The following is a 142,553-nucleotide window of genomic DNA, read 5'->3' on the forward strand; positions in this document are numbered from 1 at the left end:
CCACTAGTGATGCCCCTAGCACTGAGATGCAGTAACTTGCACACCCCCCCACCCCCCACCCCCCGATTGGTGTACAGTGGGGGAAAAAAGTATATAGTCAGCCACCAATTGTGCAAGTTCTCCCACTTAAAAAGATGAGAGAGGCCTGTAATTTTCATCATAGGTACACTTCAACTATGACAGACAGACAAAAAACTCCAGAAAATCACATTGTAGGAATTTTAAAGAATTTATTTGCAAATTATGGTGGAAAATAAGTATTTGGTCAATAACAAAAGTTTATCTCAATACTTTGTCATTGCCAACAAAGGGTATATAACAAAGGTCAAAAGTTTTCTGTAAGTCTTCACAAGGTTTTCACACACTGTTGCTGGTATTTTGGCCCATTCCTCCATGCAGATCTCCTCTAGAGCAGTGATGTTTTGGGGCTGTTGCTGGGCTCATTTGGTCTGTCATAGTTGAAGTGTACCTATGATGAAAATTACAGGCCTCTCTAATCTTTTTAAGTGGGAGAACTTGTACAATTGGTGGCTGACTAAATACTTTTTTGCCCCACTGTATGTATATTTTAAACCAAATACTTTGACTTTAGTAGAATTTTACTGGATGACTTCCACTTGTCATTTTCTATTAAGGTATCTTCACTTTTATGACAATTGGATTCTTTTTCCACCACTGTCTGAGACTCGAAATTGAGCTCAGGTGCATTCTGTTTCCATTGATCCTCCTTGATATTTCTACAACTTAATTGGAGTTCACCTGTGGTAAATTACATTTATTGGACATCATTTGGAAAGCACACACCTGTCTATATAAGGTCCCACAGTTGGCAGTGCATGTCAGAGCAAAAACCAAGCCAGGAGGTCGAAGGAATTGTCCGTAGAGCTCCGAGACAGGATTGTAGGAAGGGTACCAAAACAATTATGCAGCATTGAAGGTCCCCAAAAACACATTGGCCTCCATCATTCTTGAGTGGAAGAAGTTTGGAACCACCAAGACTTCCTAGAGCTGGCCTCCCGACCAAACCGAGCGATCGGGGGAGAAGGCCCTTGGTCAGAAAGGTTGACCAAGAACCCGATGGTCACTCTGACAGAGCTCCAGAGTTCCTCTGTGGCGATGGGAGAACCTTCCAGAAGGACAACCATCTCTGCAGCACTCCACCAATCAGGCCTCTATGGTAGAGTGGCCAGACGGAAGCCACTCAATAAAATGCATGTAACAGCCCGCTTGGAGTTTGCCAATAGGCACCTAAAGGACTCTCAGACCATAAGAAACAACATTCTCTGGTCTGATGAAACCAAGATTGAACTCTTTGGCCTGAATGCCAAGCGTCACGTCTGGAGGAAACCTGGCACCATCCCAGCCAAGACAACGCAGGAGTGGCTTCGGGACAAACTTCTGAATGTCCTTGAGTGGCCCAGCCAGAGGCCAGACTTGAACCCGATCAAACATCTCTGGAGAGCCCTGAAAATAGCTGTGTAGCGATGCTCCCCATCCAACCTGACAGAGCTTGAGAGGATCTGCAGAGAAGAATGGGAGAAACTCCCCAAATACAGGTGTGGATGCTGTAATCCCTGCCAAAGGAGCTTCAACAAAGTATTCAGTAAAGGGTCTGAATACTTATGTAAATGTGTTATTTCAGTTTCAATATTTTTGTATAAATTTGCAAACATTTCTAAAAACCTGTTTTTGCTTTGTTGTTATGGGGTATTGTGTGTAGATTGATGAGGAGAAAAAAACAACATTTTAATCCATTTTAGAATAAGGCTGTAACATAACAATGTTGAAAAAGTCAAGATGACTTAATACTTTCCGAATGCACTGTAGGAGTATAGATGCTTTCCTTTTAATACACATGTTCATTCTTTTACATTTGGCAACCTCATCCATTCCTGTCCCTATGTCAGCCCTATTCATGTGAACACATTTGCCACTTGTTTGAATGTAGTCATGCTGGCTTCGCCTCTGTTGTCATTGGATCCTCTTCACTGTATGCTGCGTATTTTGTATGGTTGCATTTGCTTACGTTTGCTCCCATAGCAGTATGTCTCATCTCTGATAGCTATCAATTGACGTGTACCATAACTATAAGCCCTGTTATATGATCATAGTGGAAATATCTCTGGTTAAGATCCTAATGAGTTGGACCTTGCAGAAGGGTGTCATGGGAGAGATGCCAGATGGGTTCTGCATGTTCACCTTCACACCGACGTACTCAAGGTGATGAGGGTCCTATAGATTTTTTTACAGCATGTAGAGTACATATGCTTTTGTGAGCACCATTTTGATATTGTTTAGAATAACCAATTCTTACTTTATCTCATTTTAGATAGTCCGTGTTGCAACAATCTTTTTTAATTTCTCAGAATTATCAAAATTCTGTGACTTCCACTCCCATCTCAAGAACATCCTGCTTTTTCTATCACCCTGTTCTACACACACACACACACACACACACACACACACACACACACACACACACACACACACACACACACACACACACACACACACACACACAGACACACACAGACACACACTCACAGATGGCAGGGGAACACGTAGACAGGCGACAAGAAGAGACCGATATAGCAGTCTCCTGTCGTAAGCTAGTTCCCTCTGTGAGGAGGGAGATGCCAGCCATCAATAAGGCTGTCAGCCCAGAGTAGGAAGGCTTCCTGTCATAAATTTATGAGGCCTGCTCTGAGTCACTGATTCATGGAATATGCTCTTTGAATTCTGTTGCCTGATATTCTTGAATGGTTGCTGTCACTTCACACCAGAAAGGATGAATGATTGAATAGCTCTTATGTATGTGGATCCACTGCACTGACAGGTTAGGGATGGGAAGCCTGGTCAAGTCTTGTGGCTTGTGTATTCATATATATTCATAAGGATCGCATCAAATAGATTGAAGTTCAAAATATCTCAGTATGACTTCATTTTTGTTAAGAAAAGGCACAGTACATGTTAGAATCTAAAGTGATGTGCATGTGTGTATTTCGGGCAGTACGTGTTTCCATGTTTGCATTATGGGAACATTGCTCCCAGTTAGAGGAGGAATCTGTGAAGCGCATTTGCACACAGAGGGCTGGCCCTCCACTGACCCTGTGGGAGAGCTCAGCTCTGTTGACAGACCACAGAGATGCTGGTAATGCAGGGGATTACATGGAGTGCTATGAGTCTGATGCCTCCTAAAGAGTCACTGATCCCACATACAGTAGAGGCCTTATGGCTAGCTAGTGTCCTGTGTTTCTGCTCGGAGGCCTGGGCTATAAGGTATAACTTACATTGGCATTAGTTGGTCCAGCTGCACCTTATCCACTGACTGGTCTGGAGCACAAACACACTCCCTTGCATTTCAACTGTGGGTGTGATATAGGCTAATCTTGTAACAGCCATATGATCCCTTGGTCTTGAATAAGCCTAAAAAATTCAGCTGCCATACCAAGTGTTAAAAAGTGACTTGTCTTTGCACTTGCCTCAAACCCATATCAGATTACCAGTCAAAGATAAATTAAAGATAGAATTGCATTATTAATATACATTCCATCAATCATTGATGCATAACCATGTCATCATGGTATGTATTGATATTTATAATGTGGTGTCGACCATTGGAACACATTTGTCCCTCATTAACAGTGTAATAATAACTGAATGCACTGAGGATATATGTATGATACATTTCAGGCTCTTGACACCACTAGTTTAGATGGCTCCTGTTACCTAATCCATCTCAATAAAGTGTGCTTTCGGTGTTAGTAATTTTGCTCAGTGCTAAACATTTGATTCAGCATTGCCAGAATATTCCATTGAAAGAAGTGTAACAAACAATGCCATAAAATCTCTCTCTCTAATAATTAGCCCTTGAAATATGACACTCCTAGTATTTGGCTCCAGGTAGACAATTGTATTGAAGACATTGCCTACAAGTCCCAGAGTACTTTGCTTTTTTGTGCATTCTGCCATCTTTGTCAACATACTTTTCGGGTTAGATTTAACTCTGTTGAAAAAAACACATCACCACACAGTGTTCCCACAAATGTACATTTAAAAGGGAACGTGTCGTCTTGGTAAGTACCACTTTTGTTTGTTTGTTTTTAATGTAAAGTAAAGCCCAATATTACACCAAAGAAGGTTAGTAAACTAGCTAGCAGACAAGCAATCGGCTCTGTGTATCTGTCGCCATGGTAACGGGCTCATGCTGTCCTGGCGTTTTGGCAGCTGATTTTGTGGGTATCATCTGATCCATCCTATCCCCAACCAATGACAGGAATAGTGCTATCACCCGCCATCACGTCTTGCTATAAATAAATGTGGCGTGGTGAATTAAGCATATGAAATCCAAACCATTCTCGTGTGTGTGAAATTGCATTATACAAGTTCATAAACTTAGAGGTCTCATTTTCTGAGAACACACATAAGGATGAATTGTAAATGTATGACGATAGCTGTGTGTTTTCAAAACCCTTACGTTTCTCCCACTGTTTCCTCAGGTGTTGTGTTATGAACCAGTATGAGGTGGTCCATCAGATTGGAGAGGGGGCATTTGGGAAGGCCTTCTTGGCCCTGGACAGGGACAGACACTGGGGTGGTGAGAGCCAGTGCGTGGTCAAAGAGATCAACCTCAGAAAGGTACCAACCATAGACTTATCTGTGATGCTCATCAAATCATAACCAAGCCTCTACACAACCAACTGCATTGTTTTAACCAGTAGGCCAGGGATTTGTTATGAGAATTTCCATCCCCTTTTTTGTTGCAATGTCATTCATAGATGTCACCTATGGAAAAGGAAGCATCCAAAAAGGAAGTCATGCTGCTTGCAAAGATGAAGCATCCAAATATTGTCACCTTTTTCAAATCATTTCAAGGTTTGTATCCAGTCAATATGTCTGTGTGTGTGTGTGTGTGCATACATGCGTACGTGCTTGCTTGTGTGTGATGTTGATCCGTTTATCCTGTCTGAAACAGAGAGCACTAACCTGTACATAGTGATGGAGTACTGTGATGGAGGAGATCTGATGAAGAAGATCAGTATGCAAAGAGGGGTTATGTTTACTGAGGAGCAGGTACAGACAGACACACACACACCACAGGATGGTTGGTGGCACCTTAATTGGGGAGGACTGGCTCATGGTAATGGCTGGAGCAGAATGAGTGGAATTGTATCAAATACATCAAACACATGGTTTCCATGTGTTTGATGCCATTCCATTAGCGCCATTCCAGACATTATTATGAGCTGTCCTCCCCTCAGCAGCCTCCACTGAGACACACACACACAAGGTTCAAGGAAATACTCATGTAAACTATTTTGTTCCCACTCAGATAGTGGATTGGTTTGTACAGATCTGTTTGGGACTGAAGCACATCCATGACAGGAAGGTTTTGCACAGAGACATCAAAGCACAGGTATTAGACAGCTGTCATAGTCAGACAAAAGCCACATAGATATCAAAGCACTGTTACCACTTATAACAACTTGATCTACTCTGATCATTGTTTTGTTTTTGTATTGCTTTCCTCTAGAATATATTCCTTACCATGAAGGGGATGAAAGCCAAGCTGGGAGACTTTGGCATTGCAAGAATGTTAAACAAGTGAGTTTCTATGATAGTGGCAGAAGACTCACAGCCAGGAAAGAGACTACTGGTATTTTCTCCATAACAGCTGCTGATTACAGAGAGCTAGGACATGTTCCAAACCATGTTATTAACATTCCACATTCCACAACCATACTGTTACATTGTGTATTACAACTCATGTATATTGATGTTCTGATGAATGTGATTGGCTAGTACCATGGAGCTAGCCAGGACCTGTGTTGGGACGCCATATTACCTGTCTCCTGAGATCTGTGACAACAGACCGTACAATAACAAAACGTATGTACCATATTATCATCCCTTCTTTTTATTACTCTCTCTCTCTCTCACACTCTATTGATGTCTTTCTCTCTTATTCACACACAGCCTCCCACTGGACACAGACGTCAGTTCAACGTCTAGTTTTGATTTACATTTGTTGGAGTTGTCTAACATGAATGCAACATGAAATCAACAACAACAAAAATCACCATGCTGTTGAAAAAAATACGAAATCCAGTTAGTTTGTCATCACATAGATGTTTTGGGGTTGAAATGATGTGGAAACAACTTGATTCATCCAGTGTCTTGACCGGCAAAAGTAAAAGCCAAAATGTCAGTGTTGTGTTTTGATGAAATGAGCTACTGTACCTAGCACACCCGCAGGATTTCCTGTTATGCTGTTATGTGTTTAGACAACCCAAAAATAGACCCTGTGTTACTTTCTACCAATAACATATGTCGGCGGTGTCTAATATGGTGATATGTTACCTGATGAGACACTGACTGACTGTAGGGAGAAGTTAACATGTTCATTCAGTATATGGCCATAACTGTTGTGTTGCAAACACCTTGCTCCATCTGAGCAATCAAAACATTGTGTGACATAATGTATTTCGTGTTGGAACTTGTTTGTGTAAACAGTGAAGCAAGCAGACAGGACTTTAGAGCCTTAGCTAGCTGCCTGATCAATCAGCCATGTGGCTGCAACAACGCCACAATTTTTTCCATCATACTCTCATTCTGGCTAGTCTGAAATGGGTGTCCTCCCTCCATTAATAAGCACACATACACACTTTGTCTAGGCAGCTATTGGTCTGCTTTCTAGAGCTGGGATAGAGAGGGCGCTCCCTGAGTTTTACTGTCACATACATTTTTATGTGTAATTTCCCCTCTATCACGAATAGTTCATAGATCATCATATATATCATAAACTGTCATCCACCATTACCACAACTGCAAAGTATCCTTGTGCATTTTATAATGATTGCTCTTATATTCAACAGCAATCTTTGACCTGTTCTCTCTGTTCCTCAGGGATATCTGGTCTCTGGGCTGTGTCCTGTATGAGCTCTGCACCCTCAGACATCCAGTAAGCACTGCTACAAACACACAAATGCACACACTCACACGCACTCACACTCAGACAAACACACGAATGCACACACATATGCACATGCAATTCAAAGCCACACTATCTCAATAGTATTTCTCTCCACCTGCAGTTTGAGGGCAACAGCCTGAGGCAGCTGGTAGTGAAGATCTGTAGGGGGCGCTATAACCCAGTCTCCACCCGCTACTCCTACGACCTGCGCCTGCTGGTCACTCAGCTGTTCAAGGTTAGCCCGCGAGACCGGCCCTCCGTCAACTCTGTCCTCAAACGGCCCTTCCTGGAGAAACACATCAGCAAACACCTGGATCCCCAGGTAACTACTAGGGTACCAAGAAAGGGACTGGAGGCTCGGCCAGTAACCTTTCTATACGTTCCCCCTTAGGCTTAGATAATTATAAACAGAGGGGTGACTTTCTGTTTACAGAAATGAACATTTAAATATTTTTGGGTTGAAACAGTTAAACAAAACTTGCACAACCCAAATGTCCTAACTACTCACACTTTGTAGAAGTCTTGTGACTTCTTGTCAAGAACAGATATTATTAGCTTGCATGTTTGTGTGTGTGTGTGTTTTTGGTTTTACTATCCTTGTGGGGACCAGAAGTCCTCACAAGGATAATAAAACAAGGAACATTATGCCAGTCCCCTCAAGAAAACATATTTTAGCCTTAGGGGTTAGGTTTATGGTTAAGGTTACAATTAGGGTTAGAATTAGGGTTAGGAGTTAAGGGTTTGGGGTTAAGGTTTAGGTTAGGTTAAGTGCTAGGGAAAATAGGATTTTGAATGGGAATCCATTGTTTGGTCCCCACAAGGATAGTAAAATAAACATGTACAGTGTGTGTGTTATTGTATTATTGTGTTAACTTCAGGATGTCCTGTGCTGTTTCCGTACTCTGTTCTGGGTGTTTCTAGGTCATTGAGGAGGAATTCAGCCACACAGTGCTGCACAGAAAGAGAGCTGCAGGCCCACTACCTAGAGTGCGGGCCGCACCAGTACAGATCACCGGTACACATGCTTAAGGGACATAAGCGAAAAGATTGTATTGCTGTATTTCTGTCTGAGTCCAAACATCCCCTTAATATAATCATTAGCTTTTCTCAGAATGGTTTCAGCCACACATTACCCAACAACAAAGTTTCCTACTTAAATAGGCTTGGCTCATAGGCTTGGCTTCACAGTAGCTGTGATGAAGTGTTGTCAGTTACACCACCTGGTGGTCAGGGTCATAGCATTCTCTCCAATATCTGTTCATCGTCATCAGAATACATTCACTAAAACTCTTGGCATCAAAACCAGTTACACAGAACTGAACTGTGAGCACAGTTCAAAGATTGCTGGGCATGAAATGTAAATGACTTCAGCCATGTCTCTCATTCTCAGAGTACAATCATCTGGTCAATGGCAATAGATGTTGTCATTCTATTAGGAAGCATGCCAGTGCTGACGTCAATTCTGGCACCTGTATTGTTATGGTACCATTATAGCAACATTGGCTTGTCTGGGTATGCCAACTCAACATCACAATGATGTCAAATCAAATCAAATTTGATTTGTCACATGCGCCGAATACAACACCTTACAGGGAAATGCTTACTGAATAGCCCTTAACCAACAATGCTTTAAGAAGATCTTAAGAAAGTAAGTGTTAAGTAAAAAATAGAAAATAAAAAACAAAAGTAACTATTAATCAAACAGCAGCAGTAAAATAATAATAGCGAGCCTACAGTTGAAGTCGGAAGTTTACATACACTTAGGTTGGAGTCATTAAAACTTGTTTTTCAACCACTCCACACATTTCTTGTTAACAAAATATAGTTTTGGCAAGTCGGTTAGGACATCTACTTTGTGCATGACACAAGTCATTTTTACAACAATTGTTTACAGACAGATTATTTCACTTATAATTCACTGTATCACCATTCCAGTGAATCAGAAGTTTACATACACTAAGTTGACTGTGCCTTTAAAGAGCTTGGAAAATTCCAGAAAATTATGTCATGGCTTTAGAAGCTTCTGATAGGCTAATTGACATAATTTGAGTCAATTGGAGGTGTACCTGTGGATGTATTTCAAGGCCTACCTTCAAACTCAGTGCCTCTTTGCTTGACATCATGGGAAAATCAAAAGAAATCAGCCAAGACCTCATTTTTTTTGTAGACCTCAACAAGTCTGGTTCATTCTTGGAAGCAATTCCAAATGCCTGAAGGTACCATGCTCATCTGTACAAACAATAGTACGCAAGTATAAACACCATGGGACCACGCAACCGTCATACCGCTTAGGAAGGTCTCCTAGAGATGAACGCACTTTGGCGCGAAAAATGCAATTCAATCCCAGAACAACAGGAAAGTACCTTGTGAAGATGCTGTAGAAAACAGGTACAAAATTATATATATCCACAGTAAAACGAGTCCAATATCAACATAACCTGAAAGGCCGCTCAGCAAGGAAGAAACCACTGCTCCAAAACCGCCATAAAAAAAGCCAGACTACGGTTTGCAACTGTACATGGGGATAAAGATTATACTTTTTGGAGAAATGTTCTCTGGTCTGATGAAACAAAAATAGAACTGTTTGGCCATAATGATCATGGTTATGTTTGGAGGAAAAGGGGGAGGCTTGCAAGCCCGAAGAACACCATGGGGGTGCTTTGCTGCAGGAGGGACTGGTGCACTTCACAAAATAGATGGGATCATGAGGTAAGAAAATTATGTGGATATATTGAAGCAACATCTCAAGACATCAGTCAGGAAGTTAAAGCTTGGTCGCAAATGGGTCTTCCAAATGGACAATGACCCCAAGGATACTTCCAAAGTTGTGGCAAAATGGCTTAAGTACAACAAAGTCAAGGTATTGGAGTGGCCATCACAAAGCCCTGACCTCAATCCCATTGAAAATGTGTGGGCAGAACTGAAAAAGCATGTGCGAGCAAGGAGACCTACAAACCTGACTCAGTTACACCAGCTCTGTCAAAATTCACCCAACTTATTTTGCTAAGCTTGTGGAAGGCTACCTGAAACGTTTGACCCAAGTTAAACAATTTAAGGCAATGCTACCAAATAGTAATTGAGTGTATGTACACTTCTGACCCACTGGGAATGTGATGAAAGAAATAATAGCTGAAATAAATCATTTTCTCTACTATTATTCTGACATTTCACATTCTTAAAATAAAGTGGTGATCCTAACTGACCTAAGACAGGGAATTTTTACTAGGATTTAATGTCAGGAATTGTGAAAAACTGAGTTTAAATGTATTTGGCTAAGGTGAATGTAAACTTCCGACTTCAACTGTATATACAGGGGGTACCGGTACAGAGTCAATGTGTGGGGGCACCGGATGGTCGAGGTAATTGAGGTAATATGTACATGTAGGTAGAGTTAAAGTGAATATGCGTAGATAATAACCAGAGAGTAGCAGCAGTGGAAAAAAGGGGTTTGGGTAGCCCTTTGATTAGTTGTTCAGGAGTCTTATGGCTTGGGGGTAGAAGCTGTTTAGAAGCCTTTTTGACCTAGACTTGGCGCTCCAGTACCGCTTGCCGTGTGGTAGCAGAGAAAACAGTCTATGACTAGGGTGGTTTGAGTCTTTGACCATTTTTATGGGCCTTCCTCAGACACTGCCTGGTTTAGAGGTCCTGGATGGCAGGAAGCTTGGCACCAGAGATGTACTGGGCCATATCTACTTCCCTCTTTACTGCTTTGCGGTCGTAGGCCGAGCAGTTGTCATACCAGGCAGTGATGCAACCAGTCAGGATGCTGTCGATGGTGCAGCTGTAGAACCTTTTGAGGATCTGAGGACCCATGCCGAATCTTCTCGGTCTGCTGAGGGGAAATAGGTTTTGTCGTGCCCTCTTCACGACTGTCTTAGTGTGTTTGAATCATGATAGTTTGTTGGTGTGGACACCAAGGAACTTGAATCTCTCAATCTGCTCCAATACAGCCCTGTCGATGAGAATAGGGGCATGCTTTGTCCTCCTTTTCCTGTAGTCCACAATCATCTCCTTTGTCTTGATCATGTTGAGGCAGAGGTTGTTGTCCTGGCACCACACGGCCAGGTCTCTAACCTCCTCCCTATAGTCTGTCTCATCGTTGTCGGTGATCAGACCTACCACTGTTGTGTCATCTGCAAACTTGATGATGGTTTTGGAGTCGTGCCTGGCCATGCAGTCACGCGTGAACAGGGAGTACAGGAGGGGGCTGACCATGCACCCCTGAGGGGCCCCCGTGTTGAGTATCAGCGTGGTGGATGTGTTGTTCCCTACCCTTACCACCTGGGGGCGGCCCGTCAGGAAGTAGACTGTAATGGTTTGCAAGCCCTGCCACATCCGACGAGCAGCGGAGCCAGTGTAGTACAATTCAACCTAAGTCCTGTATTGACGCTTTGCCTGCTTAATGGGTCGTCAGAAGGCATAGCATGATTTCTTATAGGCTTCCGGGTTAGAGTCCCGCTCCTTGAATGCGTCAGCTCTACCCTTTAGCTCGGTTCGGATGTTTCCTGTAATCCATGGCTTCTGGTTGGGGTATGTACGTACGGTCACTGTGGGGACAACGTCATCGATGCACTTATTGATGAAGCCAGTGACTGATGTGGTGTACTCAAACCCATCGGGGGAATCCCGGAACACATTCCAGTCTGTGATAGCAAAACAGTCCTGTAGCTTGTGATATTTCATCACAATGATTTACCTCCTATCTGTTAGCTGCATACTGTATGTATCTCCTTTTTGTTTTTTCTAACTTTCCATTTTTTCATCCTCTGTTGGTGTCCAGACATAGTCCCCAAAGCCAGAGTCTCAGAGAGGCCTCCTCCTCGGTCGAAGCCTGGGCCCTCGGTGAAGAAACCGTCCCCCAAACCAAATTGGAAACCCCCTACCAGAGTCATGCCACAGCACAAAGTAACTCACCTGTCTAAAGAACAACTAAATCAGTTACTCCTACTACTGTATAACAGCTACTACATGAAAGCATGTTCCTAGAACTGTACCACTGAAATTCCATTGTATCTTGTTCCATCTTATCTTTTGGGTTTATGTTTTTGTTCCTCAGCCGTTTCATCCACGAGCAGCACAGATTAGGGTTCCAGTGGCCAGACAATGCGGTCAACAGAACCCCAGGTGGGACGGTCAGGCTGAAGTCAACCCTTATGACCACTACTATGCCCAGCTGGACGCCATCCAGAGGAGATACTCTCCTCTACCTCCTCGTCCTCCTCTTCCCTCTCGTCATCCTCCGGTGGTTCAGGAGAGACCTGTGGAGCGCTATGATGACAGAGAGAATCGCCCAGAACCTTATCAATTGTGAGTGTTCATTCAAGTATACCCATAATTATAGAATAATGAAGTGTTCTTCAAACCTGGTCCTTGCAAGATACTGGGTTTGCAGGCTTTTGTTAATTTGTGCGTGTTCTGCCTTCAGGGTGGCCGCTGCTCATGATGAATACCGCCAGAGGAGACAGGAGGCCAACCAGTACAAGCTGAGGGCAGAGAAACAGCTGGTGGGTCTCAGGCTGTATTATGCTGAAACAGCCAGCTGTTTGCTGGCTTCTGTTAAATACTAGACAAACTGGACATGCTGCTGATGTATTGTAACTGTAATATCTGTAAATATGAACCCTGGCCCTTCCCTTTTTCACCCCCAGGGCCTGCGGCCATCCACAGCAGACGCTGAGCGTTACAGACAGCCTGAGCAGGACCAGGGGGCAGGGCGACCTGCACACCCACCCACACCTCACGACAGGAGGCAGGATGGGCAGCAGGTAAGACGGAACGGCAGGAGAAGGTGCAGAAAAGTGAATATGTGATTTATTGTTTATTTGTCAAACATTCAGGTTCATGTCTTTATGTGTAGGAGTATCTACAGAAGTTGCAGCACATCAGACAGCAATACTATAATGAGATGAGAGATATCAGAATGAGAGCTGATGCCGAGGTAAACACAATAACATATTGACATAAAGGTTTCTGTCATTCCCTATGCCCTACCATTCTTTATCATAACCACGTGCTATCTGCATAACACCACTGCATGTTTCTAATACCATTCTCACTGTACCAAACACAGATTTTTCCAACACTTAAGTCTATACAATGACATTGATATTAACAGAACAGACATATCTTTTCAGCCCCAGCCACAAGTGAAACCAGGCACATACCTGGTAGAGAAGCCCAGACACATAGAGCCACCAACACATAGTGGAGACCAGGACAGAGACAGACCCCAAACTGACCAGGTAAGACCAGGGGCTTATTGCAAACATTAACATAGAAATGGATTGTGTAAAACAGAAGTCTCTCACAATGAATAATCATTTCAGGCCTGTATCTTAAATTTCTATCTGCAACATTTAGGGCATTGAAGGAGCCCTGAGACAGATCAGGCAGGAGAACAGACAGGAGAGGAGAGAGCTACAGAAGAAGCACAAAGACAAGAAAGCTATCATGTTTGAGATCAAGTTAAATGATGAAAGGATTCAAGAGGATGAAGACAAAGAAAAAGAGGAGAAGAGGGATGAGGAGAGAATAGTGGAGGACAAAAAGGAAGACGAGAAAGAGGTAAAAGATGACATGTTACCATGTTGCCTAAGTGAGTATGTTCATTTCAACGTGGTGTGTGACTTCACTTAGGACAATGGTGGGGCTCTCAAGCATCTCACCGTTTACCCGGTGTGTGTGTGTCTGTGTGTCTGTCTGGGAGATGGACCCACTGAACCAGACCCTGAGCTTCCAGGCAGGGGAGGAGCTGAGGCACAGGGATTGGTCCGGGGCAGGATTGGGGGCAGGGCAGGATGAAGGAACACCCAGGTCAAAGGTGAGGAAGGGGTGGGGCCAGGCAGCACCACAGACCCTACTGGATGCCCTGGCTGAGATGGACGTGTCATCAGTGTGTACCACCATGGCTGTGCCTGAACTGGGTGAGTGGAAGTGACACAATGGAAGAATCTCAATTGTATACTCCTCGCATCCTCTCTCCTCTCTCCTTGTCTCCTTGTCAAAACCCATTGGATGAGAAAGCCAGCGGTCCTCCAATGGGTTTTGAAGCGGCCAGGACCAATCCCTCCTCTGTCCTCTCTCCTTTGTGTCCCAGAAACCGATAAGTGGTCAAGGGGAGTGTCAATTCGTTAGTAGGCGAACCGAGGAGTATGCTACCCTCCTCAATTACCTACTTCGCCAAAGGATCCACAAGAGTATCCTCCCGGCAGCAAGTGTGGATGTGTTTTTTTAATCCGCCACACCCCCTTTGAATCAGCTGTTGTTTTCTTGCAGGAGGAAAGCTTAAACATATTTAAAAACAATACACTACTTATCCTTTAATCTATAAAATGTCTTGAACAACTAACTTAAACAGTTTCCGAATGTACACATTTATTTTGGGATTCCACCCTGTATATGGAATTGTCCTGATGACACGTGATTGGAGAAGGAGAGTCTAACTTCATACAAGTGCACTTTTTGTCCACTTTCCCTCTCCTTGCCGCCTCTCCTCAAGAGAGGAGGCAGGAGTTGAAAAACACCTCAATTGAGATCTTCCCTTAGTGTCAGTGTTCAGCAGGATCAGTACTGTACTCTCTTCCTTCCCCCAGGTGATGCTGCAGATCTCGAAGGGAATGCAATAAGGGAGAGGAGACCGTGGGAAGAGGGTCCCCCCAACACCCTGCTCCATGCTTTGGGCCAGGCTGAGCTAACCTCCACCCTGGACTCTGTAATGCCAGGTCAGACTCCTCTTAGACTTGACCCCAGGGTTTTAGATTGATAGGGGGAATCTCGATTGTATACTCTCTCCTCGCCTTCTCGAAACCCATTGGTTGAGAAAGTCACATGGAAGGGACCTCTGGCTTTGGGTTTTGAGAAGGAGGCGAGGAGAGAGGATGCGAGGAGTATGCAATTGAGATTCTCCCCAGGTCTAGAATTCTCAAATACAAGAGCACAGCAATTTAGACACCTTTCTCCTTCCCTCTTAGAACCATTGACTGAGAAAGACCGTGCCAAGAAAGAGGGAGCCGAAACAGAGGAAAAAGCGGAGGAGGATGAAGACTCAGATGTGGAGATGGACGAGGAGCGTCTAGAGCCCAGATCGGATGATGACGACACGTGAGTGTGACAATGGGCTGATGCTGACAATGAATGTGCTTGTGTTACTCGGCCAACCTTTATGACATTTCATTCTTCCTACATTTTTCAATCTCTCCTTCCTCAGGAACTTTGAGGAGTCTGAAGATGAGCTGAGAGAGGAGGTGGCAGAGTCAATGATGAACCTTTTTATAATGGAGGATGGAGAGAGTGTGAAAGAGGAGGGAGGAGAGAAGGTTGTAACAGATGGAGTAGTGGGGGAAATAGAGTTAGACAGTCAGAAAACTGTAGATCTCCAGCAAATACACCCTGTGATAGAGCCCACTGGTTACACCTCCATAGAGGGTAAACCCTCTCAGACTCAAGCTGCAGGGTGTGAGACTCGGGCAGAGCAACCAAGGAATACCCAGGTTTCAGACGAGGAATGTGAGGCCAATAAGAAGCAACAGACAGAAAATTAGTGTTCATATTATTGAGATTTAAGTGAAACGATGACAAGGACCTTGTTAATGGATTATTTTCTACAAAAAACAGCAAGTTTGAGTAAGCTATCTCTATAATTTTCAGCAACATAACTTGCATATGTAGTTTTCTTGGCTATAAGTAGACGTCACAGGTGGTTGGTGGCACCTTAAGGACGACCTCATGGTAGTGGCTGGAGTAGAATGGTATCAAATACATGATTTTGCAGCATTGCAGCCTTTAGTATGAGCCGTCCTCACCTCAGCAGCCTTCACTGCCAACCTGTGGCAAGAATAGGTATCACTTGGCCCAAACTTTAACCTAGTAGACCTGTCTTACATTTTTCTAAACTGCAGGTTAGTTTGGTGCTACCTATTCTTGCCACAGGGTGGCAGTATAATATAAGCAGGCAGATAAGTATTTGGGTGTTGAAAATGTTTGTTGTTACATGGAGCAACCTCAAGACTAAATCAAAATAATAAAATACAACACAAGGTTGAATGTTTTATTCATCAGACATATGAACAATACATGTACTTTTCCAAAATAAAACATTGTTTGTATATTTACATTTTCTGCACATTAAATCAGTAACATTTCTGAGCCATGGTCCCTTACAGAGGCCGGGAATAAAAATCACACAGAAAAAAATAGCACAATGATATTTGGTCATTCTTCGCAGGTGAAACCAGTACAGAAACCTCTATTCAGGATCAAATGCTTTGAGTGCAACTGTATAAATAGAATGTCTACCACGTCACTTCACTGTAACTCTATCAAGACAGAGCAGGTAAGATAAGCCTCCTTATTTATTAATAAAGCCAGCAAAGCTCCGATAGACCATCAGCGTTCCAACATTCAAATTGATTCGACCAATCAGGCCTGTGAGTGCTGCAGAGGGGTGGGGCTTCAGTCGGAGGTGGGAGTGATTGGTCTTCCTTCATCGCTGCTGTGTTCCCATCAGAGGTTCCATGGAAGACAGGAAGCTAGAGTCAAACTCATGGTTTGAGAAACGGTGAACGGACCGCCGGGTGTCCCGCCGGATCTTCATCGTGCCGCCGACGACAGGGTCAGGATGGTCTCCATGGCGGTGGCGTAACTCTCCTCACTGTCGGCCAGGAAGCCAGTCTGTCCACCCTCGTAGGGAACCACGATGTCCAGTTTGGGGCAGCCGGACTTGTGAACCAGGAGTCCCTGCAGCCATACATTCTACTACACCTGAGACAGAAGAGAAGAGGAGGCAGAGTAGGGACAGGGATCACAAGTTTGGCATTTACAATACTTGTCTAAAAGATAAGATGGTAGAGATAAGATTAATACCTAAACCAAAATGCTAGTTCCACATAGTGTGCATGCCAATGGTGGCATCCATCAGCTCCCTCTTTAACTCCTGAAAGGAAGCTTTGAGTTTAAACTCCACCCTGTCAGTCACACCCAGCTCCTGGCACAAACCCTTAGCATCAGCACTCTATCCTCTTTCTCCTGGTTATGGCAGCAACCAATCAACACCAGTCTCTGAGACTCCCGCCCTCGTCCCTTTCCTCTCCAGAAGCTTCTGAAATGCCCTTATCTGTAGCCGGTGGTCTTTTCTGGTCAGAACTGACCCACGGACACTATCGAATGGCACTTCCTGTCTCTGATAACCTCCCCTTTCACCTCATCCTCCAATGGCATGTCAATGAAGGAACGGACGTCACAGGGCGGGTAGACCACGCCGGTGCGGCTGGGGGTGCGCCACAGAGCCGGGATGTGGCCCAGTGTCCAGGTTGAGTTGGGCCGTAGATCAGAGTGAAGGCACAGTAGTACATCACCTTAGCCATACTAAGGACAGGGTTAGTAGAGATGTAGTCTGCATTGTTGAACCTGTTGGGTTTGTAGGAGGGAGTGGATGATTACAAATACTGCAGAGGAAAATCTATTTGATAACTAGGCCTATATCAAAAACACAAACACTATTAAAGAGCACATTATCTTCAGTATCACAATTAATAACAATACCAATATGCTTTATGTAATTCAAATAAGCAGTACTGACCTGAGGTTCCTCTCACCACAGAAAGCATGTTGAATTTTGAGTTTATTTTATTTTTACAGGGAGAGTGCACATGAATCAACGTTTCAGTAAAAGAGCCGGTTTTAGCCAGCCGGCTAATTTTCAACCTCAGTCCCTGGGCAGGTTATTGTCAGTACTGAGGGTGGAGAAGTGCACATAGCTGCCCACCCTGCGTCCTCCCAGGTAGCTGAAAATAGGCAGAGTGAAGGCATAGCCCATGGAGTCCATATAGAGGTCTGGTATAAAGGATGTGAGAGCCTCCCAGCCCAGGAACATGGTGTCCATGCTCTGCCCCAGCAGGGTGAAGTGTGGGGTAGGAGCTATCCTCAAGCAAGAGATGGTTCTTCAGGAATATGAAAGTCACTGGACGAGGCAAGCTGATGTTGAATCAGTGTCGTGGCACCCTCCAGAATCTATTCCCCCATGACACCTTGGTCACCGGTGTACACAACAACAGAGATGTGTGGGTATCTACAGGAGGGAAGACACAGAAGAGACAACTCAACACATCAGGAGATTAAGTAATGGAAAATACAGGTTATGAAGATCATGAGCACTCTATGAATGCATTAAAATCTAAAAATAGGCTCAGACAGTGTAAAGCTACCTATTCTGAAGCGCTCTGAGGGCACACGCTCTCCGCCCCCTTCTGCATTGCAGTAGGGGTGGGAAAAGGCCACCGTTGGGGAGCTGTCCTGAGCCAGGTGTGCTTTCCGACTCCTCTGCATCCATATTCGGACACCCATGGCCAGTAGAAACAGAAGCAGCGTCAGCACCAAGTTCAGATACATGCGTGGCAGCACGATTGCCCATACTAATCTGTTTAAAGAGAGGAAGAATTATACTACTAGCGATAACACCATGGTGGCTGGCTGACTGACTGGTTATCAGTAGCTAGCTAGCTATGAATTTAACACCAGTATTTGACAATGTTATGTCGATACAATGAACTCCGATTTTAAAATGTATTTTCTTAGTCATAGATATGGCTACTAGCTAGCTATGACTGTCACTTGTTCTTTCTTCATAGTCATAGATATGGTTATTAACTAGCTAACGTTATCTATCTATGACTGTCATTTGTTCTTTCTTCATATAGCCAGTTTCTGTTGGCAATAACTGCAAGGTTAAGATAACTACGATCTGCATTTACTACGACAGGTGTTAGAAACAAAGCAACATCATTTATTGAATGATTATTACCTGATGAAGTCGCATGAGCACAGAGACAGATGATGATGATCATGGCCAGCCATCTTAACAACACAAACTTTGACACCAGAAGTAGTTGTAGCGCTGTCTTTTGAGGTGAGTGTATGTGATTGGTCCATATGTCGTTGTTTACATAGGATGTCAGAATTAAAGCTACACGCTACTTGATGGCTAAAATTTGCATTGGTGGAAAAAGTACCCAATTGTCATTCTTGAGTAAAAGTGAAGATACCTTATTATTAGAAAATGACTCAAGTAAAAGTGAAAGTCACCCAATAAAATACTACTTGAGTAAAAGTCTAAAAGTATTTGGTTTTAAATATACTTAGTATCAAAGTAAATGTAATTTAGTAGTTCCGGGTGCAGCTCTTCCAGAAGTAGGGGTGCATGTAGTTGTTGGACATCCTGAGCTGTGTGAGGGAGAGGCGCAGGGCACCACAGGGCAGGCCAGGCAACTGGTTCCCCCTACACATTCAGGTACTCCAGAGTCCTGCAGCCAGAGGTGTTCTGGTACAATAATAACACAAGGTGGGTACTATACAAAGGTGTTGAAATGGGTGAGTTACCCCCACACAATGTAAGATCTTGGGAAAAGCTCTATAATATGGTCTTTGCAACCTTTCTGCCTTCGCTGGACTGTACCTGAGTTTTCTGATGCCATTGGTTAGGGATGAGAGAAGGTTGTAGGAGACATCTATAAACTGCAGAGAGGGCAGCTGGTATAGTCTGTAGGTAGGACAAACAGCACAGGACTCAGATCTGGGACACCGACAGAGACTTCTGACAGCAGGGTAGGTTTATAACACTGTGTATAACAGGTTCCCAACACTGTAGCTCCACATTGTAGCTCTTACTTAGATGGCAGGGAGGTGTTCTTGCAGAAGGACATGATAAAGGTCTTGAGCCTGGTAAGTCTGTGGATGCTGGTATGAATCTCCTCTATGGGGCAGTCTCTCATCTTCAGCACCTCCAACTGTGTGAGCTCATACACATGTTTAAAGAGAGTGGGGGAAATACATATTTGGCTATATACATACTTCCCAGAGACATGGAAGTTGTCTTGCCATGGAATTGCAGTGCCATTTTGCGACATGCTTTCAGAAGACCCTTTTCAAATAAATAGGCTCTAAAATAAGCCCCTGTAATTCGGTATGACATGCTTGTGGTTTGTCTCAGTTCACAAGGAATCTCCCTTCCACTGTGAAGATAGTGAGGTCATTGAAGGACAGGTTAAGGTACAGCAGACTCTGGTCCAGAGGAGCCAGATCAGGAAGCAGGGCGATGATGTGGGCCTGAGAAACACACTGTGAATTCCTCTGTCAAGGTTCAGAGAGAAAGATAAGCTCTAGCTCACATATTCCTCTTCTACTTCCTGTTATTCTATATTTGAGTGATAGTCGTTATATTTCCTTTTAATGTTAGGTCGGTCGAACAAAGGATGTTTGTGTTTCTGTCACTCTCTAAATTATGCTGCAAAGCCTCAAAGGCAACAAAGGCATAAGGAATAAATAATAATATATAAATAATTGCCAAAGGACACACCCCCACAAAAACACAGTCAACAACACACAGCACATTCAGGGTGAATGCCTTGCCCCCCTCTATCAGACAGTCGAGTATGGCCAGCTCAGAAGGGCTGATGGCCTCTCCAGAGTGCCTGAACAGGGAGTGGGTCTGCCAAAAGTCCCGGAAGTGCTTGAGCTTCAGAGTTCAGGATTACCTCCATTCCTGCTCAAATGAAAAGTGGATTCATTTTCTACAAGAAATTCTGTAGACAAACAACTAATCAAATCAAGCTTTATTTATACAGCACATTTCAGACAAGGAATGCAACGCAATGTGCTACACAGGAAAATAAAAACTGAAATATTTACAATATAACAAACATAAGATGAAAAAAACAAAACAATAACAAATCAAAACTGAACGACTGAAAAGCACGATAAGGAAAGGCACCAATAAAAAGGTGTGTTTTAAGAGGGCTGTTTATGTAGTGTTGGTTATGGTATAGTAAGTGAGAAGGCAAACATGTTCTTGCCTGGGGGTATACGTTTTCCTGCTTCTGAACATATTGTCTTTCCCCTGGTGGTACCCAGATCTCTACAGACCTCTGCTCAGACCTGCAGGTCTCATCTCCCTGACAGCTCAGCCGACACATCATCTGAGCCTGCACCTCTATATGGATCAATGCTGTCAGTTTTAATCAGATAACACAACAAATACTAACACACACACAATACGCATGAAGAAACAGTACACCACTGTAACTTACAAAAGCAAGCATCCTTGTCATACAATACTCACTTAATAATACAATCTGGACTCTAGCCTACTACAATGGCAGGTCATCTTTTAACATATTATATACAGTGTGTTTCACATATGATCTGCCTCTGTGGGATTCTGGTCTTTGCCTCTAGCACTTTCTCAGTGGACTTGGACACTTCAGCTGCTTGGACACTTCAGCCCGCTGCCCTTGGTGCAGTTACATTAGGAAGAACCCAACCAACTTCCTCTAGTTGCAGCGAGACAGGGCCACTTTCTTCAGGCCCTCCAGCAACTGGTGCCCACTGCCGCCATTAGGGTCCCGCAGGAAATCATTGAAGCTAAAGGTAGGGAGAGAAGGGATGCATCTGGGGTCTGTCTTGAGGCGGTCGAGGAGGGGGATTTTAGGGAGGGTGCATAGGGGTTAACAGGAGAAGCCCTCGATTATTTTAGGCATCAGCATCATTGGGACTGAGGTCAGGGAAGTGGGGGCCACTCTGAAGGCTGCAGGGTCATAGTCCCAAAGAGGAAGCACATGGCAACTCGACTTCATCCCCTCTGTGGCACTGTCCCTCAGAGCCTTTCTCTCTGTTGATGGCAATAAGTCTATGATTGTACTTGGAGAAAACAAATACAAATGAATTCACAAGTTTCCCATGACACTTTTAACAGTTGCATCAAACATAGGCCTAGATTAAGAAGGATACGAATTGTATACTTCCTGCAGTTCATTTCTGCAGTTATCAAATGCAATGAGACATGCTCAATGAGGGTAAAGTACTTAACTTACCTGAAAATATAGGTGGAGGAAGTGGTTTCACAATGGGGGGAATCTATTTAAGGGGCAAATGCCACCGAAGAAGCTGAACGAAGAAGTTGAACGTTTTTAATTCCTGGCAAAAAGTAAAGTAGCTAAGTTAACTGTAGACATTTAGAGTAGCATAAATGCCTGACAAACCAATCTACAAATATTTAATGAAGCTGTAAATGGGAGCCAATGGTAGCAGTATTATGGGAATAATATAAAAGTCCTAGAGTTAGCTAGCTAGGTAAGTTAGAACCATCACCAGTCTTTATAGGCTACCTATCCAGTCCCATCAGCATCAAGTGTGTCTGCCCAATATAACCTAAGCGTCATCCCCTGGTTAAACGGCCTGTAATCTGTTTTAAGTAGCTAATTAATCAACTGAGGGAGCAAAACTGGCAAGCCTAATGCTGCGTTTATGTGGTAGGCGGTAGACGGCAAACCGGATGCCATTGTTTTCAATGAACATACGATTGTATATGCCGTCAGCCGCCACAGTAAACGGGATTTACCGCCAGAGACAGTTAAAACATTTAAACTTTTTCTGTCTGTCGTAGCGTTGTTTTCTACCGGATGTTGATTTGCACGGTTTGTTTACTAAAATCACCATAGCAACGCATACCATCGTGCTGACTTCCTTTTGTCGTAACCCTCTTTCTTGCTTTCTTGTCCCGCTATACCGACTCTAAGACAGTTTTTGCGTGCCTTGTCTAAACGCAGCATTGACGCTAACGTTAGTAGTTGACACACATGAAACAAATTGATTAGCTAGCCAGCTAAGCTAACCAACAACCAGTCGTACAATAACAGCAACCAATGAATCTACCAAATAATGAAATTTGAAACTCGTTCAAAATTAACATCACATTCGTAATTTCGCATTCAGTTACCTAGTTTACATCATATTGTCAATTTTTGGGGGCAAACTCACCGCTGAGTTTTCCTTGGCAACCGACATATCAAATCAAGGAATCTGAGTCAACCAGGTTCAAAGGTGCATAAAGGTCTGCTACCACACTGCAGTATGTCAATGCAAACATGGCAGCAAAGGTATGTATGACTATGTTAAGTGTGACAAATAAATGTTTTCCAAGTACAGTTTACTGTCTCATAGACTAGACACATCTATTTAGGTATATATTGTAGCGACCCGCACAGACAGCTGTGTGTTAGGCTATTAGTTGGTTGTGTTGTACTTACCAGTAAGTACCCAGTGCTCGCGGGGTCCGACATGCCAATCAACCTGCTATCTGCCAATCACGGGAATGCCTGGAATGTTCTGATGCCGGGCATCCTGGTGGTTGGCGGAGTAGCGTGGAGGGGGGTTGGGCAGGGGGATGGAGCATTGGAAGTTAAAACCAGGTTTAGCCATTGTTCTCGCTATTACGTCTGATTGTTTTATAGGGTATGGTTGTTTTACAGGGCATCCTTCATTTATTTGGCGTGGGCTACGGCCAAACAGTAGCCTGTGTGAAGTTGGGTTAATAAACCGTAAATTTGTAAACTCAATCTTCTGCCTGGACAATTGTTCCTTTATGATCTAGTCAGGTCATTACAATATAATCCAATCAAATTTTATTGGTCACATACACATGGTTAGCAGATGTTATTGCGAGAGTAGCGAAATGCTTATGCTTCTAGATCCGACAGTGCAGCAGTATCTAACAGGTAATATGTAACAATTCCACAACAAAACCTAAATACACACAATCTAGTAAAGGAATGGGATAAGAATACATAAGTATAAAATATATGGATGAGTAGTGACAGAGTGGCTAAGATGTAACAGATATTAAAGAATAGATAGTGAAGGATACAGTATACATTATATACATATGAGATGAGTAATGCAAGATGGGTAAACATTCTTAAAGTGACGAGTGTTCCATTTATTAAAGTGGCCAATGATATCAAGTCTGTAGGTAGGCAGCCACCTCTATGTACCAGTGGTGGCTGTATAACGAACTGATGGCCTTAAGATATAAGCTGTTTTTCAATCTCTCTGTCCCAGCTTTGATGCACCTGTACTGACCTCGCATTCTGGGTGGAGGCAGGGTGAACAGACAGAGGCTCGAGTGGTTATTGTCCTTGATTATATTTTTTCCTTCCTGTGACATCAGGTGTTGTAGGTGTTCTTGGGGGAAAGGTAGTTTGCCACCTGTGATGTGTTTTGCAGACCGCACCACCTTCTGGAGAGCCTTGCGGTTGTGGGTGGTGCAGTTGCCATACCAGGCGTTGATACAGCCCGACAGGATGTTCTTAATTGTGCACCTGTAAAAGTTAGTGAGGGTTTTCAGTGACAAGACACATTTTTTCAGCCTCCTGAGGTTGAAGAGGCACTGTTGCGCCTTCTTCACCACACTGTCTGTGTGCGTGGACCAATTCAATTTGTCGGCGATATGAACACAGAGGAACTTTTCACCTTCTCCACTGCTGTCCCGTCGATGTGGATAGGGGGGTGCTCCCTTTGCTGTTTCCTGAAGTCCATGATCATCTCTTTTGTTTTGCTGACATGGAGTGAGAGGTTATTTTCCTGACACCACACTCTGAGGGCCCTCACCTCCTCACTGTTGGCTGTCTCGTCGTTTTTGGTAATCAAGCTTACCACTGTTGTGTCATCTGCAAACTTGATGATTGAGTTGGAGGCATGCATGGCCACGCAATCATGGGTGAACAGAGAGTACAAGAGGGGGCTGAGAACGCACCCTTGTGGGGCCTCAGTGTTGAGGATCAGCGGAGTGGAGATGTTTCCTACATTCACCACCTGGGGGTGGCCCATCAGGAGGTCCAGGACCCAGTTGCACAGGGCATCTTCAAGACCCAGGGTCTCAAGCTTAATGATGAGTTTGGAGGGTACTATGGTGTTGAATGCTGAGCTGTAGTCAATGAACAGCCTGTCGTTGAACCCGAGATGAGGACCTCAGGAGCGCTGACTGAGCCCTCTTCCAGGTCCGGCGGCAACGAGAGATGAGGCGTTGAGCGGAAGGGACCGCCACTTCAATCTCCTGACCAGGAAACGGGGGGCAGGTAACCTTACAACACCTGGAATGGTGACAGGCCAGTGGAGGAACACTGGAGAGTGTTGTGTGCATACTCCACCCAGGGAAGGTGCCGACTCCAAGTGGCGGGGTTGGTGGACACACAGCACCGTAAGGCGTTCACCTGCTCCGTTTGACAGTTGGACTGAGGGTGATATCCCGAGCACAGACTGGCTGATGACCCCAGAAGAGGACAGAATGCCCTCTAGAATCTGGTGGCAAACTGGGGGCTCCGGTCGGAGGCGATGTCCAGAGGAAGTCCGTGAAGGTGGAAAACATGCTGAATGACTAGCTGAGCAGTCTCACAGGCAGATGGATGCTTAGGCAGCGGAATGAAAATGTGCCACCTTGTAATAGCGTTCCACAATGACCAGGATGACCATGTGGCCCTTTGAGGATGGAAGGCCCGTGATGAAATCCATAGATCCATAGACCAGGGTCAGGAAGGTGTTGGCAGCGGATTAAGAAGCCCCAGAGGCTGCTGACGAGGAGTCTTGTTCTGGGCACAGGTCGGACAAGCAGCCACGAAGGTCCGAGTGTCCGCCTCTGCCGAGGTCCACCACAACCTCCTCCTCAAAAACTCTAGCGTTCGCTGCCCTCCCTGATGAGAGATGAGAAACGACGAGTGAGCCCACTGAAGTACCTTGGACCATGCCCCAATAGGGGCAAAATTCTGTTAGGTTGACAGCCGTCTGGAACTGCCTCCCTACCATGCACCTCGCTCACTACAGTCTCTATACCTCAGGACACCGGCGCGAGGATGAGCAACCTGGGGATGATAGAACCAAGTGGCCGATCCTCACTGAAGCTGGGAAACTGGTGAGAAGGGCATCCGGCTTCATGTTCTTAGTCCCCTTACGGTAAGATAACGTGTATCTGAACCGAGTGAATAAGAGCCTGCCGGGGACTGAGGCATTAACCTCCTGGATGTAGGCCAGGTTCTTGTGGTCAGTCCAAACCGTAAAGGGGTGTTCCGAACCCTCCAACCAGTGTCGCCACTCCTCCAAAGCCAGTTTGACTGCAAGAAAATCCAGATTTCTGACATCATAGAGAGATGCCTGGAGAAAAAGGCACAGGGATGAAGCTTTTGGTCTTTAGCCGTGGGATGAGACAGAACCGCACACACGCCAACGTCAGAGGCGTCCACCTCTATCACGAAGGGAAGAGAAGGATGCGCATGAACAAGAATGGGTGCAGAAGAAAACCGATGTTTCAGGTACTGGAATGCCTTCTCAGCAGCAGAGGTCCAGCATACATGCCCAGCCGAGTCATTGGTGAGCGCTGTCAATGGCGCAGCCACAGAACTAAAAAGTCACTCACAAATCTCTGGGAGAAATGAGCAAAAACCCCAAAACACTGGACTTGTTTGACTGTGTTGGGCATCAGCCAGTTGCCCACTGCTTCTATATTTTGGGAGTCCATACTTACACAGCCTTGAGACACGATGTACCATAGGAAGGATATCTGAAGAACGTGAAACTCACTTTTCGGCCTTCATGAACAAGTGATGAGAGAGGAGTCTTTGAAGGACCTGGAAGCATTATTAAGTCCAAAGATCCGGTACTAATAATGTCCATTAGGGGTGTTGAACGCTGTCTTCCACTCATCTCCCTGTCTGATGCGCACCATATTGGATTTACGGATTGCGTACAATTTTGAGAAAGCCGTAGCTCCCTGGAGTCTCTCAAAAGCTGACAAGAGGAAGAGGGTAACGGTTCTTCTTCCCAACAAAGAAAAAACCTGCTCCTGCAGGTGAAGTGGACGGCCGAATAAAAATCAACCACATGCCTCCTTAAGATAACTATTCATGGTTGCAGTCTCTGGACCTGAGAGAGAATACATCCCTCCTCTCGGAGGAGTGGTGCAGGGCAGGAGGTCAATGGCCCAATCGTAGGACCTGTGAGGAGGTAGTTCGCTGGCCCTTCGTTTGCTGAAGACCTGACCCAGATCCCAGTAATCCCGAGGTACGCGAGAAAGATCAGGCTTGTCATCCCCAGTCGGGGGAACAGGAGAGTCGGAAACCTAAAGACGAGCAGGACCGGAAAGAGGTGGAGAGAGTTGCTGGCAGGTGAACTGGCATGAAGGATTCCATTCCAGAACTTTTCCAGAGGGCCAGTCAATTTGAGGATTATGGGTGGAAAGCCACAGATGTCAAAGAACCAGGTGGAGCTCAGGGGATTCCACTAGATGTAACTGTATAAGCTCCACATGGTAATCCAGAACTCGTAGCTGAATAGGCATGGTGCATTGCTTCACCTTCCCCAGACCCTAGGGGTTGACCATCCAGCGCAGTGATCGAAAATGGAATGTCCAGTTTAGTGAGAGGCAGCCCCTATTGGAGATCTAACGTGCGATCTAGAAAACAGCCGGTAGCCCCTAGAGTCTATGAAAGCAGGAATGTACAACTGACCATTGTCCCACTGCAGGTTGGCCGGAAACAAGGCGCGTACTGTGTCAGCAGCTGGAGACTGTATCTGACTCACCAGTATTCTTCCATCTACTGACGAGTCATCCCGTTTCCCATCAGCTCGGGACAGGAGGCACGGAAATGTCCAGACTGTCCATAGTAAAGACAACGTTACTCGTTAATCCTGCACCTTCTCTCCAGAGCGTACAGTCTGATGCGTCCCAATTGCATCAACTCCTCTGAAGGATATGAAGGAGGCCCAGAGCTGAATTGAGAACACTGACGGGGTACAGGACAAGCATACGCAGCATAAGGCAGTGCAAACCAACAAAGAATCAACTCCCTCAGCAGAACCCAAAACCCTGGAACCAACACTTAACTCCTCCGTCCCCTCCCGACAACGTTCCCGAACCCGGTTGTCAATCTGAATGGCCAGAACGATACGCTCATCCAGCGTGTCAGGGTTGTCCCGGGAAGCCAGTTCATCCTTGAGAACCTCGCTGAGTCTGTTCAGAAAGGCTGAGTGAAGTGCCTCTGTATTCCAACCGCTCTCAGCGGTGAGCGTCCGAAAGTCAATGGCGTAATCAGCTACGCTCCGGCTGCCCTGCCGCAGCTCAATGAGTCTTTGGGCTGCATTCCTGCCACTGATGGGGTGATCAAAAACCTGTTATTTTCCTGGCTGAAGCTTTGCCAATTAAAACAAATGTCTGCTTGTTGCTCCTATATGGCTGTGGCCCAGGCCAGAGCTCGTCCTGAGAGCAAGGAGATGACGTATGCTACTCTGGAATGCTCGGTGGGAAACGTTGATGCCTGCAGCTCAAAGACCAGCGATCAATGGAGCAGGAACCCACGACACCTCCCAGGATGCCCCTCCTAGCGCTCCGGTGCCGGGAGATGAGGCTCCCGAGGGAAGGAAGACGATGAGCTGGTAGGGAGTGGAGGGTAAGGAATCGTCACAGGTGTAGCAGCCGTTGCTCCCTTCTGTCCTGTCTGCAGAGCGGACACAAGAGTTCTTAAATCCTCCGACAATGTCTTCAGCCGTGCCTCATGACGACTAATCATACATAGTTCCATGGTGGGTGAGAGACGACCGTAAATGGTGGAGCTCAGAGTGTCCCTCGGATGATGGAGAAATCTCTGCTGGGTCCACTGTGGCTTAGGTCTATTGTGACAATAATGCTAGTACGAACTCAGACCCAGGCGCAGAGAAACACAGCAGGCAGAAGTAAGGGTAAATCCAGAATATTTACTAAGGTCCTCACAGAAAACACAAAGCAAGAGCACACTAATTAAAACATGAGACTTAAGCAAAGATCCCTGCCCACAGAAGAACTTAAATAGCCAGGCAACAGGTGAACCGAGAGGGCAATCAACCACAGGTGAAACCAATAATAACAATCAGGGTAACCTGGACACTAGAAACAAAGTAAGGGTGCCCTCCAGCAGTAACCTAAGGGAGCACAATCAAAAATAAAACTCTGTGACAGTTTCCATGTTTCATTTTAAAACATGTATCTTACAAAGGAGTTGTTTAATCTAACTTTAATCTATTTATCTGTACATGGAATTGTATTTTTTTTTTATATGTACTCATTCTTTCCTCATCTTTACAGGAAAATGCCACGGGCACTATCTGATGTGTGGAGACATTTCACTGCAGCTAATGTAGAAGGAAAAGCTGTGTACATTTGCAAATAATGTGCCAAATCATATGTGAAGAATGCAACAAAGATGCAAAATCATCTGGCCAAGTGCATAAAGTTCCCTCAGCGCTCACAGCAAGCAACCTCTGACAAAAGTCCCTCTATTTATATTAGAGGTGAAAATGATGAATCAGACACCTTATCGATAGCAACAGCTCATGGTCCTCCTGGAATCAGAAGTTTTTTGACTCAATGGAGGAATGTAGTCAGAGAAATGCTGATGAATGTCTTGCTCAAGCTATGTATGCAACTGGTTCACCTCTGATGCTCACAGGCAATGTGTATTGGAAGAGATTTCTGAATGTTCTTCCCCCAGCATACATCCCTCCAACCAGACATGCATTATCTACTCATTTTCTAGATGCAGAGTTCAACAGAGTTCAAGTGAAGGTCAAGCAAATCATAGAGAAAGCAGAATGTTTTGAAATCATCTCTGATGGGTGGTTGCATGTGCGTAGCCAAGGAATAATTAACTACATCATCTCCACCCCTCAAGCAGTATTCTACAAGAGCACAGACACAAGGGACAACAGACACACCGGTCTCTATATTGCAGATGAGCTGAAGGCAGACATCAATAACATTGGACAACAGAAGGTGTTTGCACTGGTGACAGACAATGCTGCGAACATGAAAGCTGCTTGGTCTAAAGTGGAGGAGTCCTACCCTCACATCACACCCATTGGCTGTGCTGCTCATGCATTGAATCTGCTCCTCAAGGACATCATGGCACTGAAAACAATGGATACACTCTACAAAAGAGCCAAGGAAAATGTTAGGTATGTGAAGGGTCATCAAGGTATAGCAGCAATCTACCTCACCAAGCAAAGTGAGAAGAATAAGAGCACCACATTGAACTTGCCCAGCAACACCTGTTGGGCTGGTGTTGTCATCATGTTTGACAGTCTCCAGGAGGGGAAGGAGTCTCTCCAAGAAATGGCCATATCACAGTCTGCCGATATGGACAGCCCCATCAAATCAAACTTTATTTGCCACATGCGCCGAATACAACAAGTGTAGACTTTACCATGAACTACTTACTTACAAGTCCTTAACCAACAGTGCAGTTCAAGAAGAAAATATTTACCAAGTAGGCTAAAATAAAAAGTAACACAATAAGAATAACAATAACGAGGCTATATACAGGAGGCACCGGTACCGAGTCAGTGTGCAGGGGTACAGGCTAGTTGAGGTAATCTGTACATGTAGGTGGGGGAGTGAATGTAAATTGTCCGGTAGCGATTTTTCTGAATTGTTCAGCAGTGTAATGGCTTGTGGGTAGAAGCTGTTGAGGAGCCTTTTGGTCCAAGGCTTGGCGCTCCGGTACCGCTTGCCATGCGGTAGCAGAGAAAACAGTCTATGTGACTGGAGTCTTTGACAATTTTATGGCCTTTCCTCTGACACCGCCTATTATATAAGTCCTGGATGGAAGGAAGCTTGGCTGGGGAAAATGGGGAAAATAAACAACACCTGGAGGGGGTGAAGACAATCACAGGGACATGTGAAACAGATCAGGGCTTGATAGTAAGAGAAGAAATCCGTACTGCCCTGCCCACTTCACTGTTGCTCCAAGCAGAGGAAGCTGTAGTTCTGAAATACATCAAAACGCGTGAAGACTTCTGCTTGAAGCCCAAACACGCCGCAGCATACATGTTGGATCCCAAGCAGGCTGGCAAGAGCATCCTGTCTGGTGCAGAGATCAACAATGCCTATGGTGTCATCACTACCGTGTCTCGCCACCTTGGCCTGGATGAGAGCAAGGTTCTTGGCAGTCTGGCGAAGTACACTTCCAAGCAAGGACTTTGGGATGGAGATGAGATATGTTGGCACGACTGCCATATTGCATCAGCCACCTGGTGTAAGGGACTTTGTGGATCTAAGGCTCTTTCCCCTGTTGCCTCCATAATCCTCCAAATCCCACCAACCACAGCTGCCTCAGAGCACAACTGGTCCTTGTTTGGAAACACTCACACCAACGCATGCAACAGGCTGACTAATACAAGGGTTGAAAAATTGGTGGCCATCCGGGCAAATTTGAGGCTCTTTGAGCCTGACAATGAGCCATCCTCAACAAGGTTGGAAAGTGACAGCCGCAGAGTCCATGATGAGATGAGGCCTCAGAGTCCAACAGGTTCAAGAGGTGGACATTGAGGAGGTCCAGGGAGAAGACATGGAAGCCTGAGAGGAAAACAACCAAAGCTTTAGTTTCTAGACTATCATTAGTACAGATGTATGTTGAAAATGTTTTTGGGAGATGCAATGGATCATTGGGGATCATTCAATATTCCCTTTATTTTGTTGCTCAGTGAAATCATCCCATGTGAAGAGTCAACTCATTTAATTAAAGTTCAATTCGTAACTAAATTGTTTTTACATTTCTATTGAAAGGATTTAATCATTTGCAATTATGTCTACTTATGATAAGGTTTATGCTTCTGTCTCCATATGATATTGTAAATATATCTAATGCAAAAAACATCTACATTTGAATGGTATTAATATACATTTGCATATATTTTTGTTAATTACCATATATTCCCATTAATTACCATATATTCCCGTTAATTCCCACGGAAAGTTTCCACCTCTGAATATTCCCCAAAATGCGCAACCCTAGTTGTCACTAAAGTCATCATAAAATACATCACTAGACTGAATAGAACATACACAATATGATGTATTGTTGTCCCTACCTTCTTGACCTTTGTGCTGTTGACTTTGCCCAATAATGTTCGTACCATGTTTTTGTGCTGCTACCATGTTGTGTTGCTACCATGTTGTTGTCATGTTGTGTTGCTACCATGCTGTGTTGTCATGTGTTGATGCCTTGTTATGTTGTTGTCTTAGGTCTCTCTTTATGTAGTGTTGTGTTTCTCTTGTTGTGATGTGTGTTTTGGCTTATATTTATATTGTATTTTTATTTTAAAATCCCAGGCCCCGTCCCCGCAGGAGGCCTTTTGCCTTTTGGTAGGCCGTCATTGTAAATAATAATTTGTTCTTAACTGACTTGCCTAGTTAAATAAAGGTCAAATAAAAATAAAACAAATGCACAAACCTACACAGAATATTATTTCCAGACTGATCACTTTGATAGGCCCGTGGCAGACAGCAGATTGCCATATAAAGACATTCCTCTTTGTGAAGTTGTGTTGGTTCGCGTGTCACTTCCTTCCTCGTTTATTTGAATAGATTCATTGTCGCTTGACTTCTGAGGGAGAGACAGTGCACTGCCTGCCTGTCAAGCAGTGAGAGCAGCAGACACACTGAAGGAAGGAAAGTGACACAGACAGACTCACAGACAGATCCGCCAGTCAACTCACCTCCCTCAGGTAATTCAATCTCCTGACCTAGGGGCCTCTCAGTGTCACTGTGTTCCTCTGCATGTGTCGTTATTACGTTGAATCTACTGGGAAAATGGTCTGTGACTGCACGTTGATTCTGATGAGGATGAATGATGATGATGATGCATTTCTGTTGCTTTAACAGTCCATAAGGGTTCACAGATAGTCCTGTGTGTGTTAATAGATCGTGTCGTCCTGGAATCTGAGGGCAGCATGTGTAGTAGACATGCTGATCAATGCGTAGCATTGCCATGTCTTGACTGTAAAGTCAGCAGACTATGGTGACAGAGAGCAGAAGTAAACCATTGCACAGTGATTAAACAGGAAGTACGTTGGGATGTGGTTAGCCTTGCTGCAACTACTGAAAAGTATTCTAACATGTGAAAGCTAACAGTAACTCAGATATGAATGTACATTTTCTAAAAGTTTCCAACATATCTTCAATATTCATGGAATAACATGTGCATCAGCATATGGAATTGACTGACACGTGAATTTGTCATCTTTGGAACTCACACTGCTGTAGCCATTTGAAAATGATGAACAAAATATAGTATATATATATTTTGTCTTTCAATTGTGCTTGAAGAATCCATAACACACACTACACTTAAAGGAATGTGCCTTTGAATACAAAACAATTGAGAGAAACCGAGGAAGCACAATTGATTGCTGTATAAAGATTATTTGGAGTGACAGACAGATTGGCTTTGATAAAGGTCCACGTCATAATATTGTTCCAATAAACCTCTCTTCCTATATCTAATCCATGCAAATATACCTTACTGTTTGATGATTTTCTTACTACATAATGAATAAGCTGTTTGTTTAAAAGAGAACAAGATTTACATGTGAAATCTGCGGTACCAATGATTGATGTTTGTGGGTATTGCAGTTTTATTTCCATACAGGTCCTTGATGATTTTTGTGACTGAGTCCACAGGCAATTATTGATGACAGATGAAGGTTTTAGGGATTTCAAATCAAGTAACTGGATTTGCCTCATGAAAGATAACGCCCCTCATGATCAAAATGCAAAGACAAATTTTACTTCATCATCAAAAAGTAAAGTCTGGGTAAATGTCGGCCCTAAAAATACAATACTATTGTTAGATTAGTGAACATCACAGTGTCATTGTGTCATCCAGTGTGTGGTTTACTGAATCATCAGTGTCTCACTGCTGATTGAAATGAAATGCTTGTAAAGTGACAAAGCTGGTCATTTTGAAACATGGTGTAAAAATACATCAGTTTCGCTTCTGCTTCTGACCTCTATAGCAATGGTGGGAGAAAGGTAACAAAACCCAGAACTCCTTGTTCTTACTTATTTTAGAATTTAGAAGTGTGCTACTGGGCCTCACGAGTGGCGCAGCAGTCTAAGGCACTGCATCGCAGTGCTAGAGGTGTCACTACAGACCCGGGTTCGATCCCGGGCTGTATCGCAACTGGCCGTGATCGGGAGTCCCATAGGGCGGAGCACAATTGGCCCAGTGTCGTCCAGGTTAGGGGAGGGTTTGGCTGGGGGGCTTTACTTGGCTCATCGTGGTCTAGCGACTCGTGCTGCGGGGCCGGGCGCCTGCAGGCTGACCTCGGTCATCAGGTGAACGGTGTTTCCTCCGACACGTTGGTGCGGCTGGCTTCCGGGTTAAGCAGACGGGTGTTATGAAGTTCGGTTTGGTGGCTCGTGTACGCATGACGAGGACGCATGACTCAACCTTCGCCTCCTGAGCCCGTTGGGGAGTTGCAGCAATGAGACAAGATTGAAATTGGGGAGAAAAAGGGGGTAAAAATATAAAAAATACCAACAAAAACTCATCCCAAAACTTCACACCTCGGAGGCAAGCAGAGCAGACCTAGTTTAAAGTGGGTCTTTGTATCTAAAGTGACCTTTTATCTCTCGCTGAGTCTGTGGTTTACAGCCATAGAGCTCTCAATGAAGCCACACAGTGAAATGGCAGACATTCTCCTTGTCTGTTATCACTATAGCAACCTGTACTCCACTCTCAACTCAGACTGAGGCCTAGAATGTATACTTCGTCCTAAGGCAGATGAGGAAGAATTCAGAGGAGTTTCTGATAAACACATACTCACACACAAACTTTGAGTTGGTCTGGCTAACCACACAGAATGTCACAAGACAAACTTCTCTGAATTGCATAATAGATTATTCTTCCTATTTCACACAAGTCTTAAGCAATAAACTCATTATGACTTTGTATGTGTGTTGTTGGGGATACTTGGAAATTCTCGTTTTGTGATAATGACTTGCAGTTGCAAAGGGGTGTAATAAAGACACATGAATGGTGTGAATTACCTCACCAGAAAAAGCATAAAGCAGCTCACTAGAAGCAGGATACTTTAGAACGAAATAGACATCAGAGCCCAGAACCACTGGGTACAGCAAATCACATTTTGTAGCAATTATCACAGTGACAGCATGCAGAAAGTTCCTCCTTGTTGAGTATGTTCAGTATTGTATGAGTTTATAAAGTTGAAGTTGTGTTTGATGGTTTCAGATCCCACAAAATGGCTGCTCCACCACAGATTTCTCAAGATGAGTTGGAAGAACTGAGAGAAGCCTTTGCTAAGATCGGTGAGGGCCTGAAACAACTCCAATCCTGATTCCCCCATACTAAGACGGAAACTGAAACATAGTTGATAAATCATAGACTCACTTCACTCTCTCTTTTATTCTGGGTCACTGACTCATTATGTATTCAACAAGGCTACATTTTACATTACCTTTGATTTATCCATCCTGTTCCAGATGTGGACTCTCATGGCCACATTGGCACAGAAGAGCTCAATGACCTGTTCAAAGCTGCCAACCTGCCATTGCCGGGATACAGAGTCAGAGAGATCATCCAGGATCTCACCAAGACAGGAGACCTGCATGACGGCAAAGTCACCTTCGGCGAGTTTGCTAATGTAAGTTCAGAGGTCAAGAGGTTAAAATCACCGGCATTTACAAAAAGTCAATGTCAAAGAACAGGAGAACATAGCTTAATACATTTTCACATGACACCAGAGATACATGGTCTCATCTCACCACTATTTTTCCTTTCACTAAGGTGGTCCATGGACTGAAGAGTACAGAAGTTGCTAAGACCTTCAAGAAAGCCATCAACAAGAAGGAGGGCATCTATGCCGTAGCAGGAACTTCAGAGCAGTCAGGCACACAGCACTCCTACTCAGGTGACTGCCCCTACTTGTTTCACTGAAGGAGAATGCCCCCAAGCTACCTATTTGAGTCACTCTCTAGATATGTCTGCAGCCAACATGACACAGGAAGCACTAGTCATTCAAATGAGAACCACATCTATCTCTATGTCTGGAACAATCCATAAGTACAACAACTATTCCTGGTCTGTGAAGTCACATATCTGAACGTCTCTGATTGGCTAATGTATATAAATATTTACCATAAGTACAAATACTGTATATTGTGCATCCACCCCCATACCCACACATTTCTCCACTGACAGAGGAGGAGAAGGTGGCTTTTGTGAACTGGGTGAATAAGGCCTTGGAGAAAGACCCAGACTGCAAACATGTCCTCCCCATGGACCCCACCACTAATGACCTGTTCACCGCTGTCGGAGATGGGATCGTTTTATGGTACTTTCTAACTGGTCTCATAGACTTACTTTAGAGTAAAAACCAATCCCTATGGCAATATTCCATTGATATTTAACTATGCATCTCTCCTTCACCTGGTAGTAAGATGATCAACCAGTCTGTTCCGGACACCATCGATGAAAGAACCATCAACAAGAAGAAGCTCACACCCTTCACCATCCAGGTAACCTTTTACAGACATTACTGTAACACCACATGCAGCTTTGTATAACCCATTGACACAGTAGTTTATTTTCTTTGTCATTATATACACTATGTCATACACATCTACAGTATGCTGTGTGTGTGCTGTGCTCTAACAGGAGAATCTGAACCTGGCTCTGAACTCTGCGTCGGCCATTGGCTGCCACGTGGTGAACATCGGAGCAGAGGACCTGAAGGAAGGCAGACAGCATCTGGTCCTGGGCCTGCTCTGGCAAGTCATCAAGATCGGGTTGTTTGCTGACATCGAGATCAGCAGGAACGAAGGTGTGTGTGTGTGTGTGTGTTAAATGTTTATTTGAATATAGGCTTTCAATGTGTATGTGTGTTTTATAACTTTTTACCACGAGGGTGTCTATATATCTACAGTACTGTACATCACTTGATCTCTGTAGCCTTGTTTGATTTTATGTGTGTGTATAATAATATAAATGGTGTGTGTGTGCAGCTCTGATAGCCCTGCTGAGGGATGGGGAGAGCCTGGAAGACCTGATGAAGCTTTCCCCAGAGGAGCTGCTGCTGCGCTGGGCCAACTATCACCTAGAGGAGGCCGGCTGCTCCAAGATCAACAACTTCAGCTCTGACATAAAGGTGGGTCACACACGTTATGTCGGATCTGGATTATCATATGACTGTGTCGCTCCTGGATCTTCTTGTGCATTTGTGATTGTATTCATTTTCTGTTTTGCATTATAGGATTCCAAGGCCTACTACAACATCCTGAACCAAGTGGCCCCTAAGGGAGATGAGGAGGGAATCCCTCCTATTGCCATTGACATTTCAGGGATAAGGGTACATGCTCTTCCTACACTAGAAACATCAACCATTGAAGGTGCAATATTTCCGCCATTTCCTGGTTGCTAAAATCTGAATAGTTCGCCAGGGACAATACAAGCAATGTATAGTGTAGAGCAGGTGTTCCCAATCTGGGGTACGCGTACCCCGACGGGGTATGGGCAATGCCATCGGGGGTACGCCAAATAAAAATGTGATTCACATTTAAAAATGTTGCCTAATTTCACTGCCAAAAAGACAATTTAACCATCTAGTGTTCAGCGAAATAACAACACAATGTCAAATACAGGTAGCCTAGTCAAATAATTAACATCCAATCACAATAACCGTTACTCTCTCGCGTGAAACCTTCACTCTTGCGCAGACATTTAGAAACAAAATTACAATTTGAAAAATAAGCAATGGGAGTTTTTTGAGCGAGAATAAAGACGACTTTCGAGTAGTAAGACATATATAAAAGCAACAGATTACATTAATAAGGAGGGGCTAGAAGCATCTTATATGGTGAGCTACCAAGTGGCTAGGACAGGCAAGCCCCATACTATTGTGGAGGACTTAATTCTTCCTGCTGCTGCGGATATGGTTGGGACAATGCTGGGGGAAATGGCCCAAAAAACTATACAGAAAATGGCTCCATCAAACAACACTGTTTCATGACGCATCAGTGAAATGGCAGGAGATGTTTAGAAAATATTACGGCTTCGCATACAAGCCAGTGAATTATATGCGTTACAGCTGGATGAGTCAACAGACGTGGCGGGCCTAGCACAGCTCCTGGTTTATGTCTGTTACATTTATGGGGGGTCAATTAAGCAAGACATCCTCTTCTGCAAACCACTGTAAGCCAGGACAACAGGAGACAATATTTTTAAAGTACTAGACAGCTTTGTGACATCAAATGGACTTTGGTGGTCAAGATGTATCTGTACTGATGGCGCAAAAGCCATGACAGTGAGACCTAGTGGAGAGGTAATGCACGTGCAAGCAGTTGCTCCCAACGCCACTTCAGTACACTGCAGCATCCACTGAGAGGCTCTCGCTGCCAAGGGAATGCCTGACAGCTTGAAAGACATTTTGGAAACTACAGTGAAAATGGTTGACTTTGTTAAAGCAAGGCACCTGAACTGATGATGATATGGGCAGCGACCATGTAATGCTTTTACAACATACAGAAGTGTGCTGGTTATCAAGGGGCAAAGTATTGACACGTTTTTTTAAATTGAGAGACAAGCTTAAAGTTTTCTTTACTGACCATCATTTTCACTTGTCTGATCGCTTGCATGATGACGAGTTTCTCACACGACTGGCCTATCTGGGTGATGTTTTTTCTCGCCTGAATGATCTGAATCTTGAATTACAGGGACTCTCCCCAACTATATTCAATGTGCCGGACAAAATTGAGGCTATGATTAAGAAGTTGGAGCTCTTTTCTGTCTGCATTAACAAAGGCAACACATACTGTAGGTCTTGCCATCATTGTATGATTATTTTGTGTGCAAATGAACTCAAGCTTACGGACAATGTCAAATGTGATATAGCGAAGCACCTGAGTGAGCTGGGTGCGCAATTACGCAGGTACTTACCGAAACGGACGACACAAAAACTGGATTCGTTATCCCTTTCATGCCCAGCCTGCAGTTCACTTACAGATATCACTTACCGATAGCCTCATCAAAATTGCAACAAGCGGTTCTGTGAAAATTGAATTTAATCAGAAGCCACTGCCAGATTTCTGGATAGGGCTAAAAAAAATTATTCGTTATCCCTTTCTTGCCCAGCCTCCATTCCACTTACCGATATCTGAACAAGAGAGCCTCATCAAAATTGCAACAAGTGGTTCTGTGAAAATTGAATTTACTCAGAGTATCCTGCCTTGGCAAATCCGCTGTTAAGACACTGATGCCCTTTGCAACCACTATACCCATGTGAGAGTGGATTCTCGGCCCTTCTCTAGCATGAAAACTAAATACAGACACAGGAAAATTATTTAAGACTGAGACTTTCTCCAACACAACCCAACATTACAGAGTTAATATTCTATGAACAAATAAGGTTTTATATGTGAGATTATGATTTGTATCCTGGTCCTATAAGAGCTCTTTGTCACTTCCCATGAGCCGGGTCGTGACAAAAACTCACACTCATTCTTATGTTTAATAAATGTATCGTATAGTGTGTGTGTGGCAGGCTCACAATGATGGCAAAAAAATTACATTTGAGAGTGCGCTGGCCCTGGTGCTAGAAGGGGGTATGCAGCTGGAGGTTGAATGTTTGAAGGGGTACGGGACTATCAAAAGTTTGGGAACCACTGGTGTAGAGAATCATTGTACAATCTAAACTGCTGTGAAGTATTTTTTCAATAACAAAGAATATTGTGTTTTCGGCTGTTTGAAGCTTGGTGTACAAAACTGAAAATGAAAGATGCAGAAACTAAACTTAAGAACGGGAACCATATAAATAGTGCACTTAGAACATATCTACCCCTTCTTAGACTTGCTATCAATGAGAATGATACATCTATTACTAACATTTCTATGTGAATTTGGTCGGGTCACCCAAAAAGTTACATGTTGCAGCTTTAAATTTAGATTTCAGCCAACCTGATCAACAGACAGTGTTGTTCTTCTAGCCACCTAGGTTAAACATGCCTGCTAAATTGACCATATTATCAATGAGTGATACATCAGATGTTGCTGTTAAAGATCTCCCTACCACCCCCTGCAGGAGAAAGAGGACATAAAGAGAGCAGAGTGCATGTTGGAGCAGGCTGACCGTCTGGGCTGCCGGCAGTTCGTCACGGCAACCGACGTGGTCCGCGGCAACCCTAAGCTAAACTTAGCATACATTGCCAACCTGTTCAACAAGTACCCTGCCCTGAAGAAGCCTGAGAACCAGGACATCGACTGGAGCTCCATCGAGGGTCAGTTTTGGGACCAGACCATAACCCAGTTCCTGAGCATCCCCTCTTCCTGATTATAATATAAACCATATATAGGCCTAAACCAGTGTGTAATGCTGTCTCGGCCACTTCCAGGTGAAACCAGAGAGGAGCGCACCTTCAGGAACTGGATGAACTCACTGGGGGTCAACCCTCGTGTCAACCACCTCTATGTGTAAGTACAGGTCACTCCATCTTATTATACACCATTTCCAATCATTTGGAAACCTCACTCATTTAAATTGTGTGTGCATGTTTTACAGGGACATAGATGATGCTTTGGTCATCTTCCAGCTCTATGAGAAGATAAATGTGCCAGTGGATTGGGACAGAGTAAACAAACCCCCTTACTCCAAACTGGGCAGCAACATGAAGAAGGTGAGACTAGGAACAATACGAGTTCTCCCAAAGTGCGATCATGATTAAAACGATCAATTGTACGTTGTTTTTTTTAAACAGTACAAAACGTACACATACAGATGCACACAAATGTCAACGACATCACACCTACCCAGACCTGCTCACACCCCAATCTCCAGCACCCACATCATTATCCGCCACATAGCCTCAAACTGCACCATTTTGTTCCTCTCCGTCACCCACGCACTTTCAGCATTTAGATAAGAACGTGTTTTACCCTTCCATTGTGTTAACGATGGAGGTTTGGTTGATTTCCAGTTTTTAAGTTTATGTTTTTTTCAAGATGATTGATGAGAAAAGTATCATCCAACCACTTGGGTTATCTCACTGCACTTTCAAATGCTTGAAATATGCAGACAGATTAAAAGTGCATTTACATTGTAATACTTACGACAGCCAACTTTCTAACTCCGCTGATAACTTTTGGACTTTATAGCATTCCTAGAAGGCATTGATTATTGAGTTATTGTTAGTTTTACACTTAATACATGACTCTGTCGCTGTGCTGTAGAATTTGTGAATTTTGTATAATACATTTTATACATTAGTTTAAACTGGAATAAGTGTACATTTTCGTTAACCTGTAATTTTGTTAGATACGTTCCAATATTCCCTCCATTTTGTGCCAATATCAGTTATTTTTAAGTCTTGGTTCCAATAGATATTTTATCTGTTGGATAGGCTCTCTGCAAAGTTTTGTACAGTGCCTTCGGAAAGTATTCAGACCCCTTGACTTTTTCCACATTTTTTTAGGTTACAGCCTTATTCTAAAATTCATTAACTTGTTTCCCCCCCTCATCAATCTACACACAATACCCCATAATGACAAAACAAAAACAGGTTTGCAAATATATTAAAAATAAAAAACGGAAATATCACATTTACATAAGTATTCAGACCTTTTACTCAGTACTTTGTTGAAGGGCATTTGGCAGCGATTACAGCCTTGTGTCTTCTTAGGTATGACTCTACAAGCTTCGCACACCTGTATTTGGGGAGTTTCTCCCATTCTTCTCTGCAGATCATCTCATGCTCTGTCAGGTTGGATGGGGAGCGTTGCTGCACAGCTATTTTCAGGTCTCTCCAGAAATGTTTGATCGGGTTCAAGTCTGGGCACTGGCTGGGCCACTCAAGGACATTCAGAGGTTTGTCTCGAAGCCACTCCTGCGTTGTCTTGGCTGTGTGCTTAGGGTCGTTATCCTGTTGGAAGGTGAACATTCACCCCAGTCTGAGGTCCTGAGCAATCTGGAGCAGGTTTTCATCAACAATCTCTCTGTACCGCTGAAGAAATCCCCACAGCGTGATGCTGCCACTACCATGTTTCACCGTAGGGATGGTGCCAGCTTTCCTCCAGATGTGACACTTGGCATTCAGGACAAAGATTTCAATTGTGGTTTAATAAGACCAGAGAATCTTGTTTCTCATGGTCTGAGAGTCTTTAGGTGCCATTTGGAAAACTCCAAGCGGGCTTTCATGTGCCTTTTACTGAGGAGAGGCATTTGTCTGGCCACTCCACCATAAAGGCCTGATTGGTGGAGTGCTACAGAGATGGTTGTCCTTCTGGAAGGTTCTCCCATCTCCAAAGAGGAACTCTGGAGCTCTGTCAGAGTGACCATCGGGTTCTTGGTCACCTCTCTGACCAAGGCCTTTCTCCCCGATTGCTCCGTTTGGCCGGGCAGCCAACTCTAGGAAGAGTCTTGGTGGTTCCAAACGTATTCCATTTAAGAATGATGGAGGCCACTGTGTTCTTGCGAACCTTCAATGCCTCAGATTTTTTTTGGTACCCTTCCCCAAATCTGTGCCTTGACAACAATCCTGTCTCAGAGCTCTACAGACAATTCCTTCGACCTCATGGCTTGGTTTTTGCTCTGACAATCACTGTCAACTGTGGGACCTTATATAGACAGATGAGCGCCTTTCCAAATCATGTCCAATCAATTGAATTTACCACAGGTGGACTCCAATAAAGTTGAAACATCTCAAGGATGATCAATGGAAACAGGATGCACCTAAGCTCAGTTTCGAGTCTCATAACAAAGGGTCTAAATACTAATGTAAATAAGCTATTTCTGTTTTTGCAATTTTTGCAATTTCTAAAAACCAGTTTTCACTTTGTCATTGTGGGGTATTGTGTGTAGATTGCTGAGGATTTTTATTTATTTAATCTATTTTAGAATAAAGCTGTAACATAATAAAATGTGGAAAAAGTCAAGGTGTCTGAATATTTTCCGAAGGCACTGTACAAAACCTTGCAGAGAGCCTATCCAACAGAGAATCTTTTCCCACGGCACTAGCCTATCATATGAATATCCTTTTCTGACTCAAATAGGATTCCCTCAAGATGGCTCTGATGCCCAAAAGATTTAAAATAGAAATTTCACAAATATGAAACTTTTAAGTTGCATGTTTTTAAAAATATCTACATTGTTCAGTCCAAAATTCCCTTTTAATTCTGTCATGGAAATACATGTATTTCCTATTACCAAGTAGTTTACAGTGTTTATGCCTTTAGTTTTCCAGGTGGACCAATTTATCTGTGAATTCTGAAAAGCTATCCAAGGATTGTTCCACAGGGTTGTGATTTTATGGAGTAATATTGGTTCATGTAGAACACGTTTCATTTTATTCTGTATTGTTATAGTGTTCTTAGCTATGAAGATGTTACTGTTCTTAGCTTTATAGACATGTAAAAAGATTCTGGGGATGATCATGCACGTCTTCAATATGTACCCATTGGTCCTCTTTAGTGCATTTAACTACAATGAGTATCCAAAACATTAAGAACACCTGCTCTTTCCATGACATATACTGACCAGGTAAATCCAGGTGAAAGCTATGATCCCTTATTGATGTCACTTGTTAAATTCACTTCAATTAGTGTAGATGAAGGGGAGGAGACATGTTAAATAAGGATTTTTAAACCTTGAGACAATTGAGACATGAATTGTGTATGTGTGCCATTCAGAGGGTGAATGGGAAAGACAAAATATATAAGTGCCTTTGAACGGGGTATGGCAGTAGGTAAGCGCACTGGTTTTTGTTAAGAACTGCATCGCTGCTGTTTTTTACACGCTCAACAGTTTCCTGCGTGTTTCAAGAATGGTCCACAACCCAACGGACATCTTGCCAACTTGACAAAACTGTGGAAAACATTGGAGCCAACATGGGCCAGCATCCTTGTGGAACGCTTTCGACACCTTGTAGAGTCCATGCCTAGACAAATTGAGGCTGTTCTGCTTATTTGCCCATCTGTTATGACCGAATATACTTTTTTTAAGAATATCTTCGGTGAGGTAATTGGTATTACCAAGAATAAATATAAATACTTTGGGAGCCATGCCATTCTGAAGAGATTTATTCTACCTGTAAGATTTTAGTAGTTTTTTTTTACCTTTATTTAACTAGGCAAGTCAGTTAAGAACAAATTCTTATTTTACAATGACGGCCTACCAACCTCCCCTAACCCGGACGACGCTGGGCCATAGTGCACCGCCCTATGGGACTCCCGTTCACGATGTTTGAGTATTCTGAAGATATTTTTAGCAAGGGGGGCATTGAGTTTTCAATATTGGCCAGGTATATCAGGAGATCATCTGCAAATAAGTTTAGTTGATATTACCAATGCTGATACATGTTACATTTGGGTCCTGTCTAATTCGTTCTGAAAGCAGTTCAACTGCCAGGGCAAACAGGAGGGAGGAAAGAGGACATACTGTCTTGTGCATCTTTCTAAAGCAATTTCAGCAATTCATGTATTATTTGTGTAGATTTTTGCATAAGGACATTTATCCATATATATTTTAAATTGATTATTTCTGCTGGAAAGTTGAACGCTTCCAAAGTTTTTAATAGAAAAGTCCATTCAAGACAGAGGAAAAGCCTTTTCGGCATCAACAGACATTATTGATCGTTCTAAGATGGCGTAGCAGTCAGACCCGTGTATATATCTTTTTATATATTTTTTCTTCGCATATATTTTTAAAATATTTTGAATATTTTTCTTAACCTCAACTTCAACATACTCTCCTGCAATCCGCCTCACCCAATGTGGTATGGATCTGCTATATTCTTTACTTTTGAACCGGATCCCCCAACAGATGCTATCCAGCTAACTAGCTACTAGCTAGTAGTCAGCCAGCCACTGCTAGCGGTCTTCAGCTAACCAACAACTCTTGCCAGTCTGCACAGCGCGATTCAAACCAGAGCAAATCGGACTTATTTTTCTCCATATCTCCGGATTCCTACCGCAAGCTCTGAACCTTCTCACCCGGATCATCTCAGCTAGCTAGCTGCTATCCAAGTGGCCACTCCTGGCTAATATCTCTGTCCCGAAGCAAGAACCAATTAGCCTGGAGCTAGCGTTTGCTAGGCCCATCTCTCGGCTAGCCGACAGCCATTCCTTGGGCTACAATACCTATTTTGCAAATTGGCCTGGACCCCTTTAACTGCCAACATGGAGCCCCGCCGATCCATCACGACTGGACTACTGACGTAATCTGCCCGAGGGGGTTTTCAACTGGCTCCTCCGTCGCGACGTTCACTGAATGCACTAGCAGCGGCCCGCAGCTGTCTAGAGCATATCGGACTGTGAGCTGAAGAGAACCATCGGACAAATTCTTTGGCCACAATACCTATTTTGCCAATTGGCCTTGACCCTTTTACCACACGGAGCCCTGCTGATCTTTCAGGACTGGTCTGCCGACGTAACAGCACGAGGGGGCTACAACAGGCTTCTTCCGTCATGACGTCCCTCTAAGGCCCTTTTGCTAGCTTGCTAGGGCCCGCCCGCTAGCTGTCTGAATTGCCGTGTTTCCACCCCCCCGATCTACTCACTGGACCCCTATGATCACTCGGCTACGCATGCCTCTCCCTAATGTCAATATGCCTTGTCCATCACTGTTTTGGATAGTGATTATTGCCTTATTTCACTGTAGAGCATCTAGCCTTGCGCAATACGCCTTAGCTAACCCTTTAGTTCCACCTCCCACACATGCGGTGACCTCACCTGGTTTAAATTATGTTTCTAGAGACAATTTCTCTCTCATCGTCACTCAATGCATAGGTTTACCAACACTGTATTCACATCCTACCATACCTTTGTCTGTACATTATGCCTTGAATCTATTCTACCATGCCTAGAAACCTGCTCCTTTAACTCTCTGTTCCGAACGTACTAGACGATCAGTTCTTATAGCCTTTAGCCATACCCTTATCCTACTCCTCTTCTGTTCCTCTGGTGATGTAGAGGTTAAACCAGGCCCTGCAGTGCCTAGCTCCACTCCCATTCCCCAGGCGCTCTCATTTGTTGACTTCTGTAACTGTAAAAGCCTTGGTTTCATACATGTTAACATTAGAAGCCTCCTCCCTAAGTTTGTTTAATTCACTGCTTTAACACACTCTGCCAACCAGGATGTCATAGCCGTGTCTGAATCCTGGCTCAGGAAAACCACCAAAAACCCTGAAATTTCCATCCCTACTATAACATTTTCCGACAAGATAGGACTGCCAAAGGGGGCGGAGTTGCAATCTACTGCAGAGATAGCCTGCAGAGTTCTGTCTTACTATCCAGGTCTGTGCCCAAACAATTTGAGCTTCTACTTTTAAAACTCCACCTTTCTAGAAACAAGTCTCTCACCGTTGCTGCTTGCTATAGACCACCTTCTGGCCCAGCTGTGCCCTGGACACCATATGTGAATTGATTGACCCCCATCTATCTTCAGAGCTCGTACTGTTAGGTGACCTAAACTGGGACATGCTTAACACCCCGGCCATCCTACAATCTAAGCTTGATGCCCTCAATCTCAACCAGGATCTCAGCGATTACTGCATCATTTCCTGCATCCGTAATGGGTCTGCGGTCAAATGACCACCCCTCATCACTGTCAAACGCTCCCTAAAACACTTCAGCGAGCAGGCCTTTTTAATCGACCTGGCCCGGGTATCCTGGAAGGATATTGACCTCATTCCGTCAGTAGAGGATGCCTGGTTATTCTTTAAAAGTGCTTTCCTCACCATCTTAAATAAGCATGCCCCATTCAAAAAAAATTAAACCAGGAACACTCTAGACCTGACTGCCCTTGACCAGCACAAAAACATCCTGAGGTGTTCTGTATTAGCATCGAAAAGCCATATACACAGGCATTTAGGAAAGCAAAGGCTAGCTTTTTCAAACAGAAATTTGCATCCTGTAGCACAAGCTCCAAAAAGTTCTGGGACACTGTAAAGTCCATGGAGAATAAGAGCATCTCTTCCCAGCTGCCCACTGCGCTGAGGCTAGGAAACACTGTCACCACCGATAAATCCACGATAATTGAGAATTTCAAGAAGCATTTTTCTACGGCTGGCCATGCTTTCCACCTGGCTACCCCTACCCCGGTCAACAGCCCTGCTCCCCCCACAGCAACTTGCCCAAGCCTCCCCATTTCTCCTTCACCCAAATCTAGATAGCTGATGATCTGAAAGAGGTGCAAAATCTAGACCCCAACAAATCAGCCGGGCTAGACAATCTGGACCCTCTCTTTCTAAAATGATCTGCCAAAATTATTGTAACCCCTATTACTAGCCTGTTCAACCTCTCTTTCGTATCCCCAAAGATTGGAAAGCTGCCGTGGTCATCCCCCTCTTCAAAGGGGAGACACTCTAGACCCAAACTGCTACAGACCTATATTTATCCTACCCTGCCTTTCTAAGGTCTTCAAAGGCCAAGTTAACAAACAGATCACCGACCATTTTGAATCCCATCGTACCTTCTCCGCTATGCAATCTGGTTTACGAGCTGGTCATGGGTGCACCTCAGCCACGCTCAAGGTCCTAAACGATATCATAACCGCCATCAATAAGAGACAATACTGTGTAGCTGTATTCATCAACCTGGCCAAGGCTTTCGACTCTGTCAATCACCACATTCTTATCGGCAGACTCAACAGTTTTGATTTGTGAAATGACTGTCTCGCTGGTTCACCAACTACTTCTCAGACAGAGTTCAGTGTGTCAAATCAGAAGGCCTTGTCCGAACTGGCAGTCTCTATTGGGGTGCCACAGGGTTCAATTCTCGGGCCGACTCTTTTCTCTGTATACATCAATGATGTCGCTCTTGCTGCTGGTGATTCTCTGATCCACCTCTACTCAGACGACACCATTCTGTATACTTCTGTTCCTTCTTTGGACACTGTGTTAACTAACCTTCAGACGAGCTTCAATGCCATACAATTCTCCTTCCGTGGCCTCCAACTGCTCTTAAATGCAAGTAAACTAAATGCATGATCTTCAACCAATCGCTGCCCAGACCTGCCCGCCTGTCCAGCATCACTACTCTGGACGGTTCTGAATATGTGGACAACTACAAATACCTAGGTGTCTGGTTAGACTGTAAACTCTCCTTCCAGACTCACATTAAGCATCTCCAATCCAAAATTAAATCTAGAATCGGCTTCCTATTTCACAACAAAGTATCCTTCACTCATGCTGCCAAACATACCCTCGTAAAACTGACTATTCGACTGATCCTTGACTTCGGCAATGTCATTTACAAAATAACCTCCAACACTCTACTCAGAAAATTGGATGCAGTCTATCACAGTGCCATCGTTTTGTCACCAAAGCCCCATATACTACCCACCACTGTGACCTGTATGCTCTCGTTGGCTGGGCCTCGCTTCATATTCATCGCCAAACCCACTGGCTCCAGGTCATCTATAAGTATTTTGCTAGGTAAAGCCCCACCTTATCTCAGCTCGTAGCACGCGCTACCTGCTGTAGCGCGTGCTACGGGTGGGTGCTGCTATGGTGACCAGTGAGCTGAGATAAGGCGGGGCTTTACCCAGCAAAAGACTTATAGACCTGGAGCCAGTGGGTTTGGCTGTAGCACGTGCTACAGGTGGGTGCTGCTATGGTGACCAGTGAGCTAGTCACTCCCAAAGCCAATTCCTCTTTTGGCTGCCTTTCCTTCCAGTTCTCTGCTGCCAATGATTGGAACGAACTGCAAAAATCACTGAAGCTGGAGACTCATATCTCTCTAACTAACTTTAAGCACCAGCTGTCAGAGCAGCTCACAGATCACTGCACCTGTACATAGCCCATCCAACTACCTCATCCCCATGCTGCTGTTAATTTGCTCCTTTGCACCCCAGTATCTCTACTTGCACACTCATCTTCTGCACATCTATCACCCCAGTGTTTAATTGCGATAATTGTAATTATTTTGCCACTGGCCTATTTATTGCCTTACCTACCTTATTTGCACACACTGTATATAGACTTTTTGTATTGTATTATTGACTGTATGTTTATTAATTCTATGTGTAACTCTGTGTTTGTGTCGCACTGCTTTGCTTTATCTTGGCACGGTCGCAGTTGTAAGTGAGAACTTGTTCTCAACCAGGTTAAATAAAGGTGAAATAAATAAAAAAATGAAATTGATAAATGTATATTGTTTTTCAGCGTATTGATTTAAACTGAAACATGTTATTGTGTTTGTTTAAATGTCTATTCTTAATATAGTTTATTATAGTTTATGTTTGATTGATATGGATCAAGTCTGGTAAGACTTTTCCCATTCTATTGCTTATGAGTTTTGTTATTTTTTTGTCACAATTTATCAAACTTACAGGTCTGTAATCAGCAGTGGACTCTCCAGATTATCCTGGTTTTAATAGAACTGAAAACCCTTTTTGATACATGGAACTAGAAGCACTGAATTGAGTGACCTGTGTTGTCATTTGTGAAATAAGGGTGATACTTTGTCCCAAAATGTTAAATAGAATTCTATGAGAAAGCCGTCCATGCAAACATTTTAACAGTATCTAATATTTGTTTTGAGGGGTGATGTGTTTTTAGTCATATTTTTTTTTGTTGCTGATAATTGCTTCAGGGTTGTTGAGTCTAAGAAGGTTGTAGGATCAGTCCAACTGTTGTTTATTTCTGATTTATATAGATTTTCATAGAAGCTTTTCAATTGATTGACTGATTGATTGCGTTTGTCTGTTCCAGTTGGAGAACTGTAACTATGCAGTGGAGCTGGGGAAGAAGGAGGCCAAGTTCTCCCTGGTTGGCATCGCTGGACAGGACCTGAATGAAGGCAACCGAAAACTCACCCAGGCCCTGCTGTGGCAGCTGATGAGGAGGTAATGCAACAGAATACTGTTAAAATGCTTCAGATTATACATTTTTCCTGTTCCGGTCATGTGATCAGGAAAAAACCCTATGCAGGCCCAATGCATACTCCATAATTCCACATTTAGAAGGATCCATCTCTTTCTCTCAGGTACACACTGAATATTCTGGAGGAGCTTGGTGATGGGCAGAAGGTGAATGACGACACCATCGTCACCTGGGTCAACGATACACTCACACAGGCTGGCAAAGGCACCATCTCTGGATTCAAGGTAGGCTGTACCTCTGCTGTTTAATATTTTCCTGACCATGGTACCTTTTTTGAAGTTCCTGACTTCATTTAGTCACTAAGCAGTAAAGGACATACAAATACAGCACCCTCCACAGCAATAGCTCTGTGTGTGTGTGTGTGTCTGTGCCTCTGTAGGATGGGTCCATTGTCACCAGTATGCCAGTCCTGGACCTGATTGATGCCATCCAGCCAGGCTCTATCCGCTATGATCTAATCAAAGTGGAGGACCTGACTGAGGAGGAGAAGCTCAATAACGCCAAGTACGTACTATGTGATGATAATCAAATTTAGGTATGAGCTTGATGAAAGAGAGGAAACGTTCAAGTTAACAGATGTAAAGATATCCCCACTAACACATCTCCTCTTAATCCTACCTGTTGTCAGGTATGCCATCTCCATGGCCAGGAAGATCGGAGCGCGGGTGTACGCCCTGCCTGAGGACCTAGTGGAGGTCAAACCTAAGATGGTGATGACGGTGTTCGCCTGCCTGATGGCCCGGGGCATGAAGAGGGTGTAGGGGTCACGACACCACAGAACACATCACCTGAAGCTGTTATCAGCACAACAACCAGAATCAGGGAAAAGAGGATACTAGCTCACAAGACAATTTCAATAATATAGCTAGTATGTCAGGAAATCAGGGATTCAAAACTCAGGCCTAATATAGCAAAGAGCAGATAAAAATAGATAATACTAGAAATATACCACAGATATCAGAAAGTCGAGCATCTTATTTTGATACGAGATTAAGCTCTTTCTAACTTTACTTTTTATTTCTTTAATTGATGCTATTAATGATATTGTTTTCAATTTTAATTAGAGACCATTTTGCTTTCAGACTGAAAATAAAGACATCAGGGAAAATTATGATTTTTTTTTGTATTAAAAAATAATGTTGTTACTTGGTTTTGTTCACACGCATTGTAATACACATACTCTACACCTGTACAGTATGAGCAGTCTACTTACAAATAGTTGTTCTGCATTAAGAATTTACTCATGTGATAAACCATCTAGTTCACTTAAAAACTGAGAACACATTCAAAACAGAACCCACCAATCCTATATTTGCATGTACAGTATTACTCACTATAGAAAATATAAGCCAAAAACCCAGATGATTCATCACATATCCATTTAATGAAACAAAACCGACAAGCTTCAATCTCTGAAGGGGGAAAAAAAACACTGTTTCAAAATGAATTTTCAAAATATCTTTGTCCAGAAAAGAGAGGGGAAGAACAGTAACTGAGTTCAAACCTGACTCCAGGTGGGTACTGGTGAGGTCGTGAGGATTGTCTGGCTGTTTATACAGCCTTGGTCAGTATCTCTTGGTTGGGGCGCTATTTAGCGGATAGTGCCTCTGTGGGCTTACTCCCTTGGGGTGTTATTTGGCAGGTCAGGCTAGTGCCACGTTCTCTATGTACTGTTATTTGGCCGGTTTCGCCTCAGGGGGGGTTTCTCCTGTATCTAGGGTCTTGAGAAGGCGGAAGAGGCCAGCTGCCTCACGTATACGGCTGAACTCAATGCAGAAGGCCTGCACCTCGATGAACAGGTCCTGCACATTGATGATCTTGTTCCGGATCAGAGACTGTAGGAACACACACACCAGGCGCACCAGGCGGTTCTGCCAATGAAAACAGATAGGTTTTACACAGACACATCTGGAACACTGGAAAACACAGTGGAGAATTGACTCACATTAGTAGTGAACAGTCACCTTGAACGGGGACAACCCACAAATTAACTTCCTGTTACAATTTTCTGAGAATCGAAATGGCATGCATCCTCCTGTAAGACAAGCTTTTCAATGTGACTGACAGGTCAAACAGTAAGCTACAGGCTCCTGCCATGGCCCTTCCACAGTCCTCCTTACCTGCATGTACTTGTCTTTGATCTGTTCACATGTGGAGATACAGTTGGAGATGTACAGATGAATGAACTCTGGCGGGAGGTCCACAGCAGTTGTCAGCCTGTGCACACAAAGAATAACCTCATAAATAAACAAAAAAATTAACATTTTAAAACTATACCTATATTGAAAACTGATTCTAGACAACTGAATTGTATAAATCAAATTCTATCCGAAGTCCCCACCTGTTGACCACCTCCATGGAGTGCAGGGACATGTCCATGTTGACCAGGACGGAAAAGTACTCAGTGATCTGGCTGGACTGCATTAGTTTGAGCAGCATCTCAATGGCCACCAGAGGGTTGTTCTCCACCAGGTCGGGCAGCTTGGCCGGGGTCAGACCGATGTGGTACACCAGTTTAGGATCCTTTTCCAGCTCACCCAGGAGCTGTAGGGAAATAAGCAGCAATATTAAGAGAGACATTCAGGTTGGATTCACGAATGAAGGTTAAGGATATTAGAAATATATAAAATACAGTTTTGAGTAGACAGTGTACCTGTCTACTCACCTGTGACTGCTGCTGGGCAGACAGCGGGCTCTTGAATGCCTTGGCCATGATGCGTTTGATCTCCACGCCCGTGCTGTTCTTTACACACATAGAACGGTCCCACTGCACACTGTGGTCTGGCTCCGTGGGGTTCAGCCACGCCAGCTCGTCTTCACACACGTGCAGCGGAGGGGGCGGCCGGATGAACTCCGGACGGAAGTGACCTGGGGAGAGGGAGGGTCACAGGTAGCTGTTACAGAATGGGTATGTGGCTTGGCTTACGTGATACTTGGGATATCCTATATACACTCAGGGGCCAGGTTTATTAGGTACAAAACCCAGTTCACAAAAATGGTTTGCTCCTACAGACAGTGAGTCACATGGCCATGGCTTGCTATATAAAGCAAGCAGACAGACACCGAGGCATTTAGTTACTGTTCGATTGAACATTAGAATGTGCAAAATGAGTTCCCTAAACGACGTTGAGAGTGGTTTGATAGTCGGTGCCAGGCACGCTCGTTCCAGTATCTCAGAAATGTCCGGCCTCCTAGGCTTTTCACACACGACAGTGTCTAGGGATTACAGAGAATGGTGCGACAAACAAAAAACATGTGGTAGTCCTGTGGGCGAAAACAGCTTGTTGATGAGAATAGCAAGATTCGTGCAAGCTAACAGGCGGGCCACAAACAGTCAAATAATGGCGCAGTACAACAGTGGTGTGAAGAAGGGCATCTCGGAAGGCACAACTCGTCGGTCCTTTTCACGGATGAGCTATTGCAGCAGACGACCACACCGGGTTCTACTCCTATTAGCTAAAAAGAAGAAGAAGTGGCTCCAGTGGGCACGCGATCATCAACACTGGACAATTGGGGAGTGGAAAAACATTGCTTTGTCTGACGAATCCCAGTTCCTGTTGAGTCATGCTGACGGCAGAGTCAGGATTTGTCGTAAGCAGCATGAGTCCATAGCCCCATCCTGCCTGGTGTCAACGGTGCAGGCTGGTGGCAGTGGTGTAATGGTGTGGAGAATGTTTTCCTGGCACACGTTAGGTCTCTTGATACTAATTGAGCAACATTTTTGTTTAAAACTTTGTTGGTTACTACATGATATGTGTTATTTCATAGTTTTGATGTTTTCACTATTAGAAAATAGTAAAAATAAAGAAAAACCCTTACTTGAGTAGGTGTGTCCAAACTTTGGACTGGTACTATATGTCCTCCATAAACATAACTGATAGACTCATAACATCGTGATTGATTAAACGCTCCACTTACTCTCCAGTGCAGGTCGAGGCCCAGTGACCAGGGACTCTGTGATCTGATTGGCCACTGAGCTGTCAAACCCAGAGTTGGAGGAATCTGGGTCCGGGTCACTGAGGATACTGGGGAAGCTGGCCTTACTCTGGGTGGGTAGCTCTGACTGGCGCTCTGCAGGGTCAAGAAGAGAGAAAGAGATAAGATAGTTTACATATTAAGTGTTAGAAATGCAACAGTAAAGAACTGTCTGTTGTACTACAGTAAGGATATGAGAGGTGTTATGTCTCAACACAGGCAAATAACTATTTTTGAGCTGCCTAAAATTATTGAGGTTCTATAACCATCCTCAATACAACAAACATGAGTGCATACATTTTGGTTCAGTACCTGCCAAGGCCAACTGCAGCCCACTAATGTCTATGGACTGTGGCATGTTCCCCATGTCCATGCATGACACCTGTCTGGGGGTCTTCTTGAAGAGTTCCCTTGGAGGTGCCAGCATCAGCTGAGAGAGGAAGAACTTCTCAGGCTGTGTTATGGGTGGCAAGAATCCTGTGGACAGTAAAATGATCAGTAAGTACTTGAAATGTCGATGTTCAGCATAGACCTGGGTTGAGACATTACTTGTGGATGAAAGAAACACACACTTTTAACAATACTTATCAATATGCACACTGATAGGAGTCTAGACACACTCACCTGACAGTTGTTTCTCCTGTTCCTCCCCAACTGGTGAGGGGTTCAGCAAGTGAGCAAAGACAGCGGCAAAGGGGTTGGCGGCAAGAGGCTCTGTGCGGTACATCTCCCAGAGAAGGTAGAGGGCGGTGAGGCGCTGGGCAGAGCTGGGCAGAAGATCTGGCTGTTGCAGCAGCATCACCAACACCGAACCCACTCGGAAATGTTCGGCCTTTGCGAAGTAATGATGAAACGCGGTTGACAGACTTTCGAAAGTGTTGGTGCAAGCTTCCTCAGAGATGATTCCCAAGAGGTTGGACAGCTCCTTCGGGGCGAGTGTCATTTTTCCTATGTGTAGTGGGGGCTACAGTAACAAGCTGCTAGCTTTTAGCTACGTGACTAAAATGATCAATCACTGCTTGCTATTAGTCTTTAATAATTACAGGTAAATAGCATTATTCAGTTCATACTAAAAAACGGAAAAATAAGCTCGTTACATTTCCATTAACTCCACCGGAGTGCAGATGTGGACAGCTAGGTAACGTTAACAATTAACGTTAGTAAATGTTTTTAGCTCTTGCTAGTTAGCTTGCTAGTTTGTCAGTAAAGACTAAAGTCATTATAAAACAAAATTATACGTCTTAACAATATCGACCTTGGTCAAAAAATGTACATAACAATCTTAATGATCTAAAATCATTCATTTGCTTATTGTCAAAGGTTAAATAAGAAGTAAATTAGCTAGCTTTTCTTAGCTGTCAAATTTTTCATCAGTTTCCACTTCGTTCACAACATTGGAGCGTAGAGTTTTGACCTTTGACACGACCCGGTAACAACGTGCATTCTGGGAGATATAGTACAGTAGATTATTCGTGTTTTTGTGCTTGTTCTGGACCTTTCGTGGCTACAACAACACTTTACAGATTACAGGTAATGCATTTGTTACAAATTGTGTGTCAATTAATTTTAGTTTGCAAACGCACTGCAACAAATGACGTATGTTATTATTAACGACGCGGATGTGAACCTATTATTCTCTTTAGTGCCCACAAGCCCTTGCAACTTCCTTTCCGACATTTCTCGGGCAGTGTGAGTATTGTTTTGTGAAATTTGTTTTAATTATCCAATTTCATCCTGGCCCTGCGCTTATCTATTCCATCGTTTTCCTCACATAATTACAATATGAGACACTGAACTCCTTAAACGATGTAATTGCGATGGGTTATGCTCAAATGATCAATTGTAAATGTATATGGAAATGTGTAGCCACCAGTATGCTAACCAGTAGTTAGCTAAACGAAGCTATTCTGTCACAAATGTCTCGGTTATAGAGCGCATTCGTGCTATGTTTAACGTTTTGTCTGAGGCCCACAATTTCTGGTTCACAGTTTTTTGTCAATGTGCAATCACAGTGAAACCAGCTAATTAGATCAAAATATGCCGGCATCATTAGCTAGCTGAAGTTGGCCATAGTACCTGGCGTCACCAGACAAAATTGCCATATTAACACCTGGCTCAATTGTTATCCGAGGCGGATTCTGTAGCAAAAGTTTTGCAACGAAAACCTGAGTTTCTATTGGACATTCAGGTAGAATGTCGGTTTCCGTTTCAAAAACGTTTTGAATCCAACTAATGAATACACCACAGGTAAACCCATGACATATATTTTATATAGTAACTTAATGTACCATTACACTTCACTTGTCACTGTTTACTTACATGGCAAAGCATAACCAGTCAAGTAGCCACAAGCTCAGTCAGTGGCTTGGTAGAAATGCCACACTGTAGTGAGTCAAATAAACAGTGGACACTAAAGAAATGCGTGATCTTCCAAGCTGAATGTAAGTGAGCTAAAGGTTTATCAATGTTTTATGTTATGTATTTTCATAGATGGCGCCAAACAAGAAAGGAGGTGAAAAAAAGAAGGGGCGTTCTGCCATCAACGAGGTTGTGACCAGGGAGTACACGGTCAACATCCACAAGCGCATACATGGCGTGTGAGTACACTTGACTGGGGCTATGACAACCACTCCGCTACTGTTGAGTTATGAAAGTGGGTTCTCTGCACTAGGTTTTCATGAAGTGCTGTATGTTTACTTCCACTTGCAAGATGTCTTTGCTGCTGTGATTGCTGTTCTTTGCTGGATAGTCAATTTGCTGGGCTGTAGCACTAAACAAGTAGTTTTAACAGTTGTCGGGGGTCTTTTGCTCAAATGCAAGTAGGAAGTCTCACCTTGACCAATTGAGATTAAGGTCTGAAAGGCACTTGCCCATCAGGCATATCAGGAGTATTTTGGGGGGTTGCCTAAAGATTATGATCAGAAAAATGTTAACTTATTTGCGTGAAGAAATGCCATATACGTTATTGCCTGCCTTTCACTTACACACATGGGAGGAACCAGAAAGATCAGTTCTGGAATTCTTTTATGTTGGTTGTCAGTAGAAGAAAAAAATCACTAGGCTCCGCTTGCCCGACTGCCATAAATGCTGTACATTTTCTGTCTTTTATTTATTATGATTTTTTTTATGGGGTAGAACGAGATCAGTTTTAGGTTACTGGAATAATTTGCAGTTTGGTAGTTTTCACTGAATTTTGTAATTAGATTTGTATCACATGCCCAATGTGGCAACCTTCGGCAGACTCAACTAGCACAACTGCTCAGTTCACTTGCAATAGGGAAACTCTTAATATCCAGCCTTACCTCAATGTAAAGTGCTAATGCATTTAGCATTGTTTTGATTTTGTACATGCTGTATGCTGATCCCTGTGGGAAAGGGGTGCCAATGTTATTGGGCTTAGGCTGCTGAAAATGTTGTGACTCTACTTTTTGAGGTGTGGCTGGAGAAAAACAGCTTATGCTATGTAGTTAATTGTTGGATGCTTGTTTTGGAATGCAATTATGGGCATAGTCATCAGTAGGGCTGCAATATTTTTTCCATGGCAAAAATGAAAACATGAAGCAGAGCTAACTATTTGGTCCTTTAAAAACCTGTATGTAAAATATTATGTTCTATATCTTGGAATATAAATAAATGTGACTAGATGACAACAGGAGAACATTTTGGTAAAACCGCTGTTCTATGCTTTGGTTGATGGATAGTATAATTCGTTGCAACATTTTTGATGGACAGACACAAAGACCTTCCCACAACGCACTACTCCAATTGAATTTGTCTGGTTTGAATGCACGCTAATGGCTTTCCTTGTTATGTTGCTCATAAAAGTTGCCTTTGCTTGCTTTGACAAGTGATACTTTGTATCAACCTCTTTTGATAATTCAGTGCAGTGTTTGGTGATGCAACTAACATTGCTGCTTGTTCCTGTGTCCCTTCAGCTCCTTTAAGAGGAGGGCACCTCGCGCTCTCAAGGAGATACGAAAGTTCGCCATGAAGGAGATGGGAACCCCTGACGTGCGTATCGATACTCGCCTGAACAAGGCTGTGTGGACCAAGGGGGTGAGGTAAGCAAACCCTTGTTTCTTACATCAGAGGCCACAAGCTTTTCTGAACAAAGGACCAGCTGGCTATGGACTTTCCTTGATGATCTGCTCAATTTGAAAACTAATACTTGATAACTGTCATCTAACACTCTGAGGGACCATGATTTTCAGGTACAGTCTACTACAGGTTAATGCTGTGGCTGCAAGGAGTGTTGTGATGACATACACTTAACTTGAATATGAACCAGACTATGCTAAATTCTGAAGTCTTTGCAGCCTTGTCAAATTCAGTGCTTCCTCTACATTGGACTGTACTGGCCAGAATGGCTGCCATAGTGAAACTGTAGTTCATGGGCCTCACATTCCTTTTCTATGGATGTTGGGGATACATTTGTGCTATAGACAAGTTGATTGTTGATTTCAGTGATAGTGATACACATTCTGTCAAATTTTAATTCTAAGGGATAGTTGAGCATCAGGATCTCTCTGTCTCTCTCCCCCTCCATCTCTAGGTCAAATAAAAACCACTCTCCCTCCTATCTGCTTTATGTAGTATTGTCCCAATATCAAATGGTAGAGGCTAGTTACACCAACAGCTGACCAGTCAGTGCTGGCTTTAGAGAAAACTGATATCCTGGTATTGTTGGCGATGGGTGTAGAGTTGGTGCAAATAGTACAAGTTGATGCCTGTATAAATTGTTCTGCAATGCCATGCACTTAGATGCAATGCACTAAAACTAAGCAGTTTCTTCATGCCAACTGATAATTTCTGTTATTTCAGGAATGTCCCATACCGTATGCGTGTGCGCCTGTCAAGGAAGCGCAATGAAGATGAGGACTCTCCCAATAAACTGTATACCCTCGTCACATACGTTCCTGTCACGACATACAAAGGTAAGCCCAAGACCTGCTTGACTGTGTGCTGTGCTGACTTGTATCCAGAAGTGTACCCTGACATTTCTGAGGTTGGTGATCTGGTGTGTTTGAAATTAGCTATACTTTTATAACCGACAAGGTGCAAAATATCCCTGTGTGGGTGACACTGAAGAACAAGTTGTGGCAGCCTTATTTTCAGATCATCTGCATGCAAATGGGTATACAAAGTAGAGGATCTGTGAACTTTACTTCGGTCAGAGTGAGTTCTGTGCTGTTATTTTCCTTATTTGCCTGTTAAAGACTTTTTCTTTCCTCTACAGGTCTGCAGACAGTCAATGTGGATGAGAACTAATTATTCATTGGTGTCGAAATACATTTATAAGACTGCAGTCTTGGATGATATACAAGTTTATACAATCACTAATTGGGATTCTTGATGGTGCAATTTATGCTTACATAGTTTCAAGTTTTATTAGTTGTATGTACGGGATACACATGGTATACACCACGTCCAATGAAATGCTTACATGAAAATAAATTATTTCTAGAGCGTCTGTGTCTGGTATAGTGTTTGGATATACACTGAACAAAAATATTAACGCAACATGCAATAATTTCAAAGATTTAACTGAGTTACAGTTCATGTAAGGATATCAGTCAACTGTAATAAATCCGTATATTCATAAGATTATGCATCTGTTGGTCCCAACGGTGTGGATCAGAAAACCAGTCAGTATCTGGTGTGACCACCATTTGCCTCATGCAGTGCGACACATCTCCTTCGCATAGAGTTGATCAGGCTGTTGATTGTGGCCTGTGGAATGTTGTCCCACTCTTCAATGGCTGTGCGAAGTTGCCTGATATTTGCAGGAACTGGAACACACTGATCCAGAGCATCCCAAACATGCTCAATGGGTGGCATGTCTTGTGAGTATGCAGGCCATGGAGGAACTGGGAAGATCTCAGCTCCCAGGAATTGTGTGAGATCAAAAGGATCTGTATCATGGTATCTCTGTATTCAAATTGCCATCGATAAAATGCAATTGTGTTCGCTGTCCATACCATAACCCCACCGCCACCATGGGGGCACTCTGTTCACAACGTTGACATCAACAAACTGCTCTCCCACACAATGCCATACATGCCGTCTGCGGTACAGTTGGAAACCGGGATTCATCCGTGACGAGCACTTCTCCAGTGGCCATCGAAAGTGAGCATTTGCCCATTAAAGTCGGTTACAACGCTGAACTGCAGTCAGGTCAAAACCCTGGTGAGGACGAAGATGAGAATTTCAAATACTTTTTCTGACAGTTTGTGTAGAAGTTCTTCAATTGTGCAAACCCACAGTTTCATCAGATGGCTGGACTCAAGACGGTCCCGCAGGTGAAGAAGCCGGATGTGGAGGTTCTGGGCTGACACGGTTACACGTGGTCTGCGGTTGTGAGGCCGGTTGGACATACTGCCAAATTCTCTAAAATGGAGTTGGCTTATGGTAGAGAAGTTAACAAATTATCTGTCAATAGCTCAGATGGACATTCCATTATACAATGGGCTTTTGAGGGTCTAAAATCTCCTTAGTGAATCAATCTTTGAAAGACAACAAGACATGGATGAGGCATATTGTTTTAATGATTTACAAACAAACCATGTTAGACTGTGCAGCAGACATGAAATTGATCAAAGGTCCCATTTATAATGCACCTCAAGTGAACTTCAGTGCACTAAAAATGTAAAGAGAAAAAAAAGTGCATCAGTGAACTGGACAGTCAGGTTCTGGAATAACCCAAAGCTAAATGTCATTACTGATTTTATTGGTAAAATCAAGTTCTCTCTATAGAAGACCCCTTTAACCAAATCTGAGGCACAGCGGTATCGTTTGTGTAGTTGGTATCTCAACTGATTTTGAGAAGGTGTGTAGGACTTTGGTCTATAATACAATACTGGTCACTAACACTTGAATTAAGAAATATGCTTGGTAGAATAACAGGCTCAAACAGTTACAGAACACTTAAAATAGGAATTCTTAAAGAACAAAATACATTAATTAGATCAATACAGGACAAAATATAAGTACATTTACAATGTTACACACAAAGGCGACATTCCAACGTTCCATTATTGTATGACAAACACTGCGCAGTAAATAAAGGCTAAATATTTGGCAGGAAAATAACACTTGTCTGCTCTCCTTGAGGTTGGAAGATATGGCAAACAAGATCCTGCCTAGGCTGTATTACCAACCACACAGCCAATGTCAGAAAATATTAGAATTTGTTCCCATTTCATAGACTGGATGAAGGAAAATGTCTACAAATACTGATAAATGTTAATATCCCTTTTCATGGTGTTTCATGTAGTGCATCGTGTTGGATGTTCTCACAGTAGTATATATATGATTGACTGATACATGTAGTCATTGATTATCATGCACGTCTCAGCCACCTCTGGTTTGGTAAACCTGTTTTCAAACTGAGCGGCTGGTCCCAGTAGACGAGGCCACATTTCATCAGGATAGGAAGACCTACACATCTACAGTACTTCTCCCTCGTGCTTAACAGACCTACAACTCAATATAGGCACATATGGACTCTTGGTACCCACTCATCCTTGTAGGACGGAGGACACAGACAACTTATTGGCGACAGATCTGCCTGGCATCTAGACAAGCAACTAGATTAGAAACCCAGTATTGGGTCACATGGTCATTCTCTTGGTCATGTTAAATCAGCTGGTTCCTTGCTGAAGCATAAGCAGACCGGCCCTTTCATGGTACTGTTTCACCTTTGCTACAGCCACCTTTGCTGACAGGTCCAGTGGTTTCTCAAAGAAGTTGACCAGCTGCTGTTCTGTGAGGAGCGAGGCCAGGATCTGAGCGTAGCTGACCGTCCACTCGCTCGAACTCTCAGACCGCTCGGAACTCTTCCTGGTCCCCTCCTGCCTCTCTCCATCTCCTTCTTTGGTGCTGAAGACAGGGTGGTCTTCTTGACTCCCCTCCCTGTGATCCTCCTCTACCTCGTCTCCGGCCCCGCCCTCGCTGCTGACCTCTGACCGGCTGCGGTGGCCGACCTCACCGATCTGCAGCACCAGGCTGGTCACTGTAGCGATGGCCTGAAAGAGCTCGTTCTCATCTGGGTTGCCATGGAACATGCTGTAGAGGGTCTTACAGAACTGGATGAACTCCCTCTGTAGAAAGCAATACAAGTTTATTATACCTTTGCTGTGACTTAATGGCTGTTTATTGGGTCCCTGATTTAATTCCTTCCTTATTGTACAGTGCATTCGGAAAGTATTCAGACCCTTTGACTTTTTCCCCATTTTGTTACATTAGTGTTATTCCAAATGTTTTATTTTTATAATCCTCATCAATCTACACACATACCCCATAATGAGGTTTAAACATTTTTGCAAATGTATTAAAAATAAACTGATATCACATTTACATAAGTATTTAGACCTTTTACTCAGTACTTGAAGCACCGTTGGCAGCGATTACAGCCTCAAGTCTTTTTGTGTATGACGCTACAAGTTTGACACAGCTGTATTTGGGGAGTTTCTCCCATTCTTCTCTGCAGATCATCTCAAGCTCTGTCAGGTTGGATGGGGAGCGTCGCTGCACATCTCTTTTCAGGTGTCTCCAGAGATGTCCGATCGGATTCAAATCCGGGCTCTCCCCAGAGCATGGTGCCAGGTTTTCTCCAGACGTGGCGCTTGGCATTCAGGTCAAAGAGTTCCATCTTGGTTTCATCAGACCAGAGAATCTTGTTTCTCATGGTCTGAGAGTCCTTTAGGTGCCTTTTGCCAAACTCCAAGCGGGCTGTCATATGCCTTTTACTGAGGAGTGGCTTCTGTCTGGCCACTGACATAAAGGCCTAATTAGTAGAATGCTGCAGAGATGGTTAACCTTCTGGAAGGTTCTCCCATCTCCACAGAGGAACTCTGGATCTCTCTCAGAGTGACCATCGGGTTCTTGGTCACCTCCCTGACCAAGGCCCTTCTCCCCCGACTGCTCAGTTTGGCCAAGTGGCCAGCTCTAGGACGAGTCTGGTGGTTTCCAACTTCTTCTATTTAACAATGATGATGGCCACTGTCATCTTGGGGATCTTCAATGCTGCAGAGAGGTTTTGGTACCCATCCCCAGATATGTGCCTCGACACAATCCTGTCTCTGAGCTTTACGGACAATTCCTTCGAGTTCATGACCTGGTTTTTGCTCTGACATGCACTGTCACCTGTGGGACCTTATATAGACAGGTGTGTACCTTTCCAAATCATGTCCAATCAATTGAATTTACCACAGGTGGACTCCAATAAACTTGTAGAAACATCTCTAAGGATGATCAAGGGAAACAGTATGCACCTGAGCTCAATTTTGAGTCTCATAGCAAAGGTTCTGAATACTTATGTAAATAAGGTATCTGTTTTTTATTTTTAATAAATGTGAAAAAATGTTTAAAATACTTTTTACTTTGTCATTATAGATTGCTGAGGGGAAAAACATATTTAAATCTATTTTAGAATAAGGCTGTAATGTACCAAAATGTGGAAAAAGTCAAGGGGTCTGAATCCTTTCTGAATGCCCTGTATGTACCTGGTTCATTAGAGGTAGCGGTTTCTCCACATTCTTCTCCTGAGCCAGGTCCTTCAACATCTGCTTCAACTGCTCCTGATAGTCTCTGATCTCCTCTTCAACATGAACACACACAGGAGCTACATCAACGTGATCATCTGAACAGGACAGAGCTAGAAACGTGAACCTGGAACACTTGAAGCATGAAGTTACCATTAGGCATCTCTATATGGAGTGGTCGGGTAGTGGACAGCAGAGGGCTCTTCAGTGGAGGAGAGTCATCCTCACTCTCAGTCAGAGCTACAGGAGACAGTTGCATTACGATGAATGTTAATGGATCTCTAGTCAAAGATAGTTGCAAGTCCAGCTAAAGTACATGTCTGAAAGAGGAGTAAAACACCGTAGGAAGGCTATGTGACTCACCTGGAGGTATGTGCAAACGATACAGAAGTCTGATCTTCTCATTCAGTTCCTCACAGTATAGTGTGTCTGATGCCGAGAGAGACACAGAATTGTCACCATTACAATTGATTAACATCTCCAACAGCCAGTCATTGGCTTTAAATCACAATGTGTGTCAGTTAGTGTTAATACTGTCTTTCTAAAGGATAGAGGACCACAGAGGGAGACCTTCAGCTCTGTGAGTTTAAGAGGTGAATTTACATATTTTCTCTACTTCAGTCAATGTACTGTACACAGCAGTGGCAGCTCCTCCTAAAAGCCTTGGCTGCATATTGATTCCCATAAAACCCTGGTGGGCTGAATTCCAGATGCCCATGAAAGCATAATATGAAAGCACTCATATTACACACATTATCTCTTCAGGCATACACATACTCACTCTCCCTACCTACCTCTTTTAAACACACACACACACACAATATGTCAATTAGCTAAATCTGGTGCAACGCGACCCTTCTCACTTCTGAGACTTGTGTTTTGTTGTACATTGTCCCTGTTTCAAATAAACGTTTCAAATAAATACCCAGCCACCCGGCAAACTTTCTGAAGGTGATGAGTAAGTCTCTGTCCTGGTCCAGCAGTGTGAAGGTCCGGTGGGCCACGGTGTCAGTGTGGAGGCCACACAGCCAGGGAACCAGTAGCACGTACAGGCTTTTGAACTGGGCCCGGTCCACTCTGTACTGCTCCACATAGGGCTGGCCTGGGTCATGGTGCTGGAGAGCCACAGTGGTGCTCCCATCACCCCAGTACAGGTTGATGAAGTGCTCTGTCTATAAGAGAAACAGACACAGATGTGTTGTTGTACAGTTGGGCTATATGTGGAGGACGTTATCATCGTGCTCTGGCAATGCATTTCTTAGTGGTCCTGGGAAGATAAATAACGGCGTATTGAATTGAACTGAAGTACCTTGAAGAGGTCGTAGACATCAGCCAGGTTTTCAGGGGAGAGAGAGACATCTGGGGTCACCACCCTGAGCTACACACAGAGAGAGGTGAAGGGTCAAGCAGTTTGGAGCGGAAATGTGTACGATTTCAACCTTTGGTCATGGTGTATTTCATGCATGCGTGTGACTGTTTGAGATGTGATATGAAAGACCCACTGCGTTCTCCTTGGTGATGTCCTCGTGTGCTTGGAGAACCTGGATCCGGTGTCTGCATCGCAACCGCTCTAATTGTCTCACCGTCAGGTCTCCAAATTTCTGACAAAACAGGACAGGGACACACAACGAGAACAAACATCAGTGCCACATTTTCACAACTACCCTCTGGTGGTGTGGAGGGAGTATTGCAGTGCTGTCTTACCTCATAGGAGTCAATGATGAGGTCTGTGATCAGGGTGTGTAGTTCTACAGTCGCGCTGCACTCCTCCTCCCCCCTCGGAGACGAGGGAGGGTGAGGGGCAGGTGGAGACGGATTCTCATCGTACTTCACGTGGTCCAGAAAGCTGCAGGCAGAGAAGTTTGTGTGAGAATGTAGACTATGCTCAGATGTGAACTGTGTGTAGACATGCATGCATTCCTCCATATGCATTACCCAGTGAGGATCATGAGGGCCTGGCCGTCATCTGCACTAGCACACAGTGCCGCAGCGTTCGCATCCAGCACAGCTAGCCCTAGCTGGAAGATGGCTTTGATGCCGTGGAAGAAGAAGCAGTCTACCACACAGATGGCGCTGCGGAAGGGAAGCACACTGAGGAAGAGGGTGAGGAACCAGGACAGGGAGAGGGAAGAGAGGGGGGAGAGGTCGGGAATGTGCTCAGCCAGCTCGGGAAGACGCTCCTGGATCAGCTCTTCAAACACTGACTGGTCCACCTGAGCACCTGCAAACACAAGTGAAAATCTACATTAATATAGAGAAACTCATGAACGTACACCTCTATAGAAGTACAGAACATCCTTTATCATCCCATAGAGGGAAATTAATGGTCTCGTGGATGTATGCTCTATACACGTGTATACTCATGATGTCTTGACTTCCACACGTGTGTGAGAATTACATGTTCTCATTGTGTAATATCCCAGATAAGTGATCTTTTAAGACTTTATTTGAACCAGGAAGCCACATGGAGATGAAAAATCTATTTTCTAAGGAGAATAAGTAAACAACTGCAATTTCAAAGCAGAACAGAAGAGGAAATGACTTTGAATGCATTTCATATGCGCCAGAAATAAATAGTGGCACAAAGCACAGGAAATTAGCTTGTGTTTCAGCACACGCTTCACGCTGGCTAAAGAAAGCCTTGAGTTATTGTTGGCTCTGTTGCGGTTAGGGCAGAAAAACAGCCCTGACGGAGAAAAAACCCCACATTCAAATCACCTAAACACCAGACCGGCTACTATTAGACCTACTAATGTTTGATCTGCTATGATTTTGATAGTTCTATTTTTAGTACTTCATCTAATGTACAGTACTAGCTATAATGTCAGTAAAAGTGGAAGTAGACGAACCATCGCTGTAGTAATAGCAATGTAGTAACATTAGCAGTGGTAAACCTATGCAGGTCAGTTTGACCTCTCACCTATGACTCTGCGGTTGAAATAGTCAGGCAGCATTCTCTCACACACAGCCACCAGCAGCCAGAAGGCCTCCTCCTCTTTAGTGTACAGCAGCAGCACAGATGCCAGGATATTCATTGACTAGGAAGAATGATAGGCAGTCAGTTATACTCTACCTGCACTGTATACACATTGTGACATAGGTTACTGTATGGTAGTGGATACCTTACCTGGCAGTAGCCAATCTTGGGGTTGCGGTGGGCATATGCGGTGAGGACGCGGCGTAGGGCAGCGATGCCCGTGGCGTTCTGGAAGGCGGGGTGGTCGGGCAGCGAGCGGTGCAGATCTCTCTCGATCTCCTCCGTGGCCAGGCTGCTGTGCCCTATAGACTCCGTCACCAGCCCCGAGTAGTAGTCTGGGTGGGAAGCCAACTCTGACGATGAGTCTGTATTTCCAGGGAGAATGGTGTCGGTGTTACACAGCAACAGCATATAAGCACTTACATGTACATAAAGGCCTGGTTGGAAAACATCCCCTAGGCCCTAACCCTTCTCTTTTGTTCCTACCCGTAAGTGTTTGCAGATCTGAAAGGAATGGATAAGTTACCTATCTGGTTCCTTCAGATCTGGAAACACCAAAAAGATAGGGGTTACTTTGGGACAAGGCTTCTTTGGAGCTCTTGCCCTTTGTTGACTCCCCCTGGAGGATGTGATGCATTTAGAACATTGATAGGGAGTAAACAGGTGACTGGGGATAGTTTGACATGGGGGCAAAGAAAACCATCACAGTGGAGTGGAGCCAGTCTGCTGCCAGTCTGTTTCTGGTGCAGTCTGTGCAGTGTGTTCACACAGGCCTAATTGCTTGTTTTCATTGGAGATGAGGTCACAAGCTATTTGTATGCCCACTGAATCCTGCTGATCTGGATTCCATATGACATCAACTCTGACATTAACAGAATAAAGCAAAGCAGGATCCATGAGAATAGACTACAAAGTTGCATCAAGACTTCTGGTTTTGAAAAAAGGGAACTGCTTGCCTGCTAAAAGCCCCTCCCCAAACTCTAAGATAAAATGGGAAATACCATAAATGCTAGGCATTGTACATAGGAACGGAACTGAAAGCAGGCAGTCAAGCAGAACACAGAACAGTACTCGCTCTCCCTCCTTTGAGGATATACAGATATCTACCCTAAAGATAACCCCACCCTTAAATAGAGTACCAGTCAAAAGTTTGGATACACCTACTCATTCAAGGGTTTTTCTTTATTTTTACTATTTTCTAGTTTTGATGAAGACACCAAAAACAGTATTTAAAAAAATCTAAATATATTTTATAGTTGAGATACTTCAAAGTAGCCACCCTTTGCCTTCATGACAACTTGACACTTTTCGCATTCTCCCAACCAGCTTCATGAGGTAGTCACCAGGAATGCATTTCAAATAACAGGTGTGTCCATCTAAGATATGAAGGTCAGCCAATTTGGAAAATTTCAAGAACTTTGAAAGTTTCTTCAAGTGCAGTCGCAAAAACCATCAAGCGCTATGATGAAACTGGCTCTCATGAGGACCGCCACAGGAAAAGAAGGCCCAGAGTTACCTCTGCTGCAGAGGATAAGTTCATTAGAGTTAACTGTACCTCAGATTGCAGCCAAAAAGAAATGCTTCACAGAGTTCAATAAGAGACACATATCAACATCAACTGTTTAGAGGTGACTGTGTGAATCAGGCCTTCATGGTTGAATTACTGCAAGAAAAACACTACTAAAGGACTCCAATAAGAAGAAGAGACTTGCTTGGGCCAAGAAACACGAGCAATGGACATTAGACCGGTTCCAACCGTTGTGTCTTTGTGAGACGCTGAGTAGGTGAATGGATGATCTCCGCATGTGTGGTTCCCACAGTGAAGCATGGAGGAGAAGGAACGATGGTGTGGGGGTGACACTGTCTGTGATTTACTTAAAGTTCAAGGCACACTGAACCAGCCTGGCTACCACAGCATTCTGCAGCGATACGCCATCCCATCTGGTTTGCGCTTAGTGGGACTATCATTTGTTTTTCAACGGGACAACGACCCAAAACACACCTCCAGGCTGTGTCAGGGCTATTTGACCAAGGAGAGTGATGAAGTGCTGCATCAGATGACCTGGCCTCCACAATCACTCGACCTCATCCCAACTGAGATGGTTTGGGGGCGAGTTGGACCGGAGAGTAAAGGAAAAGCAGCCAACAAGTGCTCAGCATATATGAGAACTCCTTCAAGACTGTTGGAAAAGCATTCCAGGTGAAGCTGGTTGAGAGAATGCCAAGAGTGTGCAAAGCTGTCATCAAGGCAAAGGGTGGCTACGTTGAAGAATCTCAAATATAAAATATATTTTGATTTGTTTAACACTTTTTTGGCTACTACATGATTCCATATGTGTTATTTCATAGTTTTGATGTCTTCACTATAAATTCTACAATGTAGAAAATAGTACAAATAAAGAAAAACCCTTGAATGAGTAGTGTGTCACGACTTCCGCCGAAGTTGGTCCCTCTCCTTGTTTGGGTGGCGTTCGGCGGTCGACGTCACCGGCTTTCTAGTCACCACCGATCCATGTTTCATTTTCGTTTTGTTTTGTCTTCATTATACTCACCTGGTTTCCATTCCATAATCAGTGTTCCTTATTTAACCCTCTGGCTTCCCCTGTTGTTTTGTGTGGGATTGTTTTTGTCAAGTGGTTCCGTGTACGTGATCTAGATTGTTTATGTTTATCCTTGTTGGATTATTGTTGAATTTGAGTAAATATCGTGGCTTTACTCATACCTGTGTCCTGCGCTTGACTCCGCCTTATTCCATTCACCTGGAACATTGACAGTGTGTCCAAACTTTTGACTGGTACTGTATATTTGACCTGTTGTTATAGCAACCAATGACCTCAGACTCCTCCACCGCTCACCAGAGAAGGTCATCCATAGCTCTCCCCGTAGCGACTCTGGTATTCCCATGGCAACCAGCTTCTGGATCTTCTCTGTGCGGAACATGTGGACACCTCGACCATACGCAGAGAAGTGGTCATCCCACAGACGCTCTTTCACCTGCTCCATGGTCTACAGGACGCACACACACACACACACACACACACACACAGGACACACAGGACACACACACACAGGACACACAGGACACACAGGACACACAGGACACACAGGACACACAGGACACACACACCCTTGAGCAAACAGAGTATTGTAGTACTGTAAGCACATTCTCAACAATAGCCTTGGGAGGTAAAGTTGCCCAGTGTGCCAGTCAGGGGGGGAACAGGGATCAATATATGTTTAAATAATGAAAAAGGTGTAACAGAATCACAACCTCATCCCAGAACTACCACTATATCACATATACCATACCCTGGTTACCAGTCTGTTTCTAATAGGCTTGAAGTTTAGTTGCCACTTTTGGTTAAAGCAACTCCTTTGTTGTTGTCATGCTAAACATTTAGAATTCTAATTTAGTCTAATATTTAGCATGACAACAACAAAGGAGTTGCTTAAAACAGAAACAGGCAACCAATGTTAAATGTCAAGCCTAGACACATTGGCCAATGTGGCCCTGCTATCCCTGCAGCCACCATTATTATGGTATCTGCTATGTAAACATCATAATAACGGAGGCTCCAGCCATATCAGGGTTGTGGCCGACGGTGCACTATTTTCCATACTCACAGCCGTGCTATTGTTGAGGTCAGGTTGAGAGTGGTGGTAGTGTGCCATCAGAGCCTCTGTATTCACTGTGTGACGTAGTGGTCTCTCCTCGATCTCCTCCCCGTCACAGTACATGGTGTCATAGTAGAAGGTATAGTACGGAGACGAGGACGTCTGGAGCACCCAAACACCAGAATTTGTCAAATATACACAATGAATGACTAACTTGTGTGTAAAAATACTAGCAGTAATCATATATGTCATTGCAGTGCAGTTGCATTCTGCTTCTTGGACTAGGCCTGTTGGGCATCACCATGAGATATGATGTGTGAAATTGACAACAGGCATTTATGGGCTGGTAGTATTGCTGTAGCATACCAGAGATTTCTTGCTGTGGAACATGGAGTGTTTCCATTGCAGGGCTCTGAGCCGTGACATCAGACTATCCACCAGGCTGTCTCTGTCCTGCAGCTCGATCACCTGGAAGGCCTTCTTACTCCTCACACTGACGATCACTGGGTTGGGCAGCAGGCTGGTGCTCTCAGCCTTCTCTATGGAGATCACCTGGCAGCACAGGAAGAAACAGAGGTAAAAGGTCAAGATCCAAGGAAATGTTGGTAGTAAGGAAAAAAAACTGAAAGGAAAAATATGATATGGTAAAATGGTATTAACACAGTAATAAACTTTGAATAACTTGTTTATGTATGCAAGAGCCATACATCTCTATACACGACTCTGGTGTATAGCAACTCATGTAGTTCACCATGGTAAAGCTAAAGGTGTAAGCTCTAACACTTCCAACAACACTTATACACTGTAAACAGTGGTAAGCCAGCAGAGTCAACTGCAGTATGATACGATGGATACCTCTGAAAGGGGGATGAGCAGGCTGCAGTGGCCCTCCTCTCGACTGGCAAAGCATAGGTAGCTGTCGGTGGTGTAGAGTGTTCCAGCTGTGTGACAGCGGGCATGGGGCGTCCACACTGAACACAGAGCCACCTCCTGGAGACACTCGGCCCGCGGTAGCCGGAAAAGAGCCAGGACGTACGCCCTCAATGCCTGCTCCTCCAGAACCCTGAGGGGAAAGGGGAAGAGTTAGAGTGTGACACTCATAGAAAGTTAATTAGCTGACAGGGGGAAGAGTTAGACTGACACAGACAGAGTTCTGTTCTGTAGAAAATGAGTGACAGTTAGGAATTCTCCTCCAGGATAGAGAGAGAGAGTAAAAGAGGGACTGAGGGTGAATCCTCATGGTCTCGTTACCTTTAGTGACTCAGACATTTCTGACTGACAGCTATGATAAGGAAAACTTATAAAGAATCCAGATACACTCCGATCCAGGCAGACTATTTTGGTCACTGCAATTTAGGTCAGATCATTTTTCACTTCCTGTTATGGTGATGAGGAATTTACACTATGCTGAATGATGGGGGAGGGACAAAAATATCACCCACTTGGCAAGTGTTGCATGTGAGGAAGTTACCAAATAAATAATACAACTAAACAGTCTGTTACACTCATTGAAAATATATAACTGAATGCTTTAGCTCAGCTCTAAAGTACAATTTTACCACTGAAAATTGTCATTTTACACACAAAAACCTGAAATTGAAAATGTTGGTGAATGGTGAATGTACTACAGGTGGAACTAAAACACACACATTCAGTCACACTATTATGCAAGGTTATACAGAGGATGGTAGAAAACTAGAGGGAAGTAAATTAGTCAAGATCTCAGGGATTTTCAGGAAGTGCTTGATGAGGTTTCTTTTGACCAAAGCAGATAACAATGAGACAAACTTATTAAACTACTGTTTATCAAACTATTTAATCAGGAAAGCAACCGATCAATCAGATTGCTGACACCAATCCAATCCTCTCAGAACTGTGAGGTAAGTCAACAAAGAACAGATAATATGAATCTGAACAAACAGAATGACACACCCACAAAAAATCCCCTGCCCTCCTTTACACTACAATACAACTTCATCTAACTTATTCTGCGTTGCCCTCTGACCTCTTGGTGATGTTGGAGGACTGCTGGAGGACTTGATCCAGTTCTAGACCTCCACTGTCCAGCAGGCGTCGCAGTGCGATGTCAGCCAGCTGACCCATGACCCCGAACGCCTCATCCAAGCTCAGGAACATAGAGAAGTCCCGCTGGCGCCGCCGCGTTGTCACACGCACCATGTCCGTCATGAGGCCAGTGGAGACCCGCTCCAGCCTCGTCACCTCCACCCACGGGATCACAAACTTCACTGAAGGAGAGAGAAGTGGTCAAAGGTCAGGGGTTAGGTTTAGAAGACACTGTACACTGAAGAGATTTCAATGGTTAAAGAGATTGAACAGGATCTTCAGCACTTAAAAATGTGTAAGATATTATACAAATTGGAATTCTTAAATATATTGTACAAATTGGAATTTGTAACAGATAATACCCATTTCTATTTTATTTTTGTAGGACGTTACATATCATACGAAATTAATGACATTGTACACAATTACGCACAATTTTCAGGGACACGTTTTTTCTCGAGGGCTACTTTCAAAACTACTGGCTGAAGTTATACAAAACCTCCGCAGCATCACTTTCACTAAAAAGGCACAATGTTTACTGTGGAAAGTATGTCACAGTTCACAAGACATAAAGGGCTTGTCATCTTTACAACTGGAAAACAGAGGTTAGAGTTTCTAATTAACAGACACAACCAGTTCAGACTAAGGGGATAGACCTTCCTTTCCCAGCAGGAAGGAGTAGAAGGCCATGTGGTTGATGCTGAGGTAGAGCCAGCCATGCCGGGGGACGCGTCCCTTCCAGCAGCAGCAGGAGTAGGTGGTGACCAGCTTCTCTGAGGAGGGCAGGCCGAAACGCAGCTCAAACTTCAGCAGTACCTCCCGGAACTTCTCTGGGTCCTCCTCTTGAGCCGCCTGCTTCCCCCTCACCTCCTCTGCTATCAGACCCTGGGGGAGAAAGAGAAATAAATGGGCAATGAGAGAAAGAAAGAGGAAGAGAAACAAAAATGCAAAACAGGGTGAGAGCAAGATACACAGAAATAGAAAAGAAAGTCAAGAGACAACATTTGAGTCAGATTAAGTTGAACACAGTAGTTGTTGATAGTAGGCCTACATAGTATTTACAGAGTATCACAGGTATATAGTTAATCTTATTCTAATAGTACAGTACCTTGACTTTCCCTTTGACGAAGCTGGCGACATCCTCCTTGTTCTCAAATACTGAGAGAGAGTGGAGTAGATTCTGGACCAGCCAGTCCCAATGCCTGTTCATGTCCTCAACAGCAGCACCTGCATAACAACAGACACACGCGCACACACATCAGAGAAATAGATACACAGAGAGAGAGCCAGAGAAAGAGAGTAGAAGCAGGGACCTACCGACCGACAAATATGAGCATCGGCGAGAGGAAAAGGAGAGACATTTCTCAGAGCTTACCACAAGCTATAGTCCAGCTGACCTGTGACCCAGGCACCTGTAGCAGGATACGGAATGGTGTGACCCGGGCGTTGGAGTCCAGCACTGTGTCCAGAGCTCCCACCAGAAGACCTGGACAGACCAGAGCAGTCAGACACAGAAAAAGACCAGAAATTACTGAGAAATACCATCTGACAACACACACATATCAATGAGCTCATTGACACATGGGAAAGAGGCAACATTATACCAACCCATATGAACGGTTATATCATATATTTTCATATGGTAAGACAATTGTACTAAGCTCATAAGGCATTTTCTACAATAATCAATGGTTATCAGTAGTTGGACAGCAGGAAGTTTTACAGATTGTGCCCCATCTGCTTAAAGGCACAACGGCACCTATCGGACATAACGCCAGAAAGCTAAAGGCATTATCATGTGTATAACAGACTCAGACATTCCACAGTGAGCACTGGATGCCAGCCTTGAGGCATTACAAAAGAGATTGGACATAAACTGGTACCACTAATGGTCACTAGCAGTCTCATAATGGCCACATTATGTGAGAACATAACATAGAACATAAAAGCTATTAAGGAGTTTCAACATAAGTATTGTTATCCTCTGTTTGTCACTACATTGGTCCACTAGAATCATAGGGTAACAGTATTGGAATCGAGACCCCTCCCTCTCCACAAATCCTCCACTTGTGAAGCCCCAAAGCCATGGCATAAAAACTACAAACTTCCCTAACATCCCAAACTCATTTGTATTTATTAGGTGTTGAGAAGGCTAAATTAAACCTGGAACAACCTCCTCCACCCCACCAGTCATCACCTTAAAGGAACCAGATACACACTCTAACAATCTCTAATATCCTGAGGTACCATAACAGAGCCAAGACTCATCATCATAGTATCTCTAACTCCACCGCTAATCAGGATCATGGTTTTCCACTGAGGCCAAAGCCACCAAACACTAGTCCCTCTTGTCTAGTTTTAATTCTGTCTTTCCTTTGCTAAGCACAGCCATTTTCAACAGAATGGAGCATTTAGGGAGAGCTGGGAAAAACAGTCCCAACAAAGTGCAAGTAACAGTCAGCTGCAGCATATGGCCTCAGCTACAATTTAAAAAAAATACGTTTGCAAGAACAGTCTGTTAATGATTTGACAAATCAAATATGTAATAAGCACACAGCAGGCAAGACAAGGCATTAGGCTTACTACTTTCATTAGGCTACAGTCTGGTCGCTGTGAGATCACTATCTAGTGTTTGGCATTCCCACCCCCACCCAACCGCTCCGCCACAAAAGAGGAGAGGGATGGAAGACAAACTGAACACCAGACAAATAACTCTCTCCTGGAGCACTGCCCATCCCAGACCACACCGCAACTATTAAGCTCTGCCTGTCTGCCGCTCTGAACCATTGTACCCTGGCAACGCAAACCTATTCGTCACCTAACCGCTTACTTCAACAGTGCTTACATTGTAAAATGTAAGCACTGTAAATCATGTATTTTGTTCGGCTTATATTGTTCACTGAGTTTGTATGTCTGTGGACAATGGACATGTACAGTGTGCTCAGAGGTTGAGAGAAAGGAAACCTTAAATGTCCCTCACAGGAAAGTGTTCTTTGTGCAATAGGAAGCAGAAGTTATTTTAGCTAGTGACAGAGTACTAGACGTTGCAGATGTTTCAGTGCTGCTCAATACCCTTTTTATGTTTTATCTTAATCAAATTAAGGATATAAAAAAAAATCTAATTGATATTGTACTTGTTCTTCTCTTCCCATAACAAAAGTAGGGTGTGGTTTTGTAAGAGCCAAAAACTAGGGCTTCTTCTGACCTTTCGTCCCACAGATGAATCGACCTGGCCCGGGTATCCTGGAAGGATATTGACCTCATCCCGTCAGTCAAGGATGCATGGTCATTCTTTAAAAATTATTTCCTCACCATCTTAGATAAGCATGCCCCGTTCAAAAAATGCAGAACTAAGAACAGATATAGCCCTTGGTTCACTCCAGACCTGACTGCCCTTGACCAGCACAAAAACATCCTGTGACGGACTGCCATAGCATCGAATAGTCCCCGCGATATGCAGAAATTTGCTTCCTGTAGCTCTAACTCCAAAAGGTTTTGGGACACTGTAAAGTCAATGGAGAACAAGAGCACCTCCTCCCAGCTGCCCACGGCTTTGAGGCTAGGTAACACGGTCACCACTGATAAATCCATGATAATCGAAAATTTCAATAAGCATTTCTCAACGGCTGGCCATGCCTTCCTCCTGGCTTGGTTTTTCTGACGACTGCCTCGCCTGGTTCACCAACTACTTTGCAGATAGAGTTCAGTGTGTCAAATCGGAGGGCATGTTGTCCTGACCTCTGGCGGTCTCTATGGGGGTACCGCAGGGTTCAATTCTCGGGCCGACTCTTTTCTCTGTATATATCAACGATGTCGCTCTTGCTGCGGGCGATTCCCTGATCCACCTCTACGCAGACGACACCATTCTGTATACTTCAGGCCCTTCCTCGGACACTGTGCTAACTAACCTCCAAACGAGCTTCAATGCCATACAACACTCCTTCCATGGCCTCCAACTGCTCTTAAACGCTAGTAAAACCAAATGCATGCTTTTCAACTGTTCGCTGCCCGCACCCGCCCGCCCGACTAGCATCACCACCCTGTAAACTCTCCTTCCAGACTCATATTAATCATCTCCAATCCAAAATCAAATCTAGAATCGGCTTTCTATTTCGCAACAAAGCCTCCTTCACTCATGCCGCCAAACTTACCCTAGTAAAACTGACTATCCTACCGATCCTCGACTTTGGCGATGTCATCTACAAAATAGCTTCCAACACTCTACTCAGCAAACTGGATGCAGTCTATCACAGTGCCATCCGTTTTGTTACCAAATCACCTTATATCCCCCACCACTGCGACCTGTATGCTCTCATCGGCTGGCCCTCGCTACATAATCGTCGCCAGACCCACTGGCTCCAGGTCATCTATAAGTCTATGCTAGGTAAAGCTCCGCCTTATCTCAGTTCACGATAACAACACCCACCCGTAGCACACGTTCCAGCAGGTGTATCTCACTAGTCATCCCCAAAGCCAACGCCTTTCCTTCCAGTTCTCTGCTGCCCGTGACTGGAACGAATTGCAAAAATCACTGAAGTTGGAGACTTTTATATCCCTCGCCAACTTTAAACATCAACTATCTGAGCAGCTAACCGATCACTGCAGCTGTACATAGTCCATCTGTAAATAGCCCACCCAATCTACCTACCTCATCCCCATACTGTTTTTATTTTATTTACTTTTCTGCTCTTTTGCACACCAGTATCTCTACTTGCACATCATCATCCGCTCATTTATCACTCCAGTGTTAATCTGTTAAATTGTAATTATTCGCTCCTATGGCCTATTTATTGCCTACCTCCTCATGCCTTTTGCACACACTGTATATAGACTTTCCTTTCTCTACTGTGCCATTGACTTGTTTGTGTTATTGGCCTGTTTGTTTACTCCATGTGTAACTCTGTGTTGTTGTCTGTGTCACACTGCTTTGCTTTATCTTGGCCAGGTCGCAGTTGCAAATGAGAACTTGTTCTCAACTAGCCTACCTGGTTAAATAAAGGTGAATATATATATAAAGGCACTTTCTTATTTCAGATTACTGGCATTCACACCAAAGTCCTCATCAAAATAACCAGAGTGGTGACTGTCTGATCTCTGTGGGTCAGTGTTCACTCAGGTCAATGAGATATATATATATATATATATACACACACTTTGGAAACCATGGCAACAAACAAATACTCTAAACTCTTGCCAGGAAATGTTATAATTGTTTTTACGAGATGATACTCCCTATCCTCTCCTGTGCCTGAGGTATACAGTTCTATCTTAAAGTGAAAATCCCAATGAAGATTACACAAAAACAAGACCAGGTGACACCTTATCATGGTCCATCATCAGACAAAAACTGACCAGGTGACACCTTATCATGGTCCATCATCAGACAAAAACTGACCAGGTGACACCTTATCATGGTCCATCATCAGACAAAAACTGACCAGGTGACACCTTATCATGGTCCATCATCAGACAAAAACTGACCAGGTGACACCTTATCATGGTCCATCATCAGACAAAAACTGACCAGGTGACACCTTATCATGGTCCATCATCAGACAAAAACTGACCAGGTGACACCTTATCATGGTCCATCATCAGACAAAAACTGACCAGGTGACACCTTATCATGGTCCATCATCAGACAAAAACTGACCAGGTGACACCTTATCATGGTCCATCATCAGACAAAAACTGTATGGAATTGTAAAGAACATATGAAGACCTGAAAGAAAATACAGTCCAAAAAACAAGTGATATGTTAACAAGTTGCCTGTTATTGCTCCAAGGCTTCATGGCACATATTATTTTAAGTTACAAAGAAAACATTGTTTTGATAATCCCAAATATGGGGAGAAAAAAAAATATGGGAAATATGTTTCCAAGCTTTGCAAAACCCGCACTGTAGCCAAGGCTATGGCAAGTTGCAACATACGGTAGCTGCAATTCAACCAAGAATTGTCTTTCGACATTATGCTCGGAGACATGCTGGGAGACACTCTGGGATACATACTCCCAGCACAATATCAACCCAAAAAATATTGGTTGAATCGCAGTTATTTGCAACATTGTTTATAAATTAGTTGTTACTGTGTTGCGTAGTGTAGACTGGTGTGTCCAAGTGGTAATATAGGCTACTAAAGCTGCTGAAATCAGACGAAAGACAGTTAGATGAATGGGAGTAGATGGCGTATTACCTGTAAATTTTCCCCCTGAATCCCCATGTCCTCTTCGGCGCTGCAAAATGAAGAAATCGTTTGATTTTTCGGTAACCCAAAGCTTCAGCGCGTTTTTCAGCAAAACTTCCTCTGGATTCAACCACATTCTTTTAAAGGAAGAGATTGAAGAAGAGAATAGAACGAAAACAAAATAACGCAGATCGTCGTTGCTGTTGATAGCATGCACACTTCTTCATTAGTTCCAAGCGCATTAGAAAAATAAAAGATTTTCAGTATCATCCATGACTGATCTCAAGCGCTGCCCGAGAACGCAAGCGTCTTCTGTTGATATTTTCTCTCACCCTCCCGATCGCAACTGTACAAGTACTCCTCACAGTGAGAGTCTCATTTCCGCATTCAACCTTTCCTTCCCATATTTCCGGCGAAAGCGTGGAAGTTTAATTTCACTGGCCCTTTGTGATTGGTTATAATGTCTAGTATTAATTTAAACAGTTTACCATACAAAACTCGATCTGGCAATAGAATTGGATTGTAAACACACTGTTTGTTTGTCCATAGTAAATGGGTTTAGTCATGTGCAATATGCTGTCTGTCTGGTGTGCACAAATAAATCAGAAGATGAATGTTGACATCTTTTGTATCAATTCTGCATTATACTTACAATGACTTATTATCATTACTACTATGCATGTCAGTTAGATGACCTAGTAACCTACTGTCAAAAGCAACTATTATAAGATACTCTACCTACTCATCACAATAAAGAAACATTGTTTTTAGAGCAACCATATCATTGATCAGTGAAATTCATAAATTCATTGTAACGGCTCTTGTCGAAAGGAGTGGACCAAAGTGCAGCGTGGAAAGTGTTCATGATTTTTAATTTTCAAAAAACACTCAAACAAAATAACCAAAGTGAAAACAAAAGTACACAGTTATGTCCGGTACAGACACTAAACAGAAAACAAGATCCCACAAAACCCAAAAGAAAAATGACAAACCCAACCAAGGAACATCAAAAGTCGTGCTATAAATTCACAGACAACACAAAGATTCCTCTGTCTACCCAAGGATGTCAGAGGACAAAAAATCAGTTAACCACCTAACTGAGGAACTCAATTTAACCTTGCGCAATACCCTAGATGCAGTTGCACCCCTAAAAACCAAAAACATGTCTCATAAGAAATTAGCTCCCTGGTATACAGAAAATACCCGAGCTCTGCAGCAAGCTTGCAGAAAATTGGAACGGAAATGGCGCCACACCAAACTGGAAGTCTTCCGACTAGCTTGGAAAGACAGTACCGTGCAGTATCGAAGAGCCCTTACTGCTGCTGATCATCCTATTTTTCCAACTTAATTGAGGAAAATAAGAACAATCCGAAATTTATTTTTGATACTGTCGCAAAGCTAACTAAAAATCAGCATTCCCCAAGAGAGGATGGCTTTCACTTCAGCAGTAATAAATTCATGAACTTCTTTGAGGGAAAGATCATGATTATTAGAAAGCAAATTACGGACTCCTCTTTAAATCTGCGTATTCCTTCAAAGCTCAGTTGTCCTGAGTCTGCACAACTCTGCCAGGACCTAGTATCAAGAGAGACACTCAAGTGTTTTAGTACAATATCTCTTGACACAATGATGAAAATAATCATGGCCTCTAAACCTTCAAGTTGCATACTGGACCCTATTCCAACTAAACTACTGAAATAACTGCTTCCTGTGCTTGGCCCTCCTATGTTGAACATAATAAATGGCTCTCCATCCACCGGATGTGTACCAATCTGTGAATGGTTTGTCCTCTGACAAATCAATTGTAAATTTCGGTGTTCCTCAAGGTTCCGTTTTAGGACCACTGTTGTTTTCACTATATATTTTACCTCTTGGGGATGTCATTCGAAAACATAATGTTAACTTTCACTGCTATGCGGATGACACACAAATGTACATTTCAATGAAACATGGGGAAGCCCCAAAATTGCCCTCGCTAGAAGCCTGTGTTTCAGACATAAGGAAGTGGATGGCTGCAAACTTTCTACTTTTAAACTCGGACAAAACAGAGATGCTTGTTCTAGGTCCCAAGAAACAAAGAGATCTTCTGTTGAATCTGACAATTAATCTTAATGGTTGTACAGTCATCTCAAATAAAACTGTGAAGGACCTCGGCGTTACTCTGGACCCTGATCTCTCTTTTGACGAACATATCAAGACTGTTTCAAGGACAGCTTTTTTCCATCTACGTAACATTGCAAAAATCAGAAACTTTCTGTCCAAAAATTATGCAAAAAATGTATCCATGCTTTTGTTACTTCTAGATTAGACTACTGCAATGCTCTACTTTCCGGCTACCCGGATAAAGCACTAAATAAACTTAAGTTAGTGCTAAATACGGCTGCTAGAATCCTGACTAGAACCAAAACATTTGATCATATTACTCCAGTGCTAGCCTCCCTACACTGGCTTCCTGTCAAGGCAAGGGCTGATTTCAAGGTTTTACTGCTAACCTACAAAGCATTACATGGGCTTGCTCCTACCTATCTTTCTGATTTGGTCCTGCAGTACATACCTACACGTATGCTACGGTCACAAGGCGCAGGCCTTCTAATTGTCCCTAGAATTTCTAAGAAAACAGCTGGAGGCAGGGCTTTTTCCTATAGAGCTCCATTTTTATGGAATGGTCTGCCTACCCATGTGAGAGACGCAAACTCAATCTCAACCTTTAAGTCTTTACTGAAGACTCATCTCTTCAGTGGGTCATATGATTGAGTGTAGTCTGGCCCAGGAGTGTGAAGGTGAACGGAAAGGCTCTGGAGCAACGAACCGCCCTTGCTGTCTCTGCCTGGCCGGTTCCCCTCTTTCCACTGGGATTCTCTGCCTCTAACCCTATTACAGGGGCTGAGTCACTGGCTTACTGGTGCTCTTTCGTGCCGTCCCTAGGAGGGGTGCGTCACTTGAGTGGGTTGAGTCACTGATGTGATTTTCCTGTCTGGGTTGGCGCCCCCCCTTGGGTTGTGCCGTGGTGGAGATCTTTGTGGGCTATACTCGGCCTTGTCTCAGGATGGTAAGTTGGTGGTTGAAGATATCCCTCTAGTGGTGTGGAGGCTGCGCTTTGGCAAAGTGGGTGGGGTTATATCCTTCCTGTTTGGCCCTGTCCGGGGGTATCATCGGATGGGGCCACAGTGTCTCCTGACCCCTCTTGTCTCAGCCTCCAGTATTTATGCTGCAGTAGTTTATGTGTCGAGGGGCTAGGGTCAGTTTGTTATATCTGGAGTACTTCTCCTGTCTTATCCGGTGTCCTGTGTGAATTTAAGTATGCTCTCTCTAATTCTCTCTTTCTTTCTCTCTCTCGAAGGACCTGAGCCCTAGGACCATGCCTCAGGACTACCTGGCATGATGACTCCTTGCTGTCCACAGTCCACCTGGCCATGCTGCTGCTCCAGTTTCAACTGTTCTGCCTGTGATTATTATGATTTGACCATGCTGGTCATTTATGAACATTTGAACATCTTGGCCATGTTCTGTTATAATCTACACCCGGCACAGCCAGAAGAGGACTGGCCACCCCTCATAGCCTGGTTCCTCTCTAGGTTTCTTCCTAGGTTTTGGCCTTTCTAGGGAGTTTTTCCAAGCCACCGTGCTTCTACACCTGCATTGCTTGCTGTTTGTTGTTTTAGGCTGGGTTTCTGTACAGCACTTTGAGATTTCAGCTGATGTACGAAGAGCTATATAAATACATTTTATTTTATTTTATTTTAACTTATATGTGATCCCCAATCAAAGACAATGATAGACAGCTGCCTCTGATTGGGAACCACACACACACACACACACACACACACACACACACATACACACACACACACACACACATGGCCAAAAACAAAGAAATAGAAAACATAGACTTTCCCACCTGAGTCACACCCTGACCTAACCAAACATAGAGAATAAAAAGGATCTCTAAGGTCAGGGTGTGACATTCATAGCCTATACTCGTAACTACATTGAAAAAAATTATGGATTTTTAAAAATAATAATTATATATATATATATATATATATATATATATATATATAGTACTGGTCAAAACTTGACACACCTACTAATTCAATGGTTCTTCTTGATTTTTTACTATTTTCTACATTGTAGAATAATAGTGAAGACATCAAAATTATGAAATAACACATATGGAATCATGTAGTAACCAAAAAAAGTGTTAAACAAATTAAAATATACGTTATATTTGAGTTTCTTTAAAGTAGCCACCCTTTGCCTTGATGACAGCTTTGCACACTCTTGGCATTCTCTCAACCAGCTTCATGAGGTAGTCACCTGGAATGTATTTCATTTAACAGGTGTGCCTTGTTATAAGTTAATTTGGGGAATTTCTTTCCTTCTTAATGCGTTTGAGACAATCAGTTGTGTTGTGACAAGGTAGGGGTAGTATACAGAAGACAGCCCTATTTGGTAAAATACCAAGTCCATATTATGGCAAGAACAGCTCAAATAAGCAAGGAAAAATTACAGTCCATCATTACTTTAAAAAATGAAGGTCAGTCAATCTGGAACATTTCAAGAACTTTGAAAGTTTCTTCAAGTGTAGTCGCAAAAACCATGAAGCACTATGATGAAACTGGCTCTCATGAGGACGGCACAGGAAAGTTACCTCTGCTGCAGAAGATATGTTCATTAGAGTTAACTGCACCTCAGATTGCTGCAAAGAAACCACTACTAAAGGAAACCAATAAGAAGAAGAGACTTGCTTGGGCCAAGAACAACGAGCAATGGACATTAGACCAGTCCAAATTTTAGATTTTCGGTTCCAACCGCCGTGTCTTTCTAAGACACAGAGTAGGTGAACGGATGATCTCCGCATGTGTGGTTCCCACCGTGAAGCATGGAGGAGCAGGTGTGATGGGGTGCGGTGCTTTGCTGGTGACACTGTCAGTGAATTCAAAGCACATTTAACCAGCATGGTTACCACAGCGTTCTGCAGCGATACGCCATCCCATCTGGTTTGCGCTTGGTGGGACTATCATTTGTTTTTCAACAGGACAATGACCCAAAACACATCCAGGCTGTGTAAGGGCTATTTGACCTAGAAGGAGAGTGATGGAGTGCTGCACCAGATGGCCTGGCCTCCACAATCACCCAACCTCAACCCAATTGAGATGGTTTGGGATGAGTTGCACTGCAGAGTGAACGAAAAGCAGCCAACAAGTGTGCAGCATATGTGGGAACTCCTTCAAGACTGTTGGAAAAGCATTCCTCATGAAGCTGGTTGAGAGAATGCCAAGAGTGTGCAGAGCTGTCATCAAGGCAAAAGGTGGCTACTTTGAAGAATCTCAAATATAACAAAATATATTTGTGCCTTTGGAAAGTATTCAGAGCCCTTGACATTTTCTACATTTTGTTACATTACAGCCTTATTCTAAACTTTTTTTTTAATTGCAGCATTCTACACACAATACCCCATAACGAAAAAAGAGAAAACAGCTATTTTGAATTTTTGGCAAAATTATACAAATAAAACAGAAATACCTTATTTACATAAGTATTCAGACCCTTTGCTATGAGACTCGAAATTGAGCTCAGATGCATCCTGTTTCCATTGATAATTTTTGAAACTTTATTTATTTAACCTTCATTTAAGCAGGTAGGCCAGTTGAGAACAAGTTCTCATTTACAACTACGACCTGGCCAAGATAAAGCAAAGCAGTGTGATGAAAACAACAACACAGAGTTACACATAAACAAACGTATAGTCAATAACACAACAGAAAAGTATATGCACAGTGTGTGCAAATGTAGAAGAGTAGGGAAGTAAGGCAATAAATAGGCCATGGAGGCTAAATAATTACAATTTAGCATCAACACTGGCGTGACAGATGTGCAGATGATGATGTGCAAGTAGAGATACTGGGGTGCAAAAGAGCAAGAAGATAAGTAATAATATGGGGATGAGGTAGTTGGGTGTGCAATTTACAGATTGGCTGTGCACAGGTACAGTGATCGGTAAGCTGCTCTGACAGCTGATGCTTAAAGTTAGAGAGAGAGATATAAGACTCCAGCTTCAGTGATTTTTGCAATTCGTTTCAGTTATTGGCAGCAGAGAACTGGAAAGAAAGGCGGCCAAAGTAAGTGTTGGCTATGGGGGTGACCAGTGAAATATACCTGCTGGAGCGCGTCCTACGGGTGGGTGTTGCTATGGTGACCAGTGAGCTGAGAGAAGGCGGTGCTTTACCTAGCATAGACTTATAGATGACCTGGAGCCAGTGGGTTTGGTGACGAATATGTAGTGAGGGACAGCCAACGAGAGCATACAGGTCGCAGTGGTGGGTAGTATTTGGGGCTTTGGTGACAAACAGAAACATCCAATTTGCTGAGTAGAGTGTTGGAGGCTATTTTGTAAATGACATCGCCGAAGACAAGGATCGGTAGGATAGTCAGTTTTACGAGGGTATGTTTGGCAGCATGAGTGAAGGAGGCTTTGTTGCGAAATAGGAAGCTGATTCTAGATGTAATTTTGGATTGGAGATGCTTAATGTGAGTCTAGAAGGAGAGTTTAAAGTCTAACCAGTCACCTAGGCATTTGTAGTTGTCCATATGGACGGTTCTGACTTGTGGACATTTGTAGTTGTCCACAAGTCAGAACCATCCAGAGTAGTGATGCTAGTCGGGCGGGAGAGTGTGGGCAGCGATCGGTTGAAAAGCATGCACTTAGTTTTACTTGCATTTAAAAGCAGTTGTAGGCCTCGGAAGGAGTGTGGTATGGCATTGAAGCTTGATTGGAGGTTTGTTACCACAGTGTCCAAAGGAGGGCCAGATGTATACAGAATGGTGTCATCTGCGTAGAAGTGGATCAGAGAATCACTAGCAGCAAGCAGCAGCAAGAGCGACATCATTGATATATACAGAGAAAAGAGTCGGCTTTGAGAGGATTCTACAACTTGATTGGAGTCCACTTACGGTAAATTCAATTGATTGGACATGATTTGGAAAGGCACACACCTGTCTATATAAGGTTCCACAGTTGACAGTGCACATCAGAGCAAAACCCAAGCCATGTGATCGAAGGAATTGTCCGCATAGCTCTGAGATAAGGATTGTGTCGAGGAACAGATCTGGGGAAGGGTACCAAAAAAGGTCTGCAGCATTGAAGGTCCCCAAGAACACAGTGGCCTCCATCATTCTTAAATGGAAGAAGTTTGGAACCACCAAGACTATTCCTAGAGCTCTCCGCCCGGCCAAACTGAGCAATCAGGGGAGAAGGTCCTTGGTCAGGGAGGTGACCAAAAACACGATGGTCACTCTGACAGAACTCTGGAGTTCCTCTGTGGAGACAGGAGAACCTTCCAGAAGGACAACCATCTCTGCAGCACTCCACCAATCAGGCCTTTACGGTAGTGCGGCCAGACAGAAGCCACTCCTCAGTAAAAAGACATATAACAGCCCTCTTGGAGTTGAAGACTCTCAGACCATGAGAAACAAGATTCTCAGGTCGGATGAAACAAAGAATCAACACTTTGGCCTGAATGCCAAGCGTCACGTCTTGAGGAAACCTGGCACCATCCATCCCTACATGGAAGCACAGTGGTGGCAGCATCACGCTATGGGGATGTTTTACAGGGGCAGGGACTGGAAGACTAGTCAGGATCGAGGCAAAGATGAACAGAGCAAAGTACAGAGAGATCCTTGATGAAAATCTGCACCAGAGTGCTCTGGACCTCAGACTGGGGCAAACGTTCACCTTCCAACAGGACAACGACCTGAAGCACACAGCCAAGACAATGCAGGAGTGGCTTTGGGACAAGTCTCTGAATATCATTGAGTAGCCCAGCTATAGCTGGACTTGAACCTGATCGAACATCTCTGGAGACACCTGAAAATAGCTGTGCAGCAACGTTTCCCATCCAACCTGACAAAGCTTGAGAGGATCTGCAACGAAGAATGGGAGAAACTCCCCAAATACAGGTGTGCCAAGCTTGTAGAGTCATACCCAAGAAGACATGAGTCTGTATTGGCTGCCAAAGGTGCTTCAACAAAGTACTGAGTTAAGGTCTGAATATTTACAGTTGAAGTCGGAAGTTTACATACACCTTAGCCAAATACATTTCAACTCAGTTTTTCACAATTCCTGACATGTTATCCTCGTAAAAATTCCGTCTTAGGTCAGTTAGGATCATCAATCAATGTCAGAATAATAGTTGAGAGAATGATTCATTTCAGCTTTTATTTCTTTCATCACATTCCCAGTGGGTCAGAAGTTTACATACACTCAATTAGTATTCGGTAGCATTGCCTTTAAATTGTTTAACTTGGGTCAAACATTTCAGGAAGCCTTCCCTTAGCTTCCCACAATAAGTTGGGTGAATATTGGCCCATTCCTCCTGACAGAGCTGGTGTAACTGAATCAGGTTTGTAGGCCTCCTTGCTCGCACACACTTTTTCAGTTCTGCCCACAAATTTTGTATAGGATTGAGGTCAGGGCTTTGGGATGGCCACTCCAATACCTTGACTTTGTTGTCCTTAAGCCATTTTGCCACAACTTTGGAAGTATGCTTGGGGTCATTGTCCATTTGGAAGACCCATTTGTGACTAAGCTTTAACTTCCTGACTGATGTCTTGAGATGTTGCTTCAATATATCCACATCATTTTCCCTCCACATGATGCCATCTATTTTGTGAAGTGCACCAGTCCCTCCTGCAGCAAAGCACCCACACAACATGATGCTGCTACCCCCGTGCTTCACAGTTGGGATGGTGTTCTTCGAGTTTGTAAGCCTCCCCCTTTTTCCTCCAAACATTACGATGGTCATTATGGCCAAGCAGTTCTATTTATGTTTAATCAGACAAGAGGACATTTCTCAAAAAAGTGTGATCTTTGTCCCCATGTGCAGTTGTAAACCGTAGTCAGGCTTTTTGATGGTGGTTTTGGAGCAGTGGCTCCTTCCTTGCTGAACGGCATTTCAGGTTATGTCGATATAGGACTAGTTTTACTGTGGATATAGATACTTTCGTACCTGTTTCCTCCAGCATCTTCACAAGGTCCTTTCCTGTTGTTCTGGGATTGATTTGCACTTTTCGCACCAAATTACATTCATCTCTAGGAGACAGAACACATCTCCTTCCTGAGCGCTATGACGGATGATTTCTTTAGATTTTCCCATGATGTCAAGCAAAGAGGCACTGAGTTTGAAGGTAGGCCTTCAAATACATCCACAGGTACACCTCCAATTGAATTGACTCAAATTATGTCAATTAGCCTATCAGAAGCTTCAAAAGACATGACGTAATTTTCTTGAATTTTCCAAGCTGTTTAAAGGCACAGTCAACTTAGTGAATGTAAACTTCTGACCCACTGGAATTGTGATACAGTGAATTAAAAGTGAAATAATCTGTATGTAAACAATTGTTGTAAAAATTACTTGTGTCATGCACAAAGTACATGTCCTAACCGACTTGCCAAAACTATAGTTTGTTAACAAGAAATGTGTGGAGTGATTGAAAAACGAGTTTTAATGACTCCAACCTAGGTGTATGTAAACTTCCAACTTCCACTGTATGTAAATGTAATAGTTCATTTTTTAATTTTTTTTATCAATTAGCAAATATTTGTAAAAATCAGTTTTTGCTTTGTCATTAAGGGGGTATTGTGTGTAGATTGAGAGGGAAAAAACTATTTCATACATTCTAGAATAAGGCTGTAACCTAACAAAATATGGAAAAAGTCAAGGGGTCTGAATACTTTCCGAAGGTCACCCTTTATCAGGGCACAAGGCAAGACCCAAATGCAGACACAGGAGGCAGATGGTAGAGCTCCGATATTTATTATAACAAAGGGAGTAGGCAAAGGCAGGTCGGGGGACAGGCGAGAGTTCATAAACCAGGTCAGAGTCCAAACAGTACCATACGATAGGCAGTCTCGAGGTCAGACCAGGCAGAGGTCAGAAACCAGATCCGAGTCCAAAAACAGTACAAGAGTATAGGCAGGCTGGTAGTCAGAACAGACAGAATGGTCAGGCAGGTGGGTTCGGAGCAAGGAAAACCGCTGGTTGACTTGGCAAACAAGACGGACTGGCACAGAGAGACAGGAAACACAGCGATATATACACCGGGGATAATAAGCGACACCTGGAGGTGGAGACAATTACAAGGACAGATGAACCAGATCATTACGACCAGATATATTACGGTGGCAGCATAGCTTACTAGTTGAAAAATCTGTCAATATGCTTTTGAGCAAGGCACGTAACCCTAGTTGTTCTGGAAACGAGTGCCTGCTACAGTGGGGCAAAAAAGTATTTAGTCAGCCACAATTTGTGCAAGTTCTCCCACTTAAAAATATGAGAGAGGCCTGTAATTTTCATTATAGGTACACTTCAACTATGACAGACAAAATTAGAAAAAAAATCCAGAAAATCACATTGTAGGATTTGTAATGAATTTATTTGCAAATTATGGTGGAAAATAAGTATTTGGTCACCTACAAACAAGCACGATTTCTGGCTCTCACAGACCTGTAACTTCTTCTTTGAGAGGCTCCTCTGTCCTCCACTCGTCACCTGTATTAATGGCACCTGTTTGAACTTGTTATCAGTATAAAAGACACCTGTCCACAACCTCAAACAGTCACACTCCAAACTTCACTATGGCCAAGACCAAAGAGCTGTCAAAGGACACCAGAAACAAAACTGTAGACCTGCACCAGGCTGGGAAGACTGAATCTGCAATAGGTAAGCAGCTTGGTTTGAAGAGATCAATTGTGGGAGCAATTTTTAGGAAATGGAAGACATACAAGACCACTGATAATCTCCCTCGATCTGGGGCTCCACGCAAGATCTCACCCCGTGGGGTCAAAATGATCACAAGAACGGTGAGCAAAAATCCCAGAACCACACGGGGACCTAGTGAATGACCTGCAGAGAGCTGGGACCAAAGTAACAAAGCCTACCATCAGTAACACACTACGCCGCCAGGGACTCAAATCCTGCAGTGCCAGCCGTGTCCCCCTGCTTAAGCCAGTACATGTCCAGGCCCGTCTGAAGTTTGCTAGAGAGCATTTGGATGATCCAGAAGAAGATTGGGAGAATGTCATATGGTCAGATGAAACCAAAATAGAATATTTTGGTAAAAACTCAACTTGTCGTGTTTGGAGGACAAAGAATGCTGAGTTGCATCCAAAGAACACCATACCTACTGTGAAGCATGGGGGTGGAAACATCATGCTTTGGGGCTGTTTTTCTGCTAAGGAACCAGGACGACTGATCTGTGTAAAAGAAAGAATGAATGGGGCCATGTATCGTGAGATTTTGAGTGAAAACCTTCCATCAGCAAGGGCATTGAAGATGAAACGTGGCTGGGTCTTTCAGCATGACAATTATCCCAAACACACCGCCCGGGCAACGAAGGAGTGGCTTCGTAAGAAGCATTTCAAGGTCCTGGAGTGGCCTAGCCAGTCTCCAGATCTCAACCCCATAGAAAATCTTTGGAGGGAGTTGAAAGTCCATGTTGCCCAGCAACAGCCCCAAAACATCACTGCTCTAGAGGATATCTGCATGGAGGAATGGGCCAAAATACCAGCAACAGTGTGTGAAAACCTTGTGAAGACTTACAGAAAACGTTTGACCTCTGTCATTGCCAACAAAGGGTATATAACAAAGTATTGAGATAAACTTTTGTTATTGACCAAATACTTATTTTCCACCATAATTTGCAAATAAATTCATTAAAAATCCTACAGTGTGATTTTCTGGATTTTTTTTCTTCTAATTTTGTCTGTCATAGTTGAAGTGTACGTACCTATGATGAAAATTACAGGCCTCTCTCATCATTTTAAGTGGGAGAACTTGACCGACTAAATACTTTTTTGCCCCACTGTAAATGTAAATGTAAAAAGTAATGTAATTTCTTACATATACTTAAGTATCAAACGTAAAAGTATAAATCATTTGTAATTCCTTATATTAAGCAAACCAGACGGCACCATTTTCTTATTTTTTAATTTACGGAAAGCCAGGGGCACACTCCAACACTCAGAAATAATTTACAAACAAAGCATGTGTGTTTAGTGAGTCAGGGATGACCAGGGATGTTCTCTTGATAAGTGCGTGATTTGGACCATTTTCCTGTCCTGCTAAGCATTCAAAATGTAATGACTACTTTTGGGTGTCAGGGAAAATGTATGGAGTTTGTCACGCTCTGACCTTAGAGAGACATTTTATTTCTCTATTTGGTTAGGTCAGGGTGTGATTTGGGGTGGGCATTCTATGTTTTGTTTTCTATGTTTCTTTATTTCTATGTTTTGGCCGGGTATGGTTCTCAATCAGGGACAGCTGTCTATCGTTGTCTCTGATTGGGAATCATACTTAGGTGGCCCTTCCCCTCCCCGGCTTGTGGGAAGTGACAAAGAGCTCTTATAGGACCAGGTTCACAAATAATAATATAATAATCAATAATTTTGCTCTTTATTTAGCAGTCTCACATAAAACTTTATTTGTTAATAGAAAAGTGTGAAAAACTCACCACAGGTTAATGAGAAGGGTGTGCTTGAAAATCTACTCTCACATAGGCACGTGGTTGTAAAAGGGCATCAGTGTTTTAAAAGCACAATTTGCCAAGGCAGGATACTCTGAGTAAATTCAATTTTCACAGAACCGCTTGCTGCAATTTTGAATCATGAAAGGGATAACGAATCCAGTTGTTGTGTCATCCATACCTGTGTAGTTGTGCACCCAACTCACTCAGGTGCTTCGCAATATCACATTTGACATTGTCCATAAGCTTGAGTTGATTTGCACACAAAAAATCATACAATGATGAAAAGACCTTTGTGTTGTCCTTGTTAATGCAGACAGAGAAGAGCTCCAGCTTCTTAATCATAGCATCAATTTTGTCCCGCACATTGAATATAGTTGCGGAGAGTCCCTGTAATCCTAGATTCAGATCATTCAGGAGAGAAAAAACATCACCCAGATAAACCATCGTGTGAGAAACTCATCATCATGCAAGTGGTCAAACAAGTGAAAATTATGGTCAGTAAAGAAAACTTTAAGCTCATCTCTCAATTAAAAAACGTGTCAATACCTTGACCCCTTGATAACCAGCGCACTTCTGTATGTTGTAAAAGCTTTACATGGTCGCTGCCCATATCATCATCAGTTCAGGTGCCTTGCTTTAACAAAGTTAACCATTTTCACTGTAGTGTCCAAAATGTCTTTCAAGCTGTCAGGCATTCCTTTGGCAGCAAGAGCCTCTCAGTGGATGCTGCAGTGTACTGAAGTGGCGTTGGGAGCAACTGCTTGCACGGGCATTACCTCTCCACTATGCCTCACTGTCATGGCTTTTGCACCATCAGTACAGGTACCAACACATCTTGACCACCAAAGTCCATTTGATGTCATAAAGCTGTCCATTACAAAAATATCATCTCCTGTTGTCCCCCCATAAACTTAAAGTACTTGTACCAGGCCCGCCATGTCTGTTGACTCATCCAACGTAACGCATAGAATGCACAGGCTTGTAAGCGAAGCAGTAATTGTTTTTTAACATTTCCTGCCATGTCACCGATGCATTATGAAACAGTGATGTTTGATGATGCATTTTCTGTAGTTTTTTTGGCCTTTTCCCCAGGTGCTTTCCCGGGTAAGGGGGGAAGTAACTCTTAGGCTGCATCAGATTCACAACTGTCAGTGTCCATGCTAGCTGGGCTAACAACAAATGTAGAATTACTGATGCTAGCATTGGATGTGCTCGTGGAAGCAGAACAACTTGTGTTGTCGACAGGTGCAGGTGTAGTACTGCTGGTATGTGTCTCTATGGACGCGGACCTTACTTTTTTAAAACCATTTATACATTTTCTAGCAAACAGAATGAGCACCAGCGCAGTTGGCTACATACGGACCGTTATCGGAATTCCCGCGAGAGAGTAACGGTTAATGTGATTGGATGTTAATTATTTGACTAGGCTACCTGTATTTGACATTGTGTTGTTGAAATAACAACACAATGTCAAATACAGGTAGCCTAGTCAAATAATTAACATCCACACTAAATGGTTTAATTTTATTTTTGGCTGTGAAACGAGGCTACTCAGGCGAGAAAAACAACTCACCCAAATGTGTAGCCCAGTTTGAAAATATACATTAACTGTTTGAAAATGTGAAGAAATGTAAAAACAATAAAATAAAATAAATGTGAATCAAATTTTTTATTATGCATACTCCTGACCGCATTACTCCAGTTTCGAGTATATCATATTAGAGCACAAAAACAGGCCAGCAATGTTTATAAATGTTTTGGACCTCTGTGTAACCCCACCCCTATAAGCCTGGTCACCCCAGAGTGACAGCACAGCGTGATTTTTAGGCGCAGCTGTTGTCTCACTCAGATGCCACATATGGAAAGTAGCTTTCCCACTCCTTATATGGACATATTAGCGATGCAAAACGGATGTCGGTGCAACCTTTATTATGGTCCCTTGACTTTCTGGCTGGAGACAGTTTTCTGATAAGAATGCATAATAAACACCGATAAAATATGATTCGTCCTCAGAAAAATACGTTATTGTTCAATTACTCTGAAATAAGTTTACATTTGTGAAAACTGACAACGATTTACGTTTTATCACATTTAAAGATATTGTTTTACTCCGGAAGAAATGTGGGTGAGGTCCTTGTATTTCCGTGTCTGGGGAGATAAGTGTTGTGATTTCAGCGTCTGTCTTGAACAGTTAAAAAATGCAGGTTTGTAAAATTATAACACCTTTTCTAGCTAATGAAAAAGTAGTAATGAAGGTCATAGCTGACGTTTTGAGCAGTATATGTTCGCACGCCACCTTGATTGGGACATAGCTAACGTTAGCTGCATTTAAACGTTCGCTAACGTTAGCTGTAATACCACAGATACAAGGTGGTTACCGGTAGTTATAAGTATCTTTGGTAATGCCAAAGAGCCTAGCTATAGATGGTTTAAAAACTATGTGGCAAACCAACAACACTTTGAGTGTTTTAAATAAAACTCAATGATCTGAAACTCAATCTCAGGACCCTGACGCAGATACCGAGTGGAATGACATCCTGAGGAAGAAGGGGATCCTTCCTCCCAAGGAGAAAACTCAGGATGAGGTTGATGAAGACGCTCTAGAGCAGCAGATTCTTCTTCAGCAAGAATCTGTTGGTAAGAGGTGGCTATTAATATCATATAGATACCTCTGTGGGATTAGGTTTCTCCTGAACTGGTCTAGAAATAGTTTTTATGTTATTCTTAATTTAACTAACAGGACATGGTTTTGGAAGGCTGATCCTTGGCCAACATCATCCTCTGTTAGTAGTTTGAATACCTTAAATGATACTTTTTCTGACTTGTATTTCCTGTGGTGTTTTGTGACCAGTAAAAACCTATGAGAGTATGACTCTAGACCAGCTGGATGAGAACGAGGATGACTTCAGTGAAGAGGATGAGGCCGCCATCGAGATTTACAGGTTTCAAAGCATTACTAAGATGGTGCATTATACATACAACCGGTATTGGCTGCCATATGGCCCGGGGCCATAGCTGAGCAATCGGGCAAGTTCAGCCGGCTCTGTGGTTGCCCCATTGGGCATGTTAATTATTTTATTGAAAACAACCTAAGTGCAAAGAATTTCTGATTCCTCCCCTATGTCTGTGTGTAAACAGCACATTTTAAGTCTTTGGGGAACTAAAAATACTCACTTGATGGGCAAGTGCTTTTCAGACCTTAATGTCAGTCCCTTAATACAACCTAATGCCATTAAAAGAGATGCTGAAAATATAAAGCTCCATTGTGGCTACCATGTTAATGGTGATATGGCCTTTTGCGTCCCATATAGAAAATGACAATGTTATGACCTTGTTATTACCAGAATTAACCTACATTGCCTTAACTCTCTCCATTTCGTTCTCACCAGGCAAAAGAGGCTTGCAGAATGGAAAGCCACCCAGATAAAGAATTGCTTTGGAGAAGTAGTGGAGATTTCTGGTCAGGACTACATCAAGGAGGTGAACAAAGCTGGAGAGGGCATCTGGGTTGTGCTGCATCTCTACAAACAAGGGTGAGAGTTTTGTTAGATTTTTTTTAGATCTGATAACTTTATTGGCCAAGACCTTATTTGATGTTCATATAAGCCTGGTTAACAGTGTTCCTTTTTTAAATTGCACTGAATAGGTCTATCTGCCAAATACATAGATTTAACTAATTGACCCATTGTAATCAAATCTCTCTGTTCCATTCTCTCATCCTCCCAGAATTCCTCTGTGCACCCTGATAAACCAGCATCTGTCAGAGATGGCCAGGAAATTCCCCCAGACCAAGTTCCTCAAGTCCATCTCCACCACATGCATCCCCAACTACCCAGACCACAACTTACCCACCATCTTTGTTTACCACGAGGGAGAGATGAAGGCACAGTACATCGGGCCTCTTGTCTTCGGGGGCATGAACCTCAAAGTTGAGGGTAAGAGACAATCGCCTCAGCTAGACTTTCATTGGTTACTATTAGCGACATGATATGGTAGTTTGCTGTCCAGTGTGTATACTTCTCACCCTCAGATTTGTGCATTGTCAGTTTTGAATGACAATTTCTTACTTACTCTACTAGATATTTAAATCTGCTTTATCCTATCATCCTCAGAGCTGGAGTGGAGGTTATCAGAATCTGGTGCTGTCAAGACAGACCTGGAAGAAAACCCCAAGAAGCAGATTGAAGACAAGCTGATGTCGTCGATCCGATCCACTCTCCCCACACGGAAAGACAGTGACTCCGAAGAGGACTAGCCGCGTAATACCAAATAACATTACTCTTAACGCTCAACCATCACTGTGTGTGAGGATGGCTCTCTCCTGTGGTGATGTGGTAAACTGCACACCTCTCCCTCTCTCTATGCTACCTCAGTCAGCAGAGAGGCTCCATCAGAGTACTATGCCTCCCCGGTTGAAAGATCTCTTATGTTATGAGATCATTCTCCTAAATCAATCTGAACTTGTGTTTTTACAGAACATTTGGTTGAAGATTGTCCTTTTTTTATTTAACATATACGTTTCATAATAAATGACAATAGAAATTAATACATTTGTAATTGTTTAAATTAAATGTAAGTAGCCATTCACCCATGCCGTAATTAGTTGACGCTTTTTATAGTGTTCACCCTGATCTGTGTAGCCATCACATAAAGGGCTCCTTTGATGTATTTGACTGTTCAGAGGTGTTCACTTCATAGATAGTGGTCTGAATTTGTGTATGTGCAATTGTCTACAAAATGGCAAAGTACAGAATCCTCATCTTAAATCACTAAATATTTACATTTACCAACTGAAATCAGGAAGACACTTCACAATCTGCAATAATTTATTTCTCAAAAATATCAAGTCCATTGCCAGAGAACACTGAGGATGCTGCTTCTGTCTGTCCCTCAGTCTGCCATTTTGTGCTCCATGTTCAGGGGGGTTGCAGTATGCTGATGTCTTCTGTCCAGTTATTCCAAAGTCAGATTTTTACATCACACATCAGAGTGCTTCTGTGTAGCAGGGAACAGAGAGAACCTCGGTCATGGTTTGTGGTATTTGTTCTAACTTTTAATTGTGTAGATTCTAGTCGGGGGTAGTGTATATACTATATGTCTAAAGTACATATTGCGCCTTGCGGACTGGCCACAGAAAGACTGTGGTCTTCAACCTCTAAGAGAAAGGCACTGGAGAAGGTCAGGGTTAAGGGTTTGGTTAAAGTTAGTCGGTCTTGCAGGTCAGAAGTGCCCTTGTCTCCTGCTTCAATATTGACATTCTGCTAATCAAGGTTGAAACAGCACAGGGTCCTTACCAAAAGCATGAGCTGCTTCTTTCTCCTCTGAGACAGTTTGGGTGACAGGCGCATCAGCGGGTGCACTGAATGGGACTAGAGAGGGGAATGCCTGTTAGATTCCAATCACATGTAATTACTAAATAATCAGATCAATAAAACATGTTATAACAAATACAGCATGCTCATCTAAAGACAAAATCCCATACTGTGCTGTCCAGGAAATCCAATGACACCTTTGCTTATATGCCTGAGATATTGTACATGGTTGTTTGAGGGTGTGTACATAGTTCTAATTTGCTGTCAGACATAATTCACTGACATTCTGAAGCAATTTGGAAATACAGTTTGCATCAAGGAGTCTTTCTCTACTTACCGCATGCTGTACAGAGTCTACCGAGTTGGCCTTTGAATAGTGAAACAGGAACTGACGAAAATAGCATATACAAAGTCAACACTGTTCCAAAGACAATGAATATTGTTCCTGCAAGTTTACCTCAGTATTGTGAGGAATAAGGTATAAACAAGTATTTAGTAATAGGCTGTGATATTGTTGAGGAACTTACTCTTTTGAAAACATTCTGAACTTGCTCCTGTGATAGGGAGAGGGACAGGGAGAGAATAATTACACTGGCGTCAGAGCTGCTATCATATATAATCTGTGATAAGATTGAGTCATACGGTAGCTAAGCTTTACCTCATTCTGATCTCTCCCCATCATATCACCAACATCAGTCTGGATCCCAGAACCCTGCAGCAGACAAATCAATGGTCAATGATAAAACACAAGTCTATAACACATCTAAAGGCACTAAACCCAAGCAAACATAAAAGCTGTTGTACATGGCATCCATTGTCTACTGTATACTGTACCCATTGCAAAGTAATGATCGTGTCTCTGTCGTCAGTGTGTCTAGTTGATAGGAGTGGGGGGAAGTCCTATATATTCTTATTCCCCTCATCATGTCCCCCACCAGTCTGATTTAAGTTAGAGTGACTCACGTGTGTCTCCAACCCCCTCTCCACGTATAGCCTAGCCTAGCCACCACAAGTAACAAGAGGCACCATATAATTTGGTTGGAATCACCTGCTGACCCCTTATCAGACACAGATGCGATTTCTCCAGTGGTGCAAACAAAGTAGACAACACTAATGCCATCTGTAACCAGAACTCTCCTCTGATGGACGCAGTAGAGGACTGAGATGTTTAAACAGTGAAAGACTGACACACAGAGATACAGAGAGTGATACACATTCAAGGCATATATTGAATGATTTGGGTCTAGAATACATTCGTACTACATTTTAACACTTTGCCTCTGGTATCAGGTAAGGAAATCTATCCTTGTTGTCAATCTAATAATCCATTCATAAATCATTCATAATTTATTAAAAAACTAATTTCACAATATTTGTTTGAATTACACAATTGCCTTTTATTTGCACTTTTCAGGTATAGGCATGCAAAAAAACAAAGTCCCATACCCTTCTGAAAGCAATTCCATGTTCACACTCTTTGTATGGACTAGCCTCTACAGAAAGAAAAAAAGTACGTTTCAAAAGTATACATTTATTTTATCAATCTATTACATACAATTAATGTACATGTAATAGCCAACAATATCAACAATATAAATAGCTAATTCAAAAACAACAAAAACATCGATTTCAGATTTTAAGATTTAGATAGCCTAAATTATACAGAAATGTTGAAGTTCATTTAAATTATATAAATAATCTCTCTCACCTGTCGCCTTCCAACATCCAAGGCACCAGACCAATTGAAGTATGCAAAGTTGTTGAAGATACGAAACGCTCATCTCGAGCTATGAGATTCTAATGCGCTTTGGTGAGGGTATATGCGCTCTGTGTTTGGTTTGGTGGTCTGCCCGAGGAAGTATTGTTATATTGCCACGTCACGGTACATAATTGAACTCTACTGACTATCTCATCCGACATAATTATATAGGCTATAACTCTGATGGGAGAAGCATCATCTCCCACGCAGAGGTGACCAATCAACGTCCCACTGGTCTCCTTGGTCATCAGCTGAGGGTTTGTGCGCAAGTCCCCTCTCCCTCGTCATTTTGAACGGTTTTAAGATACATTTAGATATGGAAACTAAATCAAAGAAATCCATCAAAAACAGGATGTCAACCAAACATAAAATCGGAATGGAAGTTATACAACTGGTATCAAATATTTTTTCAGTACACTTGATTATAGGACATGGTGATGAATAATGACCCCGGGATGTTCAAATTCATTGAAAACCATAAACAACCAAGTAAATGTTGGGGAGTAACAGATTACATGCAATCTCTTACATGTAAGGGATTACAAAAAGCTGTAACAGTAATACGTTACATTACCAGCAAAAATATTGTAACCAGATTACAGATACTTTTGAAAAACTAGATGATTATGTTGAAGATTACTTTTCTGCCAAAAAAGTATTTGACACTTCTCTCTTTTCTCAATGACATTCATACATCATTGAAAATAGGTGCAAATTTAAATTTGTTCAAGGTGAGCAAGTCTGACCATAAATCAGAGACCACTATGAATTTTAAATAAACTACTGACAGTGTCACCAACAAAGCACCCCCACACCATCGCACCTGCTCCTCCATGCTTCACGGTGGGAACCACACATGCGGAGATCATCTGCTCACCTACTCTGCATCTCACAAAGACATGGCGGTTGGAACCAAAAATCTCAAATTTGGACTCATCAGACCAAAGGACAAATTTCCACCGATCTAATGTCCATTGCTCGTGTATCTTGGTCCACAGCAAGTCTCTTCTTCTTATTGGTGTCCTTTAGTAGTGGTTTCTTTTCAGCAATTCAAGCATGAAGGCCTGATTTACGCAGTCTCCTCTGAACAGTTGATGTTGAGATGTGTCTGTTACTTGAACTCTGTGAAGCATTTATTTGGGCTGCAATTTCTGAAGTTGGTTCCTCTAATGAACTTATCCGCTGCAGCAGAGGTAACTCTGGGTCTTCCTTTCCTGTGGCGGTCAACATGAGAGACAGATTAATCATAGCGCTTGATGGTTTTTGCGACTGCACTTGAAGAAACTTTCAGTTCTTGAAATTTTCCAGATTGACTGACCTTCATAACTTAAAGTAATGATGGACTGTTGTTTCTCTTTCATTATTTGGAAAGAAATTCCACAAATTAAGTTTATACAAGGCACACCTGTTAATTGAAATGCATTCCCGGTGACTATCTCATGAAGCTGGTTGAGTGTTCAAAGCTGTCACCAAGGCAAAGGGTGGCTACTTTGAAGAATCTCAAATGTAAAATACATTTTGATTTGGCTACTACGTGATTCCATGTGTTATTTCATAGTTTTGATGTCTTCACTGTTATTCTACAATGTAGAAAATAGTAAAATAAAGAAAAACCCTGGAATGAGTAGGTGTGTCCAAACTATTGACTGGTACTGTATATATTATATATATCCATTGATTCTTGAAGAATATAATTTATAAATGCCTCATGATGTAATGGGTGCGTGTTGGTGGCAGGGAAGTCAGGCACAGGAGAACGAACTTGGTAGAAACGGAGTCGTTTAATAAGTGCTGACCATACTCCCAAAAACAAAATACATAAACTAACAAAAGTGGGTACAAAACCCGTCGCACACCAACACATTACTAGCACAATCAAACAATCTCCGACAAGGACATGAGGGGAAACAGAGGGTTAAATACGCAACATGTAATTGATGGGATTGGAACCAGGTGTGAAGGAAGACAAGACAAAACCAATGGAAAATGAAAAATGGATCAGTGATGGCTAGAAGGTCGGTGACGTCGACCGCCTGAACACCGCCTGAACAAGGAGAGGGACCGACTTCGGCGGAAGTCGTGACACATGAGCTTAGTTCAACTGTCACACTCCACAAGAACCCAAATATAAGCTTGTTTTTCTCCAATGTTTGTAGTCATTGTAAATGTAAAGAAACACTGTATAGCATCCTAACATGGTTAAAACAATCATTTTGATATCATGGATGGTCAGTCCTTGCATCCATAGCTCTGTCTATTCATCTGAGAGTGGTTACATTTCTCCAGGCCCATCCCTCAGCTTTTACCAAAACAGAGGCTGGGCGGCAGTTTTGTTATTGTTTCATCTGTGGATTTGCCCTTTAAACAGCTGCATATTTTCAACATCTTAACGTGTCACCAACGTAAAGGTAAACAATAGGCCTATAGCAAATGCAGCATATGGCATTCATTTTTCACATGTAAATAGCACTTTTCAGTGGTGCTCAAAGTATGCCATTCCATGAGTGCAACATTTATTTTTCAACTCGAAACAATGAGCCAAATCAGTCCTCCATGACAACAAAATCATAAACAACAGAGTAGGGCTGGCTAATAAGTCCTTAATTTTGGGGCTATACTCAGGTAAAACAATTGAGCTAATATATACTTCCATATTTCCAAGTCCTATTCTTGAAGATTAAGAGGTATAACATTTATTGGAATGACTGGAATTCTGATAGACTTTGGTTTTTAATGTAAAGATATAATTGAATAATATTATTATATGTAGTAGAAAGCGATGGGTTAGAAGAAGGCTACATAACAAACCCATAAAGTAAAATTTAACATCCATATATGGCCAGCTCTGTAAACTTTGACATAGATTTTTCAAGAAATAGATGTCTTTCAATTGGTAACACACATTTTGTATTCTTCTAATGCCTCTTAAGAGGAAAGTAATCCTAAAGTAACTGAATGTAATCAGATTACATTACCGAGTTTGGGTTATAGAAAAGTTACGTTTCTGACTACAGTTTTGGACAGGTAACTAGTAACTGTAACGGATTACAATTAGAAAGTAACCTACCCAACCCTGATGTCACATATCTGTGTGTGTATCTATTTACCAATATTTTCAATCTGTGATCTTGAGAATGAAATCTGTGAATTTTTTAGAATGAAAATGTGTCATCTACATTTACATTTTTGTCACTTAGCAATCGCTCTTATCCAGAGCAACTTACAGTTAGTGCATTCATCTTAAGATAGCTAGGGGAGACAGCCACATATCACAGTCATAGTACAAGTAGTTTACAGTTTTCCTCAATAATGTAGCTATCAGCAAAAACAAGGGCCAGGGTTATTTTAAGAAAAGCAAGGGTGTTAGTCTCATTTGCCTCTTCTAATCTCACCTAACTGAAGCTACATGAATTTCAGTGTTGTCTGTATACATTTAATGATATTTAAGTGTGATTTTTCAGTCTTCATTAGTTTGACCACAGAGAATGACTGTGATTGCTGGGTCCGGTTTCCGTATGTAAGTGTGAAAGCTGAAAGTGTGGGTCGGTGTATCGAGTTTCACCTGGAGACAATATTCCAGAGAGGCTGTGGATTTGCTGTACCTGTTCGATTGACCATGGATGGAAAATAGGGCAGAACACTCAAGGAGACCCAGACACCCGCCTTGGAACATGTAATACACAACCACATGTAAATTCTCCATGCTGTCTGTTTAGTCTCTGTTAATTAGTAGTTATGATTGCTTATAACATGGTTATGAATGCTTATTACATCCTATAACATCCTGCTTCTGATAGAGTCACTATGCTCTATGATGGAAAAACAAAAGCTTTTGCAGTTAGAACCCAGCTTAACATATCCTTACTGTGTTCTAGGTTCCCTGAGCAGTGATTCTATGTTGTATCGACCATATTATACTGAACAAAAATATAAACGCAACATGTAAAGTGTTAGTCCCATGTTTCATGCTGAAATAAAAGATCTGAAATAAAACATCCCTGAAATGTTCTGTATGTACAAAAAGCTTATTTTTCCTCAAAAGTTGCACACAAATGTGTTTACTTCCCTGTTAATGAGCATTTCTCCTTTGCCAAGATAATCCATCCACCTGACAAGTGTGGTATATCAAGAAGCTGATTAAACAGCATGATCATTACACATGTGCACCTTGTGCTTGGGGACAATAAAAGGCCACTCTAAAATGTGCAGTTTTGTCACACTACACTATGCCACTGATGTCTCAAGTTGAGGGAGTGTCCAATTGGCATGCTCACTGCAGGAATGTTCACCAGAGCTGTTGCCAAAGAATTTAATGTTAATTTCCCTAGCATAAGCCGCCTGTAATGTCGCTTTAGAGAATTTGGTAGTACGTCCAACCGGCATCACACTGCAGACCACATGTAACCACCCCATTCACTTGCGGGATATTCTGAGACCAACCACCCGGACAGTTGATAAAACTCTGGGTTTGCACAACCAAAGAATTTCTGCCCAAACTGTCAGAAACAGTCTCAGGGAAGCTCATTGTCGTCCTCACTAGGGTCTTGACCTGACCACAGTTCGGCATCGTAACCGACATCAGTGGACAAATGCTCACCTTCGATGGCCACTGGCACGCTGGGGAAGTGTGCTCTTCACAGATGAATCCCGGTTTCAATTGTACCGGGCAGATGGCAGACAGAATGGATGGAGTTGTGTGGGAGAGCGGTTAGCTGATGCCAACACTGTGAACAGAATGCCCCATGGCGGCAGTGGGGTTATGGTATGGGCAGGCATAAGCTACAGACAACGAACACAATTGCATTTTATCAATGGCAATTTGAATGCACAGAGATACCGTGACAAGATCCTGAGGCCCATTGTCGTGCCATTCATCCACCGCCATCACTTCATGTTTTAGCATGATAATGCAATTCCTGGAAGCTGAAAATGTACTACTTCTTCCATAGCCTGCATACTCACCAGACATGTCACCGATTGAGCAGGTTTGGGATGCTCTGGATCAACATGCACGACAGCGTGTTCCAGTTCCCACCAATATCCAGCAACTTCGCACAGCCATTGAAGAGGAGTGGGATCACATTCCACAGGCCACAATCAACAGCCTGCTCAACTACGAAGGAGATGTGTCGCGCTGCATGAGGCAAATAGTGGTCACACCAGATACTGACTGGTTTTCTCATCCACGCCACTACCTTTTTTGTAAGGCATCTGTGACCAACAGATGCATATCTGTATTCCCAGTCATGTGAAATCCATAGATCAGTGCCTAATTTATTTCAATTGACTGATTTCCTTATATGAACTGTAACTCAGTAAAATCTTTGAAATTGTTGCATGTTGCGTATATATTTTTCATCATTGTAGAAAGGACAGTACATTTCAGAGATGAGCCTCAGAGACAGGTGGGAAGATTTATATCTCTAATAAGCCATTGTATTGATTTGCCAACACTGTAATCTGGATTGAGGGATCAACTACAGCCAACCTAGAGGCATGGCTCAAAAAATGGTTTAGGCGGTGGCCTTGTCAGGGGGCGTGGCAATAGGCATGGTCAGCCCGTCGGCACGGTTGAATTGTAAAGAACATTTTGGCGGTGTAGAAAAAATATTGAAGATTTAAAGCTAATTCCCAGCAATTCTTTGCATTTTGCCATGTCAAATCAAATTAAATGTATTTATTTAGCCCTTCTTACATCAGCTGATATATCAAAGTGCTGTACAGAAACCCAGCCTAAAACCACAAACAGCAAGCAATGCAGGTGTAGAAGCACGGTGGCTTGGAAAAACTCCCTAGAAAGGCCAAAACCCAGGAAGAAACCTAGAGAGGAACCAGGCTATGAGGGGTGGCCAGTCCTCTTCTGGCTGTGCCGGGTGGAGATTATAACAGAACATGGCCAAGATGTTCAAATGTTCATAAATTAAAAGCATGGTCAAATAATAATAATAACAGTAGTTGTCGAGGGTGCAACAAGTCAGCACCTCAGAAGTAAATGTCAGTTGGCTTTTCATAGCCAATAATTGAGAGTATCTCTACCGCTCCTGCTGTCTCTAGAGAGTTGAAAACAGCAGGTCTGGGACAGGTAGCACGTCCGGGGAACAGGTCAGGGTTCCATAGCCGCAGGCAGAACAGTTGAAACTGGAGCAGCAGCACGGCCAGGTGGACTGGGGACAGCAAGGAGTCATCACGCCAGGTAGTCCTGAGGCATGGTCCTAGGGCTCAGGTCCTCTGAGAGAGAGAATTAGAGAGAAAGAGAGAATTAGAGAGAGCATACTTAAATTCACACAGGACACCGAATAAGACAGGAGAAATACTCCAGATATAACAGACTGACCCTAGCCCCCCGACACATAAATTACTGCAGCATAAATACTGGAGGCTGAGACAGGAGTGGTCAGGAGACACTGTGGCCCCATCCACTGATACCCCCGGACAGGGCCAAACAGGCAGGATATAACCCCACCCATTTTGCCAAAGCACAGCCCCCACCACACTAGAGGGATATCTTCAACCACCAACTTACCATCCTGAGACAAGGCCGAGTATAGCCCACAAAGATCTCCACCACGGCACAACATGTCTATTGCTGTGTTATTTTGCTCAAACATAATAACAAAATAAATACTGCTAAATTAATAGTTTTTGTAATTTTCATTCTCCCCGACTCTCTAACTTTTATTGTGGTGATCGTAAATTCTCAAAGATTATATTATTTAAAAAAATATTTGGTCCATTATCTTTTCTACTTACTTTCATTTCATTTTACACTGAAAGCATTTTCCATCCGGAAAATGAATTAAAAAAAAATATATATATATATATAGATTTTTTTTTTTGCACTGTTTGGACTTATGCTTAGGTGAATAATGCTTAGGCGGCCCAGCCAATAATTTAGTGTATTGTCTCAGATGGCTTGACCAGCAGCATTGATCTGCCCCCTGCTTTGAACCAATTAGCCCATCTGATTTTAGTCCCTGCTAGCCAACAGGAACCTTTCCTGTTCAACTGTGTTGATGACTCCCACAGGTAACTCCAGAGAGATACCATACATAAAGCTAAAGCCTCACATGAGAGTGATAAAGGGGGAGATAGAAGGCTGTACAGAGAGAGAAAGAGAGAGATACAGTAGATGAAATGAGAGGCAGAGAAAGAAATGACCCAAAAAAGAGAGGTGGAATGAGAGAGAGAGCAGTCACCTGATAGCCGATGCTCATATTCCCCATTAAGTAAGAACCTTGTTTTGTATAAGTATCGCTGAGACTGCGTCAGGGTCTGAAGAGTCCTCTAAAGAGGGCCACAATCTATCTCATAATGAGCCTCAGAACGGCACACTGGGCCGGACGCTTTTAAATGGCCTCTTCATCACTAGTTTCCTATTTTTGCTGTTGCTGTTCTTTTCAGGGCAATCACACTAGACAGTTGATGATTACAACACTTACATATGCATGAAACTCTGCGTATGCATGACACCCTGCATGACTATTGACAGTTGCACAGACACAAGTGTTTATGACATGGAATTCATCTCTCCTCTGTTAGATGAAAGCACACTTGTTCCTTTGTAAATATCAGAATACCTATTAAACCAGAGTTAGGGTGAATGCCATTTTAATTGCAGTCAATTCTGAAAGCAAACCAAATTCCAATTCCACATTTTTTCTCATGGTTTGGAGTTTCTGTGTGCTCTCTGAATTTACTGGAATTTACATGGAATTGATCCCAAAACTGCATTGAACCTGGTGATTTTTGCATGAAACCCAGCCTAAAACCCCAAACAGCAAGCAATGCAGATGTAGAAGCATGGTGGCTAGGAAAAACTCCCTAGAAAGACAGGAACCAGTACATGGACATTGTGTGTGTGTTACAGTGAGTGCGAGCGAGAGAGTGTGCATATCTGTTTTTCTGTCAACACATAACGTTTGTTTACTTGGAATGATTTTTTGTTGTTGTATTGTGTGAGTGTATCGCAATGTTGTGCTATCTAGTAACGATTAGGTTAGCCTTCCCTTGGGCAGACATGTCAAACAGCGAGCGACCAACAGCTGGGGGGAGATGGATGCGCAACAATACATAACACAAAGTGATGACCAAACCCACTTCAGGGAAGGACTTAAAGGTCAGTGATACACCTCACCAACAGTGCTGTAACCCAACATGCTGATGCTAGGCTGGATCTGGAGTCCCTCATTGGCCGTGGGCCTTTATAGACCTTTGGGGACAGCTGAGGAGGATTTGCATCAGACACTCCACTGGAATCAATCAATCAAATGTATTTATAAAGCCCTTTTAACATCAGTCGATGTCACAAAGTGCTATACAGAAACCCAGCCTAAAACCCCAAACAGCAAGCAATGCAGATGTAGAAGCATGGTGGCTAGGAAAAACTCCCTAGAAAGGCAGGAACCTAGGAAGAAACCTAGAGAAGAACCAGGCTCTGAGGGTGGTCAGTCCTCTTCTGTCTGTGTCGGGTGGAGATTATAACAGTACATGGCCAAGCGTTCAAACGTTCATATATGACCAGCCGAGTCAAATAATAATAATCACAGTGGTTGTAGAGGGTGCAACAGGTCAGCACCTCAGGAGTAAATGTCAGTTGGCTTTTCATCCCGAGCATTCAGAGTAAGAGACAGCAGGTACGGTAGAGAGAGAGTGTCAAAAACAGCATGTCTGGGACAAGGTAGCACCTCCGGTGAACAGGTCAGAGTTCCATAGCCGCAGGCAGAACAGTTGAAACTGGAGCAGCAGCACGACAAGCTGGACTGGGGACAGCAAGGAGTCATCAGACAAGGTAGTCCTGAGCCATGGTCCCAGGGCTCAGGTCCTCTGGGAGGGGAATGAGAGAGAGAGAATTATAAGGAGCATACTTAAATTCACACAGGACACCGGATAAGACAGGAAAAATACTCCCAACACATAAACTATTGCAGCATAAGTACTGGAGGCTGAGACAGGAGCGGTTGAGAGACACTGTGGCCCTGTCCAATGATACCCCCGGACAGGGCCAACCAGGCAGGATATAACCTCACCCATGCAGGATATAACCTCACCCACTTTGCCAAAGCACAGCCCCCATACCGCTAGAGGGATATCTTCAAACCACCAACTACCCTGAGAGAAGGCTGAGTATAGCCCACGAAGATCTCCCCCACGGCGCAAACCTGAGAGGGGCGCCAACCCGGACAGGAAGATCACGTCAGTGACTACACCCATTCAAGTGACGTACCCCTCCTAGAGACGGCATGGAAGAGCACCAGTAAGCCAGTGACTAAGCCCCCGTAATAGGGTTAGAGGCAGAAATTCCCAGTGAAGAGAGGGGAACCGGCCAGGCAGAGACAGCAAGGGAGGTTTGTCGCTCAAGTGCCTTTCTGTTCACCTTCACACCCCTGGGCCAGACTCCACTCAATCATAGGACCTACTGAAGTGATGAGTCTTCAATAAAGACTTAAAGGTTGAGACCAAGTCTGAGTCTCTCACATGGATAGGCAGACCATTCCATAAAAATGGATCTCTATAGGAGAAAGCCCTGCCTCCAGCTGTTTGCTTACAAATTCTAGGGACAATAAGGAGGCCTGTGTCGTGTGACCGTAGTGTACGTGTAGGTATGTACGGCAGGACCAAATCGGAGAGATAGGTAGGCGCATGCCCATGCAATGCTTTGTGAGTTAGCAGTAAAACCTTGAAATCAGGGACTCTCCCATGAGGATTCCCTTTCAGTTGCATTCTACACTACTATTTGATGTGATTTGATCCTGATCTCCTAAGCACACTCAGATGAGTAAGTAGTAAAATATATTGGCTCATTATAGTGAGTTTCCTTTATCTTGTACTAATTATTGGCTCCAAATCTTTTCATTTCCTGTGTTTCCCTGTTGGTACTTGAAAATGACGTGACAATATCCACCTCCCTCTCCCTTTCATTGCTTGGTATTAACCTCTGAGGGAGTAGAGTGTAAATGCCTATCTTAGTGAAGATGTGAGGCCTTTAGCACCGTGCTAATTCGCCTCACAGAGAGACATGGCTACGGCGAGATATGACGTTAGCACACAGCCACATGCCCAGTTCCAGGGATCCTATGAATCACAGTCAAATGTCAGGGGACACACTAGAAGGTGTCAAATCACCTGTCCCTAGATTAGACGGTTTTATGGGAATTAGTGGGACATAAAACATCACTATACAGGCATTATAGGGGGCAGCGTGACGGGGATCGTCAAAAACACTTTTGATCCCCCCCCCCTTGACTGTTTTTTTCTCCAATGAAAAGTGGTAAATGTGAGTGTCGATGGTGATACGGTTAAAACAACCCACTGCTGTAGTTTAATGTTTGAATTAATATCCTTTAGAATGTTTTTCTTTCAGACAGTGAATATTGTTTTATTGACTAAATGACTACTATAAACACACTATATCACAGCTGAACATTTAAGTTCTCCTACTTTAACTTATTTGGTCTTTCGTCTTTTAAAAGTTAGGGGACAACAAAACGCTGTCTTGCACACACAATGCTGTGTATTCTCACTGAAATGTGTCTATGAGCAAATTAGGTAGAATTTAATGTTTATCTATTCAGCTGTAGTTAAACTTTCATTATTGACAGTACTGGTCAGGCTCGACAGGGATGGGACAAATCTAGATTTTATGATTTAGTTTATGGACGGTCATAGATCTTCCTTCCAGGAATTTAACACTGTGACGCTATGGTCGTGAGTCTGTAATAGATTGACTAGGTTTGTCATCCTAGCCCAATCAATGACAGACTGAACACTTCTCTCTTCAACAAAGGTCATATTCTCAGTTAATGCTGGATGACTCGCTAGGATGGAACCTACATGTCTGTTGATGACTCAGTAGATTGTCTTACAACCAACGACAAAAAAGGGTTAAAATGTTTTTATGAGAATGAAACTGGAATAAAGCTGTAAAGTACAGGGTGCCATCTTGTGGTGTATAATGGTAGCAGACAAACATCTTCTGTATAGAATCAGATAATGAACAAGTTGAAAATCCTGAACGAGCACTAGTGTCTACTTGAGCTATGGTCAGACTTGCCATCTGTCTCACTAAAGCAGAATAAGTGCACGTTCATTAATATGAGGGACAGAGGATGATAATAAATTAATTCATTATTATTACTCTGCTGTGTTCCACTAGTTGTTATTTTGTTTTGATCAATCAAATCAAATCTTTTCACGTCAGATCTTTTCTACAGCTGATCTGATTGGTAAAAAGACCAATTAGTGGAAAAAATATCAAAATTGGGTTGACTGTGTAAAAGCAGCAGTTTATCCATGTTCCATGCCTTAAAGAGGGGCACTGCATGAGCAGAGACTAGGCACTACATAGAGTGAATCATTAATGAGCCTATTACAGACTACATGTACGCAAGCCTACCAGATGAGCTAAACTGCTACTCACTTCGAGGCAAATAACACTGAAACATGCATGAGAGCACCAGCTGTTCCGGAAGACTGTGTGATCACGCTCTATGCATGTGAGTAAGACCTTTATTAAACAGGTCAACATTCACAAGGCCGCAGGGCCAGACGGATTACCAGGACGTGTACTGCAAGCAACCAACATGTTTTAAGCCGACCACCATAGTGCCTGTGCCCAAGAACACTAAGGTAACCTGCCTGAATGACTACTGAACCATAGCAATCACGTCTGTAGTCATGAAGTGCTTTGAAAGACTGGTCATGGCTCACATCAACATCATTATCCCAGAAACCCTAGACCCACTCCAATTTGCATACCGCCCCAACAGATCCACAGATGATGCAATCTCTATTACACTCCACACTGCCCTTTCCCACCTGGAGAAAAGGAACACCTATGTGAGAATGCTATTCATTGACTACAGCTCAGCGTTCAACACCATAGTGCCCTCAAAGCTCAACAATAAGCTAAGGACCCTGGGACTAAACACCACCTTCTGCAACTGGATCCTGGACTTCCTGACAGGCCACCCCCAGGTGGTAAGGGTAGTTAACAATACATTTGCCACGCTGATCCTCAACACAGGGGCCCCTCAGGGGTGTGTGCTCAGTGCCCTCCTGTTCACTCATGACTGCACGGCCAGGCACGACTCCAACACCATCATTAAGTTTGCCGATGACACAACAGTGGTAGGCCTGATCACCGACAACGACAAGACAGCCTATAGGGAGGAGGTCAGAGACCTGGCCTTGTGGCGCCAGGACAACAACCTCTCCCTCAACGTAATCAAGACAAAGGAGATGATTGTGGACTACAGGAAAAAGAGGACCGAGCACGCCCCCATTCTCATCGACGGGGCTGCGTGGAGCAGGTTGAGAGCTTCAAGTTCCTTGGTGTCCACATCACCAACAAACAACATGGTCCAAGCCCACCAATACAGTCTTGAAGAGGGCACGACAAACCTATTCCCCCTCAGGAGACTGAAAAGATTTGGCATGGGTCCTCAGATCCTCAAACGGTTCTACAGCTGCACCATCGAGAGCATCACTGCTTGGTATGGCAACTGCTCGGCCTCCGACCGCAAGGCACTTCAGAGGGTAGTGCGAATGGCCCTGTACATCACTGGGGCCAACCATCCAGGACCTTTATACCTGGCAGTGTCAGAGGAAGGTCCTAAATATTGTCAAAGACTCCAGCCACCCTAGTCATAGACTGTTCTCCCTGCTACCGCACGGCAAGCGGTACCGGAGCGCCAAGTCTAGGTCCAAGAGGCTTCTACCCCCAAGCCATAAGACCCCCCCCCCCCCCCCCCCCCCCCCTCTTTTACACCGCTGCTACTCTCGGTTGTTATCCTTTATGCATAGTCACTTTTAAAAAATATATATATATATTTCACCTTTATTTAACCAGGTAGGCTAGTTGAGAACAAGTTCTCATTTACAACTGTAACCTGGCCAAGATAAAGCAAAGCAGTGTGACACAAACAACAACACAGTTACACATAAACAAACATACAGTCAGTAACACAATAGAAGACTTTACTAACTCTACCTACATGTACATATTACCTCGATTAACCGGTGCCCCCGCACATTGACTCTGTACCCCTGTATATAGTCTCGCTATTGTTATTTTACTGCAGCTCTTTAATTACTTGTTACTTTTATTTCTTATTCTTATCAATTTTTTTTAACTGCATTGTTGGATAGGGGCTCGTAAGTAAGCATTTCACTGGAAGGTCTACACCTGTTGTATTTTTGGTGCATGTGACGAATTGGATTTGATTTGATATATACAGTGTGGTCCGAAATTATTTATACCCTTGATAAAGTTGAGAAAAAACGACTGTATACATTTTTTTATAAAAATAAATAAATCTGAGCTATATTTTCTGACCAAAATAAAGGGGAGAAATTATATAACTTTATACTAATACAATTGCTCAAAGAAAGAGATTTTGTTTTTCTCTAAAAGGTAGGTGTCAAGATTACTGACACCCCTGTTGTGAATACCTTTCAAAACCTCACCGTGCAAGGATAACAGCACTGACCCTTTTTCTAAAATGTTTTATGAGTTAGAGAACACATTAGGAGGGATCTTAGACCATTCCACCATACAGATCCCTTCCAGATCCTTGATATTCTTTGTCTGCGCTTATGGCCTGCTCTCTTCAATTCAAACAACAGTTTTTCAATGGGCTTTATGTCCGGAGACTGAGTTGGCCATTGCAAAATGTTGCTTTTGTGGCTAATTAACCATTTCTTTGTGGATTTTGATGTGTGCTTGGGTTATTATTTTGCTGTAAGATCCACCTGCGATCCACCTGCTAAGTTTCAGCTAGGTCGTTCCACCTCAAAAGGCACAAGAAAGAGGATCTCAACACCCTTTCAGATGTTTCTGAAAACGTTTCTGTTGTTAGAAATAGATAAGATTAGCATTCCTGCAACATTATTTTGTATAAATATAATTTGATCTTTGAGAAATTAAGCTAATTGATTGCATCCAAATTGGCGATTTTTATTGATAGGATTCATATAATATTCAATAAATATAGTACCTAACATCCGATTTGGACCAAACTGTTTTCTAACAATGAGTTAGAATCCAAAGGAATGGTCAAAAGCAACCCACAGGCCCTCCACAACCCACACCAATCCCACACCAATCCCACCCAAACAATGAGTATATAGTATCAGTTCTCTGTATCAGACAAGTAGTATGGAGCTGAGGCTCAAAGTATTGTTTCTTCATTCTATGCAATGTATTTTCAGTGATTTTGGTGATGTTTTTGTCCCCTGTTAAATTAGTCAATGAAGTTGATAGGCTTATGTCCCATTCTACATCCTGATATTACCAGGTTCTGACCACTAGATGGTGCTGTTCCTGCTATTAGATGAAAACAGTTTGAAGATCCCCCTTCAAAGTTAAAGGGATAGTTCACCCAAATTACAAAATTACATTGGTTTCCTTACCCTGTAAGCGGTCTATTACCAAGATATGACAGCAACTCATGCTTTGATTTTGTTGGCAACTGTTTCCAATGTTTAGCATTTGTTGCACAAATCCAATGCAAGTGAATGGTACCTACAGTGCATTCAGAAAGTATTCAGACCCCTTCCCTTTTTCATTTTTTTTGTTACGTTACAGCCTTATTCTAAAATGGATCGAATATTTGTCTTCACAATCTACACACAATACCCCATAATGACACAGCGAACCCAGATTTGTAGACATTTTGGCAAATGTATTTAGTCAGGGAGATGACCAAGGACCCAATGTTCAATCTGAGCTCTAGAGTTCCTCTGTGGAGATGAAAGAAACTTCCAGAAGGACAACAATCTCTGCAGCACTCCACCAATCAGGCCTTTATGGTAGAGTAGCCAGACAAAGCCACTCCTCAGTAAAATGCACATGACAGCCCGCTTGGAGTTTGCCAAAAGGCACCATCCCTACGGTCAGAGGACTCTCTGACCATGAGAAACAAGATTCTCTGGTCTGATGAAACCAAATTTGGCCAGAATGTCAAGTGTCACATATGGAGGAAACCTGGCACCATCCCTACGGTGGCAGCATCATGCTGTAGGGATGCTTTTCAGTGGCAGGGACTGGGAGACTATTCAGGATTGAGGGAAAGATGAACGGAGCAAAGTACAGAGAGATCCTTGATTAAAACCTGCTCCAGTGTGCTCAGGACCTCAGACTGGGGCAAAAGTTCACCTTCTAACAGGACAACGAGACAAAACACACAGCCAAGACAATGCAGGAGGAGCTTTAGGACAAGTCTCTGAATGTCCATGAGTGTCCCAGCCAGAGTCCGGTCTTAAATCCAATCTAATATCTCTGGAGAGACCTGAAAATAGCTGCGCAGCGATGCTCCCCATCCATGCTGATAGAGCTTGAGGGGAGAAGAATGGGAGAAACTCCCCAAATATAGCTGTGCCAAGCTTGTAGTGTCATAGCCAAGACGACTCAAGGTTGTAATCACTGCGAAAGGTGCTTCAACAAAGCACTGAATAAAGGGTCTGAATACTCATGTATATTTAAACTCCGTTTTTCACAATTCCTGACATTTAATCCTAGTAAAAAATCCCTGTCTTAGGTCAGTTAGGATCACCACTTTATTTTAAGAATGTGAAACGTCAGAATAATAGCTGAGAGAATGATTTATTTCAGCTTTTATTTCTTTCATCACATTCCCAGTGGGTCAGAAGTTTACATACACTCAATTAGTATTTGGTAGCATAGCCTTTAAATTGTTTAACTTGGGTCAAATGTTTTGGGTAGCCTTCCCACAAGCTTCCCACAATAAGCTGGGTGAATTTTGGCCCATTCCTCCTGACAGAGCTGGTGTAACTGAGTCAGGTTTGTAGGCCTCCTTGCACACACACACTTTTTCAGTTCTTCCCACATATTTTCTATAGGATTGAGGTCAAGGCTTTGTGATGGCAACTCCAATACCTTGACTTTGTTGTCCTTAAGCCATTTTGCCACAACTTTGGAAGTATGCTTGGGGTCATTGTCCATTTGGAAGACCCATTTGCGACCATGCTTTAACTTCCTGACTGATGTCTTGAGATGTTGCTTCAATATATCCACATAATTTTCTTACCTCATGATGCCATCTATTGTGTGAAGTGCACCAGTCCCTCCTGCAGCAAAGCACCCCCACAACATGATGCTGCCACCCCCGTGCTTCACGGTTGGGATGGTGTTCTTCGGGCTTGCAAGCCTCCCTCTTTTTCCTCCAAACATAATGATGGTCATTATGGCCAAACATATCTATTTTTGTTTCACCAGACCAGAGGACATTTCTCCAAAAAGTGTGATCTTTGTCCCCATGTGCAGTTGCAAACCGTAGTCTGGCTTTTTTATGGCGGTTTTGGAGCAGTGGCTTCTTCCATGCTGAGCGGTCTTTCAGGTTATGTTGATATAGGACTCGTTTGACTGTGGATATAGATACTTTTGTACCTGTTTCCTCTAGCATCTTCAAAAGGTCCTTTGCTGTTGTTCTGGGATTGATTTGCACGTTTCGCACAAAAGTACATTCATCTCTAGGAGACAGAATGTGTCTCCTTCCTGAGCGGTATGACGACTGCATGGTCCCATGGTGTTTATACTTGCATACTATTGTTTGTACAGATAAACGTGGTATCTTCAGGCGTTTGGAAATTGCTCCCAAGGATGAACCAGACTTGTGGAGGTCTACATGTCTAAATGTTTTTCTGAAGTCTTCGCTGATTTCTTTTGATTGATTTTCCCATGATGTCAAGCACAGAGGCACTGAGTTTGAAGGTAGGCCTTGAAATGCATCCACAGGTACACCTCTAATTGACTCAAATGATGTCAATTATCAGAAGCTTCTGAAGCCATGACATGATTTTCTGGAATTTTCCAAGTTGTTTAAAGGCACAGTCAAGCTCCCGCGATGTGTTCTCCAACTCATAAAACATTAGAAAAAGAGTCAGTGTCGATATCCTTGCAAGGTGAGGTATTGAAAAGTACTGAAAACAGTGGTGTCAATAATCTTTACCCCTTACTTTTTGAGAAAAAATATTATTACTTGTTAAACAAAATATTTCTTTGAATTTTTTATCAAGGATGTCAATAATTTCAAACTCCACTGTATATATGAAAGTTTGTTGGAACAGGGATGGATCATTGTTAGAACAGGGATGGCTTTGGTTCTCAGTGAAAGTGTTGAGAAATCATTTTTCAAATGAAATATAAACGTCATATATTAAACTGTTAACTCAATTACATTGCGATCACTGACAATCAAAATAATAACTATGTCAATGGCATTACGCAAATCCAACTAAATCTTTCTGAACAAATTATGCAACCAAATAGACATAGCGGCCTTGATTAGAGGGGATTACATGGGGCCAGTCCAACCCAGGTGGCTAAGCCTTCACTTCCTCCCTGAGAGAGAGCCTGACCTCTGGGATTCAATCCAACCAACCCTAACAATGTTTAGACAGTGTCTTTGTTTACCTACTACTACCCATGCACACTCTGTATTCTGGAAGTATCTGCATGTGAGGGTCTCTACCCGGCTGGTAGTGGTGGTGGTATGTTTTTAAAGTAAAACCTGTCATTTTATTTGAACATGGGAAAAATAACTAATGCCCTTAAAGGAAGTATAGCTGTCTTCAGACTCAAGCCATCTAACAGCCCAGCCAGCAGAGCTGACCATTACGTGTGGCCACTCAAGGTATACTCCAACCCTGGCTAATCACCTCATCAAGTGGTCACAGCCGGCTATTTGAGGCCAAAGAGGCGCAAAACCAGTATGACTATTGTTATCAAGTAGCCCTGTTTGCATCTTAAGCTCAACAACAAGCCCCAAGTTATGTTGTTTTCCTTCAGGGGGAGATGGTTATTGCATCTCTCACAAAACTAAACAAATGAGAGGTTGTCTGGGAAGCGCTTTCTCTTGTGTTAGAGTAGAGGAGGACTCCTTATTTTAGATCATTTAATTTATTGATACCAAGGAGAAGACTGTTTCTTTGAATTGACAATTGCGCATTGAAAATAGAAACAAAGTCTCTTGGGGCTGTTTTGAATCAATAGCGAGAGTGGAAGGTTTGCATGCATATATATACACGTCATCCACACAACCGAAAGGTTGCTGGTTTGAATCCCCCCCCGAGCCAACTAGGTGAAAAATCTGTCGATGTGCCCTTGCCCAAGGCACTTAACACTAGTGTTGCTCTGGATAAGAGGGTCTGCTAAATGGCGGAAATGTTAAACATTTTCAAAGAAATATGTCATGAATCTTGCATGAGTGCAAAAGAGTTATTATTGTATAATGACTTTTTTAACCAACAGGTATGTTCTGTTTTTTTAATTTAGATAAGTAACACCTGGAACTTTTCCCGAATACTGTGATATCATGAATGTAATTTAGCTCTGGCAAATCCTGACCAAGGTGGCCCAGATCCTAGGCATAAACATCCTACATAATCCTGACAATGTCAACGGCCTGTTCTGTCTTTCTGGTCCCCAAATACCAGTATATGATATGATCAATAACCCTAACTGTATTACTGGACTTTTTTTGTGCAATTTAATGGCCCAAATACGTCACTTTGCTCACACACATTCAGCACCTCTTGGCATGATCTTATCCCAATTCTTATGCCAACATAACTCTTATGAAATATAACTCATATGTCAACATTTTATAACATCACTAGTCATGGTGACTCATGAGATACTGTTTTGATACTCTTTACTTAACTACGGTGAAACGTGCATAACATACTGGGAGGCCTTTCCACTCAGTTTCATAACAGTGAGTTTCTTCCTGAGCGGGAATCCTATAGATTACTCCTCTTAACCAGAATCTCAGGTTAGCCACGGATTATTATGCTTCAGGGATTAAATGGTTTTACAACAGAGGTTTTGGCTTTTCTTCACCTCTTTGATGTCTGCATGGATGCTGACCAGATGAGACTCTAAGAGCCTGTTCTGCTTTTGCCTTTGTCAGAGTGTGCTCTGCCCTTATTGATGTAATTTGTTAAATACACTTCAATTCATCTAGATGAAGGGGGGAGACATGTTTCAGAAGGATTTTTAAGCCTTTAGACCAGTGGTCACCAACCGGTTGACCTCCAAGCCATTCCTAGTCGATCACCAAACATTTCTGTAAATAAAACAACAATAAAGCATTGCGTTCCAATTCTTTTTATTCGTTTCACGCTGTATTTGTATTTATTATGGATCCCCTGCTGCCAAGGCGGCAGCTACTCTTCCTGGGGTCCAGAAAAATGAAGGCTGTTTATACCATTTTAAAAACATTACAATGCATTCACAGATTTCACAACACACTGTGTGCCCTTAGGCCCCTACTCCACAACTACCACACATCTACAGTGCAAATTCCATGTGTACGTGTGTGAATAGTGCGTATGTTATCGTGTGTGTGTGTGTATGCATGTATCTGTGCCTATGTTTGTGTTGCTTCACAGTTCCCGCTGTTCCATAAGGTGTTTTTTTAATCTGTTTTTTAAAATAGAATTTTACTGCTTGCATGAGTTACTTGATGTGGAATAGAGTTCCCTGTATTCATGGCTCTACGTAGTACTGTGCGTCTTCCATAGTCTGTTCTTGACTTGGGGATTGTGAAGAGACCTCTGGTGGCATGTCTTGTGGGGTATGCATGGGTGTCTGAGCTGTGCGCCAGTAGTTTAAACAGAGCGCTCGGTGCATTCAACATGTCAATACCTCTCATAAATACAAGTAGTGGTATTTGGTATTTTATTAGGATCCCCATTAGCTGTTGCTAAAGCAGCAGCTACTCTTCCTGGGGTCCACACAAAACATGAAACATAATACAGAATGACACAATACAGAACATCATTAGACAAGAACAGCTCAAAGACAGAACTACATACATTTTTAAAAAGGCAAACATAGCCTACATATCAATGCATGCACACAAACTATCTAGGTCAGATATGGGAGAGGCGTTGTGCTGCGAGGTGTTGCTTTATCTGTTTTTTGAAACCAGGTTTGCTGTTTCTTTGAGCAATATGAGATGGAAGGAAGTTCCAAGATTAGACTAAACTAGAGCCTGCAGAACTTGCTTTTGGTGTGTGGTGTCAAAAAAGCAGAGCATCTCTTTATTACGGCTAGACCTCTCCCCATATTTGCAACCATTGAATCTATATGTTTTGACCATGACAGTTTACAATCTAAGGTAATACCAAGTAATTTAGTCTCCTCAATTTGTCAATCTCTCCTCCACTTTGAGCCAGGAGACATTGACATGGATATTATTAATATTAGCTCTCTGTATACATCCAAGGGTCAGCCATGCTGCCCTGTTCTGAACCAATTGCAATTTTCCTAAATCCTTTTTTTGTGGCACCTGACCACACGACTGAACAGTAGTCCAGGTGCAACAAAACTAGGGCCTGTAGGACCTGCCTTGTTGATAGCGCTGTTAAGGTAGGTAGAGCAGCGCTTTATTATGGACATACTACTCCCCATCTTAGCTACTGTTGTATCAATATGTTTTGACCATGACAGTTTACAATCCAGGGTTACTCCAAGCAGTTTAGTCACCTCAACTTGCTCAATTACCACATGATATATTACAAGATTTATTTGAGGTTTAGGGTTTAGTGAATGATTTGTCCCAAATATAATGCTTATAGTTTTAGAAATATTTAGGATTAACTTATTCCTTGCCACCCACTCTGAAACTAAGTGCAACTCTGTGTTAAGTGTTGCAGTCATTTCAGTCGCAGTAGTTGGCATGTATAGTGTTGAGTCATTTGCATACATAGACACTCTGGCTTTACTCAAAGCCAGTGGCAATTCATTAGTAGAGATTGAAAAAAGTAATGGGCCTAGACAGCTGCCTTGGGGAATTCCTGATTCTACCTGGATTATGTTGGAGAGGCTTCCGTTAAAGAACATCCTCTGTGTTCTGTTAGACAGTTAACTATTTATCCACAATATAGCAGGGAGTGTAAAGCCATAACACATACGTTTTGCCAGCAGCAGACTTTGATCGATAATGTCAAAAACTGCACTGAAGTCTAACATAACAGCCTCCACAACCTTTTTATCATCAATTTTTCTCAGCCAATCATCAGTCATTTGGGTAAGTGCTGTGCTTGTTGAATGTCCTTCCTGATAAGCATGCTGAAAGTTTGCTATTTTACAGTAAACAAATTGACAACATTGTATCTGGTCAAACACCATTTTTTCCAAAAGTTTACTAAGGGTTGGTAACAGGCTGGTTGGTTAGCTATTTGGGCCAGTAAAGGGGGCTTTACTATTCTTGGGTAGCGGAATTACTTTTTCTTCCCTCCAAGCCTGAGGGCACACACATTCTAGTAGGCTTAAATTTCAAATATGGCAAATATGAGTGGCAATATCGTCCGCTATTATCCTCAGTAATTTTCCATCCAAGTTGTCAGACCCTGGAGGCTTGTCATTGTCAATAGACAACAATCATTTTTTTCACCTATTCCACACTAACTTAACAGAATTTAAAGTTACAATGCTTGTCTTTCATAATTTGGTCATATATACTGGGATGTGTAGTGTCAGGATTTGTTGTTGGCATATCATGCATACATTTGCTAATCTTGCCAATGAAAAAAATCATTTAAATAGTTGGCAATATAAGTTGGTTTTGTGATGAATGAGCAATCTGATTCAATGAGTGATGGAGCTGAGTTTGCCTTTTTCCCAAAATGTAATTTAAGGTGCTCCAAAGCTTTTTCACTATCATTCTTTATTTCATTTATCTTTGTTCCATAGTGTAGTTTCTTCTTCTTTTTATTCAGTTTAGTCACAATTGGTTGTGCAGCCAGACTTATTTGCAATTCCTTTTGCCTCATCCCTCTCAACCATACAAGTTTTCAATTCCTCATCAATCCATGGGGATTTAACAGTTTTACAGTCGTTTTCTTAAATGGTTGCATGCTTATTAGCAACTGGAATAAGCAATTTCATAAATGTGTCAAGTGCGGTGTCTGTTTGCTCCTCATTACACACCACGGACCAACAGATATAGTCATTGCATCAATTACATAGGAATCACTACAAAACTTATTGTCTCACCTCTGATACAGTATATTAGGTCCAGCCTTTGGAACCTTGGATTTCCTAGATATGGCTACTATATTGTGATCACTACATGCGATGGATCTGGATACTTCTTTCAAGTACATTTCTGCAGCATTAGTAAAGATGTGATCAATACATGTTGATTATTTCATTCCTGCGCCAACTACCCTGGTAGGTTGACTGATAACCTGAACCAGGTTGCACACACTGGTTACTGTTTGAAGCTTTTTCTTGAGTGGGCAGCTTGATGAAAGCCAGTAATATTTCAAATCACCCAGAAAATATACCTCTCTGTTGATATTACATACAGTTGAAGATGGAAGTTTACATACTCTTAGGTTGGAGTCATTAAAACTCATTTTTCAACCAATCCACAAATGCCTTGTTAACAAACTATAGTTTTGGCAAGTCAGTTAGGACATCTACTCTGTGCATGACACAAGTCATTTTTCCAACAATTGTTTACAGACAGATTTCACTTATAATTCAGTGCATCACAATTCCAGTGGGTCAGAAGTTTACATACACTAAATTGACTGTACCTTTAAACAGCTTGGAAAATTCCAGAAAATTATGTCATGTCTTTAGAAGCTTCTGATATGCTAATTGACATAATTTGAGTCAATTGGAGGTGTACCTGTGGATGTATTTCAAGGCCTACCTTCAAACTCAGTGCCTCTGTGCTTGACATCATGGGAAAATCAAAAGAAATCAGCCAAGACCTCAGAAAATAAAATTGTAGACCTCCACAGGTCTGGTTCATTCTTGGGAGCAATTTCCAAATGCCTGAAGGTACCACGTTCATCTGTACAAACAATAGTACGCAAGTATAAACACCATGGGACCATGCAGCCCTCATACCGCTCAGGAAGGAGACGCGTTCCGTCTCCTAGAGATGAGGAAGGCTATGTTACCAATTTTAGCCATTTAATGTGTCTGAAGGTAGAATTCTGCCTACCCGGAAGGCCCATAAAGGCCCATAGAACAAATCAAGTGTACCTATTCGCCTACCTCTGGCCAACCAGATAGCTCAGATCCTCATGTCTGCAGTGTCCTCGTGCAATAGACTGGAAAAGTAAGCCTGGAACGCACATCAAAGTTGATAATGTGAGATTTCAAAACTTTTAAAACCAAGACCACAGAGTGACTCAACAAATATAGAAACAAGCTGCGATTTGTATGAGTAAGTTCATGTTTAAGTTGTTATTCAGCACTGTCAACACTTAAACAGTTTTATAAGCCATAAAATGCATGTGTTTCAAAAAATCTTGCATAGCTATTATTGTATTGTTTAATATCGAGGAATATTTCACTTTCTCTGGTCATAGGAGTAACAAAATTAATTGGTGCATGATGCAGAAGAAATGCAATGCGACTTAAGTTTGCCATCAGCTGGAAGACTGTCCCATTTTCTCAGTGGAGGGAGGGAGGGAGACTGGAGGGATGGTGAGTACGGTGAAAGGCAAAAGGTGGCTACTTTGATGAATCTCAAATATAAAATATATTTGGATTAGTTAACACTTTTTTGGTTACTACATGATTCTATGTGTTATTTCATACTTTTAATGTCCTCACTATTATTCTACAACGTAGAAAATATTGAAAATAAAGAAAAATCCTTGAATGGGTAGGTGTATCCAAACTTTTGACTGGTACTGTATATTATGCTCGCTCAGCTGTGAGTAACATGTAATACAACAAATGATTTATACCAGTGTGATCATATACCTACAATTTTGAAATATAATTTCAAAATGGTCTGAGAAGAACAACATTGGCATGGCAATTGAAGCGTAGCCAATATGCAATGATAATGTATTGGGCCTATTACCTACTGTACAAACTTCATTGCTACAGAACTGTTTTTAATTGGTTAATGTTGCATAGGCGTATGTTTTGTAAGCATAGGGTTACGTTTAAAAAAAATCTGAATGGTAGGCTTGCATTTCGGCTTGGCTTGCATTTCAACTCAAAGTGATCTCGGCTCAGAAATGGTCGGTAACCACTGCTTTAGACAATTGAGTCATGGATTGGGTATGTGTGCCATTCAGAGGGTGAATGGGCAAGACAAAATATTTAAGTGCCATTGAACAGGATATGGTAGTAGCTGTCAGGCTACTGGTTTGTGTCAAGAATGGCAATGCTGTTGGGTTTTTCACACACAAACAGTTTCCTGTGTGTATCAAGAATGGTCCACCACTCAATGGACTTCCAGCAACACAATATTGGGAAGGTGTTCATAATGTTTTGTATTAAGTGTGTATAGTTCTATAAAACTGTTGTACATTCAGGAAAATAACCCTGAGTGTTTCACAATATGAGATGTGAGCAATAGACACAGTGTTCCTATGACAGATGGATTGTGTCATAATACTAGACAGGTCAAACAAAATGAAACTTTTAAAGAGTTTAAAAGTCTCATTTTAACTTGAGGGGTGCAACAACTGTGTGATATAATCTCAAAACAAAACATTCTCTCTGAAAGATAAAGGATGTACTTTCGTAATGTGATAATTCCTATTTTCTTTGTTTAGTTTAGACCATTGAGGTGGGTAGAGAAGCAGCCAGTGGTTAACATTCACGAGGCCCCCCTTACAAGGGCCGAGCAAGCGCCCCCCCAGATTACTTCCTGTAATCCTACACATGGGGGAGACAGAACATTTTGTATCAGAACGAGTTTTATAACTAATCTCATGCTATAAAAAAAATCCCATGAGGTTGATAGAACATGTTACCGTTTTAAAGCTAATTTCATATTATTATAAACATTTTGCTAGTGGCAGCATCATCGTACGAATGCGAAATGTTGGGAGATGTAAATCAACATAAAAGCGGACCCTTATACAACTTTCAAATGACACAAACGCTATTGTTACCTGGCTGAGAGAGTAGGAGATAGTTAGGGAGAGTCTTCCACAGCCATTACAAAATTATACATGTTGTAGCTACTTAGCCTGCTATCTGAGTTGGTCATATTCTTGTTATTATCATATCGAATAATGCCTAAATTAAATTTATGTTTTGAAAATGGCATCCACCAGCAATTTGGACCACATTTTCAAATGATAAGATTATAGTTTTCCGTGTCTTAAATCACCGCAATATGTTTTGAAAGTGTTCTCAAAACAAATCTATGTGTTATTCTCGCTTTGCTTTTTATGTACATTATTACATAAAACAATGTATCCCACTGGTTGTTACATGAATTGAGTGCCGGGCGATTTACAATGTTGACTGTATTGGGGTATTTCCCATGTTGCGTCGTAACCATATAATGGACCAATGACGTGTCCGAGATAACGACACGTGCTTATGTGCGCGGCGATGCATCTCTGAAATTGAATTCATCAATTGCTCTGCAAGATAGAGTACAGCGAGGACCAGATACTTGCCTTTTAATTGCATTTTTCCTAACAGTTAGAAGTTAATTTGGCTATTTAAACGGAGTAGGAAATTTGCAAACCACCGATGAAGGATTTGAGCTGCCAACAATGTTTTGCTAGCCAGCAATTACAGACCGCCTTCTTGCTGTATTTTGAGGAGGCGTAGCTAGCGAAGTTAACGTTATGTCACAGATTGGAGGTTTGGTTATGTCAGCCAACTAACGTTAGGCACATGGGAAATGGGCATTACGGTGCTGTAATATAGAATCTGTATATATAGGTTGACAAAATGGGAAGTCTTCATACGAGCTATTTTGACGTTAGTCACCAGCTCGGTGCATGTTCTATTCGGATCTCGCGGAATAAGGCCTACTAGTTCTTCTCTTGGAAAACAACACGGGTCTTTCACTATGGGACAGGTAAAAGAGTCTGACGTATTTTTCTGATGAGTAAGGAGTGTTTTTGTCCGAATAACAGTTAAGTTGTCAACACCGCTAGCTAGCTATACGTTTATAGTCCGAGACGAAAATGGAGACGGGAATCCAAGCCCACCAGTTTGTCCACGCGGTATCCAGCCCTAGAGCAGCGGGTATATCCACTGAAATGCTCGAGGTGGCAGCGGAAGCAACCCGGGCAGGTGACTACGACCTTGCCGCGGAAATCTATAGCTCTCAGCTGGTGGACCTCCAACATCCAGACCGGGGTATCTGTTTGCTCAAAGCTAACGCTCTTGCCCAGGCCGGGCGAATAGCGGAGGCGCTTGACTCGTACTGCACCGCGGCCAACATTAGCAAACTTCGGCCGGACGAATTGCAGCTTTTGGTTGTAAACATAGCACGGACTCTTCGCGAGAAGGAGCTAAACATTCATGGGAAGGCAACGAGTTGTCATAAAAGTGGGAATGGAGACGATCGTGTCGATGCCGATACAGAGGCATTTGAGGACGAACCCCTGGACTTGTTTTCGTGCCGCCTTTGTAGGTGTTTACTGTCAGAACCAACCACCATGGAGTGCGGCCATACGTTTTGCAAACATTGTTTAGAAAAAGAAACTGTCAAAGACTGCATACAATGCAAACATAAACTGAACAAAGACATACAGATCCTACCCATTGGGCTTAGAGTAAATGTCATCCTCAGTAGTTTGTTGGATAAATGGTTCGACTCTGAAAGTAAAGCCAGGAGGCATTGGATAGAAGGTGAGGTCTCACAGAAGAAGCACGACTACACAGATGCTTTGGAGAAGTACAACAAAGCCTTAGAACTGGGTAAGATAATGTCACATTTACAGTTGGGATAAGCAATTTTCGGATTCTTATGTTTATCAACAGATTATGTATTTTATGTAACCCTTTTACCGATTTAAAACCAGATAGATCTGGTAGACCAGATGACCTACTTTTCACTATTTCACATCGTGTCACCGATAGGGGGCGACACTGCACTGCATCTTTCGAAGCAATTATTTCATAAACCCGGTAGTCCCCACTCCCCGATTACCTAACCCACATTTATACTCTGACTCCGAGTCTCATACCCCATGGATTGATATAATATTCATTGCATAATGGTTGTGCTGTTACATTAAAATGGACTGAACTCCATTCAGTCTTTCCCCCACCATCTATCATTTTACCAACATGCTCCATGTGTTTCTTATTTAGGGAAGCTGCCCGGATTTAGGTCGCTCCCTCCTCCGCTCTACCTTTGAAACACCCGACCAGCCCTGAGCAGTTCACTCCCTATAGATATGGACAGGAGTTGTTTTCCCCAACTGTGTGACCTGAGTTTGACCAAGACAAACTCAGGCCCCTAATTAGTCCCTTAGAAAAAAAAATGTTTGTCCTGACCCTTAATATAGAGAGAGCATTGAGTCACAGTCAGGAGTGAGAGTGAACCAGCATCAGTGTGATTAAATCCTTTGGCGTTTCAGTGGAGGCTGGCCGCAAAGCAGCTCTGATCGACTCCATTCTTTCTGCTTTAATGTCAGCTACTGACCCGGTTGTGTAAATTGGGGCACAGCGGAGTCATGTCATCCAGAGATTAGCCAAAAATAGACAATCATTAATCAGAATGTTGACCTTATCGTCTCTCCCCTCCCCACTAGCCAGAAGGGTGATACATGATATTGTAGGCCTAATTCCCAGCACAGATTGTGCATGGGAGATTACAGTGCAATATTCTAATTCAAGGAAAATGTTTTCTTCTGTTTGCACATGGTCAAAGCATTTGGTTGTTGTCTGACTCACTGTAGGATTGTCTGTGCATTTACATGCTGGCTGCCTGCCCAGTAGCAAATGTCATACTGTGATAAACATCCAAAGTCACAACAATGTACCTGTTTGAAAGGGTGTAAATTCAATTTTCTCATTCTGCTTGTTCTCTCTGTTGTGCAGCGCCATCTGTAGGTCGGCTACTGGGACAGCGTGCTGAGCTACACTTGGAGAGTAAGAACTACATCCAGGCCATCCAGGATGCAGAGAGCCTGTGTAGACTCAACCCTCTCTGGCCAAAGGTGAGAGAAATAGATATGCAACTCAATCTACCCAGCAGAGTATAGACCACTAGATGTCTTCTGTATTTGTGGGCCTAAAACATTAATGTCTCTGTCTAGTTATTCACATTTGAGTCATTTAGCAGAGGCTCTTATCCAGAGCGACTTACAGGAGCAATTAGGGTTAAGTGCTTTACTCATGGGCACATCGACATATTTTGTACTTAGTCGACTCTGGGATTCGAGCCAGCAACCTTTTGGTCTTAACCGCTAGGCTACCTGCTGCGGTTATGTAATGAACACCCACTACCTCCACAGCCACAGGCTGACCCAGCTAACACCCAACACATTATACATGCTTAGGACTGTGTAGCTATGTATGTGTTAAAGTATGATTTGGAGGCTGCTGTGTGTTCACAGGTGAGATGGGATGCTACATGCTTGTGTGCATGTTAATATGCAAATTACCACTGCTGACAGACATGCAAAATAGAACAGATGTGAATAGGGAAGAGCTTATGTTGACCTGGTTGAAGAGCTCCTGGATGTTATGACAATAATTACAAAGTTGGGGATTTAATTCCCATGTTTTGCCGTTTTTAAAAAGTTAACTTCAATTGTTTAGGAAGGTCATTAACAATATTCAGATTACTCGTTATCAGTGTTTTGAAAATATACTTTAGATGTATAATTGAAATGCCAATAGAGTAGTTCCTACTCTCTTTTGTGTGTCCCTACTCAAAATGTTTTTCCTCTCGCTGTGTTCTCCCAGGCCCACTACATTAAGGCCTCAGCCCTGAGTAAAGCCAACCGTAACGATGAGGCCTTAAAGGAGTACTTCATGTGTGTGGCACTGAAACCTGATTGGACGATGGTGAAGCTGGAAGCCCAGAAGGTAATACACAATTTTACCCTCCTTCAATTCAGCATTCCAGTTGAAGCTAGTTCAAAAATATAAAAGGTTTCAAACTCTTTTTTTCCATTTATTTCCATTACACAGGCCCAACCACAAACATAATGCCCTTAATGTCACATCACAATAGTATAAAAAAAAATCACAGTACAATCACAGTTGCTATGGTACTAATGCAGTATCACTATGTATGATATGACAGTGTAAATCTGTCTCTATGCTTACCAGACAGGATTAGTTTGGTTTTAAATCCTGCTCCACAATAGGTGATGACGCAATGCCCCCATTCCAGCTGTCTTAGCTGGGGAGCTATGCCAACCCTATCCCCTGCTGTCACTGTGGCCTGTTTTAGTATCTCCACTGCAATATGTACTGTCACTATGACAAGACCATCTGTTCAGTATGTGAGCCTTGTCCTTTATTTCCACTGTCACATATTCCCTTTACACTATGGATACTATTTCAAGTTCCAAGTTTTTATTGGCACTTGCACAAGTACAATGAAACACCTTTCTTACAGAGAGAGCATTGAGGCAAGTCAGGAAGGAGAGCGAGCCAGCGTCAGAGGGTGATTAAGAGTTATAAGCTACTTATGAGTGCTATGACATTGTATGAGCATACTTACTGACAGTGTGTGTTCTGTTTTTGTAGGTGCTTAGTGAGCTGTTCTCGTCAGTGTTTGAGAAGGATGGTCAGCCCACTCCCATACATCCTCTACAGGGTGGTCCCTCCACTCGCCTCCTTAAGCCCCCCGCCCTGTACGGCTCTCTAAACCCCTTCACCATGCCACAGAAGCCTGGCTGCTCCTCACAGGTCAGTACATGCATACATGCATACATACATACACATTTACACCCCCACACTCCTATTTCTCCTAGTAATCCCTCTCCTTTTCCATTCTCCAGGACTTAGAGTTCAGAGTGAGTAAGAGTTCTTTGTGCGATGGTCCCTCAGACTCCTCCAAACATCCCCTGTCCCCCAGCAGTGAAGCTGAGAAGCCCTTGCTAGAAGATGCCAAGAGCCTGGCCAGTGTCCTGGCTGCCCAGCCTGCCCCCCCAGGCAGCCTCAAGAGGAGACACAGTGGGGACGGCATAGCCTTCAGCCCTCCCTCCAAACTTTTCAGACCAGATGAAGCCTGCTCCTCCTCTCACCTTCCTGCTGCTTACCTCTGGGGAAGGACGGTGTCCAAAGACCTGCTCGACAGTAGAGATATGGAGTGCTCCCTCTGTATGAGGTAAGAGGACCATCAACCAACCACCACACAATTATATATTTACGGTTAGCTACTCAGGATGTTTGATTTTCAGTCAATAGTGATAATTACCTCTACTGATAAAGCTCCTGTTATTGTGTTTCTTCCAGGCTGTTCTTTGAGCCTGTCTCCACCCCCTGTGGACACACCTTCTGCCTCAAGTGTCTAGAGCGCTGTCTGGACCACAACCCCAACTGCCCTCTCTGCAAAGAGAACCTCTCCGAGGTGTGTGTATACACATACATACATACATACACACACACACACAGAGGAAGTAGCTGTGCTCTGTGTATGGAAGGCTTAGGGCAGAGCTGGTGATTATGAAAATGATGTCTGTAATTTCTGTCTTGTGTGATAGATGGTTTAGCGTGACAAAAACAAAGTTGGCACAAAGCTTCCTCTGACACAGGTATTAAACTAGGATATTGGACCAATGTAAAGAAAAATGCACAAAGACGTGGATGGTCAAATGTAAATGTCCTATTCCGCTGTGTAATTCCAGTATCTGGCCACAAGAGGGTTCAACAAGACCCTGCTGATGGAGGAAGTGCTGCAGCGTTACCTGGGAGATGAGCTGGCAGAGAGGAAGAAGATCCACGAGGAGGAGATGAAGGAACTGGCAAAGTGAGTCACAGATTTGATCATTTTACTTAGCCATTGACTTAATGATAAATTCATCCTTGTAGTCCTGCTTTTTATGCTAATCACTGACCAATCTCGTGTCCCGTCCCTCCTTCCACCCTAGCTTGAACCAGGAAGTGCCGATCTTTGTGTGCACCATGGCCTTCCCCACCATCCCCTGTCCACTGCACATCTTCGAACCACGCTACCGCCTCATGATCCGCCGCTCCATGGAGACCGGTACCAAACAGTTTGGTATGTGCATCGCTGATGAGTTGAAGGGTTTTGCTGATTACGGCTGCATGCTGGAGGTCCGGGACGTCAAGTTTTTTCCTGATGGGAGGTCTGTGGTCGACACCATCGGTGTGTCCCGCTTCAGAGTACTGAGCCACGGCCAGAGAGACGGATACAACACGGCAAAGATCGAGTACCTGGAGGATAAGAAGGTGTGTACTGGCAAACACTGTGTGAGGAAGGTCATGTATGTGGATGCATAAAGTGCATTATAGATATTTGTATCCTCACTTTTGTAAGTTTGGTGTGTGTATGCTAACTGTTTTATATTGTGTGTGGTCAGGTGGAGGGCCAGGAGTTTGTGGAGCTGCAGAAGCTTTATGTCTCTGTGTATGACCAGGCCAGCGGCTGGTTCATCTCCCTTAAAGACAACATGAAGAGCCAGATAATCAGCCACTTTGGACACCTACCCGGGAAGGACCCTGACCCACAGGTACGACACTAACCTAACCATCTCTCTCTCTCACACATCGATCTTGGTGAGACTCATGTCATAGTGATTGAGTGTGTTGCTGTTATCAAGTTGACTTCCTCCCTCTCCCTCCAGGGTAATCCCAGTGGTCCAGCGTGGGCTTGGTGGCTGTTGGCAGTGCTGCCTCTTGACAACCGTGCCCAGCTCACCATCCTGGCCATGCCCTCCCTCAAGGACCGCCTCATTGCCATCCGCAGGGTCCTGATCTTCGTCACGCGCAAGAGACCCCGATGACCGCTCGGCCGCCACCACAACCGCGTAGACCATGCATGGTCATTCACTCATTCAGTAAACCCACTCAGCTTTCAAATGAGGGAAATGCCTTTGACTCCTTTACAAATGGCGCTCTCTGAATCTGAAGAAGCCATTGGGTTGGATTGTAGGGGGTGGGATAGGGAGGTCATTGTTTCTGGTTATCCATCCACCTATCAATGTCCAGTTCACCTGTCCTCTGTCACAATAACTCACTGAAATTATGGACTTCTGTCACGCTATCTCTCAACTTCTTATGTCCCCTCAAGGGAGGGAATAAGAGAGCACGGAATCAGACTGGTGACTGTCATGATGTGCCAGAACTGAACAGAACTGGGCCGACCAATTAACGGTGTTGCATCCACAATGTTGTGACTTGGTGTACAATTCTATTTAAGAAAAATAAAAAGACCTGACAAGTACCAAAAAAATGTGTGACTGAAAAAGCCAATAGTAAATGTATTGTTGTCTTCAGTTTGGGTGTTATGTTTCTGTTTAACCCCTGCTGACTATGTTGAGACTCATAAGAATAGAAACCTCCAAATGGAGTAGAAAGTGTACCTATGAGAATGTGCTCCTGCTTAAATGGCCTCTTCATTTCTACATGACTGGGGAAATGGATGCAGAACCAGATGTTTAGCATCTAGCCCAGTCACATGTACAGTTTAAGTTTGAAGTTTACATACACCTTAGCCAAATACATTTAAACTCAAGTTTTTCACAATTCTTGACATTTTAATCCTAGTAAAAATTCCCCGTCTTAGTTAGGTCAGTTAGGATCACCACTTTATTTTAATAATGAAATGTCAGAATAAGAGATTTATTTCAGCTTGTATTTCTTTCATCACATTCCCAGTGGGTCAGAAGTTTACATACACTCAATTAGTATTCGGTAGCATTGCCTTTAAATTTAACTTGGGTCAAACGTTTTGGGTAGCCTTCCACAAGCTTCCCACAATAAGTTGGGTGAATTTTGACCCATTCCTCTTGACAGAGCTGGTGTAACCGAGTCAGGTTTTTAGGCCTCCTTGCCTGCACGCACACACTTTCAGTTCTGCCCACACATTTATGGGATTGAGGTCAGGGCTTTGATGGTCACTCCAATACCTTGACTTTGTTGTCCTTAAGCCATTTTGCCACAACGTTGGAGGTATGCTTGGGGTCATTGTCCACTTGGAAAACCCATTTGTGACCAAGCTTTACCTTCCTGACTGATGTCTTGATGTTGCTTCAATATATTCACAATTTTCCTCCCTCATGATATGTATTTTGTGACGTGCACCAGTCCCACCTACAGCAAAGCACCCCCACAACATGATGCTGCCACCCCTGTGTGTCACGGTTGGGATGGTGTTCGAGTTTGCGAGTCTCCCCCCTTTTCCCTCCAAACATAACGATGGTCATTATGGCCAAACAGTTCTAATTTTGTTTCATCAGACCAGTGGACATTTCTCCAAAAAGTACGATCTTTGTCCCCATGTGCAGTTGCAAACCGTAGTCTGGCTTTGACTGTTTTGGAGCAGTGGCTTCTTCCTTGCTGAGTGGCCTTTCAGGTTATGTGGATATAGATACTTTTGTGCCTGTTTTCCTCCAGCATCTTCACAAGGTCCTTTGCTGCTGTTCTGGGATTGATTTGCACTTTTCGCACCAAAGTATGTTCATCTCTAGGAGACAATGCGTCTCCTTCCTGAGCGGTATGACAGCTGCGTGGTTCCAGGTCTTGGCTGATATCTTTTGATTTTCCCATGATGTCAAGCCAAGAGACACTGAGTTTGAAGGTAGGCCTTGAAATACATCCACAGGTACACCTCCAATTGACTCAAATGATATCAATTAGCCTTTCAGAAGTTTCTAAAGCCATGAAATTTTCTGGAATTTTCCAAGCTGTTTAAAGGCACAGTCAACTTAGTGTATGTAAACTTCTGACCCACTGGAATTGTGATACAGTGAAATAACCTGTAAACAATTGCCCTAACCGACTTGCCAAAACTATAGTTTGTTAACAAGAAATGTGTGGAGTGGTTGAAAAACAAGTTAATGACTCCAATCTAAGTATGTAAACTTCCGACTTCAACTGTATATGTCTCAATAAGTGGTAAAGTAATAATTGCGCATATCAAATAAATGCTAAAGAGTCCTTAAATTGGTTTAAATGCAGATTGAAGAGATGTGGGGTTAAATTCAGACATTTTTGTAAACTGTCAGTAAAATAGAGACATGCATTTCTCCACTGTAATTTTACATGGTTTATGAACATACTTTTGTATGTATGTGTAGAGAGCAGCGCCGAGGTCTTGAGGTTGCAAGTGGAGGGACCACCCTGCAGAGGGTGTATGGGAGTGGGCTAGCGAGGGTGTACAAAATCAAGCACACAGCCATGCAATATCCATTGATTATCTGTGACTTTCAACATGGCACCATCATAGGATGCCACCTTTTTAACAAGTCAGTTCGTCAAATGTCTTCCCTGCTAGAGCTGCCCCATTCAACTTTAAGTGCTGTTAATGTGAAGTGGAAAAGTCTAGGAGCAACAACGGCTCAGCCGCGAAGTGGTAGGCTACACAAGCTCTCAGAACCAAACCGTTGAGTGCTGAAGACGGTACAAATAGTCTGTCCTTGGTTGCAACATTCACTACCGAGTTCCAAACTGCCTCTGGAAGCAACCTCAGCACAATAACTGTTAGTCGGGAGCTGAATGAAATGGGTTTTCATGGCCGAGCAGCCGCACACAAGCCTAAGATCACCATGTGCAATGCCAAGCGTCGGCTGGAGTGGCATAAAGCTCGCCGCCATTGTAGTCTTGAGCAGTGGAAACACGTTCTCTGGTATGATGCTTCACCATCGCAGTCTGACGGACAAATCTGGATTCGGTGGATGCCAGGAGGAGAACACTACCTGCCCGACTGCAATGTTTGGTGGAGGAGGAATAATAGTCTGTGGCTGTTTTTCATGGTTCGGGCTAGTCCCCCTTAGTTCCAGTGAAGGGAAATCTTAACGCTACGACATATGACATTCTAGACCAGGGGTGGGCTACTCCAGTCCTCAGGGGCCTGATTGGTGCCACACTTTTTCTCCACCCCTAACAAACACTGAAGATTAATCAAATTGCATTACAAACTGAATATCATGATTAGGTGATTATTGGAGTCAGGTGTGTTAGCTGAGGTTGGGGCAAAACTGTGACACCAATCGGGCAGTTGAGGACTGGAGTAGCCCACCCCTGGTCTAGAATGTCATAGCGTTAAGATTTATATATATATATATAATATATAATATATATATATATATATTATATTTATCCCCTTTTTTTATGAGGGGTGCAAAATTACTTCCATTCATTTTTGGTACTGGTACCGGGTTACCTTCATACTAGTCCCGTGACACCTGTGGGGGTCATAGAGCAAAACAGAGAACGCCATCTTGTTTGTGAGAGTGGTATAGTGGTTTGGATGCTAGACGTTTTCGTGAGAAGACCGATTTTCGGGATGTCTCTAAAAGGCGCTGCATGGTCAATCTGACGTCTGCGTTGGCCGTGCAGCATTTATGGTGATATGGCCTCTGCAAGAGTCAGGGCATTGATACGTATTGTGCTTTGCCGAGCAGCGTAGAGCTGTTGTGAAGGAAGTTCGTGGACCTCCTGTCCTCACCTACCTTCAACCAATCATGGCAGTACGGAGCCCTCTGGATTGGTACAAAATTTGAGAGGTGCACAGCAATGCGGAGCTCAATTTGGCCTCTGGATGCCTCCAGGGGCTCCGCTATTGCATCACACCATCCATACGGCTCCTCCGACCACATTTTCGGATCAAGCTTAAATGGTATTTTAGTCTGACAAACAATGCTGTAGCTCTGCCTTTTCCCACCGCAGATGGGGAAGGCAGACATAGGCGGTTGTGATGGATTGAGACGCAGCTTGCAGCAAAAAAAAAAAGACATTTTGTATTATGTTAAATAGATTGAATGATTAAATAAAAAATATTCTGTTTTGGAACTCTTTCTGACATAATCTGCTGCTCCCTTTGGCTTTTCCCTCTTAAATATCTATTTTTATAACATGTTTCTCTCTCTACAAAATCTGTCCAAATAATCCCAATTCGTCTCTTTTTTTAATATATTTTTTTACCTTTATTTAACCAGGCAAGTCAGTTAAGAACAAATTCTTATTTTCAATGACGGCCTAGGAACAGTGGGTTAACTGCCTGTCAGAACGACAGATTTGTACCTTGTCAGCTCGGGGGTTTGAACTTGCAACCTTCCGGTTACTAGGCCAACGCTCTAACCACTAGGCTACCCTTCCTCCCCTCTATTGTTTTATTTTGGGTCTAAACTTGTTGCCTGCCTTTCGGACAACGACTCCCATTGAGCCCAGTGGAGATGTGATAATACCCATAAAACCTAGTGGTCAAACAGGGAAATGGTTCCAAATTGTTTTTCCACCATTCATTTTTCCCATAGGGGATTTTTTAGAAACACTTAAAATAAGGGCTGTTTTATATAGGCAGAGCCCCACTTGTTTTGGCCTCACATTTTTAGCAAGGCTTGCCTGTTTTGCACGTTATTTTGACATGAATACATATCACATATCAGTTTGCAAACAATGTAATATATATATCATTGAGTTAATAAAGCTGCAAGGCAGCTCCAAAAGTAAGGCAGCTCCACAATACAGGTGTTTCAGCCTAGCTCAGTGCTTTCTGCAGTGGTGGGGCAAGCCAGGAAGAAATACAGAGCATTGTGCTGTGATTGGCTCAGTGTTCTGTCACTCATGGAGGCACTACATCACTGCCAAGTCTAAAGGTAGTGATCAAAAATTCAAGCCAGGTGGGTGCTGCCATATAGATACATTAGAAGTGCCCATCCAAGAAGGCTCAAGATCATTGGCCACAAATAAAATGACAACAAATCATGTTATATCTACAGTAGCTTTGATTGGACTGATCACGTTAACATCATACTTTCAAAATCTTAGCTAGGAGTCATCATCATGAATCAAGTCGACGATCTACTGGCAAATCCCTTTTAATCCTTGTCATATGAAGAGAAATAATGAAGAGAAATGATAGATGTATCGGTGCTCATCGGCCATTGGCTCATCGGCCAAGTTGTAAATTGCAAATTCAACAATGAGTGGTTTGGAAGGAATCAGTGGCTAACTGTAAGCATTGCAAAGCAATCATTAGCCTGCTATTCAGTGGAGTGGCTGTGTGGTCCCAAGATTAAGGGTCTCTTTTCCAAGTTTAAAATGATAAACATTCAACATTGGCCATGCTGTCCATGAAGCATGATTTGTGCTGCGCTCAAAACAACTTAACTCTAAACTGCAAAATCTGACATTAGTAAGTTCAAGGCAACTGGGAACGTTTTGAACTGTCATCCAACTCGGAATTGTTAATCAGGAACTCGGGCATCTTTGTAGAGCTACGACCTGAAGATCACTGACGTAATCATGATTCAACCTTTTTCTTCTTCTTGCAGTTCCCAGTTGTCATGAATCACCATAAATCCAGAGAATGCCAGACTTTGATGACAAAGTTTGCCCACAAAGGACCGCTGCGCCACCTTCCTGTTCAAGTGGGCACAGCACAACAAGGTGAGTCCAAAAATGTATTGTATTCTGCTGCATAAATTATGTAATATGCCAGGAAGATACAGTGCCTTGCGAAAGTATTCAGCCCCCTTGAACTTTGCGACCTTTTGCCACATTTCAGGCTTCAAACATAAAGATATAAAACTGTATTTTTTTGTGAAGAATCAACAACAAGTGGGACACAATCATGAAGTGGAACGACATTTATTGGATATTTCAAACTTTTTTAACAAATCAAAACCTGAAAAATTGGGCGTGCAAAATTATTCAGCCCCCTTAAGTTAATACTTTGTAGCGCCACCTTTTGCTGCGATTATAGCTGTAAGTCGCTTGGGGTATGTCTCTATCAGTTTTGCACATCGAGAGACTGACATTTTTTCCCATTCCTCCTTGCAAAACAGCTCGAGCTCAGTGAGGTTGGATGGAGAGCATTTGTGAACAGCAGTTTTCAGTTCTTTCCACAGATTCTCGATTGGATTCAGGTCTGGACTTTGACTTGGCCATTCTAACACCTGGATATGTTTATTTTTGAACCATTCCATTGTAGATTTTGCTTTATTTTTTGGATCATTGTCTTGTTGGAAGACAAATCTCCGTCCCAGTCTCAGGTCTTTTGCAGACTCCATCAGGTTTTCTTCCAGAATGGTCCTGTATTTGGCTCCATCCATCTTCCCAACAATTTTAACCATCTTCCCTGTCCCTGCTGAAGAAAAGCAGGCCCAAACCATGATGCTGCCACCACCATGTTTGACAGTGGGGATGGTGTGTTCAGCTGTGTTGCTTTTACGCCAAACATAACGTTTTGCATTGTTGCCAAAAAGTTCAATTTTGGTTTCATCTGACCAGAGCACCTTCTTCCACATGTTTGGTGTGTCTCCCAGGTGGCTTGTGGCAAACTTTAAACAACACTTTTTATGGATATCTTTAAGAAATGGCTTTCTTCTTGCCACTCTTCCATAAAGGCCAGATTTGTGCAATATACGACTGATTGTTGTCCTATGGACAGAGTCTCCCACCTCAGCTGTAGATCTCTGCAGTTCATCCAGAGTGATCATGGGCCTCCTGGCTGCATCTCTGATCAGTCTTCTCCTTGTATGAGCTGAAAGTTTAGAGGGACGGCCAGGTCTTGGTAGATTTGCAGTGGTCTGATACTCCTTCCATTTCAATATTATCGCTTGCACAGTGCTCCTTGGGATGTTTAAAGCTTGGGAAATCTTTTTGTATCCAAATCCGGCTTTAAACTTCTTCACAACAGTATCTCGGACCTGCCTGGTGTGTTCCTTGTTCTTCATGATGCTCTCTGCGCTTTTAACGGACCTCTGAGACTATCACAGTGCAGGTGCATTTATACGGAGACTTGATTACACACAGGTGGATTGTATTTATCATCATTAGTCATTTAGGTCAACATTGGATCATTCAGAGATCCTCACTGAACTTCTGGAGAGAGTTTGCTGCACTGAAAGTAAAGGGGCTGAATAATTTTGCACGCCCAATTTTTAAGTTTTTGATTTGTTAAAAAAGTTTGAAATATCCAATAAATGTCGTTCCACTTCATGATTGTGTCCCACTTGTTGTTGATTCTTCACAAAAAATACAGTTTTATATCTTTATGTTTGAAGCCTGAAATGTGGCAAAAGGTCGCAAAGTTCAAGGGGGCCGAATACTTTCGCAAGGCACTGTATACTGTAGCTAAGAAAGTCATACTGAGTGTATGTTGTGCAGTAAGTTGTTAGTAGCCCATATGCCTCACCTTAATTATTTGGTATATTTCCACCTCTTAATTTCGCCTACTGTTCTGACTTGGTGGTGCACACTATAACCTATTTTTGAGAAATATAATCATCTAATATTGTAAGAGCTTTCATTGGCTACTTTACATGCCCCCTTTATTTATCCTACGGTTCTGACATGGAGTACAGGAAGAACGGCACATGTTCTGAATTCTATCGCTATACATTTCAAAAGTGCTCAACAAATAGTTATATTGACTACGTCCGTCCAAGCTCAATGTCTTAATTGAAATTACAGATGGCCTCTTATCCGCTTGTTGTCCCCTTACGCCAGTTTGTACATCTCAATTGTCAGTAGAAACCACATTTGTTTAAGCAAGTCAGCCATATCAGTTATGTTTTTTAAAAGGCAGTAAATGAGGCTGAATGAACTGTTTCGATGCCAGACAAGGCTCCGCTGATAGCCAGGTGTAGCAGTGGTAAGGTGTTGGGACTGCTGTTGGGACTCTGCTATTGTAGGCCCAGCTGTATGTAGGCCCTAACAGTTTGTGGGCACCGTTTGTCACTGTTATAGTGCAATTAATTTGCTGGCATTGCTGGCATGCTTTGCTGGCATGCATCCCACATGATTGTTTTTTTGCTCCACCAAGATTTCCATGCTAAAATCGCCACTGATAAGTCCATACAAATCTCAGCCCTTGGTTAGAAAATACATAATAAAATCTATAGATTGACTCCGAATTATGCTTGCCCAATGATGTACAGTGGCTTGCGAAAGTATTCACCCCCCTTGGCATTGACCCCCCTTGGAATCTAGCCACTGGGATTTTTGCCCATTCTTCAAGGCAAAACTGCTCCAGCTCCTTCAAGTTGGATGGGTTCCACTGGTGTACAGCATGTCATTACCACAGATTCTCAATTGTATTGAAGACATTTAAATGTTTCCCCTTAAACCACTCGAGTGTTGCTTTCAGCAGTATGCTTAGGGTCATTGTCCTGCTGGTAGGTGAACCTCTGTCCCAGTCTCAAATCTCTGGAAGACAAACAGGTTTCCCTCAAGAACCTCCCTGTATTTAGCGCCATCCATCATTCCTTCAATTCTGACCAGTTACCCAGTCCCTGCCGATGAAAAACATTCCCACACCATGATGCTGGGGATGGTGTTCTTGGGGTGATGAGAGGTGTTGGGTTTACACCAGACATAGCGTTTTCCTTGATGGCCAAAAAGCTCAATTTTAGTCTCATCTGACCAGAGTACCTTCTTCCATATGTTTGAGGAGTCTCCTACATGCCTTTAGGCGAACACCAAACGTGTTTGGTTATTTTTTTATTTAAGCAATGGCTTTTTTCTGTCCACTTTTCCATAAAGCCCAGCTTTGTGGAGTGTATGGCTTAAATTGGTCCTATGGACAGATGCTCCAATCGCTGCTGTGGAGCTTTTGCAGCTCTTTCAGGGTTATCTTTGGTCTCTTTGTTGCCTCTCTGATTAACGCCCTCCTTGCCTGGTCCGTGAGTTTTGGTGGGCGGCCCTCTCTTGGCAGGTTTGTTGTGGTGCGATATTCCTTCCATTTTTAAATAATGGATTTAATGGTGCTCTGTGGGATGTTCAAAGTTTCGTATATTTTTTTATAACCCAACCCTGATCTGTACTTCTCCACAACTTTGTCCCTGACCTGTTTGGAGAGCTCCTTGGTCTTCATGGTGCCGCTTGCTTGGTGGTGCCCCTTGCTTAGTGGTGTTGCAGACCCTGGGGCCTTTCAGAACAGGTGTATATATATACTGAGATCATGTGACACTTAAATAAAGTCCACCTGTGTGCAATCTAACTAATTATGTGACTTCTGAAGGTAATTGGTTGCACCAGATCTTATTTATGGGCTTCATAACACAGGGGGTGAATACATATGCACGCACTACTTTTCCATTTTCCATTTTTTTTAATTTTTTAAACAAGTTATTTTTTTCATTTCTCTTCACCAATTTTGACTACTTTGTGCATGTCCAATACATGAAATTCTAATAAAAATCTATTTAAATTACAGGTTGTAATGCAACAAAATAGGGAAACCGCAAAGGGGGATGGAAACTTTTGCAAGGCACTGTATTCGGCCTAGGGGGGTTTTCTGCTCAGGTAAAAGGGTCAGGAAAACTCCTGGCCCCACACCTACATTAATATGAAGACTACAGTAAAGGGAGATGGATAATTTATTTTCCATAAGTATTTTAGATTTAGCTCCAGTCACACTTCTGTTTTTGGGTAAGGATTATATGAGCAGGTCATTATGGACAACTTGAGCAACTATGCAACTACATAGCATTTTAGCTAACCCATCTCCTAACCATTTCACCTAATTCCCAACCCTAAGCTTAACCCCTAGCCTAGCTAACGGTAGCCACCTAGCTAACTTTAGCCACAACAAATTGGAATTCGTTACATATTGTAAGAATTGCAATCTGTAACATATCATACGAAATGGATGATGGACATAAACAAATGAATACATACCATATGAAACGTAACATATACCAATTGAAGTGCCCCGGCTTTCCAGAGCCCTATATTTAACTGTTTAACTGTGTGTGCGTTTTCCTTTCTAACCTTGTCTCTGTGTGCAGTATCCTGTGAGGCCCAGAAAGTCAGTGCTCAGATGGAGTGCGGTAGCAATGATTGCATGAGCTCAGGCGGCTCCCGAGTGGCGCAGCGGTCTAAGGCACTGCATATCAGTGCAAGAGGCGTCACTACTGACCTGGATTGATTCCAGGCTGTATCACAACCGGCCTTGATTGAGAATCCCATTGGGCGTCGCCCGGGTTAGGGCTTGGTCGGGGTAGGCCGTCATTGTAATTAAGAATTTGTTTTTAACTGACTTACCTAGTTAAATAAAAAATGTAATTAAAAAATGTCTTCCTACCCGGTGCGTGCAGTCGGCCCAGACTGCCACTAGACCCATTGTGACAGCAACTCCACCAGCTGCAGTATACCCAGCATGCACTGTGGTCAGCACCACAACCTGACAGTCACAGCCCAGGTGTTCGTAATGTTTTGTACACAGTGTATAGTTAGTCTGCAATGTGGCTGTTGCTGGGCAGTGACGTTGAGTACTTAGCTGTTGGTAGCCTGCAGTAATGTTATTTGACCACCGGGTGGTAGTGGAGAGTTACAGTAGATGAGTCACTCAGTGGGGTGATTTTTGGGGCACTGAGTTCACAGACACTCAGACAGACAGCTCATGTTCTCCCTTTGTGACAACAACAACAGATAGAACACACCCCAGTCTGCCTTTGATGGTCACCTAGATGCTGACCATCATATGTCAATATAAGGCCTTGATCCATGAGGTGAATATGTTGATTCAGAACCATAATCTATTTTCCAATAGTAATTTAATATTTTTCCTAATTTCATGTGCTGTGTGTTTGTCTGTGCCTACATCAATCAGCTTGAGAATGTATAGCCTACAGCTATCTGCGTGTATGGTTTATCTGTACATGTTTATACATGGTTTAAGGTATATCTGACAGAAGGAACAGGTTTAAGGATGTCTCTGTAAAGTAATTTTTGTAGTGTAATGTTGTAGAGTTGTTTTTGTTATGGTAGGTGACCTAACTAAGCCATCATCCAGCTGGAACTTCAGGTCTTTGCTGATTCTGTCGCAGCCTTTACGAGTTTGCAAAACACACTCAAGCACTCAGGTGTGCGCACACACACTTGTGGTGCATGACAGTACAGAAGCCTGGAACTGTATCATCGTATCACATGATGCTTGAACCAACAGATCCCATGAGATATTATGTTTGTTGGCATCTCAATTCATTTAGATGAATCTTTTTGTAATAAACCTATCCCCTGGAGGTGCGTGAAATTGGCTGAGGCTTTTGAGTTACACACACACATCCCACACATTCTGTATATTCTCCCCTCCTGTATATTCTCCCCTCAAACACCATACACATATGGAACTAGTTGTGTAACTGGGTTGTACCGGAATTACAACGCAGACACGAGGAGTATTTGCATAGTTGTTTGAGTATGGTCACAACATTGTTTTCTAGACCAGAGTAACTGAGGTACTGTCTACTCAGCAGGAGTAAAAGATGGGTTGCATTTGTTTAGAAGGGTGTCAAAAATGTTATCCTTGTCTCTAGTGTATATTATGGGGTAAAGGGCCACGAAAAACTCTTCATATCGTTCACCTGCTCATAAAACCCCTCTGTGAAAGTGTGTGATTGTGTCTGGAGTGTAGTGGTAGCTGGATGGGTCCTGAACAAACATTGTAACGCCTATATATTGTATGCAAACGGTTTTGTGGCCGGAGGAGGAAGCAGTGTTTGTGCGTGTGTGTACAAGCACAGTGTGACAGTTATCAGACACCACAGGTTGTAAAGGTGGTTAACTGTAATACTGAATAAACAGGAAGAATTGAATGGCTCTGCTTCGAGTGTCCTTTCATTTGCACTTCCAAGTCTTTACCTCCCTCTTCAATGTGTCTGCTCTTGTTTTCCACTTTTGCGCTCCTGAGACACTCACTCACTCACTCACTCACTCAATCACTCACTCACTCACCCACACAGCACCTCCTACTCACACACCCTGAGGTGAATCTCTTCTGTTTACCCAACCAGCTCTAGTGTAGGGGGAGGTATGAGGTTGTTAGGACAGACAATATTTAAATATTCTGTTTGGATGCTCAAATATTTAACTTTACTCTATTTTTATAGACTGCAATGGTTAAGGAGAGATTTTGTTTTGGGCATATTTGGATCTGCTTACATGAGAGAAATCACACAGACTGAGTTATGAGGAAATGTTTAGGAACCAAGGAACTGTTAACTTCCCATATTGCCAAATTAGATTCTGTGAGGGAATGCAATTTGGAAAGTGACATCATTGAACCCTGACCTGTTCACCGGACGTGCTACTTGTCCCAGACCTGCTGTTTTAAACTCTCTAGAGACAGCAGGAGCGGTAGAGATACTCTAAATGATCGGCTATGAAAAGCCAACTGACATTTACTCCTGAGGTGCTGACTTGCTGCACCCTCGACAACTACTGTTGACCATTCTGGTCATCTATGAACATTTGAACATCTTGGCCATGTTCTGTTATAATCTCCACCCGGCACAGCCAGAAGAGGACTGGCCACCCCTCATAGCCTGGTTCCTCTATAGGTTTCTTCCTAGGTTTTGGCCTTTCTAGGGAGGTCTTCCAAGCCACCGTGCTTCTACACCTGCATTGCTTGCTGTTTGGGGTTTTAGGCTGGGTTTCTGTACAGCACTTTGAGATATCAGCTGATGTAAGAAGGGCTATATAAATACATTTGATTTGATTGTAATGTATAGGGTGTTGGCATTAAAGAAAGGTACATTACATACACTGAGTGTACAAAACATTAAGAACACCTGCTCTTTCCATGACACAGACCAAGTGAATCCAGGTAAATGCTATGATCCCTTATTGATGTCACCAGTTAAATCCACTTCAATCAGTCAAGATCAGGGTTAGGCAACCCTAGTCATGTTTTTTATTTAACCGACCTAGAAGACCTAGAAGACCTTGAATTTAGGCAATCACTGAACTGATCAATTAGCTCAGTTGGTCAGGTGTGGTGCCTATTTGGAACAAAATCCTGTAGTATCTGTGGCACTCCAGGAACAGGGTTGCCTACTGCTGGTGTAGATCAAGGGGAGGAGACAGGTTAAAGAAAGACTTTCAAGCCTTGAGACAACTGAGACATGGATTGTGTATGTGTTCCATTCAGAGGGTGAATGGGCAAGAAAAAATATTTAAGTGCCTTTGAACGGGGTATGGTAGTAGGTGCCAGGCGCACTGGTTTGAGTGTGTCAAGAACTGCAACACTGCTGGGTTGTTCACACTCAACAGTTTCCTGTGTGTATCAAGAATGGCCCACCACCCAAAGGACATCCAGGCAACTTGACACAACTGTGGGAAGCGTTGGAGTCAACATGGGCCAGCATCCCCCGTGGAACACTTTCGACACCTTGTAGAGGCCATGCCCTGACAAGTTTTTAGGCTGTTCTCAGGGCAAAAGGGTATGCAACTCAATATTAGCAAGGTGTTTCT

General features: G+C 43.0%; 8 protein-coding genes, 1 long non-coding RNA gene, 1 other non-coding gene and 1 pseudogene across 16 annotated transcripts; 6 read left to right on the top strand and 5 right to left on the bottom strand.

Moving 5' to 3' along the window:
• The first annotated feature begins 3,947 nt into the window (after positions 1-3,947).
• LOC110501741 (serine/threonine-protein kinase Nek5) lies at positions 3,948-16,012 on the top strand. Its single transcript, XM_021579494.2, has 21 exons — positions 3,948-4,076; positions 4,500-4,638; positions 4,779-4,875; positions 4,976-5,073; positions 5,333-5,416; positions 5,534-5,604; positions 5,803-5,889; positions 6,907-6,961; positions 7,095-7,295; positions 7,895-7,988; positions 11,754-11,878; positions 12,030-12,280; positions 12,399-12,477; positions 12,622-12,738; positions 12,831-12,911; positions 13,108-13,215; positions 13,334-13,537; positions 13,680-13,896; positions 14,566-14,694; positions 14,944-15,073; positions 15,180-16,012. Exons 2-21 carry the CDS (start codon positions 4,510-4,512, stop codon positions 15,511-15,513), a joined length of 2,691 nt encoding a protein of 896 aa, XP_021435169.2. The 5' UTR covers positions 3,948-4,076; positions 4,500-4,509; the 3' UTR covers positions 15,514-16,012.
• On the bottom strand, positions 16,006-18,895 carry LOC110502090 (annotated as a pseudogene).
• A 1,664-nt stretch (positions 18,896-20,559) lies between these two features.
• LOC110501745 lies at positions 20,560-23,041 on the bottom strand. Of its 2 annotated transcripts, none has more exons than XR_002470245.2 (3): positions 22,781-23,041; positions 21,835-21,937; positions 20,560-21,632 (listed from the first exon to the last, which is right to left on the bottom strand). It is a non-coding gene; the product is annotated as an uncharacterized LOC110501745 (long non-coding RNA). The 2 variants fall into 2 exon arrangements; XR_005038819.1 differs by having other exon boundaries at positions 20,560-21,661.
• A 9,145-nt stretch (positions 23,042-32,186) lies between these two features.
• Positions 32,187-50,601, top strand: LOC100136146 (plastin-2). Its single transcript, XM_021579495.2, has 16 exons — positions 32,187-32,326; positions 34,855-34,931; positions 35,106-35,266; positions 35,410-35,533; positions 35,824-35,956; positions 36,059-36,140; positions 36,280-36,445; positions 36,627-36,769; positions 36,875-36,970; positions 39,698-39,893; positions 40,008-40,086; positions 40,175-40,289; positions 49,320-49,453; positions 49,594-49,714; positions 49,870-49,994; positions 50,119-50,601. Exons 2-16 carry the CDS (start codon positions 34,865-34,867, stop codon positions 50,249-50,251), a joined length of 1,875 nt encoding a protein of 624 aa, XP_021435170.1. The 5' UTR covers positions 32,187-32,326; positions 34,855-34,864; the 3' UTR covers positions 50,252-50,601.
• Positions 50,602-50,615: 14 nt separating this feature from the next.
• Positions 50,616-54,884, bottom strand: LOC110501744 (CCR4-NOT transcription complex subunit 11). Of its 2 annotated transcripts, none has more exons than XM_021579498.2 (7): positions 54,090-54,884; positions 53,778-53,942; positions 53,409-53,561; positions 52,156-52,358; positions 51,832-52,034; positions 51,611-51,707; positions 50,616-51,361 (listed from the first exon to the last, which is right to left on the bottom strand). In XM_021579498.2, the coding sequence occupies exons 1-7, from the start codon at positions 54,406-54,408 to the stop codon at positions 51,164-51,166; spliced, it is 1,338 nt and encodes a 445-aa protein (XP_021435173.2). In that variant the 5' UTR covers positions 54,409-54,884; the 3' UTR covers positions 50,616-51,163. The 2 variants fall into 2 exon arrangements, with proteins under 2 accessions (XP_021435173.2, XP_021435172.2); XM_021579497.2 differs by having other exon boundaries at positions 52,144-52,358.
• A 92-nt stretch (positions 54,885-54,976) lies between these two features.
• Positions 54,977-58,935, top strand: rl31 (60S ribosomal protein L31). Of its 3 annotated transcripts, none has more exons than XM_021578581.2 (5): positions 54,977-54,995; positions 55,956-56,062; positions 57,401-57,526; positions 58,287-58,399; positions 58,702-58,935. In XM_021578581.2, the coding sequence occupies exons 2-5, from the start codon at positions 55,956-55,958 to the stop codon at positions 58,731-58,733; spliced, it is 378 nt and encodes a 125-aa protein (XP_021434256.1). In that variant the 5' UTR covers positions 54,977-54,995; the 3' UTR covers positions 58,734-58,935.
• Positions 57,777-57,913, top strand: LOC118943732. The gene has a single exon (XR_005039050.1). It is a non-coding gene; the product is annotated as a small nucleolar RNA SNORA5 (small nucleolar RNA).
• A 1,055-nt stretch (positions 58,936-59,990) lies between the features above and the next one.
• On the bottom strand, positions 59,991-78,241 carry LOC110501746 (TBC1 domain family member 8). 2 transcript variants are annotated; one of them, XM_021579501.2, is made up of 20 exons: positions 77,858-78,241; positions 73,039-73,149; positions 72,772-72,890; positions 72,320-72,548; positions 71,605-71,845; positions 70,455-70,662; positions 69,966-70,151; positions 69,609-69,761; positions 68,840-68,990; positions 66,135-66,349; positions 65,928-66,045; positions 64,943-65,228; positions 64,712-64,853; positions 64,510-64,608; positions 64,317-64,385; positions 63,933-64,179; positions 63,371-63,436; positions 63,161-63,247; positions 62,969-63,063; positions 59,991-61,564 (listed from the first exon to the last, which is right to left on the bottom strand). In XM_021579501.2, the coding sequence occupies exons 1-20, from the start codon at positions 77,982-77,984 to the stop codon at positions 61,106-61,108; spliced, it is 3,408 nt and encodes a 1,135-aa protein (XP_021435176.2). In that variant the 5' UTR covers positions 77,985-78,241; the 3' UTR covers positions 59,991-61,105. The 2 variants fall into 2 exon arrangements, with proteins under 2 accessions (XP_021435176.2, XP_021435174.2); XM_021579499.2 differs by having other exon boundaries at positions 62,969-63,087.
• Positions 78,242-92,417: 14,176 nt separating this feature from the next.
• LOC110501747 (phosducin-like protein 3) lies at positions 92,418-94,923 on the top strand. The gene is made up of 6 exons (XM_021579502.2): positions 92,418-92,577; positions 92,878-93,010; positions 93,225-93,315; positions 93,763-93,906; positions 94,100-94,308; positions 94,486-94,923. Exons 1-6 carry the CDS (start codon positions 92,572-92,574, stop codon positions 94,626-94,628), a joined length of 726 nt encoding a protein of 241 aa, XP_021435177.1. The 5' UTR covers positions 92,418-92,571; the 3' UTR covers positions 94,629-94,923.
• A 258-nt stretch (positions 94,924-95,181) lies between these two features.
• Positions 95,182-97,594, bottom strand: LOC110501748 (neuromedin-U). Of its 2 annotated transcripts, XM_021579504.1 has the most exons (7): positions 97,394-97,571; positions 97,132-97,178; positions 96,344-96,397; positions 96,213-96,239; positions 96,023-96,073; positions 95,668-95,742; positions 95,182-95,368 (listed from the first exon to the last, which is right to left on the bottom strand). In XM_021579504.1, exons 1-7 carry the CDS (start codon positions 97,464-97,466, stop codon positions 95,351-95,353), a joined length of 345 nt encoding a protein of 114 aa, XP_021435179.1. In that variant the 5' UTR covers positions 97,467-97,571; the 3' UTR covers positions 95,182-95,350. The 2 variants fall into 2 exon arrangements, with proteins under 2 accessions (XP_021435179.1, XP_021435178.1); XM_021579503.2 differs by having other exon boundaries at positions 95,182-95,742; positions 97,394-97,594.
• Positions 97,595-122,784: 25,190 nt separating this feature from the next.
• LOC110501749 (LON peptidase N-terminal domain and RING finger protein 2) lies at positions 122,785-129,582 on the top strand. The gene is made up of 10 exons (XM_021579505.2): positions 122,785-124,121; positions 125,250-125,368; positions 126,120-126,242; positions 126,912-127,073; positions 127,166-127,494; positions 127,623-127,737; positions 128,015-128,136; positions 128,258-128,579; positions 128,711-128,860; positions 128,975-129,582. The coding sequence occupies exons 1-10, from the start codon at positions 123,383-123,385 to the stop codon at positions 129,131-129,133; spliced, it is 2,340 nt and encodes a 779-aa protein (XP_021435180.2). The 5' UTR covers positions 122,785-123,382; the 3' UTR covers positions 129,134-129,582.
• Positions 129,583-142,553: the final 12,971 nt, after the last annotated feature.

The sequence above is a fragment of the Oncorhynchus mykiss genome, chromosome 22, assembly GCF_013265735.2.
Source record: "Oncorhynchus mykiss isolate Arlee chromosome 22, USDA_OmykA_1.1, whole genome shotgun sequence".
NCBI classification, from domain to species: Eukaryota; Metazoa; Chordata; class Actinopteri; order Salmoniformes; family Salmonidae; genus Oncorhynchus; species Oncorhynchus mykiss.

Bases quoted from the DNA above. Each gene is read 5' to 3' on its own strand.
- LOC110501747 (XM_021579502.2), top strand. The intron at 93,316-93,762 runs GTTTCAAAGCAT...CGTTCTCACCAG, and splicing joins GCCGCCATCGAGATTTACAG to GCAAAAGAGGCTTGCAGAAT. The intron at 94,309-94,485 runs GTAAGAGACAAT...TATCATCCTCAG, and splicing joins CATGAACCTCAAAGTTGAGG to AGCTGGAGTGGAGGTTATCA.
- rl31 (XM_021578581.2), top strand. From the start codon at position 55,956: ATGGCGCCAAACAAGAAAGGAGGTGAAAAAAAGAAGGGGCGTTCTGCC. The intron at 56,063-57,400 runs GTGAGTACACTT...GTGTCCCTTCAG, and splicing joins CACAAGCGCATACATGGCGT to CTCCTTTAAGAGGAGGGCAC. The intron at 58,400-58,701 runs GTAAGCCCAAGA...TTTCCTCTACAG, and splicing joins TCCTGTCACGACATACAAAG to GTCTGCAGACAGTCAATGTG.
- LOC110501744 (XM_021579497.2), bottom strand. From the start codon at position 54,408: ATGACACTCGCCCCGAAGGAGCTGTCCAACCTCTTGGGAATCATCTCT. The intron at 53,943-54,089 runs GTGAGTGTGTCT...TACTGTCCACAG, and splicing joins ACAGGAGAAACAACTGTCAG to GATTCTTGCCACCCATAACA. The intron at 52,359-53,408 runs GTAAGTGGAGCG...CCCTCTCCCCAG, and splicing joins GCCTCGACCTGCACTGGAGA to GTCACTTCCGTCCGGAGTTC.
- LOC110501749 (XM_021579505.2), top strand. From the start codon at position 123,383: ATGGAGACGGGAATCCAAGCCCACCAGTTTGTCCACGCGGTATCCAGC. The intron at 128,580-128,710 runs GTGTGTACTGGC...GTGTGTGGTCAG, and splicing joins AGTACCTGGAGGATAAGAAG to GTGGAGGGCCAGGAGTTTGT. The intron at 128,861-128,974 runs GTACGACACTAA...CTCTCCCTCCAG, and splicing joins GGAAGGACCCTGACCCACAG to GGTAATCCCAGTGGTCCAGC.
- LOC110501746 (XM_021579499.2), bottom strand. From the start codon at position 77,984: ATGTGGTTGAATCCAGAGGAAGTTTTGCTGAAAAACGCGCTGAAGCTT. The intron at 70,152-70,454 runs GTATCCATCGTA...CTGTGCTGCCAG, and splicing joins TGCTCATCCCCCTTTCAGAG to GTGATCTCCATAGAGAAGGC. The intron at 66,046-66,134 runs GTAAGGTATCCA...CATTCTTCCTAG, and splicing joins CCAAGATTGGCTACTGCCAG to TCAATGAATATCCTGGCATC.
- LOC100136146 (XM_021579495.2), top strand. From the start codon at position 34,865: ATGGCTGCTCCACCACAGATTTCTCAAGATGAGTTGGAAGAACTGAGA. The intron at 35,534-35,823 runs GTGACTGCCCCT...CTCCACTGACAG, and splicing joins CACACAGCACTCCTACTCAG to AGGAGGAGAAGGTGGCTTTT. The intron at 35,957-36,058 runs GTACTTTCTAAC...TTCACCTGGTAG, and splicing joins GGAGATGGGATCGTTTTATG to TAAGATGATCAACCAGTCTG.
- LOC110501748 (XM_021579503.2), bottom strand. From the start codon at position 97,466: ATGAGCGTTTCGTATCTTCAACAACTTTGCATACTTCAATTGGTCTGG. The intron at 97,179-97,393 runs GTGAGAGAGATT...TTCTTTCTGTAG, and splicing joins TGGATGTTGGAAGGCGACAG to AGGCTAGTCCATACAAAGAG. The intron at 96,398-97,131 runs GTATGGGACTTT...TGTCTGCTGCAG, and splicing joins ATGGAATTGCTTTCAGAAGG to GGTTCTGGGATCCAGACTGA.
- LOC110501741 (XM_021579494.2), top strand. From the start codon at position 4,510: ATGAACCAGTATGAGGTGGTCCATCAGATTGGAGAGGGGGCATTTGGG. The intron at 13,538-13,679 runs GTAAAAGATGAC...TCTGTCTGGGAG, and splicing joins AAAAGGAAGACGAGAAAGAG to ATGGACCCACTGAACCAGAC. The intron at 15,074-15,179 runs GTGAGTGTGACA...CTCCTTCCTCAG, and splicing joins AGATCGGATGATGACGACAC to GAACTTTGAGGAGTCTGAAG.